The sequence below is a fragment of the Anabrus simplex genome, chromosome 6, assembly GCF_040414725.1.
Source record: "Anabrus simplex isolate iqAnaSimp1 chromosome 6, ASM4041472v1, whole genome shotgun sequence".
Taxonomy (NCBI): Eukaryota; Metazoa; Arthropoda; class Insecta; order Orthoptera; family Tettigoniidae; genus Anabrus; species Anabrus simplex.
Genome location: NC_090270.1, coordinates 2,817,629 through 2,961,807, shown reverse-complemented (window position 1 = coordinate 2,961,807; position 144,179 = coordinate 2,817,629). Strand labels below are relative to the sequence as shown.

The 144,179-nt window shown below is 40.1% G+C and overlaps 2 protein-coding genes across 3 annotated transcripts; both read left to right on the top strand.

The window, feature by feature from the left end:
- The first annotated feature begins 25,385 nt into the window (after positions 1–25,385).
- On the top strand, positions 25,386–92,226 carry LOC136875411 (MRG/MORF4L-binding protein). 2 transcript variants are annotated; one of them, XM_067148965.2, is made up of 3 exons: positions 25,386–25,480; positions 44,901–45,022; positions 91,216–92,226. In XM_067148965.2, the coding sequence occupies exons 2-3, from the start codon at positions 44,921–44,923 to the stop codon at positions 91,738–91,740; spliced, it is 627 nt and encodes a 208-aa protein (XP_067005066.1). In that variant the 5' UTR covers positions 25,386–25,480; positions 44,901–44,920; the 3' UTR covers positions 91,741–92,226. The 2 variants fall into 2 exon arrangements, with proteins under 2 accessions (XP_067005066.1, XP_067005065.1); XM_067148964.2 differs by lacking the exon at positions 25,386–25,480 and adding an exon at positions 29,344–29,485 and having other exon boundaries at positions 91,216–92,220.
- A 3,521-nt stretch (positions 92,227–95,747) lies between these two features.
- LOC136876052 (uncharacterized) lies at positions 95,748–104,595 on the top strand. Its single transcript, XM_067149677.2, has 4 exons — positions 95,748–101,402; positions 103,523–103,717; positions 103,819–103,907; positions 104,390–104,595. Exons 2-4 carry the CDS (start codon positions 103,544–103,546, stop codon positions 104,451–104,453), a joined length of 327 nt encoding a protein of 108 aa, XP_067005778.2. The 5' UTR covers positions 95,748–101,402; positions 103,523–103,543; the 3' UTR covers positions 104,454–104,595.
- Positions 104,596–144,179: the final 39,584 nt, after the last annotated feature.

The window sequence follows — 144,179 nt, the reverse complement described above, 5'->3', positions numbered from 1 at the left end:
CCATTTAAAAAGAAGTTAAAGAGATTACACGGTAATAGTTAACAGTCGTTGTATTGTTATTGATTACTGTCGCTCCTTATATTCAAATATTGCATTGTTGGCTACAGTCGTGAACAAAGGGTGTAGTGTAGTCAAGTAAATATAAATAAAAATCAGCTGACCTTGTATTCCATTCATTTGTACTTCTGAGTAGGTAGTTAAAGTATCCGTAATTTATATTTCGCTCCGTCGATCTTTCAGTATTTATGAGCGGTTAGCTAATAATAATAAAGTTCATATATCCCAGTAATTGCAGTTCAAGTCCCTGGAGTAGTAATAGTAGTTTTGATAGAAATATTTGAGAAATTACTGTAGACAACCTCGTATTTTTCAGTAGGCCTAATTAAGGACACTTTTATTCTCCGTCCCGTGGAGTAGGGAAAATAATAGTAATCCACCAGCTGTAATAATCACATAACCACATTTCAGTAGAATTGTAGTGAAGATAAGGTATAATATATTAGATAGTATCTTGCCAGTTATATTCGTGTTTTTCTTCGTGTACGGCAATCCTTTCGATACTTAAGCATTTAACCAAACGTAGTGTAGTGTAGATACATTGTAGTATAGATACAGTACATTTAGATAGTGCCGTATCTTGCCTGCTATATTGGTGTATTATTTTTCGTGTGTATCTATTAAACCGTAATACTAATAATAATTTGTCTAAGCATTTAGCATCGTTGGTAATCTTTGAGTACAGTAGTTCTTGCAAATTTCATTTCTGTTGTGTTTATTTTAGTGACATACGGTACGGTACCGGTATCGTAATTAGGATACGTCTGAAAGTAGTTTAAAATTACTGTAGTGTACTGTACAGTAGTATACGAGTAATATCCTATTAGAATTTCGTGTGATTATTTTATTATTGTAAAATATTTGTGTAGTACTGATGTAGTAGAGGTATCCGTAGAAACTCTTACTAAAATACTGTTGTTGTAATTAGAATAGGCTTAATTGCAGTTTAGAATTGTGTAGTTCTTGTGTAGGCTCTTACTTTCGATATTCAGTAATTAACAGCAGTTTTTATCCCGTCAGCGGTTGTAGGATAAAAAAAATAGAGCACGACTAAGTAGTATTGTAGTGTAGTCGTGTATTAATTACCTTATTGTTGTGTACTATCCCAGACAATATATCCCTCCATTCATTTATTTTTATTTTTAATTTCATTCCCCCCCCCGTAAAGAATGGCTAAGGAGCGCGAGTGTACTTACTGTGGGTGTGGCGAGGCATTGAGAGGTATGAGGGAGGAGTTGGAAAGTTTGAGGGAGATAATTAGGATTCTCACAGAAGACAGGAAGGAAGATAGGACTTCCTCAAACAATGTACAGGTTACAGTAGGTGTACAAGAGGGAGGGGAAGGAAAGGCAGGAGTTGTAGAAAACAGGTGGTCTAACGTTCTAAGGGGAAGAAGATTGCAGGCTAAGGGCTCTATTCAGGATCAGAATTCAGGACAGGTGTCTGTGCGAAATCGGTACGAGTCACTCCAGGTAGAACAACAGAGGGGAGATGAGGGACAGGGAACTGTTGCTGAAATGTGTGGAAGTAGGAGGAAGGGAAAAGGTAGGAAAGGAAAATGTAGAGTAGAGGATAGGAAAAGACAGGTGGAACAGGGTCATGGGAAGGAGAGAAGCGAGGAGGAAGTAGCTTCTGCAGCTATCAGGAAAGCTAGGGCTGACCAGGAGGGGAGGGGATCAAATGAGGTTTGTACGGTTGAGGCTCTGGTCATGGGGGATTCCATCGTTAGACACGTGGGGAAAGTGTGTCGAGGAAAGGGTACCAGGGTAGAGTGTTATCCAGGAATTAGGTTGAGGCAGATGTTGAGGAAAGTAGAAGAGAGGGAGGAGGGGAAGGAGAAGGTGGTAGTGTTTCACGTTGGTACCAACAACGTAAGGCAAGCTGATATAAGTACCAGCATAGTTGGAGATGTGTGGGATCTGGTAAATGCAGCACGGGTGAAATTTAAGAAAGCGGAAATTGTTATTAGTGGAATACTGTGTAGAAGGGATACTGACTGGAGGGTGATTGGAGATTTAAATGAGACTATGGAGTGGTTATGTGGGAAACTGGGAGTGAAATTTCTAGATCCTAATGGGTGGGTAGGAGATAGGGATCTGCACTCAGATGGCCTTCATTTAAACCGCAGTGGTACGTATAACTTAGGAAATTTGTTTGGAAGGGTAATAGGGAGTTACATTCAGGGAAACGGGATGGCCTAGGAAGCGGTGATAAGGGAACAGGGAACTGGAAATCAAGTAGGGATGACATAAAATTGTTAGTGTTGAACTGTAGAAGTATTGTAAGGAGAGGAATAGAATTAAGTAATTTAATAGATATATATTTACCAGATATTGTAATAGGAGTTGAATCATGGCTGAGAAATGATATAATGGATGCAGAAATTTTCTCACGGCACTGGAGTGTGTATCGTAGAGATAGGATAGGAAGGGTGGGAGGGGGAGTGTTAATTTTGGTGAAAGAAGAATTTGTAAGCTACGAAAAAGTTAAAAATGAGACACATGAAATTCTAGGTGTAAGGCTCATTTCTAAAGATAATAGGCAACTTGATATATTTGGAGTGTACAGATCGGGAAAGGGTAGCACTGACGCGGATTCGGAATTATTTGATAGGATAGTCAGCTATGTGGGAAACGACATGGAAAGAAATGTGATTGTTGCTGAACGCCATGTGTTTTCTTTCGTCAGAGGTCAGCACAATCAGACTGCTACAGCCCCAGTGGAAGGGGGACAGAGTCACGCGCCTCACCGGCGTCAGTGAGTTCCGAGACTGGGACGAGCGTGGGTAACAGTATTGTGTTTGTGCGCTACAACATGGACCACGGCGTCCTAATGTATATTTTGTACAGTGTAAATAGTTTTGTGAATAAATGAAGTATGTAATGTACATTATGTTGGCCTTCCCTTTGCACTTAATGAAGTACATTTCGTGGACTGTGGGAAGAGCTAGGCCTCGTTCAACACGAGTAAGCAACTCTAAAACGAGACCGAACATTTTGGTCCTCCAGTGCCCGATGTGATTCAGTGACGATATTACATCTCATAATCTGCGCATTTAGGCCTATTAGTGATAACAGTTTATTTACAGGTGTTTACATTTGCGAAGTACGAATGTGTTCGTTTTACCGCCAAACTTACAACCACCCACGTGCTAAGTACTGCGCAGTAAGGTACAAATGAGTGACTTCAACTAACGTGCCGTGTATGTGATTCACAACCATTTTCTACATGAAACACTGTGACTTGTGATGTGATTAACTGAGTTCTAATACAGTTCTCATTCATTTTAAACTTCGAGATGGAAGCGTGTGTTGTCGCCATCTTGCGCGGACGAATACAGTCTTGCCAACCCAATTCATGGAAATTCCAAGGAGTAGTAATCCAGATCCGTAGCAGTAGTTTCAGAAGTGACCACCAGAGTGCAGCCCAGCCGCGCAGTGCTCTTTGGTTTTCAGCCCTGCTGTGGAAGGATACATTCTCCTGATCTGTAAGTAATCTGGCATTCCCAGTCCTTTATAATATATCCATTATTTCTTGTTATCCTTCACCATGGATCCTGTCCAGAGAAAAGGTCTCATAAAAAAGAGAGCAGTTATTAAGTCTCGTATAAAGCGTATAGCTAGTTTTGTCAGTACATTTAATGAAGGCTCAAATCTGAATGATATTCGAGTTAGGCAAAGGCTGCTATGTTCAAGTAAGGAGGAATACAACGATATTCAAACCCAGTTAGAAATTAGCGATACCGAAGAAGTTCATGATGCAGATAGGGAATCCACTGAAGAACTTATCCTAGAAATAGAATCTAAGATGGAAACTCTGTTGAATGCAAATTCGAATGCAAATTCCCCCGCAACATCTAGTTCTTCAAATACCAGTAGCATACATGAAATAAGACTCCCTACAATTTCACTGCCACAATTTACAGGAATTATTTCTGAATTTATTCATTTTCGAGATACTTTCCAGAGCCTAGTAATTAATAATCATGCCTTCACAGACATACAGAGGTACTATTACCTACTATCATGCTTATCGGGAGAACCTCATAAATTAATTGAAAGCTTGCCTGTCACTAAAAGCAATTTCAAGGTAGCTGGGAATTAATCTTTCAGCGATATAATAACCCCAAATTGATTGTAGACCTACACGTTAAGCAACTGCTAGATCTTCCGTCAGTTAAAACAGAGTCAGCTAAGGACTTAAGAGTGTTGCTAAATCAACTGCTGAGCAACCTGAGCGCTATTGAAGTAATGGAAATAGATGTGCCTCTGCATGAAATTTTGTTATCTCGCTTAGTGCTAGATCGAATCAGCCTCGGTCTAAGAAAACAGTGGGAAGTTAAATCTTCAGATAAGAAGTTCCCTTGCTTGAAGGATTTAGTAGCTTTCTTGGAGAATAGTTGTCAAACACTGGAGCTAATCAACCCCGAAAAACACCAAAGCGACCAGCAACAGGTCGTATCCAAACATGGTGGTGATAAGAGCAGTAAGAAGTCCTTTGTCACAACAGCAACTCATTGTGAGTTTTGTAAGTCTTCTCACACCCTAACAAAATGCCCTAAGTTTCGTGAAGCCAGCGTTGGAAATAGAATACATTTCACCAAGAAGTGTAAACTTTGTTTTAACTGTCTGGGTGCTAATCATACTTTAAAGGAGTGTAGTTCAGGAAATTGTCGAATCTGCAATAATAGACATCATACTCTGTTGCACAAGGAGCAGAGTGCGTCCTACAATGCTTCTACTACATCAGAAACCAACCAGACTCAGCAGCAAACATACTGTGCTGTGAAGAGCAACTATACTCATGTAGAAGTTCTATTGTCAACAGCTCTCGTAGTGGTCACAGACAAACGTGGGAATGCACATCAGTGCCGAGCTCTACTTGATAGTGCGTCTCAAATGCATTTCATGTCCAGGCGTTTGGCAGATCGCTTAGGGATTGAATTGAGTCGGCACTCAATGCCTATAAGGGGAATTAGTGATACTAAGGCAACTGAATCATCACATATTTGTCAAATCCAAGTTACATCTAGGGTCACAGACTACACTACCCCTATTGTTTGTGCTGTACTTCCTCGCATAACTGGTCAGCTCCCTACAGTACAGCTTGACACGTCTGACTGGCAGCTACCACAGGACATTTCCTTGGCGGATCCTCAATTTAGTACACCAGGTGAAGTTGATTTACTACTGGGGGCTTCTGTGTTTTTTGACATACTGCGTCGTGGTCAACTCACGAGAGAAAATCATCCTGTACTACAGGACACTGAATTTGGTTGGATCTTATCAGGCAAGATACCACCACACTCTCTCAAGTCTACCAGCAAGAAAGTAATGTCTTGTCTTGTGCGCGGCAATGAACTGCACGCACAGGTCGAACGATTTTGGCAACAAGAGGAAGTAAAGATGTCTCCCCCGCGTTCTAAGGAAGAAAGTCAGTGCGAAGAACACTTTGTGAACAACACTACTAGGGACAGCACCGGAAGATATGTTGTAAGACTGCCTATTAAACCACACCATGAGGAACTTGGGGATTCATTTAAATACGCCACTCGTTGCCTCAGTCAAATTGAACAGCGGTTACATCGCCAACCAGACTTGAAGAAAGACTATGTTGAGTTCATGACAGAATATGCTGATCTTCATCACATGGAACTTGTGACAACGCAAACCAATAAGCCAACATATTACCTGCCGCATCATGCTGTAATTAAGCAGTCCAGCACTACCACTAAGGTCAGAGTTGTCTTCTACGCCTCTGCTAAAACTACTAGTAACTACTCACTGAACGATATCTTGATGGTTGGACCTACGGTGCAAGAAGACTTGTATTCTATCATCTTGAGATTTAGAACACATAAGTATGCTTTCACTGCAGATGTTACAAAAATGTACAGGCAAATTCTAGTTCATCCTGATGACCAAGATCTGCAACGCATTGTATGGCGTTCATCCCCGAATGAACCTATCCAGATTTATCGACTTTCCACTGTAACTTATGGTACCTCAGCAGCGCCTTTTTTAGCCACGAGATGCCTGGTACAACTTGCCAACGATGGTGCACTACAATACCCAAGAGCGTCGGAGACATTACAAAGAGACTTCTATGTTGATGATGTTCTGAGTGGAGCAGATACCATTGGAGATGCACTCAGTCTGCAACAAGAGCTGATCGAACTACTCAGTAGTGCAAGCTTTCCTCTTCGTAAATGGTGTGCTAACCATCCTACTCTTTTAGAGCACATACCTCTTGAGCACCAAGAATCACAATTGCCCTGGAGTCTGGATGACAAGGAAGAGGGTACCGTTAAGGCCTTGGGACTACTGTGGCATCCTATAAAGGACATCTTCCAGTTTGTAGCTACCAGTCATACCCAGAAGACCACAACCTGGACAAAACGTAGTGTGTTATCCTGCATTTCATCCATTTTTGATCCTTTGGGCCTCTTAGGTCCAGTAATAATAAAATGTAAAATGTTCTTGCAACATTTATGGCAGGCGAAAGTGGACTGGGATTAGAGTTTGCCTCCTGAGCTATTAACTACTTGGGAACAGTTACATGCATATTTGCCATCACTCAACGACATTCACATCCCTCGAAGAGTGACGGGAGACGGAGAGATTAAACAATATGAGTTACACGGATTCTCTGATGCTTCAGAAAGGCCCTTTGGAGCATCTGTTTACCTACGGAGTATAGATGTCAAGGATAATGTAACAGTAGTGCTGTTAAGCTCCAAATCCAGAGTAGCACCACTGAAACAGATTTCCCTCCCTAGACTTGAACTACCTGGTGCATTACTCCTTGTAAAATTAATGGATAAGGTTAAAACTGCCCTTAACCTCAAAATTGAACAAAACTACTATTGTACTGATTCTACCATAGTACTAGCTTGGCTTGCAGGAGAGCCCGCATCTTGGAAAACGTTTGTTGGTAACCGAGTGTCTGAGATACAACAACTTTCACCTGTAGAACAGTGGAACCATGTGACGTCACAGGACAATCCAGCTGACATCATTTCGAGAGGGATTGAACCACATCTTTTTCAAGACAATCTGTTATGGTGGGCGGGACCATCCTGGCTCTACCAGCCACCGTCAACCTGGCCTGTCAGCGACATGAAGAAAACTTCCAAACTCACTGATGTACCAGAGCAACGGAAACCAGCTGTTTGCTTACTTGTTGTCAGTCATTTCCTTGAAGACTTAGTCCAACGCTTTTCTTCTCTGTCACGGCTGGTGAGAGTCGTGGCCTTCATACTGAGATACATAAACAACCTCAGGCTTGCTGCTTCAAGGAGACAGGTGGGAAGTCTGACTGTAGTAGAACTTCAAGAGGCATCGCACAGGATCATTCGTACTGCCCAAGAACGAGAATATGGTAAGGAGCTTCAAGATCTGCGACTTGGCAGACCGATCGCAGAGGACAGCAAGTTGAAGTCTCTTCATCCCTTTGTAGGTGCAAACCAGATGCTTAGGGTGGGCGGCAGATTGGAACAATCGCAAGCTCCGTACAGCCAGAAACATCCCATCATCCTACCACCTAATCATCATGTGACCAGGTTGTTAGTAATGTGTGAGCACATGCGACTTCTGCATGCTGGACCCCAACTTTTGCTTGCAACCATTAGACAACGATATTGGATACCTAATGGTAAGTCTGTCATTAGGCACATAACACACAAGTGTCTCCCTTGCTACAAGTTGAAGGCAAGTACATCAACTCAACTCATGGGCCAGCTCCCACACCACAGGGTAGAACCCAACAGACCATTTTTGAACTGCGGAGTTGACTATGGGGGTCCACTTTACATTAAGCAAAGGACTCGTAAGAGCAAAACAAAGCTAAAATGTTATATTGCTGTATTCATCTGCATGGCTACCAAGGCGATCCATCTTGAACTTGTCTCTGACCTGTCTACTGATGCGTTCCTAGCTGCTCTGCGTAGATTTACATCGCGTCGGGGTATCTGCCAGAATATCTACAGCGACAATGGAAGTACCTTCGTGGGAGCAAGAAACGAGCTACGGGAGCTTCACACCCTTTTCAGATCTCAAGTACATCAGAGGAAGATGTATGACTTCGCATTTCAATGTGGAATCCAGTGGCATTTTATTCCACCGCATGCCCCTCATTTTGGTGGGCTGTGGGAGGCTGGCATAAAGTCTACTAAGTCCCATTTGAAGAAGGTTGCAGGAAATCTTGTACTGACTTTTGAAGAAATGTCCACGTTGTTAGTTCAGATTGAGGCATGCCTGAATTCGAGACCAATAACCAAATTGTCTGATAATCCTGATGACTATTCATTCCTGACTCCCGGTCACTTCCTGATTGGAGAACCTCTCACAACCATCCCAGAGCCAGATTTACTTACAGTTTCAGGTTCTCGTCTGTCCAGGTGGCAACTACTTCAGCGTTGCAGACAGTACTTCTGGAAGCGATGGTCAAGGGACTATCTATGTCAACTCCAGCAGCGGACTAAGTGGTCAGCAGGAAGGGTCAACCTTCAACCCGGAACTCTGGTTCTTCTCAAGGAAGACAACTTGCCACCTCTCGTGTGGAAGACAGGGATCGTGGTAGATACACACGCAGGTGCTGACGGCTTGGTGCGAGTTGCCACTATTCGCACGCCCAAGGGGACCTTCAAACGGCCAATTGCAAAACTTTGTGTCTTCCCAGAAGAGGTTGAAACTGTATATAGTAAAAAAGTGTAATTAGTGAAAAGGTGTAATCTTTTATGTGCTAAAACTTTGGTTTTTTCATTTGACTTTTTCAGTGTGAGTGCTAATTTTTATTGTTCTTAATAATATTTATGTTTGTAATTTATATATAAATTAGGTGGGCGGTATGTTGAACGCCATGTGTTTTCTTTCGTCAGAGGTCAGCACAATCAGACTGCTACAGCCCCAGTGGAAGGGGGACAGAGTCACGCGCCTCACCGGCGTCAGTGAGTTCCGAGACTGGGACGAGCGTGGGTAACAGTATTGTGTTTGTGCGCTACAACATGGACCACGGCGTCCTAATGTATATTTTGTACAGTGTAAATAGTTTTGTGAATAAATGAAGTATGTAATGTACATTATGTTGGCCTTCCCTTTGCACTTAATGAAGTACATTTCGTGGACTGTGGGAAGAGCTAGGCCTCGTTCAACACGAGTAAGCAACTCTAAAACGAGACCGAACAATTGTAGCGGGAGATCTGAATTTGCCAGATGTCAAGGAAGGAAATGCGAACGACAGGAAGCATGACCAACAAATGGCAAATTTAATATGGGAAGGACAGCTGATCCAGAAAGTGATGGAACCAACCAGAGGGAAAAATATCCTGGATGTTGTGCTGATAAAACCAGATGAGCTCTATAGGGAAACATAAGTAATAGATGGTATTAGTGATCATGAAACTGTTTTTGTGGTAGTTAAAAATAAATGTGATAGAAAGGATGGTCTTAAAAGTAGGACTGTTAGGCAGTACCATATGGCTGATAAAGCAAGCATGAGGCAGTTTCTAAAAAGTAACTATGATCGGTGGAAAACGGTAAATAAAAATGTAAACAGACTCTGGGATGGGTTTAAAGAAATCGTTGAGGAATGCGAAAACAGGTTTGTACCATTAAGGGTGGTAAGGAATGGTAAGGACCCACCTTATTATAATAGAGAAATAAAGAGACTAAGAAGGAGGTGCAGACTGGGAAGAAATAGAGTTAGAAATGGCTGTGGAAGTAAGGAGAAATTGAAGGAACTTACTAGAAAATTGAATCTAGCAAAGAAGGCAGCTAAGGATAACATGATGGCAAGCATAATTGGCAGTCATACGAATTTTAGTGAAAAATTGAAGGGTATGTATAGGTATTTTAAGGCAGAAACAGGTTCCAAGAAGGACATTCCAGGAATAATTAATGAACAAGGGGAGTGTGTATGTGAGGATCTACAAAAGGCAGAAGTATTCAGTCAGCAGTATGTAAAAATTGTTGGTTACAAGGATAATGTAGAGATAGAGCAGGAGACTAAGGCCACAGAAGTAATAAAATTTACATATGATAACAATGACATTTATAATAAGATACAAAAGTTGAAAACTAGAAAAGCGGCTGGAATTGATCAGATTTCTGGGGATATACTAAAAACAATGGGTTGGGATATAGTACCATATCTGAAGTACTTATTTGATTATTGTTTGGTCGGAGGAGCTATACCAGATGAATGGAGAGTTGCTATAGTAGCCCCTGTGTATAAAGGAAAGGGTGATAGACATAAAGCTGAAAATTACAGGCCAGTAAGTTTGACATGCATTGTATGTAAGCTTTGGGAAGGCATTCTTTCTGATTATATTAGACATGTTTGTGAAAATAATAACTGGTTCGATAGAAGGCAATTCGGTTTTAGGAAAGGTTATTGCACTGAATCTCAATTTGTAGGATTCCAGCAAGATATAGCAGATATTTTGGATTCTGGAGGTCAAATGGACTGTATCGCGATTGACCTGTCTAAAGCATTTGATAGGGTGGATCATGGGAGACTACTGGCAAAAATGAGTGCAATTGGACTAGACAAAAGAGTGGCTGAATGGGTTGCTATATTTCTAGAAAATAGATCTCAGAGAATTAGAGTAGGTGAAGCTTTATCTGATCCTGTAATAATTAAGAGGGGAATTCCTCAAGGCAGTATTATCGGACCTTTCTGTTTTCTTATATATATAAATGATATGAGTAAAGGAGTGGAATCGAAGGCAAGGCTTTTTGCGGATGATGTTATTCTCTATAGAGTGATAAATAAGTTACAATATTGTGAGCAACTGCAACGTGACCTCGAAAATGTTTGTGAGATGGACAGCAAGCAATGGTATGTTGATAAACAGGGTTAAAAGTCAGGTTGTGAGTTTCACAAATAGGAAAAGTCCTCTCAGTTTTAATTACTGCGTTGATGGGGTGAAAGTTCACTTTGGGGATCATTGTAAGTATCTAGGTGTTAATATAAGGAAAGATCTTCATCGGGGCAATCACATAAATGGGATTGTAAATAAAGGGTACAAATCTCTGCACATGGTTATGAGGGTGTTTAGGGGTTGTAGTAAGGATGTAAAGGAGAGTGCATATAAGTCTCTGGTAAGACCCCAATTAGAGTATGGTTCCAGTGTATGGGAACCTCACCAGGATTACCTGATTCAAGAACTGGAAAAAATTCAAAGAAAAGCAGCTCGATTTGTTCTGGGTGATTTCCGACAAAAGAGTAGCGTTACAAAAATGTTGCAATGTTTGGGTTGGGAAGAATTGAGAGAAAGAAGAAGAGCTGCTCGACTAAGTGGTATGTTCCGAGCTGTCAGCGGAGAGATGGCGTGGAATGACATTAGTAGACGAATAAGTTTGAATGGTGTTTATAAAAGTAGGAAAGATCACAATATGAAGATAAAGTTGGAATTCAAGAGGACAAACTGGGGCAAATATTCATTTATAGGAAGGGGAGTTAGGGTTTGGAATAACTTACCAAGGGAGATGTTCAATAAATTTCCAATTTCTTTGAAATTTAGGAAAAGGCTAGGAAAGCAACAGATAGGGAATCTGCCACCTGGGCGACTGCCCTAAATGCAGATCAGTATTGATTGATTGATTGATTGATTGATTGATTGATTGATTGAAAATCCAAAAAGAGCCCGAACCAAAATAACGAAATTTGAGGCAATTTTAAAGGACTATGAGGAATTTTTTGCTAATTGTAAAAAACAATGTTCACTAAAGGGAAAGTGCACAAACTGGTCACCCGAAGATGTAGCCAAAGCAGTTACAATTCGTTGTATCTCCAAGAAAGCTTTGTCATATGTCAGGGAAACTAAAATATCCGCTTCCTAGTGAAACAACAATAACACGGCGGTTGTCACAATTTTAAACTCCACCCGGGTTTTTGATATCAGTTTTAACCTACTAAAGAATCAAGCAAATATTATGAATGATAATTTTAAAAGAGATGTAGTGATGAGCTTGGACGAGATGAAAGTTAAATCTGATGTATGCTGCGATAGTGTCGAAGATGTATTTAGAGGGCCTCGTGTAAATGTGCAGATTATTATAATAAGAAGACTAACTGGTAAATGGAAACTGCCTGTTTACTGTCAGTTCGACCGGACCGTCACTACCGATTTATTCTTTGAAACGGTAAACCTTTTTGATGAAACGGGTTTTCGCCTAAGGGCTTTTGTGGGTGATATGGGTGGTTCCAACCGAAAGTCAAAAATCGACCTGGGAATAAGTCCAGAGAAGTCTACCATAAAATATCCATGAACTGATTGTCGTGTGTTTTTGGCGTTTTATGACGTTCCTCACATCCTTAAGTTAATAAGAAACCGTTTGTTAGACCAAGGATACAAGCTTGCATCTGGAAAAACGGTTACAAAATACATCTTTGTAGCCTTAGTAGAGAACTAGAAAATTGGGGATTTAAAATTCACTCACAAAATAACCGAACAACTTTTGCTAGTAACTGGTAGTGAACGACAAAACGTAAGAAAAGCTGCTGAACTTATCTCTGGCATTGTGGCTAAGGCTATATCGTATATTTTTCCTGGAAATTAACATGTAGCCTAGTACAGTTTGTTGAAACTGTTAATGATTTTATGTTCTTAATAACAGAATCCCTCATCATCCAACAAACAAGTTCAAAAGTTCTTACAGAACAAGTTTTGAGGAACAGAATGTTATCGTTTTCGACCTGTTTTCATCAGCAAGAGTTATTGGAGAAACTGACTTACTACCTTTTCAAATAGGGTGTATGGTTTCCATCCGTAGTTTGCAGGGATTGTTTCGAAACCTATAATCTGAAGGATATCAATATCTACTAGAATGGAAATGTAATCAAGATGTTTTAGAGTCATACTTGTGTATGATCAGGGGCTTAGGTCGGTTTTATGACTACCTCCTGCCCACAACAGTTACCCTATTACTGAGCAAAAGTGCATATATCATAAAACTGGAAACTGCAATATGGAAGAGTGTGAAACATTAACTGTAGATTCCTCGACTGAGCAGACTGTGCTGTTACTAATGACACCATAGAATCAGTCGAAACTAACTTGGAAACTTTTGATTCAGAGTATGAAAACTTTAATTAAATAGTTGACTCATTAATAGAGCAGCAGAATCTCGAAGATTGCTTACATAATGAAAATAAGGACTGACTGAAAATGTTGGCGGGGTATATTGCATACCGAGTTACAAAAAAAGGAATCACTAGCTTCATCTACGGAGGAAAAACTGGAAAATGCGTTAGTATTAGGAGCTCTGACTGTATCTCGGCTTTGTCTAGAGGAGACATACTGAATCCATCTCCCCAGTGGTTCGAAACTGTTTGCGAACTAGAAATAGATTTTCATATTTTCCATGAAAATGGTCTGAGGAAATGCCCAACAGTGATGAAGGAAATGATATCATCAGACCTAAGTATAGTGAAGTCGACGATTTCGCTGTTACGTGTTTTGTGAGAACTCGTACTGAGCGCTCAACAGATCAGTGATGAAAGCTGGGCTGACGCTGCACGGGAAAAGTCGAAGACGAACAAAATTAAGTCCTGAAAGGTAGGCCTAAATGAATAGTGATGTTATTTTTGTTACGTAGATGTATTTTTATTATTTTAACAAATTGAACTCTTAATCTTTTGTTCTGAAATATTTTGTGATTATAAACTACAGCCTTAATATACTATTGTGAAATAGGGATATTGTACTGGATATTCAATAATAATAATAATAATAATAATAATAATAATAATAATAATAATAATAATAATAATAATAATAATAATAAATTTATTCAATTAGTTTTTAAGTCCATGTTACATCCAATGATTCTACGCATTTGTATACACACTTCTTGCACACCATTTACGGTACCAGGACCGCCTCCATCTGGTCCATCATTGTTTGCAAGTCCTCCGTCCACAACTCGTTATCCAAGTTGCCTCGTCTGAAGTCGATTAGCACACTCTCACATATTCTTTTTAGTACAATGGTCTGTAGGTAGGCCTGGAGCTGTTTGCTCACTTCCAATTTGTCCATGTGCTTCTTGAACAAGTTGGTAACTAGCCCGTCCCACGTTATTACCACAGGGACCATCGTCACCTTGGCCCCATTGTACATAAGTGATAATAATAATAATAATAATAATAATAATAATAATAATAATAATAATAAAGTACTTCAAAAATAAAAAAAGCAATAATGTTAGTACAGTACTTGCTATTTTCAGAAAAAGTAACAACATGCAGTATTTATTCTTGTGTATTTTATTTAGATTTTTTCGGTTAATATAATTTCTTGATTGTTAAGCTTTGCTTTACGTGTATAGGGTACTTACTTTAAATTATTTCAAGTAATTGGGAACTGTAAATTTCTGGTGAATTGGAACATTTAAAAATGATTTTTAACCTATTCCGGCTTTTAAAGTAGGTCTGCAATATTTATGAAAGCACACAAACAAAATAATAAAAATAATAGTTTTATGTAATATTTTAGTGGTTTTCGTGTGATAATATTATAACGTATTTGTGAGAAGGAAGACGCTCGGGCCGGCTGCGCGTGACACCTACCGTCTCTCTTTAGCTACCGTGGTTCCAGCAAATTTCGTGGTAGAACCTGGAGTCAAATCCGGGCCACTGGGAATGGCAGCTAATCAAACTAACCATTACACCAAAGAGCCGGACAAGCTATTTTCTACACACTGAAAATTAAAATACCGCTACGTGTAAGATGTTACGATTGCATTAAAACGTTATTCAGTATCATAATTGGATGGATTTCCCTTTGAGTTACATTCCTGGATCATTGATAAACGAAATACCTACTTATCTGAAGTTAAATTTCTGAATCTTCACAATATTGTTCTATTATTCGAAAATGTAAACAGCAGTTCAAGCTTTTCTGTACAGTAGTTCAAGCTTTAGAAAACCTAGCTCTGGTGTCTTCTTGCAATTGAGTAGTTTATTGCGCTACACACACATCTGCTTTCGTAAATACCTTGTTAATTTAATAGAAAACCAATCATCTATAATGGAATCACCACACGCTTACCTCGCAAAACGTACAACTTAAACATCGCAATAGACCGGTAGCTTGCTGGCCACATGGAACGCTGCAGTCGCATGGATAAAAAAAAATGAGCCTAGCTTCGCGACTGTGTACATTAGACTGTGACTGTATTATAAAGCTCGGGTCTACAGAAACACGGCACTGTCAATTTGTTTCAACCAAATGTAAAAGTCATCCAGTACACGGACGATGTCTCGGTTACGCCACTGCTTCGATGATACAGCTCTGTCTCAACTGACATCGGAAAATAGTCTAAAACTCTCCGCAACCAAGCCGTCAGTGTTAAACAACAAACTCTTTTCCTCTCCAAACATCTGCTAAATTTCTTGGAATGTACCTGGGCAGCCGTCTTACTTGGAGCTGAAAAGTAAACCATATCTGGAACTTTTGGGAGCTGTTACTACGAACTGTACTAAGGAAATTCGACGTTCTACAGTATCGCGGCATACGAATCTGTCTACTCCAACTAATGTTCTACTATTTGAAGCGGTAGGAGTACGTCGACAGATGCAGTCTGGATAGACCGGACTCCTTTACTTGTGAAGAGTTACCCGCTCCCAGTTATTTGCGGACTTCGAGCTATCGACATTCAATACCTATACAGTTCTATGCTCTTCAACCAACGTTTAGATCATCTTGCAGTTTACTTGCATATTTACACAGATAACTCAAAGCTACAGATGGCGTATTACTGCCCAGTTACAAATGCAATCGAACAACGGCCTCTTCTTGAACCAATATCAATGCAATGCACGCAGCATTTCAGTATGGTATCACTCACCAGTTCAAAAACATTGTTATTATGACAGCTTGCCGTAGGGTACTACAGCGTCTACACCGCCCAGGATAGAATGATCGAACCCACCGTTCCATCAATGAAATACTGCAACACAACGAAAAGCGGCCATCGTACATCAAGTAGGGCTTCTTGCGTATCAACGCTATTCCACTTCCTTACACCGATTTTCTTCCTAGTATCCACCAGAAAACTTTACGATCGATGGTCAACAGAGTGGACGAACTAGGCCGCTCTGCAACCTGTGACAGCAAAGAAACTCTGGTTGACAGCCGACGGCATCTGACAACCAGTGTTCTATAAAGCACCCATCGGTGTTCAAACCACATCACTTTAGAATGTAGAAAATATGGTACAGCACGATTCATCAAGTTATGAACGCTATCATCAACAAGTTTGTTGCCGCTACTAACGCCTTTGAACTGCGGTCCTAATGTGTTCCAATACAAAACAAAGTGTGTGGCAGAGTGGTGTCTTCATATGCCATACATGACCTAAAGTCTAAAACTACATCGTCGTGCCTCCTGGCGAGTTGGCCGCGCAGCTGCGAGCTTGCATCCGAGAGATAGTGGGTCCGAACCCCACTGTCGGCAGCCCATTTCCACACCAGGCAAATTATGGGGCTGTACCTTCATTAAGGCCACGGCAGTGGCGAAGCGTGCTAGTATACACTGTTTGAAAATATAAAGAGAGAATATTCCTTAATATTAATATTTAATATTTTTGTTTCTTCGCCTGGACGTGTCGCGAGAACTCTATTGCAGTAGATCGTCACTGCCAAAGCTGAGCTTGAGGCTGTTACCAACTCCATGCTGTGGTTACGCTTTGAATCTCTTCTAACAGCTAGGCGAGTATTACTGCGCCTGCGCCAAGCAAGGCCCCTCTCCCTTCGACACAGAGATGTATCCTGCTACGTTCTCCGCTCGTGTTACCACAGTGGAAAGTGGAAACAAAGGCTTATAACGTCGGTGCTAGCTGCTCCGTTCGTTCGTTCGTTCCGCCGCGCTCAAGAGTGCATTGTTATATTATTGTGTTATTGTTTTCTAACATAATACGGTGTGACTCCTCTTGTTAATGTGTGAATTTAATTGATGTTAGGTAAGGATAGCCTATAGGACTGCACAACGTATTAAACATTAAAACGACTGCTCTCGCGTCTACCACGAAAAAAAGTGAGTTGGCGGGCCCAGAATGTTCATGTACAAGAGAAAGCTTAATGAACACGCCATTTGCGTTAAGAACTTTTGTAGAAAATAAAAACAATTGAAAAAGGAAGACCCACGCCCTCTCTTAAAAATGTATTCAAGGAATCGAAAAGAACAGTACGATATTTTCATTACTCGTGGTACATAATTCTGGACTGGTTATGTATGTGGTTGTGCAAAAATGAATAAACTGTACTGATGGCCATGTATTCTATTTTCCTCAGAAAATAATGCTTCGAATAAAGACAGTATGGTCAATTTAGATAGTTTCAGAGTTTTTTAAAGAAACGGCATGAGGTGTCTCAAGCACACATCAACGCTGTTGCCGATACGATTCAGTTCGGAAGGTCCAGAATAGAGTTCTGTTTGAGTACAGCTTACAGAAAGAAAACTGACTATCATAATAAACTAGTAAAAATAAGAGATATATTGTCAACACTTTAATAGATACTGTGTGTTTTCTATCAAAGCAAGGATTACCTTTCAGACGTCATAGTTGCTATAGTAGCCCCTGTGTACACTGACTTAGCAAATGTCATGGGATAGTCACCTAATAGCGTGTGGGGCCTCCTCTGGCCCTGCGAACTGCAGTGAGACGCCGTGGAAGTGAGTCGACAAGTCCCTGGTAGTCCTCTGGACGCAGCTGACACCAAATCGTTTGCAGAGGGGCCGCCACTGCTGGTCTGTTCGTGGGTGCAGGATCCATGGCACGGAGCCTGCGTTCCAGGACATCCCAGATATGCTCGATAGGGTTCATATCGGGGCTCCTGGGTGGTTATGCCAGTCGTTGGACCTCCGCTGCATGTTCCTGGAACCATTCCAGGGCGGCGTGGGAGCGATGTGGCGGCGCTTTATCATCTTGAAACACCGCAGAACTGTCTGGGCGCTGGAAGGCCAAAAATGGGTGGAGATGGTCTCCGAGCAGCTCAACATACCGCGAACCATTCAAAGTCTCTTCCAGAACAACTAGGGGTCCCATTCCATACCCGAAAAATGCACCCCAGACCATAACAGAAACACCAGCGCCCTGGACCACACCTTCGAGGCAGGCGGCATCCATCGCTTCATGTGGTCTGCGCCATACACGGTGCATCCCATCAACATGGTGCAGTTGAAATCGTGATTCGTCCGACCATATCACGTTACGAAATTGTTCCAGTGTCCATCCCTGGTGACTGGCGACAAATGCGCGTCGTTGTGCCCGATGACGTTGGGTTAACAGTGGCACCCGTGTGCGGCGCCGGCTCCCATACCTCATAGAACCCATGTTCCTACGGATTGTCCACTAGGAGACGTGTCTAGCATGCCCTGTGTTGAATTGAGCCGTGATTTGTTGCACGGTTGCCCGTCAGTCACTATTGACAATCTCAGATGTCGCCGGTCACGGTCATCGAGGGTGACCTGATGGCCAGTCGTTCGTCTGTTGTGGACGGTGACAACCATTCACGATGTACGCTGGACACGGCTGATCGTGTGAAGCCGAATTCCCGCACCACTTCCGAAATCGCACTTCCCATCCGTCGGGCACAGACCACCATACCCCGTTCGAACGGTGTCAGTTTACGACAACGTTCCATGTTACACCTGTTACATGCACAGCCACTGCTCACAAGGTCTCCTATACAACTGCCGCTGGCACAGGGGGCGTGTGGTGCGCTGACAACACACCTGCGCATCAGTGCTCCGCTATCCCATGACATTTGCTTAGTCAGTGCATAAAGGAAAGGGTGATAGACATAAAGCTGTAAATTACAGGCCAGTCAGTTTGACATGCATTGCATGTAAGCTTTGGGAAAGCATTCTTTCTGGTTATATAAGACATGTTTGCGAAATTAATAACTGCTTTGATAGAAGACAGTTTGAGTTTAGGAAAGGTTATTCCACTGAAGCTCAACTTCTAGGATTCCAGCAAGATATAGCAGATATCCTGGATTCAGGAGGTCAATTGGGTTGTATAGCGATTGACCTCTTAAAGGCATTTGATAGGGTAGATCATAGGAGACTACTGACAAAAATGAGCGCAATTGGACGTGACAAAAGAGTGACTGAATGGGTGGCTCTGCTTCTAGAAAATAGAACTCAGATAATTAGAGTAGGCGATTTATCTGTCCCTGTAATAATTAAGAGAGGGGAATAGGGAACATGCATGATCCGGGGTTCTAATTAAAAATATGCTAATCTGATTCAAAATTTCATGCAGAATTCAAAAATGTGATCAGAATGTACAAATAATAACTCTAAACATGATAAAAATCTAAATTAAAGTACGAAAATGTCACGTGACGCAAATATACGCGATCTCATTGGTCTGACGTCATCGTACAGGTTGACTGAATTAGCAGACGAAATAACACATAGTGTGCTGTGAGAAGCAGGATACACTTTGCGTATTTCTACTTTATGTTAGTATCTGGTATAGTTAAATTCGAGGTCTATACATTGGATAATAATCTGAGTGATATATTTTAGACTTAAAAGGAATCCTGCGCAGACAGTGAGGCAGAAAACTTATAAATGGTGTATAGTTCCGATGTACAATAGCACATCGCATTCCATCCCAAACAAATTGTTTATAAATGTTCCAAAGACGCTAAAACTAGGGAGAAATGGATTTTGCCGAGCCGGAGAAATGCTGGTGATATATCGGAAAAGTCTACAGTTTATTTTTTAGATCATTTTAACGGAAGTTGAATTTGTTTACATTTTTAATCACGTTTCCATGTCAGCTGTTCTAGTGGTAAAACTTTAAATTTTAATGTATGATGCTTTAAATGCTTCAATTACACATTGGAATATGAAAGTAATAAACAGACCATTCATTAATTCTGATTATTAAAATATTCTCCAAACCTAACCTATGTTTTGGGTGATCCATGTCAAGGTAATAAATCAAAGGGATTATAAACCATATTGACAGCTCTAATTATACCAGTTTATCTTGGCATGCGACAGTTATTTATGTCTTTATTGAAGAGCTTACATTTGTAAAGAAATTTAGGCTATAGCTAAATACTCTATAATATAACAAAAAATAGGCGTGTCCATCATGAAAGAAAACAACGTGAATTTAACAAATGTATATCTCTACACAAAACCAATGCTTGTCTGTTGGGGTCTTATAAGTTAACAATGCTCAATTATAATAATTATAAGATTAATGAAATAAATAATATAATTGCACACAGGTGAAAATAGGGATGTTGGTGTTTAAAATATTATCCAACTTAGCCTAAGTTTTAGGTTATACTAGCCAAGTCAATAAACCGAAGGGTAAAAATACCGGGCGAGTTGGCCGTGCGGTTAAGAGCGCGCAGCTGTGAGCTCGCAACCTTGAGATAGTGGGTTCGAACCCCACTGTCGGCAGCCCTGAAGATGGTTTTCCGTGGTTTCCCATTTTCACACCAGGCAGATGCTGGGGTTGTATCTTACTTAAGGCGACGGCCGCTTCCTTCCCATTCCTAGGCCTTTCCTGTTCCATCGTCGCCATAAAACATATCTGTGACGGTGCGACGTAAAGAAAAAAAGTAAAAAACACAGTACCCAAAGACATTCCTGTACTGAACGACTAAAATGTCACCAAGACACTTTTCTTGCGTGATATGCTCAGCTTGTTAAAAGCCAAATGTAATTAATGTTATTGGCTTTACGCCCCGCTAACTACTTCTACGGTTTTTGGAGACGCCGATGTGGAGGAATTTATTCCTGCAGGAGTTCTTTTACGTGCCAGTAAATCTACCGACACGAGGCTGACATATTTGAGCACCTTCAACTACCACCGGACTGAACCATGATCGAGCCTGCCAAGTTGGGGTCAGAAGGCCAGCACCTCAACCGTCTGAACCACTCAGCCCGACTTGTGAAAACTAGATGAAGTCATAATTATCATGTTTAACTTTTTCCCTCCACCAAGATATTTAATGCTTCTCTTTCATGGGCCCCGGAAGTGGGTAGGCCAGTTGCCCCAACCATAAATATATATTTTTTCGGAAATGATAGGTTTTAGACCTATAGTAACAGCTCTAATTATACCAATTTATCTTGGCATGCGACAGTTATTTATGTCTTTATTGAAGAGCTTACATTTGTAAAGAAATTTAGGCTATAGCTAAATACTTCTTTCCTTCTTTCTTCCTTTCTTAATCAGTTTTTCCTTCAGGTTTGGTTTTTCCCTCGGACTCAGTGAGGGATTTCACCTCTACCGCTTCAAGGGCAGTGTCCTGGAGCGTGAGACTTTGGGTATGATACAACCGGTGAGGAGGGCCATTATCTCGCCCAGGCGGTCTCACCTGCTATCCTCAACAGGGGCCTTGCTGGAGGATGGGAAGATCGGAAGGGATAGACAAGGAAGAGGGAAGGAAACGGCCGTGGCCTTAGGTGCCTCTAGTAGAAGTGGGGAAATACGAAAAACCACTTCGAGGATGGCTGAGGTGGGATTCGAAACCCCTCTACTCAGTTGACCTCCCGAGGCTGAGTAGACCCCGTTCCAGCCCTCGTACTATTTGTTTTCAACTTTCATGGCAGACCCGGGAATCGAAACCGGGCCTTTGGGATGGCAGCTAATCACATTAACCACTACACCACAGAGGCGGACTAGTACTATAATGCTACCTATAAGTTTATGTTAGTGCTGAAATCCGATTTCTTACTTTACTAATGCTGAAAGTCCCAAAATGTAATGTTATTCTTTAATATGAGAATCAGTCTAGAAGGAAATGTTGAAAGTGATGTGATTTCTATCCAGGTTCGTTGTTATCCTAATACTATAAGTTACAGTACATTGCACGTATATAAAAGATGCCACTTACAAACTTGCTTTTTATCCACGAATTTCTGCGGCCACAAAAGTCACTCTTTTTCAAGAATGATGACATCTACACATGGTAGATTGTCTGACTGCTGTTTTGAACCTTTCTTCTGTCATTTTGAAGTTATTCGCGATCACGAATAATAAACAATCGGCTTTTAGTAACGGCTGGTAGAGCTGCATGCGGTACTGGATCGTGACGTCACAGCGCGCCGTTTGCGTCAGAGGCCGTTTCACTCGCCTTGCGAAAAGGGACTTTTAAACATTTTTTACATGGTAGAAAACAAGGCAACTTACCACATTGTAATACGTTTACGTACTATTTCATTGGTGTACTTAAATTTATTTATTTTTTTGTTGAAAATTATGCATGTTCCCTATTCCTGAAGGCAGTATTATTGGACCTTTATGTTTTGTTATATATGTACCGGGCGGAACACCTCCACGCCGCTAATTCAAACCTTGCGCCAGTTGAAACTCCTCTACTGGAGGAAGCCTGAACTTTAACTACCATGTTAATTCTCTAGTTTCTCAGAAGATGTCCCTACTTGTAAATTTTGAAGTGTTCTGAACTATGTCAATTTCAATTCACTGTTGTTTTCTCTGTAGCAAGAAGTGTGAACATTCTCTTCTAGATGACACTACTTACGAACTACTATTGTGCACCCTAGTGCGAAGTGAGGGAACCCTTTTTTGAAGAAATTTAGTATTTATAAGTTTGTTCCTTATTAAATTTCTTTCAGCTTGTGTTTAAGTTGGCAACGTTAACCCTTTCTTTTTGCCAGTTTTGAAATTGGCCAATCATAAATTTCTGTAATTAATTTTCCACCAATCCTGGTTTTCTTCTTCAGTTCTGACATGTAATCTTTTGGTCGTCCAATAAAATGCTTGTGGGCGGGTGTTATCATTCATGAAAGTTCTCGAATGTTCCGCGAGGGTATATAAACTGCTGATTTTCGGGTCTCTGCGCCACTTCAGTAACACCTATCATTGCGTAAATTATGTAGCAGGGGGCGGGAAGCGCCTCTTTCTTCGGGCAGCAGTTCAACCACCAGGTAATGGCCGTTTTATAACTTATTTTCTTGCCAGCTCAGCAGTTTAACCCTCGGGGCGGGTTCGAAACCTTTTACCATGTAACTTTCCTCTAAAATGTAAAAGACTCTTGATTTAAATTCTGCCTCTGTAACTACATATGGGGATAGAGAGTGCTTAAACCTCTCGAGCTCCCACTCATATTGCTTTGAGGTGAACTTATTTTCACAACCGTTTCTTCCCTTCTAATGTAATGTAAATCGTTTTCTTATATAAGCCACCTCTTTAGTATGGGATTAGCCCTTGCATTAGCGGCCTAGTGCCAAGTAGGTTTTAATAAGGCATATTTGGAGTGCAGTTTCGCCTCCTCTCTGTGTGTATGTCCTTGGAGGACAGCTTGAATGTGGAGTTTGGTGTGGCCTTTGATAGGCTGGAACTTTGAGAGCGGGTTGCTCTTCCAAAAAAAAAAATTGTTTCTGTGTGCCTAGAGGAGGCTTTACTGTGTAATTGGGAGTAAGTGCTCCCGGGCATGATAAGGGTTTTCTCCCCCTTTTGTTGAATCTTGTATATTCGAGTAAAGTTGGGCTTATTGCTCAAGGATTGTAAGTCTGGGTCTCGACGCCCAAATCCTGTAACCTCGGTAATTGTACATTTTTCATTGGTTGCTATGCTGCTATGTACCTGTCATTCTTGTTATTTCTTGATCTTAAAAAGAAAATATAACCTTGTTAAATTTTATCTTAACTTTAATTTCGTAAGTTGAGACCTGTTCACCCCAGCACCTTCTTTCACCTCTAACTATCACGGAAAACTCCGTAACAATATATATCAATGATATGTGTAAAGAAGTGGAATATGAAATAAGGCTTTTGCAGATGATGTTATTCTGTACAAGAGTAATAAATAAGTTACAAGATTGTGAGCAAATGCAACATGACCTCGAAAATGTTCTGAGATGGACAGTAGGCAATGGTATAATAGAGTATGGTTCCCGTGTATGGGACCCTCACTAGGATTACTTGATTCAAGAAATGGAAAAAAAGCCAAAGAAAAGTAACTCGATTCGTTCTGGGCGATTTCCCACAAAAGAGTAGCGTTACAAAAATTTTGCAAAGTTTGGGCTGGGAAGACTTGGGAGAAAGGAGACGAGCTGTTCGACTACTGTCGAATTTTTTATTATGAACACTCGAGTTTAGGCTTTAATTACAAACGAACCAATAGGCCTATTGCAATGCGAGTTATACCAATATTTTCCTTGTTTAATTCTACGTTATCGTATGTAAGACACATTGTTTTCGACGTCCATTAAATATTTTTTATTTGTGGTTGTAATAAATACTGCCCGGGTTTTTTGGTTCTTCTCTACGAAGCGCCCTAAATGCAGATCAGTAGTGATTGATTGATCGAGAAACTGAAGAATCTGATAACAGGGAGTTACTAGCATTAATTTCTAAGAAAGATGACGTATTTCGGAACCACTTAGAAACATCTACAGTTTTCTCAGGACTTTCATCTGATATACAAAATGATATTATTGAAGCCACAGCTACTTTTAGCCGACCCTGTGGTGTAGGGGTAGCGTACCTGCCTTTCGCCCGCACGCCCCGGGTTCGATTCCCGGCCAGATCAGGGATTTTTCTCTCAATCCGAGGGCTGGTTCGAGGTCCACTCAGCCTACGTGATTAGAATTGAGGAGCTATCTGACGGTGAGATAGCGGCCCCAGTCTCGAAAGCCCAGAATACCGGCCGAGAGGATGCGTCGTGCTGACCACACGATCCCTCGTAATCTACAGGCCTTCGAGCTGAGTAGCGGTCGCTGGGCAGGCCAATGCCCTTTCAAGGGCGTTAAGTGTCGTGGGTTTGGTTTTGGTTTTTGGTTTGGCTTAGCTACTTTTATGACTAGCGAAATTAAAGACGAGGTTAAGAAAGCAAACTTTATTTCCGTTATTTTGAATGAAAGTACAGAGCACAACTCTCGACTGTATTTAGGTATGTTAGTCCCGAAGGCGAAATTCGAGAGATTTTTGAGATTCAGTGATGTAAGCGGTGATCGTTCTGCTGTTTCTCTCTCTAAACATCTCAGTGTGGTGAAAAGTTAGTAGCAGAAACATTTGATGGCGCAGCAGTGATGGCAGGACAGGACAGTGGGTTGCAGAAGTTAGTCGGGGATAAATATGACCAGACTATATTTGTTGAATGCTACGGTCATAGGCTCAACTTGGTATTACAGCAATCTGTTAACCACATCAAGGAATGCAAAGTATTTTTTCAGGCCTTGTTCGGGTTAGCAGGTTTTTCTTCATCTCCTAAAAGGGCCACTGCTTTTGACAAAGTAATACAGACACGATTACCAACAGTAGCGCCTACCCGATGAATATAATTATGCTGGTAGGCTCCTTGAAGTTGTGACCTCTCTCTATACAGATCTCCTTGAACTCTTCAGAGAAATGAAAGATAACGCAGACGAAGTGGATGGTGGAACGAGAATTCAAAAGCGCCAGAGAATTGATTTTATCGTAAGTAAGAAAACATCGTATCTCCGATTGTATTTGGAAACAACTGACATCATATCCGTGCAACTATCAGATAGATTTTCTGATATTAACAAGCTGCAGTTCCTTCAGTAAATTGATAAAATGAAATGGCGCATGACTTTTAGTGCTGGGAATGTCCAAGGGCAAGTTCGGCTCGCCAGATGCAAGTTTATTTATTTATTTATTTATTTATTTATTGGGTCTTTTGATTTGACTCCCCTAGGTGACTTGCGTGTCGTGATGAGAATATTGACCAGTTTAACAATTTCACGAACAATGCCTATCAGTCGTTAGTGAAGACCTATGACCTAATTTTGACTGCATGAAACTTAAAAGTGAACGATCTGTCCTCTACACGAAGCCGGACCCTGTGAAAAATAATGTATATGACCTCTACCAATATTTGCACATCAGTGGTCTTAAGAAACATATCCAGAAGCAACGAAATTGATTGACCTCATTCTGACCATCCCGGCAACTAGCGCTTCCGCTGAAAGAAGCTTCTCGGCCTTAAAAATGACACCCAACTTCGAAAAAATTCGAAAGTACAGGACAGGCTCTCTGTACTTTCACCCTCTGTGGGTGAGGGCGGTAGTATAACAGCCACGGTATCACCTGCCTATCGTAAGAGGCGACTAAACGGGGCCCCAGGGGCTCTGAACTTTGGAACATGGGTTGGCGATCACGGAGACCTTAGCTGAGTGCTGGCATTGCTTGCACCTATTTGTGCCAGGCTCCTCACTTTCATGTACCCTATCCGACCTCTCTTGGTCAACTCTTGTTCTTTTCCGACCCCGACGCTATTAGGTTTCACGCCCTTCGTGGCCCTTGTCTTCCTTTGGCCGATATCTTCATTTGTCGAAGTGTTGGATCCCTTCCATTTTTTCTCTCTGATTAGTGTTATATAGAGGATGGTTGCCCAGTTGTACTTCCTCTTAAGACAGTTATCATCACCGCTACCTCTCTGCACTTTCTTTGATTGCGATTGAGAAGAAATTTCTGAGTGACTTAATGAAGAGGCCTAATTTCTACGCCGCGGTGCCACAGCATGCCGTCGTATCGACCTGAAGTACAAACAGGAAATACTGAGGTAAGCCTTGAAGCTCCGTTAGAAATTAATTTTAAACTTTATGTTTATGAATGCATGAGTAGCCTGCCATACGTTTTTCATGATGTGATTGTCAATTAGTGCATGATCGAGACTGCTAGTTTCGATACCAGGCGAGTTGGACGTGTGGTTAGGGGCACGCGGCTGTGAGCTTAAATCCGGGAGATCGCGGGTTCGAGCCCCACTGTCGGCAGCCCTGAAGATGGTTTTCCGTGGTTTCTCATACCAGGCAAATGCTGCGGTTGTACCTTAATTAAGGCCACGGCAGCTTCCTTCCCATTCGTCGGCATAAGACCTATCTGTGTCGGTCCGACGTAAAACAAATTGTTGCTAGTTTCTATGATGTTGATGTTCACCTGTGTGCAATATATTATGTGCCATTTCATCATTTTCAAATGATGTTATCTTATCCAAAACTAATATCAATTATCAAGTCTTTCACTTTTATGAGAGAGCCTCCGTGGCTCAGACGGCAGCGCGTCGGCCTCTCACCGCTGGATACCGTGGTACAAATCCCGGTGACTCCATGTGAGATTTGTGCTGGACAAAGCGGAGGCGGGACAGGTTTTTCTCCGGGTACTCCGGTTTTCCCCGTCATCTTTCATTCCAGCAACACTCTCCATTATCATTTCATAGCATTTATCACTCATTAATATAAACCACGTTGAGAGTGGCGACCCCATTGTAATAACAGCCTATATATGTTTCATTCATTACATTACATCCCTAACCCGATCAATGACTGGAAAACAGGTTGTAGGTTTTCATTTTCATTTTTCACTTTTATGAAATGAGATCTGTACTGCTCATAAAAATGCTGCGGCGCGAGCGACAACATACTCTCAGGAGTGTGGTAAAACTTCAAAACGTCACGCGTCGCCACTGGGCCACGGCCGATTTCTTCCACTCCTAGCCCTTTCCTATAATATCGTCGCCATAAGACCTGTGTCGGTGCGACGTAAAACAAATTCTAAAAAAAATTAAATAAATAAATAAATAAATAAATAAATAAATAAATAAATAAATAAATAAATAAATAAATAAATTAATTACAATAACAGCACCTGGAACTTATCTTGGCAATGAAGAAGTAGCTAATGGGAATACTGCGCAATATAGCACATGCATACGACACACGGTACGAAGCAGAATTTCATCCTAGGAGCTGTCGGACTAAACCCTAAAGTCTTTGATTTGATTAACCAACAATTTTATTAAAAAGACAAACATTAGCATGATGTTATCAAACAAGTGTACATACGTTGTTTAACTAAATGTATTGAATTTATTGAATATTCAATATTAGGCCTGTTAAACAATATTATTAAATCTTAAAAAATATATGAACTTCAATAAACCAATTCATGCGTGGCGAAATCGTTGAAGATATCTTTCAATTGCCGTATATCTTTGCAAGCGTCGTAAAATCTGTGGAAGTCAGTTTAGTCGTTTTGGATTCGTTAAAGATGGATGCCAACTTTTGAACGTCAACTTCGAAAATGTTGGTGATCATGAGACCTACTGGGCGAGTTGGGCACGCAGTGTAAGCCTGCATTCGGGAAACCCACTGTCGGCAGCCCAGAAGCTCCATTTTAACACGAGGTCTCCCTGTCCTCCCCCAAGTGCGACGCACAACAAATTAACATTGGGAACTTTGATTGTACCAATTTTCATTTATTTTATTTACAAACTGACAGGAGATGAGCTTCTAAGAGATTGTCAATGTACTTTAAATGGCTCAAGTACCGGTACCTACACTGACACAGTAAATGTAAAGTTTTCGTTTTTCGAGTTGATTATTTTTCCTTATTTTTTGAAAGCAATTTAGAAAAGCGTGATTGTAATTTTCTTCCAGTACCAATTTAGTCTCATTTCATCGACGGCATTTCAACAGACCCCTGAATTTCAAAGAGAAGTAGAAGTGTTCGAATTTATGGCTGGTACCTCAGAACAGCCTGGGAGTCGAAGTGGTGGCCTGAGGCCAATGAAGTTACGAGAAGTTTTCGAACCAAGTAGTAACAAGATGCGCTAGTCGTTATGTTGCCATAAAAAAAAAAAAACACGAATAATTTTAATATAGGCCTCACTATGAGTAAATGGAACGAGGAACGATGAGACAGTTCAAATACAAATACGAAGTGTTAATAACCGGCCATTCCTTACTTAGAAGATCTAGAAACAGGTACACCAGTGCTAACATATGTAATCTGTCAGGAACGCCAGCTATAACCGCGTGCGGAGCCACTGACCTCATGCACGCCAAACATGTTTAATGTCTCTCGGTATAGATCAAGAACTTTGGCAACGCATGTTATTAATATCAGTTTCTAGGCATGCAAAAATGTTCTTGTAACTACAATTATCACTGTTTACTTCAATAATATTAGATAGTAAGGTTCATCCTAATTTGAGATGCATGCACTCTTTTGGGAACATCTTAGAACTACACAGATGGCGGTACATATCAAAGTAATAAAATATCGAGAACCACGTGAATTTTCGCGTGCAGAGTCGAAAGTGAAGCACCAGACAACCTCGCACGAATTTTACAATATTTGCATACAGTGTCAGAGGACTTCATTATAAACTTTCAGATATGAAACAAGAAAAAAACTTACTGTTCAGAAATAGCACAGGTAGACAGCACAAGGTAAACACTCACAAATCGACAAAAACAAATGATGCGCAAATAGTCGATTGTATACATTTTACCGATCGAGCAATCGATGGATTGTTTGCGAACACACTTTAAAATATGGCGGTGTCAGGAGAGGCTGAGATGGACGAAGTTGGGAGTGTTTCGGATGAAGTTGAAATTGACTGGACCCCCGAGAATGAAGTACATCTTTTCTATGCCTTGCGTGGACACAAGCCTGTTGGTAAGAATCGCTAAATGGCATAATGTTTTTGAATAAATATTACATCGAACATTTTTGTAAAAAAATTGGGTGTTACTGTATTAGGGTTGCTCGTGAAATAGCGGTATGCAAATTTATTAATAAGAGTAGTAATTGTAACAATTAGGTACATAGCTACATCATTATTTATTTTGTTATTTATTGATATATTTATCTGAAACTTACTCGGAGTAGCTTAATTTCAACAACAAATTCGCGTGATTGTTGAAGTTCACTTCACTAAAACAATGGAAGGAAGCAAAGTGTAGTATGCTTATTAGAAGTGCAACTTGAATGTATCGAAATATTTTCTATGGGGCACAATTGTGATCAGTATGGGTTATCACACATTTATTTATATCTTGCTCTACCCCTGCCGCGTTTAACGCCTATATACACTACCCTCAAAAAATAATCATAATGCCGTAAGATGCGGTCTGTCACATATACATTCCCCTCGTGGTAAAATTTTGCCAAATCCACATTTCAAAACCTATTCTCTTTCTTTCTGAGCAGACGAAACTCGTCAAAAATATTTTTCTAATTCCTGTATCAGTGTTCAGAGTAAACAAATTTCTTGGACTGCTCTGCAATTTGTCTTCCTTCCTTCTGCCAAGTAACAATATTAGTCTACTTTCTTTAAAACTTCATTGGCTAATCTTGTGCATCATCTTACCTTGCTCAAGAGCGCTCTATTACTTTTTACATTTTGTTCTTCTCCAAGACTGTCCATTCTCCAGATCTACTCTAGATGCAAGCAAATCTCAGTTTTAATTTCCTCTCCTTGGATTTTGATTTGTTTTCCAAATTCGTTATTCATTTCCTTTACTGCCTGTTCTATATAAACATTGAAAAGGAGAGGGGACAAACTGGTACCAAAATAAAATGTTTTAGCTTTAAATCCTTTTGATCTTCTCTTAAAGACACAAAAACACATGAAATTCCACCGATCATCTGGGTCTGCGTAAGTGCATTCATGCAGACATTCATGTTTTTGGTAGGGTTGACTAGACAGACTGTTTGCAGTAGGATTGTAAAAAAAAAAAAAAAAAAAAAAAAAAAAACACACTTGCACCGCACCACGGACCTATTCCGTTGTCGTGTTTGATCATATATTTACGTTTAAAACAATTTGACTGTTCATTTCAGTTAAATAATTTTGTTGTGAAAAATTGTCAATAAGAATGCTAAGCTTATTTGTAGAGTTCTACCAGGCTGATGTTACGAGTTCTTATCTGGTCGGCTGGATTCCTAGAAAAAGTCTTAAAGTGGCAGGTTTCTCAGAAAAAAACCACCAGATAACTGGGAGACCTCGAACTCCTTAACAGGTGGAGCATTTTTTTTTTTTTTTTTTTTTCAGTTCTCTGACCTAGAAATGTAGACATAGTGTGTGAAAATGTAAATTCCGGTAAAAATTGTCATCTTGTCACAAGATTTTTCTAACGTTATAAGTAATTGGAAATTAATTAAATCTTACTTGGAATGTGTCTCAGAGGAGAGATATGTTCATTGCGATGTTCAGGAACCCATCATCCTGCCCCCAGAAGTACATTTGTGGAGCAACCAATCAGAGCGTGTAATGTCTATTAATACAAATTTTTCAGGGGAAGCAAAAAACCGATAGCTCCTAAAGTATTCAACTAAACATAATGCAGTTTTCACAGTTTTGGTACTGAATGTGATGTCATGTTGCAAGAGATCAGTAATTTATGGAGCTGTTAGGAAGTAATTTACATTTTTGGACAAAATATGTTTTGATCTATTTTATCGGACATTACCATCTTTTGATGAGTTTCCTGTATTTTTAGAGCTGGAACTTGCACAATTAGACTTTCATCACTTCAAATTTACAGTACCTACCTAGAATGGTATCTATTCAAGAAAGACTAAAACTATTTTGAAATAACTGATTCAGTGCAATAATTTGTTATAGGCAGAATATTATTGTCTAGAAAAGGCTACATTTATTACATTTTATGCATTCCAGCGTTTTTATTTAAACAATCACATTCAGTATGTTCAGAGTGGTGATACTGCACGGAACCTCTAAAGCCTTGTGATACAATTCCTTTAGTTTTGCCAATTGCCACCTTTTCAATACAATAAAAATATATTACAAACTTACATATTTATTATGATAGTTACATGTTTCGCTCCTTTTCGTGAGCATCATCAGCCAAACTATCATTAATCTAAGATTTTGTAAGATCATAAAACAATTCTTTTGGTTCAAGATTACTCTTATAAAACTATAACATTTTAAAAGTCACACAACAATAAAATTATGTCTTAAGTTAACATTTTTTGTCTAAAATCTTCTTCAGTCCAAACATTTTATCGCCGAAACTCATCCGGTGAACATCTTTTAAAATTGTTTAAAAATAAGAATAAAATAAAAAACTTTGAAATCTGGCTAGTTGTGTTGATTCCCGTTGCTTAACTTGTATAATTGTCATTAAAACTTCATAACAGTATTGAATATTTTCTGCAATTGATAATTGTCATTATGGTCGATAGACTTGTTCTCGTTGCTGGAGTAACGTTTATAAAATGTATTGGTATAAATTTATATTGTCAATGGGGTAAAATTGTTCGTGAACAAACTTGTTGATAAAACACTTTTTGATGTGATATTGGATTTAAAATGTTCTCGAACGTTCCATAATGGCTCGTTGGTGTATCTGTAATGAAAGATAAAAATTGTGTGTTTATGGTTGTATAATTGTATTTCTGTATAACATCTTATTGGAAGACTTGTCACTTACTTTCCTTTCTGCTGCGTAATTGTTTGATGTTACTCCTAGCCTCTTGAGAACTATTTGTTATCCTGTTTGCATATAACCTGCAACCTCTAAAGCCCACGAAAAAAATTAAGTTCTTGTTCTTCTTTCCAATTTTCACCAAATCTTAACATGAGCAATTTCTTCACATCTTCCCTTTTCTCTTCCTTTAAATTGCTTGATAATGGCAGAACAAGTCTATCAGTTGCGGAGAGCATTTTACGTCTCCATTTTGCCAATGTTGTAAACGATTTAGAAGCGTCATCAAAGTAATAATGAATTTCTGTTTTAAATTTTACATCTTGATCACTGACTCCATTCAATCTTCATTTTTTTTTTAACATTCTTTTTAGAGGAAAGCAGCGGGAAACCACCTCACTCCTCATTTCCCTAGTATGCCTCTTCATTGACACCTAGGCTATCTATGACAGCTGTTAGTGGAGCTGTAGAGGATCAAACCAGCCTTCGGGCTGAATACCCAACATATACATTCTTTTTATTTCACTGATACCATGTAAAGTGAAAATATGTCATTGGTGGTCATGATAGGTTCTGATTCAGTCATCCACGTGGACAGTATACGATTTATTTTAACCGCTCACTATATTACTTCTATATTATACGGATAGGTAAAATCTGAATGTGGGAACATGTAGAGCATGAAAAATTCTCCATGTAACTGCATCAAACTCAATTTTGTCCAAAGGTGGACATTATACATTTTGATTGGTTGCTCCTCATTTACTTTTATAACCTAGTGAAGAGCATTACATGCCATTTTCATTGCTGAAGTAGCTGCTCACATTCCTATTGGCCAACATAAAGTGGCATGTGACTTCATTCCCGTCGGTTATGATAACGCAATTCCGTTACCAACCCCGGCAAATAAAAGCACAAGTAAACCTACTTTTTTGCTACTTGCTTTACGTCGCACCGACACAGATAGGTCTTATGGCGACGATGGGACAGGAAAGGGCTAGGAGTGGAAAGGAAGCGGCTGTGGCCTTAATTAAGGTACAGCCCCAGCATTTGCCTGGTGTGAAAATGGGAAACCACAGAAAACCATTTTCAGGGCTGCCGACAGTGGGGTTCGAACCTACTATCTCCCGAATACTGGATACTGCCCGCACTTAAGCGACTGCAGCTATCGAGCTCGGTCACAAGTAAACCTGTGGGCATAAGCTTGTCTTTGCTTGTCCCTCTATCGCTGGTCTTGTCCAGGTCCTATCCTAACTCTCCGCATGGCAAGAACCAGTCCAGAGTCCAGACCACTGGTGTTTCCACAGGAAACTGGAGGCCTAAGGCCACTTTGCGGCTCTAAGCTGGGGGCCCCCTTTGCTTGTCCCTATATCACTGGTCTTGTCCAGGCCCTATCCTAACCATCCACATGGCAGGAAACTTCTCCAGGCACTATCCTAACCGTCCACATGGCAAGTCTGTTTTTTTTTTTTTTTTTTCTAGTGGCTTTACGTTGTACCGACAAAGGTAGGTCTTATGGCGGCATTTGCCTGGTGTGAAAATGGGAAACCACGGAAAACCACCAAACCATCTTCAGGGCTGCCGACAGTGGGATTCGAACCCACTATCTCCCGGATGCAAGGTCACAGCCGCACGCCCTTAACCGCACGGCCAACTCGCCCGGTCTGAAAGTCTTGTCTCAAGGGAGCAAGTATTGATGGTTTCTCTGACTTCGATATGTAGACTTAGTCTGTGAACACATCAGTTCTGTGAACTTTACTGCATACCCCTTTAAAAAAAAAAACAAAAAAAACAAGAGAAGTGTTTGAATTGATATTGGCTGATTGTCTGTTGGTAACAGAAGGCCACACTGAGTGAGGTTTTAGGAGTGTTTAGAGGAAAGCGCTAACAATAAAACATGAAATTCATGTAAATTACTTTGAACATCTCTTTCTGTATTGAGCAAACCCATTCGTTGGTTGTAAGCTAAAGAAATAGCCAATAACGTTGTTTCCATGGAACAGGCTTTATTGCTTTTTATTCACGCTTCCTGTCGATACCAGGAGTAATTCAGCGTAGAAAATATTTCTTTAAGCAACGTCCTTTTGCCTGCCAACTATTTAAAAAATAGCAAACGGTTCGAATGTTACAAATTGTGTTGTAGCCTCTCTACTTTAAATTGTTTCTATTTTGTCTATTCAGTTTTTATTAAAGAAAGCAGTCTTTGAATATCTACAATGTCTATAACTGTGATTGAATGCACTTTGGATGGCGTGAGGTGACATCCCTGTTAAATTTTTAAAAGTTCACCCCAACATTTCTCTTGTTTTTGTCATTACGGAGGTAATCTCGGCTATTTGAGTTAAAATTTTTGGTGGACGGAACGAATCGAGGGATAGAGGAGTTTGGAGTGGTAACAGGACATAGAAAGGAAGCGGGAAGATAGAGGTACATGGAAAACCAATGAAACTTGTGAAAGGTTTCGAATCCATGGGAAGCGTAGTCACAGAAGATAACTGAGAAGAAGAGAGTACAAGCAAATGGGGGATAAACTACAGAACCAATAAGTTCCTTATGCACTGACATTAAGGAGCAGGTACGTGGACAAACAACAAAACAAGATTAAGAGATTAGAATGACGATTGGAGTTTGAAAACTGCTGGGCAGGATAGAAATAAGTAAACTGAAGTGATATGAACACATGCTCATGGGAGAAGAGAGAGTTCCAAAGAAAATATTTGCAGAGAAACCTATGCAAAAGAGACCACAAAGAAGGCCTCAAAAGAGGTGGATAGGCACAGTGGAAGAGAGGAGGGAAGATGGAAGAAGTATTATGAGCAGCAAAAGAGTGGTGCAGAGACGCACGATTGAGGCCCTGGAATCATTATCCAACCCAGAAGAGAAGTGAAGGAGGAGGCTATTTTAGCTAAATGCTCACCAAGTGTTCTGCTCATCCTATCCCTCTATTTGGATATGTGGGATTAATCAGTGAAAATTACTTCATAAGCCGAAAAGCATCAATTGTCTTATTTTGAAAGGTAGAACAGAAAAATCCTTCCATCACTTGTAGGAGAGTGATATGTTCATTATCCAATGCGTCTCGTAGGAACTGTCACAGAATTTTTCAATACTTTGTTCCAGAATGAACTAAGTGTGATACTGAGTTTGTTTCTTCCTAGATTTACCAAGTTTACATGTACTTAAAGATTAATAGTGGAATAAATTATAATACAACATACAATTCATAAGTGACACACACGGACTATATTACACTCCACTACAGTTAATATTTATAGTATTTACAGTCTTCAGTGTTACTACATCTTTTACAGATGTTCATTGTGATACATACGGAAGCAGATCATGTTACATACCCTGTCCTGGCTTAGCATAATTTGTATGATTCCACTCCAAAACGCAATTGCTTTCTTTCCACTGTAGCCACCTTCTCTATAACAAGAGGTTTTCATCAATTGACACTTTGCCATATAATCTTCCGAAACTTTTGCTACCAGGTGGTCAAATACTGGCTTTATCTTGTATATTTTGGGAGGAGTTTGTCCATTATATGCCTCATGGTCAGAGAAATATAAAAAGCTGTCGAGGAAAAGTCTAATAATAACAACAACAATAATAATAATAATAATAATAATAATAATGTTATTGGCTTTGTTGTTTTTGTTTGAGTCATCAGTCCATAGACTGGTTTGATGCAACTCTCCATAACACCTTAACCTGTGCCAACCTTTTCATTTCTACATAACTACCATGTCCACCATCATCTCTGATTTGCTTGTCATATTCTTACCTTGGTCTACCCCTACTGTTTTTACCACCTACACTTCCCTATAAAACCAGCTGTACAAGTCCTGGTTGTCTTAAGATGTGTCCTATCCGTTGCCTACGCTATAATACAAGGCCTTGAAATGCACTCATGGAAACGGGTGACATTACCGGGCAAGTTGGCCGTGCGCGTAGAGGCGCGCGGCTGTGAGCTTGCATCCGGGAGATAGGGGGTTCGAATCCCACTGTCGGCAGCCCTGAAGATGGTTTTCCGTGGTTTCCCATTTTCACACCAGGCAAATGCTGGGGCTGTACCTTAATTAAGGCCACGGCCGCTTCCTTCCAACTCCTAGGCCTATGCTATCCCATCGTCGCCATAAGACCTATCTGTGTCGGTGCGACGTAAAGCCCCTAGCAAAAAAACGGGTGACATCCTGGTTCACCATTCAGCCGCTAGGATCACGTTCTTCCCCCCTTGTATTCGAATGACCGTATATGTCAATAAGTAAATTATATCCTAAATAAAAAGAACTGGATGTTTTTGCGAGTATTGGCAGTACTTTATTTATAGAACGGTGCTGCATTGGCTTGGATATGTCATTGAAGTTTCAAAACTTTCCTTTTGAGGGGCTTCTTACCAAGTTTCAAAATTTTCTCTCTTTTACTTGAGTGGCTCGAAGCAGTGTTGCCTAAAAAAGGTCTCAGAAATGTTCATAGTAGAAAAAGAGGTGGTTTGTCGTCTTTACACTTTCTACACTTAATTTCACTGTTGGACATGTCTTTCGAAAAAAAAAAAGTACACCTTGTAGTAACTCTCTTCGGGGCAAGTACTGCGTAACGGAGGTGACAAATTCCGTCGTTCACTGCAGAAGTGCCACAGACGATGATTTTCGGTATTTGAGGGCTCCTCGATCTTGAAAACGAATAAGACACAATATCGGACTTTGAGTAGCTGGAGAAGGGATATGTTCTAAATAGCCTTTACAGTCTGTTTGTTCCTCTGCCACACGAACCATAATGTCATTTTATTCCGCTTGGCGTTTTAGGTAGCTGAAGAAGAGCTCTATGTCATTGCTTGTTAAGTTCCTCGTCAATGCATAATGCAAATGTATACTTAAGAAAAGATATTTTACGCAGGCCACAGTGGATTGGGTAGTCAAGATCTATGCCTAATACATTTCCCTCACAAATATTTTTTACTTTCTCTGAATGCATTTGAATTTTCTTAATATATTAATTAACCAATTGAGGCGTTCATCTTCAGTACTAAAAGATGCTCGTTTGTTCTCATTCCTGGAATATGTCCCATGTGAGGTGTTGCAGACGTCATGCGCATCGAACAATTTCATAAAATGCTCCATAAAACAAAAGGTTTATTCTAAATTGTATTTAATGCTCTTAGGTACAACCCACCTCCATACTTTTCAAACCAGACATTGTTTCAGGGGAAAATACAATATTTTTGGCTCTTGCTACATTCATTTTCTCCAAATTTGTTAGGCAAACTATTTTTCTGGTTGTTTCCTAATTTAAGATTTCTGAGTTTGAAGAGGCCTCTCAAATGATCGCCGGTCACGGTAGCATTGTTTAGTGAAAAATGTTGGGGTCACTCGATTCTTATGACGTAAATCGGATCAAAACTTGGGAACAGAGGCCTAATTTCATCAGCTTGAAGTCGTATCTCATGCGGAATACTTCCTCTGTATAATGTTTCGAACATTGAACACTCAATGGAAACTTGTGAAACGAAATTCTACTACCTTTAATTTCTCGTGAATAAACCATGACTGGAACTGCGAATGCTTAACATCAGGCGAATACATAATACATTCACAACCAACTCAGTTAATAAATACGTTTAAAGGCGCGAACCTGGTACGCAGGGGGCAAGAAAGCGATCCTAGCGGCCCGGCATTGAACTTCAGTGTGACCATTTCAATAGCGTTTTACGGGCTCTATTTCTAGGCCTTGTATTATAACGTAGGCAATGGTCCTATCATTCTCTCTCTTCTTTGTCAAACTACCGGGCACGCGGTTGACTTTGTCAACCAGTTATGTTTTCAGTTGTTTACAGGTGCATAAACATTTCATTTAATGATGTTTTATCTTTTGTTTCAATGTTATTCTCCAAATAAAATTAAAAACTTGTATTAGTGATTAATATGAATGTACTTAAAATAGATAATCATGAACATGTGAACTAATTCTGATAGGGACATGAATACTGCGCCTATTTAAAATGAGTTAAGCAGTAGATACATAATTAAATTAAAATAATGGTCATATTTTAATATTTGCACAATTATACAATGAAATGTGATCAGATATAATAGCAAAAGAATGACTGGATGAAAAATAAACTTTGTTGCCATGTCCAAGAAATCTTTCACACCTTATCCCCCGAGCAATGCCATAATTTCACTGCGGTTCGCAAATTTAGCATCGCGCTCATGGCTGTAATTCACTTCCTTCCGCTCCCTAGAAATGTACAAATTAGTCCAGTATAATAGTTCGACCATCTCAGCGTTTATCAACTACATGAAACAGTCAATTTCTGTTGATATCTTCCTCGCCTCTCCTTCCGGTCCTGGCAGTATTTTTACAATGTTCTTTGCTTTTACGCTTGAAGTAAGTTTTGAAAAGTCTGTCGTGGACCACATTGTTCTTCCATCTCTCCCGAAGATAAATTCTCTTTTGTTATCGTCTTCATAGACATAGATCTCGCTCTCCGAATCGGCCTCCTGCTCTGTATCACTGTTATGATCCTGATCCGATACGTTTATAATTTCCTCCTCCCCATCTGAAAAATTAGAGGCAGAGTCCTCTATGTCATCGGACAATTGGCTCAAAATGTCAGGTATGTCTTCATCATTGACAAAACGAGACCTAAAATAGAAATATAATACATGTAATTACGCCTGACTTTTGCCTAATTACCCGAAAAGTACAGAGGAGAGGAAAGAAAATTTTAAAGAAATAAATTTTACGTACATGACCAGGCACACGGTATTTTGTCGACCAGCTTCGGGTTCCAAGAGTTCACTCGAAATAATTACACACACATATCACTTCCATTGTTGTTGAAACTCGACTGAACTGAAGGGCAAGAGTTAGAGCAAAGGAAATTACTTGCGAGGTGGTGAAAGACTGACAATTCTAGGAATTACTGTGTAAAATGGCGCACTGGTTGACAAAAACATCCAGCGCACCTGATCTAGGATTAAGAAAGGCCTTCCTTGCTTGTGCTAGTCTGCATTTTACGTCCTCCTTACTTCTACCATCGTTAGTTATTTTACTACCCAAGTAACAATACTCATCTACTTTTTTTAAGACTTCATTTCTGAATCCAATATTTCCTGCATCACCTGACCTTGTTCAACCACACATTTCTTTTGTTTTGGACTTACTTGTTTTCATCTTGTGTTCCTTCCTCAAGATTCTGTCCATACCATTCAGCAATTTCTCCAGATCTTTTGTAGTCAGATATTGGCTTTAGGTCCCACTAACTACTTTTACGGTTTTCGGAGACGCTGAGGTGCTGGAATTTAGTCCTGCAGGAGTTCTTTTTCTTCGGATAAGAGACTGACGTATTTGAGCACCTTCAGATACCACTGGACTGCGCCGGAATCAAACCTGCCAAATTGGAGTCAGAAGGCCGGCCAGCACCTCAACCGACTGAGCCACTCATTCCGGCGAGGAAAAAGCTCTTCTGTGTCATCAGCTCATAGAAAATAGACGTAGTCAACAAGCGATTGTGAGAAATATGTCCTAATTTCGGTTTTTGTACAGTCCCCTGCGATGCCCATAAGAAGCTTCATTTTATGAATATTGAATTTTCACGACCGCATTGTAATCGAAACAGATTTTCAACGTATTAGGTAGTGTTACGTACATGTAGTACGTGTTGAAGAGATGTTAAGTACAGAACAAAAATGGCCAGCCGGACACCAGTGGGATCCGAACCCACAACCTCCCGATTTCGCGTCGGTTGCTCTACTACATGTATGTAACACGACGTAATACGTTGAAAGTCTGTTTCGATTACAATGCGGTCGTGAAAATTCAATATTCATTGACATGCCCCACAATGGGCGACTTAAACGCACTCTACAGTGTGCTAGCAGCAGTGCCAGACCTGTAGCTCAGATCCTTTCAAACAGAACAAAGATGGCCTTGGCCACCATAGCTCAATTGGTAGAGCAACAGACGCGAAATCGGGAGGTTGTGGGTTCGGATCCCACTGGTGTCCAGCTGGCCATTTTTGTTCTGTACTTAACATCTCTTCAACACGTACTACATGTACGTAACACGACCTAATACGTTGAAAGCTTCATTTTATCCTTATCTGTCTCGACTCCTTCATTTCATATTGCTAAACTGGATTTTCTGCTGGACATCTTTTGTCTGTTCAGCTATGTTCTGGCATATGTCGTTGTCAAAAAATAATTCCAATATTTCGCTCGCATTTGTTTTCTCTAAAAACTCTCCTTTACATCATGATGGAATTTTGGATCAAAGCATGAACTCCTTGGTCCATTTTTAGTCTAAATGTACTCGTCCACGTTGCAACAAAACTTGCACGACACTTCTGTGTTGCGCAAGAAAAATGGCACGCACTGTTTACTCACAGTACACAAGTTTGCCTCTTCTTGTTGTGCAACATGAAAACTTGCGCATCCAAAGAAATGTTGCACCGAGTGTTTACACCACGCTACTTAACTGGCACAAATTTTGTTGCATGCAACTTTCCCAGTCAGCTGTTCTAGCAGATGTGATTGTTGATAGTAGCAACTATGTCTTCCAGCGAGGTGTTATTGGCGGTTTGCTTAATCGCTGATTTTATTATGGCAACGAAGAGAAAGACGAGAAAGAGCAAAACGGAAATGTTGGGGGAGGGAATGGATTTTAGGTCGTGAACATTGTGGAGTTGTTAATAACTTGCTACAGGAATTGTACATGGAAGACCAAGTCTTCTGCAAGAATTTCCTGTGAATATCAGCGACTGATTTTGAATATCTTTTGAGAAGAGTAGCGCCGTTGATATGAAAGAAAGGCACGCTAATGAGAGAATCAGTATCACCAAAGGAACGCTTTGTATTTTTTTTAAAAATATGGATTTTATACAGTATACATAAGGAATCATTTCTTTTAGCTTATTGCAATTTCCTACATTTTGTTTTGTTACAGGTGACAGCTATCAATCATTGATATCGACATGTACTATTTCATGCATAATACCTGAAGTTTGTGATGCTATTTACAGCGTGATGAAAGCTCTCTGACGTTTTTATTTCTATAGTCCATTGCCTCAACCTTCCATAAACATTCTTGTGTATCAACTAAATATATCAGCTTTCTCGTCATTTCCCTTGTCCATTTCGTGTTCTGAGACATTGCAACCTGTAAATGAACTTACGTTAATTATGCAGTTATTACTAAGATGCGTATCTATTTTGAGGCATGTTATATTTCATTTACAATAAAGAATATACTGGTACGTACTTATGTTAATTTATTCCCGAGTGTGAACCTCTCAAACATTGGTATGTCACAGCAGACGACCACGTGAGAAAATTGCGCCACAAAAATTATCTAAACTTTTCACGCCACTTTCAGATGGCGCAACTTCCTCTCTTCCGCTGTGTACACGATGCCACTTTTGACATTGCACGCAACTTGGAAGTTGTGCAGAATTTGAGTGGCAATTCAACTTTTCGAATTGCATGACTGTTTACACAAAGCCACTCAATTTTTCATGCTCAAATCAAAGTTGCATGCCATTTTAGTTGCACTGGTTATAATATTATCAGTATTATAGTCACCACTGTCACTGTCATGATTGCTACTTGAACTGGAATCGAACACGTGTTGTCTCTTTCATGACTGCTGAACATTCTCATCAGCTGGGCCCAAACCCAGTACATTTGAGCCAGCAGTACTTGTTCCAGGTAAATTCCTGTCGCTTACGAATTCCCCTTTGGCAGAACTTACCGTCACTAAGATCACTATCCTTCCCACTAAACTCCAGCATTTCGTTTATCATGACCCATAAATTATCCTCCTCAAGCGGTAGGGGAAATTTGTAAGAAAACGAACCATACAGAACCCTGGTCTCTGCAGTTTGGAAGGAAATCATGAATTGTGCCTGTATTACGGAACACATACTGGCAATAATATAAACGTTGTGTAACTTGCCGCAAACACACTCCAGTCGTGAAGGAAAAACTCAAGACTGGGGATAATAAATCAGATCACAGTTCTAAGTTGTCATCAGAGAGGTCTGTTTAGTATCATAATCTCCAGAAATCCCACCTACAGCAATATTATTACATCTAAGGGCCGATTAGGCTTCAGCGCGAGGCTATTAGGTTGTTTTTGCCCGGATATAAGTTACGTTCTTTATGATGCAACTTGTGGACGACACATTGGTATTGGGAGAACATAGTTGAAACAATTCACATCAGAGGGCAGACTCATCCATGATACTCTGCTGAAAAAGAAATAAACCTCTTTAGGCAGGCAACTGAGAAAAAAATTAAAATCGGCAGATATATCCGCGTTCCCCGCCGAGCAAGCGAGGGTTACACTCACAATAGCTGCTTCCATCGCTGACTCACCGTAATCCTTAGTCCACAGAAGTACAGTCTCCTGTCCTGTACACCGTCTTGGAAGCAATAACCACCACAACTCCTTGTTCAGATCTCGGTGGGGCACTAGCCACAGCTCTCAGTCCAGCCACACTGACTCTACAATGGCAATGTGTACCAGAACATTAGAGGGGAACATCTCACAGGTAAACCAGCAATACTCAAAAAGGCTGGAGATACCTGGTCGTCTGACTCACGAGCCCCTTCCAAGAAGATAGGATTATATCATTGGAGCTTTGGACTTTTACAAATGATCACAAATATTTTGCTCTGCCGAGTGAAATATATACAGAAATAGAGACCTATTTGCTCACATTATACATTGAGGAGAATCAGATGAAAATGCTCCAAGATCAGAAGGAAGCATTTGACAAGATTACTAAAGAAGTATTTGATTCTTCTTAGATGGTACAGGTGGTACCGGGAAGGCTTGTGGCAAAAGTGTGACAGAGAAAATTGCTGCTGCTTTGTCCTACATTGCTGCAACGTACTTCGCATGAGGGAGGACAGCTCACTCAGTCTTCAAGTTATCCTTAAATCTGCCAAGTGCAAAGACTCACACATCCAACATTTCACGGAAGGTTCTACAGAATTGCACATTGATTGTCTGGGACAAGTGTACTATGCCCCATAAAGCTGCATTCGAGACACTGAATGTCATCTTGAAAGACCGCAGACGCGACACTGATAGAAAGGGAGGCGAGACTATGATTTTGGCAGGCATCTTTCGACAGACGCTTTCGGTTATTCCCCGCGGAGCTAGAGTAGATCAAATACAGGCGTGCATCAAATCTTCATACATTTGAAATTACATTGAAAGATTTGGACAGCTTCATGCATAGAGTTCATTCGTAACATAGCCTTTATTTCCTCATTCCAAGTACCCTTCTGCCAATGTTCCCAACTGTTTGTGCCAGCAGTAATTCTTGCTACTTTCATGTCTGATACTTCTAACTTATGAGTCCACTCAGCTTTCACTCCCATAAATCAAAGTTAGTCTGAAAACAGACCAAAGTAAAGATAGTTTAGTCAGGAAGCTGACTTTCTTCGTACAGAATACCGTTGATCGCAACTGCGAGCTCACTGCATTAGCTTTACTACACCTTGAATCAATCTCACTTGCTATACTACCATCGTGGGAGAACATACATTCTAAATACTTGAAATTATCTAACTGTTCCACCTTTGTATCACCAATCCGACATTCAGTTCCCTTGGATTTCTTACGTACTGACATCAGTTTAGTCTTAGGCTAATTTTCATACCATACTCGTATCTACTTTAAAGTTCAAAGATAGACTGCAGGCTGTCGGCACAATCTGCCATTAAGACCAGGCCACCGGCATAGGCCAGACTGCTGACTAAATTTTCACCTAACTGAATCCCTACCTGCCACTTAATACCTTTCAGCAGATGGATCCATGTAAACTATGAACAATAAAGGTGAAAGACTGCAGACAGCCTTATCTAAACTAAATACATTAAACGAAGAACTCATTCTGTTGTGAATTCTCACTGCAGCCCAATTGTCAACATAAATGCCTTTGATTGATTTTTAATTATCTACCTTTAATCCCATAGTCTCCCAGAATGGCGTATGTCTTTTCCCTTCGTATTGTACCATATGCGTTCTCTAGATCTACAAAACATAAACTGTCTGTTCTTCTCGTAGCATTTTTCTGTTACTTGCTGCATACTGAAATCTAAATCTGACAACCCTTCTGTGGTTTGAAACCACACTGGTTTTGGTCCAAATTTCTTTAAACCATGGATTGTACCCTTCCAAGATGCCAGTGAACACTTTGCCTGGTATACTGATTAATGAGATACCTCGATAGTTGTTAATAGGTAGAAAATTTTTGAAGTTCTAGCTGAAGCAATTCCTGAGAAGCTCACTAGTGCAGGAAAATGTTTTTCAGAAATTGCAGTCAAATTACTTCCCTGTTTTCTTCTTTGTGTTGTTACCAAACTGAATGCCAAACAGGAAATGATGTCCCATGCAATGAACGCTATGTCCACTAGAATTCAAGACACAGACCACAGACTGTTGGAGCAGAAACTTCCAGAGTTGCTGCATTTTAACTGAACTAGTGCTTGTGCAGTAACAAAACAGCCATATCTGCTCAGTTCTTTTCAGTGTTCACACATCTCCATGGAGCCTCAACGTGACATGTTTTTTATTGTTTTGCAGCAAATAAGAGTAATAGTCTTTTGTCACATTTGTTTTAGGTGTTGCAAAGTACTTTCAAATGGCTTGCATTGTGGAAAAGTTCCGGAATTTTGCCAACAAGGATGTTACCTCAAAACCTTTGTGGGAGCATTTGGAAACCATGTATGATATGCAGTCGCTGGTAAGTTCTTCCTGTCACTCTGGAATAAGTCTTGTGGTTGGGAACTGATTTCTTTCGAGGTAGAGTAGTGTTGATGTTACTGTATTTTCCCTTGTCATCATTCATCTGTTTCTGGAAAGCAAGTGATGTACATAAACACATCTTTTAATATCTTGGAGAGAGGATTAAAATGTTACATTTATTGTTACCCTGTAAAAGAATGTGTTAATAGCCAGGATTGTGAGGTGAATGACTTTGCAAGTGCGTAGTCAGCCGTAAAATGTTACATCACTTGCTGCACAATGTCTGGCAAGGCTGCAACGATGGCGTATGTTTCTTGAGATATTTAGAGGCGAGGAGTGGGCATGACTAACATGTGCTTGTGCTTATTGTCCAATATTTTTCATCTAAGTTTTCGTTATACAGCTGATTATGACCTTTAAGTGGTCGAAATATGTTCTGTCAGTGATAATGTATATTTAAATTTGCTCAACGCAAAAAATAAAGTATCGATTAGGTGGTTCTTTAATTATACTTGTTGATTAACATGGGTAGTGCGTGGCCGTGCTTTTTACCAGTACCTGCTTTTTGTAACCAGTATTTTACTAGCAGGTATTATGTATCCAGTTGCTAAATATCAGCAACTCATTAGTGCTTGTTTGTATTCGACTGACATGGTTAGTGTGTGGCCGTGCTTTTTACCAATGCCTGCTTTTTGTAACCAGTATTTTACTAACAGGTATTATCTATCCAGTTGCTAAATATCAGCAACTCAGTAGTGCTTGTTTGTATTCGACTGACATGGGTAGTGCGTGGCCGTGCTTTCTATTAGTACCTGCTTCTGATAACCACTATTGTATTAACAAATATTGTACCGGGCGAGTTGGCTGTGCGGTTAGGGGCGTGCAACTGTGAGCTTGTATCCAAGAGATAGTGGGTTCGAGCCCCACTGTCGGCAGCCCTGAATATGGTTTAACCATGATTTCGCTTTTCCTTAGTTGCGGCCATGGCCACTGCCTTCCCACTCCTACCCTTTTCCTATCCCATGGTCGCCATAAGACCTATCTGTTAAGGTTAATTTTCACTTTGTAAAGTAAAAACCGTCAATATGGAATTATTCTAATATCTTGTAATAGTTGTTTGTACTAGGCTGACGAGGGAAGTGCACGGCCGTACACGCTGCCACTAGCTGCTTCCAATAACCAGTTTTGAGTCATTAACATATATTTTTAGCATTATGAAGAGGGCAAAGTCAAGTTTATTTGTGGTTATGTTTTCACAAAATGCGATATGTTTGGAAGAAGTGCTTATACATGTTACTTTAAGCTAGCAGTTTACATTATTCTTTATTTATGTGCTGCATTTCTCATTATTGTTAAAAATTCATGTTTCTGTTAAGCAATTGCGGTGACATTTATGTATAGCTATTTAAGCATACATACATAGGCTAAATCATCTTGTAGACCGTTATGCCCTTCAGCGTTCAGCCTGCAAGCCTTTGTGAATTTACTGAATGTCGTCACAATCCTCTGTTTGCAACTAGTGCTGTGGCCTCATTTGGTTCTATACCTCTTATCTTCAAATCATTAGAAACTGAGTCTAACCATTGTCGTCTTGGTCTCCCTCTACTTCTCTTACGCTCTGTAACTGAGTCCATCACTCTCCTGGGTAATCTATCCTCCTCTATTTGCCTCACATGACCCCACCACTGAAGCCAGTTTATGCACACAGCTTCATCCATCAGGTTCATTCCTAACGTAGCCTTGATCTCCTAATTCTGAGTACCCTCTTGCCATTGTTCCCACCTGTTTGTACCAGCAATCATCCTCACTACTTTCATGTCTGTTACTTCTAGCTTATGAATAAGATATCCCGAGTCCATCCATCTTTCGCTCCCATAAAGCAAAGTTGGTCTGAAAACAGACCAATGTAAAGATAGTTTTGTCCGGGTGCTGACTTCCTTCTTACAGAATACTGTTGATCGCAGCTGCAAGCTCACTGCATTAGCTTTACTGCACCTTGATTCAATCTCACTATATTACCATTCTGGGAGAACACACATCCTAAATACTTGACATTATCGACCTGTTCTAGCTTTGTATCACCAATCTGGCATTCAATTCTGTTGAATATCTTACTTACTGACATCAATTTCGTCTTAGAAAGGCTAATTTTCATACCATACTCATTGCACCTGTTTTAAAGTTCATGAATTATTTTGGAAAAACTGAGTTTTTCGAACATATTTCCTCTGAATTACCTGTAAATATTAATGTGCATGATGATTTATTATTCTCTTGTTGTTAGTTTGTACAAAATGGGCCAACCTGTATATAGGACGAGAGGATAATACAGGTACAACTTGGTACTGAAAAGCGAAGGTGTATGGAAAGCATTTGAATTAACAAATTACAGTTATTCTTGAGTGAACAACATTATCACTTCTAATATTGAGCATTCACTCCTTAGTCCGGTAAACTACAAAACACTTTATGCGTAACCCGGCATCACATTTTCTGCAGCAAGTGGTTATCTTTTGGTGGCAATAACAGCATCTTGTTTGAACACCTTGTGGAATGACTACCGGTAGGTGATCTAGCCTGTCAAATCTTGAGTTAATGTGTTCAAACTTTGAGGGCCTTCTCTTTTTGGTTGTATGTTTGTTTCCAGGAGCGCCAAAGCTATTCGCCTCCTGAAAGCAAGATGATCCAGCTTATCCCGATTCCTCCTGTGAAGGAGCCAAGCAGTTTGTTCAGCCCTGTCAGTGCAGGATAGTACCATTTTTGACCTCTAATGGCTATTCGATATAGCGAGGTGTTCTGATCCGAGTGATTTAAACCACCCACATGTTTGCTGTAAGCTAAGATGAGTCGAAGATGCTTTACCTGAATTTTTGTTTTGTCTTGCCGGTAGAAGCTGGTGACACTTTGACATGAAAGAATAGGAACTGTATTTGAACAGCCAGACACGATGTTGTCATTCCATTTGTGCAACACAATCATTTCCTCTGCTGTTTTATAATTGAAAGATCCTCTCTTCACCTTCTTCATTGTAGAAGTCTGTACTAGGGGACATTTAAGAACCCTGTTGTCATGAACTGTACCAGTAGCCTTAAAATTCCCCTTTTTAGTTCAAGCAACAATGGTACACTGGTAAAAAAGTTATCAAAATACAAATGATATGGTTCATGGTGTGGGTTACTGTAGTCATGTCCTAGTTCGTGAACCATGTGGCCTAGTAAGTGGTCCTGAGAGTCGTTATACCAGTTGCTATGGAATGGGAGTGGGCATCTTGGACATATTCTGAGTCATGGCCCTCCTTGTGCTCAGGCGGCTAGGACTATACAATTCACCGGTGGTCCATAACCCGTTAGGAGAGATCCTCACTTGGACTATGTTCAAGTAGGGTAGCATCCTGCTTCATGAATTTACCAAGCTCAGAACACTTTAAGCAAGCCTCGGACCTATGGGAGTAACGGAGTCCCACTCCCATTTGACAGGCGAGGGACTCCTTGGAAACAACTTGGTGAACGAAATGGAATTCAATGGGGAGCTATCAGTATTAATGGGGCGTATGGAAGAAAGAAAGTAGAACTGGCTGAGTCAGCAAAGAGCATCTGGATGTGCTAGGAGTAAGTGATATTCGGGCAAGGGGAGATAACGAGGAAGAGATAGGAGATTATAAAGTGTACTTAACGGCTGTTAGAAAGGGAAGGGCAGAGTCTGGGGTAGGGCTCTTTATCAGGAATACCATTGCACGCAACATAGTTTCTGTTAGGCACGTAAATGAGCGAATGATGTGGGTAGATTTGTCAGTTGGAAGGATTAGGACAAGAATTGTGTCCGTGTATTCACCATGTGAGGGTGCAGATGATACGAAGTTGACAAGTTTTATGAAGCATCGAGTGACATCGTGGTCAGGGTCAACAGCAAGGATAGAATAGTGCTAATGGGCGATTTCAATGTGAGAGTTGGGAATAGAACTGAAGGGTACGAAAGGGGCCGGCCCCGTGGTGTAGGGGTAGCGTGCCTGCCTCTTACCCGGAGGCCCCGGGTTCGATTCCCGGCCAGGTCAGAGATTTTTACCTGGACCTGAGGGCTGGTTCGAGGTCCACTCAGCCTACGTGATTAGAATTGAGGAGCTATCTGACGGTGAGATAGCGGCCCCGGTCTAGAAAGCCTAGAATAACAGCCGAGAGGATTCGTCGTGCTGACCACACGACACCTCGTAATCTGCAGGCTTTAGGGCTGAGCAGCGGTCGCGTGGTAGGCCACGGCCCTTCAAGGGCTGTAGTGCCATGGGGGGGGGTACGAAAGGGTGATTGGTAAATGTGGGGAAGATATGGAAGCTAATGGGAATGGGAAGCGTTTGCTGGACTTCTGTGCTAGTATGGGTTTAGCAGTTACGAATACATTCTTCAAGCATAAGGCTATTCACTGCTACACATGGGAGGCTAGAGGTACCAGACCCATAACAGACTATATCTTAACCGACTTCGAATCAGGAAATCTGTTAGGAATATACGAGTTTTCCGGGGATTCTTCGATGATACAGACCACTATCTGATCTGTGGTGAACTAAGTATCTCTAGGTCTGGGGTAGAGAAAGTAAAATCTGTCTGCAAACGAATAAGGGTAGAAAATCTCCAGGATGAGGAAATTAGACAGAAGTACACGGATATGATTAGTGAGAAGTTTCGAACAGTGGACAGTAAGCAGGTTCAGGAAATACTGTGAATGGGTGGCATACAGGTATGCTGTAGTAGAAACAGCAAGGCAATGCCTAGGACCAACTGTGTGTAAAGATGGGAAAAGGTGAACATCTTGGTGGAATGATGAAGTGAGAGCAGGTTGTAAACTTAAAAAGAAGGCTTATCAGAAATGGCTCCAAAGAAGGGCCGAGGCAGACAGGGACGTAGATGAAAGAAAGAGAGCGAAACAAATAGTTGTTTAATCCAAAAAGAAGTCGTGGGAAGATTTTGGTAATAACCTGGAAAGGCTAGATCAAGCAGCAGGGGAAACCTTTCTGGACAGTAATAAAGAATCTTAGGAAGGGAGGGAAAAAGGAAATGAACAGTGTTTTGATTAATTCAGGTGAACTCATAGATCCCAGGGAATCACTGGAGAGGTGGAGGGAATATTTTGAACATCTTCTCAATGTAAAAGGAAATCATCCTGGTGGTGTTGCGAACAGCCAAGCTCATGGGGAGGAAGAAAATGATGTTGGTGAAATTATGCTTGAGGAAGTGGAAAGGGTGGTAAAAAACTCCATTGTCATAAGGCAGCAGGAACAGATGAAATTAGATCTGAAATGGTGAAGTATAGTAGGAAGGCAGGGATGAAATGGCTTCATAAAATTAGCGTGGAGTGTTGGTAAGGTACCTTCAGATTGGACAAAAGCAGTAATTGCACCTATCTATAAGCAAGGGAACCGGAAGGATTGCAACAACTATCAAGGTATCTCATTGATTAGTATACCAGGCAAAGTATTCACTGGCATCTTGGAAGGGAGGATGCGATCAGTGGTTGAGAGTAAGTTGGATGAAAACCAGTGTGATTTCAGACCACAGAGAGGCTGTCAGGATCAGATTTTCAGTATGCGCCAGGTAATTGAAAAATGCTACGAGAGGAATAGGCAGTTGTTTGTTTCGTAGATCTAGAGAAAGCATGTGACAGGGTACCGAGGGAAAAGATGTTCGCTATATTGGGGGACTATAGAATTAAAGGTAGATTATTAAAATCATTCAAAGGCATCTATGTTGACAATTGGGCTTCAGTGAGAATTGATGGTAGAATGAGTTCTTGGTTCAGGGTACTTACAGGGGTTAGGCAAGGTTGTAATATTTCACCTTTGCTGTTCGTAGTTTACATGGATCATCTGCTGAAAGATATAAATTGGCAGGGCGGGATTCAGTTAGGTGGAAATGTAGTAAGTAAATTGGCCTATGCTGACGACTTGGTCTTAATGGCAGATTGTGCCAAAAGCCTGCAGTCTAATATCTTGGAACTTGAAAATAGGTGCAATGAGTATGGTATGAAAATTAGCCTTTCGAAGACTAAATTGATGTCAGTAGGTAAGAAATTCAACAGAATTGAATGTCAGGTAGAACAGGTCGATAATGTCAAGTATTTAGGTTGTGTGTTCTCCCAGGATGGTAATATAGTAAGTGAGATTGAATCAAGTGTGCCCTACAGGGCCCTATGGTTCCGGCCAGGCGAATACCGGTCTCGAACCAAGAGCACAGTAGTGAAAAACTCCCACAATCGTGAGCTTGTGCACATAGTCGTACCTGAACACATATCCTCGCACAGCAACTCAGTCACGCACATCTCAGGGTACAAGGGGAAACAAAGGGCGAAATTACGATAAACAACAGGATATGTGACATATCAGGTAAGAATAATCTAAAATAAAAATGAAAAAAATACGAGAAACCAAGCTGCATTCATAAAATAACTTGATGAATTTATTACAAAAATTTAAATCCAAAATCATATATACAAAGAGTTTGAATATCTGATATATTCCAAAATGATATCGCCGAGGACCTCCACGTCACAAAACCATCGGTCTGCTGGGCTGGAACAAGGGTGGAACAACAGGATAAGTCGAAATAGGAAGATAAGAGAACTATCTGGGCACAAGGAAAAATCAAAAGGCAATCTCCCATGCGTAAAAATGTTGCGTCACATGACCTCGAACCCAAACTCTTCCGTAATCAAAGCTTTACAGTACAAGACCTGGACTGGATGAAAGCTCACAGTCCAACATAACTAAGGTACACACACTTATCAATAAACCCATAAATATCCCCGCTCCAACAATACGTGGCGAAATAAACATGTGGCGAGATTAAGTAGACAAGAAAATATAAACCAAACAAACGAACTGCGGTCCTACCAGGCAGCTATCGTCAAGGTCACAAGCCGAGGGCGACTCCCCGTAAGCACTTGAAAACAAAACAAACACGCAGACAGAGACAAAATCTTCCCGTCTATGACGTCGCACTCGACTGCCCTGCCTCCCACAAGTCACATGGCAGAGTGTTTTTCCCCGCCATCCTACACTACGCACAGCTGTTCTACTACAGGGACTTCTTACCCCCTTACATAAACACACATCCAACCTTTTAGTGCTGATATTATCTCATCATATCATATCTGCCTTCATAGGGCTTGGACATACATATTACTCTCACATACATTGCCTCCATAGGGCTTTTCATCAAGACACCTGGGTTCAGTTCCCTGGCACTACCAAAATTATTCATCATATCAACAGCACTCAGTCATATAACGTTCATGCGTGCGATTGGCTCTCTCTACCGTGCATATGAAGCACTAGCAGCATGTCTAACACCTCCAGCCATGCCAACCTGTGCAAGTCAAGGAATCTGTCTCCAGTATGAAAAAGTTACGTACAATAACCAATGAAATAAAAATCCTCTGCTTCGGAAATTCCCGTGTCTGGCTAAAAGACCTAGCTAACGTGACCAATGCATAAAAGATGCCACGAACAGAAACAAACGTAATACAAGGTGATAATATAAAACTATACAACCATATCTACCGTCCCGAGTTTGAGGTCTGTGCATACCTATCCTATACAAACCATTATTTACATAACTGTCGTGGCTAACGCCACCTTGAATTTTAATATTAATCTAGCCCATGCTAATAATTAATTGGATCTGTCTGACCTGGGAGTACTGATGACATTGTGAGGCGGCTCTCTATGGAACCCTGATGTTTAGCTCATGTTGACCGTTGACACTGCCAACTGCAAAGTTATGTAGATCACTGGGTTCATGCTGTCTGGGAATGATTCTTCGACCGCTTCTGTGAAGGTGGTCCAGTGTCTCTTCCGGTGTTGTGGTGAGCTTCGCCTTCCTGGAGTCCCTGCGTCGATGCTCGGTTGTCTCGACAGCTGCTCCGTTGCTACAGCTTGCTGTTCTTCTCTCTCGTTCTCTGCGACGTTTCTCACGTTGTATACGTGAAGGGAAACTGTAAAAGAGACGTAAGTTACCAAGAGTTCTGCTACACAGTCAGTCTCCACTCACGCCCCTTTCACACGTTTTAAAGCTCCTTTTAGAACGACGTCAAGTACACCCATCATACACATTTTCACATATTGTGCCTAGATTCAGTCTTTCTATCACAGCAAGGTTTTTCCAAACGGCCAGAAATCATCTGAGCTGTAATATTACGAACCTCATTTCTAATACTTGGCCCTTAAAGCTATTCGAATAACAAGCGAGATAGTGGAGTTATTGGCAGTACATTTCCATGACAGGCAGACAAACACATGTAGTCTGAAAGATTCAATTAGATTATGCAAATTATTTACTTCTATTCCCAAGTAGATTGTACTGGATGTTAACAGCTCGCCGCTTAGATCTGATTCACGATGTCCTCCTGGAGTAGTATCACACTGTTGCAGTCGCGGGACAGTCAAAGAGTGCGGTCTCGAGTGCTCTACCACTGCATATTTATAACACGTCTCGCGTGCCCAAGCTAAGGATTTCCCCGCGATATTCTCCCTCCGGCGGTCTCCTTGCAAGAAGTGCGCTAAGTATTGATCTCGCGTATTCACTTTTAGTTATGCCCATGTCGCATATTAAAATTTTGCTCAGTTTATGGAGGTTGCAATTTTCTTCTCAGATTAAATGCATTTCTTCTGTGCTTTAAGATATAAATTAATTTCCTTGTCGCTCCAAATCTTTGTTGACACGCCATCTTTTGTAAAGGGTTTAGTGTCCTGTGTCTAAATTAACGCGCTTGGCTTGGGGTCATAAATTTGTCATGAGATTCCAGAGATTTCCTAATTATTTAGCTGTTCCATTCCCACGAGCACTGCACCACTCAACTTCTCCCAGGCAATAAATTAAAATACAAGGATCTCTAAGTTTCTTCAGGGTGGTCTTGAATGTACGTTATACCATAGGCTAAAATCATGCCTCTATAACAATGACCGATAGGGTTCATTTGCCCTCCGTGACACCAAAATAAAATTATGTGAGGAATTTTATTTTCCTTATATGAGAGACCACCTGCTCGCTCCAGTCATCCAGACTGCAAGTTCTCTATGCATCCAATATTAAACTAAATTTTGTTAGTAGTCATTAAGGCATCCCTTTCTTTTCTGACTTGATAGTACACCTCTGGTAAAGCTAGAAATTTGCTCTGGTTGCTGCCACAGTCTGGGCAGTCTATATCTTCTCGCTGCGCAGATTGTCGTAGCTGGCTGTCTTCAGAGATAATTACATTCCTTCTTCTTCTTCTCCTCCTTCTTCAGGAACCTCGGGTTGTATACTGTCATCATTCTGGCCATCCTCTTCTGCGATGATAACTCCATCTCCAATCATTTCCTCGTCTTCTTCTTCTCCAAGTTCCTCTTCTTCTTCCTCATTCTCTACTTCTTCTCCATTATTTAACTGGTATTGGCCAGGGGTGACAAAGGGCTTCAGGTTAGCCGAATTAAAAACCTTCGTCACAGTCCCATCCAAGCTCGTTACTTTGTAAGAGTTATTCTCGTAGCTATGAATAACTCGATATGGTCCTGTGTATAATTCTGAAAATTTATGATAGTATCTCTCAGTAGGATTCGATACCGTCGGTGTCTTAATTAATACCAATTCACCCACCTGCAGCGGTCTGTGGAACCTCTTATGCCGGGTTCTACGCAGTCGTTTTTCAGCTTGTGTTTTCAAGTGGTTGACACGTTCCTAATGCAAATCTCCCTAGCCAGCTGAGGGTCTCTAGGGCAAGGAATTACATTCTCCCAAGGACGTTTGGGCAGCACAATGTTGTGAAGCCATGACGGAACCATTCCGGTTGACTCATGTCTGGTTGAATTTATGCATTCAGTAATTATGGGCACTACAGTGTTCCACTTATAATGCTCTCTCGGGCAGTATATCCTACAGTACTTGGATATTTCCCTCATGACACGTTCGCTCGGGTTAGCTTGAGGATGTTTGTTACTGGATAAGACATGCTTAATTCCTAGTCTGTCTAATTCACGCTTAAACCCTGCAGCAGTAAATTGGCTCCCATGGTCACTTACGATGCTCTCTGGCTTGCCCATAATGGGTATTATCTTCTTCTTGATCTGCGAGAGTGCCGAGCGAGTATTTGCCATCTGAATAGGGCATAACGTTACAAATTTACTAAACACGTCCATACAGACAAGGATGTACTTTAGGCCCCTAGTAGCAGAGGGCAAGGGACCGAAGAAGTTGATTGCATATAATTTACGTGGTTCCGTGGGTGTCAGTGGTCTAGGTGGTTGCTTCAGAAGGTAAGGATTTGGTTTTACCCTCTGACAGATGTCACAGGTACACAGTATTTTCTGTATCATTGTCCTCATTTTAGGCCAAACGAAAGTTTCCTGCAGTATTGCTACCACTTTATCAATACCCGAATGTCCTGTGGAGTGATGAACTACCCACACCAGGTCGATCTGTAATCGAGGAGGTACAACAATCCTAAATTTCGTGTGGTTCTCATCGACAAATTTATGTAAAATATTATTGAAGTAATGATAATTTGCCGCTTTGCGCTCTGCTTCAGCGTACTGTGGAGTCCCAGGTTGGAGTTCTTTCCGAAAGTACTGGATGAGCCGTCCGGTGTCTGGGTAATTTGCCTGTTCCTCATGAATGTTTCGAAGTCTATCCAGTATATTCTGATCCTCTTGGTTTAACATAGTTAAGTGTAGTGTGAGCTCCTCAGGGTTTATATTTCTGCTTAACGCGTCAGCGAGTACATTTAATTTCCCTGGGCAATGTTCCACCGTGAGGTCGAACTGCTGGACGTAAAGTGCCCATCTACTGACTCGTGCATTAGCCATGTCAGTCTTGAGAATAAAAGTGAGGGCTTTGTGATCTGTTCTAATCACTACTGGGAACCCGTACACATATTTTCTCCAGTGTGCCAAGGCAGTAACTATGGCAAACATTTCCAACTCGGTGGTAGTGTATTTCAACTCGTGTCCTCGTAACTTTCTACTCATGAAAGCCAAATAGGATATTTTGTGCTCCCTCTCGGGTGTCTCCTGGTAAAGCATCGCTCCGACTCCTACTGCAGAAGCATCAGTCTGTATTATGAATTTTCTATCGAAGCTAGGGTACCCCAATTTTACTGAATTCTCTAACAGTACTTTAGTGTTTACGAAAGCTTTTTCTTGTTCTCCCCATTTCCATCTGTTATTAGTCTTTAACATGTCTTGAAGTGGTGCCACGGTTTCCGTATAGCCTGGACAGTGATCAGAGAAAAAGTTTGTTAGGCCCAAGAACTGCCTAACGTGTTTAACCTTGACTGGTCTAGGAAAATTCTGTATTGCTGCAATTTTAGCTGGGTTAGGCCGAATACCCTGACCGTCAACAACATGTCCCAAGAACAGTACACTGCGCTGGCAGAAGTGCGATTTCTCAAAATTGACCTTGAAATTGCTTTGTTCGAGGTTCTGAAAGAGTAAATTCAATTTTTTCAGGTGTTCTTCTAGTGTTTTAGTGCAAATTAAGATATCATCAATGTACCTAATAGTAAACTCTTTTACCTCGGGACTGAGGTTCGATTCTAGTTCCCGTATCAGAGCAGCGCAACTTGACGCCAGGCCAAAGGGAAGGCGCAAGAAAATATACGTCTGATTATCAAAAAAGAATCCGGTTAGCATATTAGTGCTTGGATCCAAGACGATATGGTGAAAGCTTGAGGTCATGTCTACTGTGCTGACGAATTCCATACCCCTGAACTTCTTAAGAATGTCTTTCAGGTTTGGAGGTCTCTCATACTCGGGGACTAGGCATTGGTTTTAAGCACGTGCATCGAGGCACACGCGGACAGTCCCGTTTGTTTTGGGCACTGCACATAATGGGTTTAAAAACGGACTCGGGGACTTGGCCGTTATCCCGTTCCTCTCCATATCTTCGATGACCTCCCGGACCTGGGGTAGCATTTTCTCCGGAATAGGATAAGGTTTCTGTTTGAAAGGCTCCCAGTTATTCACACACAATTTGTACTGGTAATTCGGGATTTTTCTGGGTCTCGAACCAAAGACTGTCTCATGCCTCTTCAATAATTCCTGTAGCCGACCCTTGTCTTCCGGACCAATCTTCGCTTCTTCTATTTTACCAGGTAACAGACCTAAAAAATTTTCTTTCTCTCGATGCTCTTTCAATTCGGATAACATGATTTCAAACTCCGGTATTATTTCTTCATGACCCTGTAGCCACTCTTTTGAACTAAGGTCTTCCGTCTGCATGTCCACTGTCCAAATACGTTCACCAAGCTGGTAATCCTGGTTCTTATTTAACTCAACTCGTTCTTGGTTACCATTCAATTTTAACAGGATAGAGTTCGTACCCATGTCAGTAACAGCTCCGTATTCTCTCACGAAATCGGCCCCCAATATGAGGTTATATTCCATTCTAGGAAGCACAATACACGGATGGGACACCAGTAAGTCTCCAATTTGTATGTCCAGTAATACCTGCTCTTTTCAGGACGTTGCTTTGTCTGGTATAATACCTTTAATTTTGACTTTCGAAATTGGTATGGATGGGATACGAACTCGGCTTTGAATTTCGGATACTAAAGCTTGTGAAACCACACTGACCGTGGCTCCCGTATCAGTTAATGAGCACACGTTCAAACCGTGAACTCTAGTATAAATTACTGGTAATTCTTTAGGTCGGGGCAAGTTACTTTTAATAGGATCCTCTAGTAAATCATCTGGAGTGATAACCCAATTATGAATGGCCACTGTCACCCAACCAGCATCCTCGCGATATATTCTGTCTCCTTGAGTAAATTTCCTAGTTTTTTTTATCTTCCCTCTCGCTCTCAACAAAACTAGTTGCGTTCGAGTTTAAATTCTTCTGCCTGGCTCCGTTGTGGAATTCTTGATAAGCCAAGCTCGTGGCCCCCCGGAGAATTGGTGACACTGTGGGACCGTATTGCATCTCGCCATACATCTCGTGGTGATCCATCCCCTGCTCCTTTTTCTCTTGAGTGGAAGGAGCCCTCTTGTCTGTCAGCATCTCTCTGGCGCAATGAACTCTCACTAGGTCTGTTATACCTCACTCGGTTTTCATTCCACCCCTGGTTGTTATTTCTGGGGTTGTGACGATCTCCGTCTCGTCTCCAGTACGGCCGATCATTTCTTCGCTGCTCAAATGAGTTCCTTCTGCGGTCTTGTCCTCTCCATCTGTCCGGGTCGTCCCTCCATGTGTTCCACCTTCGAGGTCGCCAGTTCGTGCCTCCTCTGTGCTTAGGGTTTTCTTCTTCTCGTTCCCTCGGGGTTGGCGTTTGAGTGCCGGAATTTTGACACTCCTTGCAGCTTCCGTCTCCAATCTGCTCTTCCGCATGCACATCCACATGATGGACAGTTTCTATGGTCCGTATACATGGTTGATGCAGTGCAGATGTCTGGTCCTAAAGCCTAAGGATTTCCTCAGCGGCTACCGCTGTCGTGACATTCACAGCGATTAGAGCTCTTTGTACCTCTACAGGCAACTGTCTAATAATGGTCGTCATGATTTCCGTTTCTTCGGGCTGATGATCTAGTTCCTGTAAACGCAAGTACTGAGAAATAAAGAATTCGCTCAGTCTTGTAGGAGAGCTATTTGCATACTTGCGAGCATATAGCTCCATTCTAAGCGCCAGCTGATGGCCCTGATTCCAGAACTTATTCAGGAATGCGCGTTTGAACTCGTCATAGTTTTTAAATGCTTGCCCAAATGCCTTGAACCAGGCTCCGGCAATTCCTCCAAGATACCTTTCTGCCATGCGTAATCTGCGCCCTGGCGGCATCTGGCATTCATCCATGTATGTTTCTAAATCTTTAAGGAATGAGCGAGGCGTGATTTCCCCATTCCCCTCGAATATCTTAGGTTTCTCCTCTGGCACCCTAATCCAACTGTAACCCGTGAAAGCACTGTCCTGACTGAATAGGGTGGTATTTCCTATTCTTGGCTTAGACCTAAATGATTCTCCTAGCAGTCCATGTCCCTCATCCTGACTTTCATTCAGGCTGTCACCTTCATACTGGTGTTCTATCGGGCTGTGAGTCATATTCAGCTTCCGCTTCTTTACTCCGTTTTCCTCCTCGAGTTTCAATTGGTCCAACCTATCGCGCATATCCTCTATTTCATGCTCTAACCCCTGTATTCGCTTCTCAGTTGTCCTTTGTGCCTGCTCTCGGATATTCTTCAAACCCAGGATCTCAGCGCTGACTTCCTTCCTAGTCTGTTGTAAACTAAGTTCTAATCCAGCAAGTTTTGCCTTGTTCTTTTCGGTAGTCTTCTCACACCTGTCAACTACTTCCTGAGTCCTAGCCTCTAGTTTTTCTTCTACTTTCACTAGCTCTTCTTGGGTATGGTCCATACGGACTACTACTGCCACCAGGTTTTCTTTAAAGGTTCTTAGTTCCGTCTGTCTCTCCTTGTCTTTTTCTTCTATACGCTGTTCTATTCCCTCGAGGCGGCCGGTTATTTCGCGAAACTGCCTATCTCCTGATTGGTGCGACTCTTCAAATTGTTTACGTAACTCTTCGGTTGTGGTCACACAACAGAGACGCACGTTTTCTAATTTTGTATCCAACTCAGCTATAATTCCCTTAATAGTTTCGCTTTCGGAGGCCAAGCTATCGAAACGAAGGTTGGTACTTTCTCCTAGCTCAGTTATCTGGCTTCGTACTCGTTTTTCAGTGTCTACTAATTTTTCGGTCATGGCACTGGTCACCCTTTCCCTACATTCCTTGAATCTTTCGGTGAATTGTTCGTCCAAATGAGTTTTTAGTTTCTGTAACTGCTCCGCGTTCCTATCCGCTTGTTCCGTCAACCGTTCATTCATCTGCTCATTACTCTGGGTTAATCGTTCAGCCAGTCCTTCATTTAGTTGTTCCCTATTCTGAACTAACTGTTCACTGTTCTGAGCCACTATACGTTCCTCGCACTCTTTGAATTGACCTTTCATTACGTTCAACTCCTCTCTAAGTTCGCTTAGGTATCGCAGTACCTCCCCCATCTCCACTGACATCACACTCGCGATATATAAGTTCCGGCGAGAAACCACCTCACATGTCATCGGTATCCCTTTAATTTCAATACATTTCCTACCACTATCGTCCAAGAAAACGAAAAATAAATATACTCCTAACTGTTAAAATTTTTAAATCATCCAGAGCCTCTGTACGCTACATCAAAGCAACATAAACATACCAAAATTCAAGGTTACCGTCAGCACGACAGTATATCACAAAACAAATATCATAAGATGTCATAGAACATAGAAAACACACAACATGCACTAGCTACACTACGCTAATTAAAATATCGGTCAAACATAAGACCCTATAAGTCAAACAAATATCTGGAAAAATAAAATTTAAAAAATATATAACGACTCTCCAAAACAACCAGGTAGACAGCTCATCAGCCTAATACCAACCACTAGACCTAAAAACAAAAAATTCCTCAGCAATTCCTGTGCACTGGAAGTCATAAAACATCTCAACTCACAACAGGACATACCCAAAATGTCACGAAGCAAACCGTGCCGGCAGAAATCTATCTAGTTATACCACATAATACCAAAGTGAATATAGCTTATCCTAATTACGGTCACAAATGACATAACCAAACCATGGCAGTGTGATCCCTTTTTACAGACTTGTCAGGCCACACATGTCGGCGTTATCATACTATGGCGTTATGGGCCCCCTTTACAGAAATATCAGGCCAACATGTTGCTCAGTGCTATAAATTCTATGGCGTTATGGTTCCCCTTTATAGAAATATCGGGCCACCACGTTGCTCGGCGCCATTTTTCTATGTGCCCTACAGGGCCCTATGGTTCCGGCCAGGCGAATACCGGTCTCGAACCAAGAGCACAGTAGTGACAAAACTCCCACAATCTTGAGCTTGTGCACATAGTCTTACCTGAACACATATCCTCGCACAGCAACTCAGTCACGCACATCTCAGGGATACAAGGGAAAACAAAGGGCGAAATTACGATAAACAACAGGATATGTGACATATCAGGTAAGAATAATCTAAAATAAAAATGAAAAAAATACGAGAAACCAAGCTGCATTCATAAAATAACATGATGAATTTATTACAAAAATTTAAATCCAAAATCATATATACAAAGAGTTTGAATATCTGATATATTCCAATATGATATCGCCGAGGACCTCCATGTCACAAAACCATCGGTCTGCCGGGCTGGAACAAGGGTGGAACAACAGAATAAGTCGAAATAGGAAGATAAGAGAACTATCTGGGCACAAGGAAAAATCTAAAGGCAGTCTCCCGTGCGTAAAAATGTTGCGTCACATGACCTCGAACCCAAACTCTTCCGTAATCAAAGCTTTACAGTACAAGACCTGGACTGGATGAAAGCTCACAGTCCAACATAACTAAGGTACACACACTTATCAATAAACCCATAAATATCCCCGCTCCAACAATACGTGGCGAAATAAACATGTGGCGAGATTAAGTAGACAAGAAAATATAAACCAAACAAACGAACTGCGGTCCTACCAGGCAGCTATCGTCAAGGTCACAAGCCGAGGGCGACTCCCCCTAAGCACTTGAAAACAAAACAAACACGCAGACAGAGACAAAATCTTCCCGTCTATGACGTCGCACTCGACTGCCCTGCCTCCCACAAGTCACATGGCAGAGTGTTTTTCCCCGCCATCCTACACTACGCACAGCTGTTCTACTACAGGGACTTCTTACCCCCTTACATAAACACACATCTAACCTTTTAGTGCTGAAATTATCTCATCATATCTGCCTTCATAGGGCTTGAACATACATATTACTCTCACATACATTGCCTCCATAGGGCTTTTCATCATGACACCTGGGTTCAGTTCCCTGGCACTACCAAAATTATTCATCATATCAACAGCACTGTCATATAATGTTCATGCGTGCGATTGGCTCTCTCTACCGTGCATATGAAGCACTAGCAGCATGTCTAACACCTCCAGCCATGCCAACCTGTGCAAGTCAAGGAATCTGTCTGCAGTATGATAAGCTTATGTACAATAACCAATGAAATAAAAATCCTCTGTTTCGGAAATTCCCGTGTCTGGCTAAAAGACCTGGCTAACGTGACCAATGCATAAAAGATGCCGCGAACAGAAACAAACATAATACAAAGTGAAAATATAAAACTATACAACCATATCTACCGTCCCGAGTTTGAGGTCTGTGCATACCTATCCTATACAAACCATTATTTACATAACTGTCGTGGCTAACGCCACCTTGAATTTTAATATTAATCTAGCCTATGCTAATAATTAATTGGATCTGTCTGACCTGGGAGTACTGATGACATTGTGAGGCGGCTCTCTATGGAACCCTGATGTTTAGCTCATGTTGACCGATGACACTGCCAACTGCAAAGTTATGTAGATCACTGGGTTCATGCTGTCTGGTGAATGATTCTTCGACCGCTTCCGTGAAGGTGGTCCAGTGTCTCTTCCGGTATTGTGGTGAGCTTCGCCTTCCTGGAGTCCCCGCGTCGATGCTCGGTTGTCTCGACAGCTGCTCCGTTGCAACAGCTTGCTGTTCTTCTCTCTCGTTCTCTGCGACGTTTCTCACGTTGTATACGTGAAGGGAAACTGTAAAAGAGACATAAGTTACCAAGAGTTCTGCTACACAGTCAGTCTCCACTCACGCCCCTTTCACATGTTTTAAAGCTCCTTTTAGAACGACGTCAAGTACACCCATCATACACATTTTCACATATTGTGCCTAGATTCAGTCTTTCTATCAAGCAAGGTTTTTCCAAACGGCCAGAAATCATCTGAGCTATAATATTACGAACCTCGTTTCTAATACTTGGCCCTTAAAGCTATTCGAATAACAAGTGAGATAGTGGAGTTATTGGCAGTACATTTCCATGACAGGCAGACAAACACATGTAGTCTGAAAGATTCAATTAGATTATGCAAATTATTTACTTCTATTCCCAAGTAGATTGTACTGGATGTTAACAGCTCGCCACTTAGATCTGATTCACGATGTCCTCCTGGAGTAGTATCACACTGTCGCAGTCGCGGGACAGTCAAAGAGTGCGGTCTCGATTGCTCTTCCGCTGCGTATTTATAACACGTCTCGCGTGCCCAAGCTAAGGATTTCCCCGCGATATTCTCCCTCCGGCGGTCTCCTTGCAAGAAGCACGCTAAGTACTAATCTTGCATATGCACTTTTAGTTATGCCCATGTCGCATATCAAAATTTTGCTCAGTTTATGGAGGTTGCAATTTTCTTCTCAGATTAAATGCATTTCTTCTGTGCTTTAAGATATAAATTAATTTCCTTTTCGCTCCAAATCTTTGTTGACACGCCAGCTTTTGTATAGGGTTTAGCGTCCTGCGTCTAAATTAACGCGCTTGGCTTGGGGTCATAAATTTGTCATGAGATTCCAGAGATTTCCTAATTATTTAGCTGTTCCATTCCCACGAGCACTGCACCACTCAACTTCTCCCAGGCAATAAATTAAAATACAAGGATCTCTAAGGTTCTTCAGGGTGGTCTTGAATGTACGTGATACCATATGCTAAAATCATGCCTCTATAACAATGACCGATAGGGTTCACAAGGTGTCGTAAAGCTAATGCAGTGAGCTCGCAGTTGCAGTCAACAGTATTCTGTAAGAAGGAAGTCAGCTCCCAGGAGAAACTATCTTTACATCGGTCTGTTTTCAGACCAACTTTGCTTTACGGGAGTGAAAGCTGGGTGCAGTCAGGATATCTTATTCATAAGTTAGAAGTAACAGACATGGAAGTAGCAAGAATGATTGCTGGTACAACCTGGTGGGAACAATGGCGGGAGGGTACTCGGAATGAGGATATAAAGGCTAATTTAGGAATGAATTTGATGGATGAAGCTGTACGCATAAACCGGCTTCGGTGGTGGGGTCATGTGAGGCGAATGGAGGAGGATAGGTTACCTAGGAGAATAATGGACTCTGTTATGGAGGGTAAGAGAAGTAGAGGTAGACCAAGACGACGATGGTTAGACTCTGTTTCTAACGATTTAAAGATAAGAGGTATAGAACTAAATGGGGCCACAACACTAGTTGCAAATCGAGGATTGTGGCAACGTTTAGTAAATTCACAGAGGCTTGCAGACTGATCGCTGAAAGGCAGAACAGTCTATAATGACAATGTATGTATGTATGTATACAAATGCTACACAGCATCAGTATTTAGGGTTCGAAAAACATCAAAGTACTGAAGAATGACACTTCTTCAGAGTCCATATTCTCGATATCTGTCTTCTGTTGGTGTTGAAACACTTTGGTATGGTTCAGACCAGGTTATGTATCCATTGTCTCTGGTCCCTTTCTAAAACTTGTATCCAAACCGAATGGGTTTGTTTCTGATGAATTGTTTACAGCCATAATGACTATAGCTTCATCCACATTGTGGTTCTCTGAATGAGGAGCATATGATTGAAACTTTTCATTCAGCAGCATGAGCAGAGGTGTGACTTTAGTGTACTTGTCCTCATCATAATTTCCTAAGTCATTTAAATGCTGGGAAATTAAGTACTAACCAGTGCATTGTAGGTATCAGCTTAATTTTCCCAGTACATGCGGTGCTGGGCAGGATTCAAGTAACCACTGACACATTTGTTCATCCTCGCATCACCTAACATGTTTTTACGGGCAGTGTACTTATTTGTCTCAGAAGTGAATAAGGAAATTACCTCATTGGAAAAGAAAGACAGAAACCGCTCGACTTGGCTCTTTTCTTGACAAACTTCCTGTACAGGGACCCAGGCAGGGTCGACTGCCACTTCACTGTCTCTGCTCCTTACTGTGGAACTACTGCTTTTTCTCATTGAAGCCTTGGAATGTATAATACCTGATTACGATGACTGTAATGTTGCAGAATGTGGTGGTGGAGTCCTTGTAGATACTCGAATCATCACACGAAGTAACCCCACTAATAGAAGCAGTTGCTCGAATAATGCTGCCTCGAAGATTATTGATGTTCACTTGTCACTGTAGGCTGCAGTAGCATTGTCAGGAGGAGAAATGTAGACATCAGTGCCTTCATCCTCCAGAATAGTTACAATCTCGTTCAGAATTAGGGATTTTTCATGTTTCCAATAAGTTTTACTCTGTGAATAAATAAGATTTCTTTGATTATCCTATTGACCTACATATAGGACACAAATATTTGTGTTATTATAAGTCCAGAGAATAGGAGTATAGCATCTAATTGCAAATATAGTGTACGGAGTTCATCCCTTATGAATATGTTAATAATATAAATTAGTCAAAGTAAATAGAAACAGCAGTCTATTACTTACATGTTATGAGATACTGCCAGCTGTTACTGCTTCTGTCTGCCTTCCACCCTAACTCCAACAAAGAATGACTGTTGCAGATTTCAAGTGCATGTTCTTGAGAACCCATATCTACAACCTATGGAGCATTCAGATATACCATCCTACATATAGGATGATAGGATTATCAGGGTTAAGACCAAGTTGTCACCATAAGCCAGACTGCTTACTACATTGGCACCTACCTGAATCCCTCCCTGCCACTTATTACCTTTCAGCAGATGATCCATGTAAACTATGAAAAACAAGGATGAAAGACTAAAGCCTTGTCTAACCCCTGTAAGTACCTTGAACTAAGAACTAATTCTACTGTCAATTCTCACTGCAGCCCCATTATCAACATAAATGCCTTTTATTTTAATAATCCACCCTTAACCCCTTCAGTGGTGAGTTCTGGCAGACCTCCTGTGCCAGGAAGGTTAGGGTTTTTCAGAGGAAATTATTTACTTTCAGGAACCAAGGAATGAGTAACAATTATTAAGGGAACACATTCATATATTATTCAAGGTTAATAAAAACTTACTTTACACTCTATTTACATGTTTTTTTACAGTAGGCCTGTGATATGGTTTCATAAAATATTGGTGTTTTGAGAATACTATCCTGTGAGCAACACATTTTTATTTCAGGCTTTTGTATTATTCCCAACAACAACACTAACGCAATAAACTGCCAAATTTCATAAGAGTTTATTTTCCAAAACTGTGCCCTTGCATGCGGAGATTTATTTATTTACTTTTAGCATAGGGCCTAGAATTTTTTTCGGTCACTATCCTGGGGTAGGGCTCTTTATCAGGAATACCATTGCACGCAACATAGTTTCTGTTAGGCACGTAAATGAGTGAATGATGTGGGTAGATTTGTCAGTTGGAGGAATTAGGACAAGAATTGTGTCCGTGTATTCACCATGTGAGGGTGCAGATGAGTACGAAGTTGACAAGTTTTATGAAGCATTGAGTGACATCGTGGTCAGGGTCAAGAGCAAGGATAGAATAGTGCTAATGGGCGATTTCAATGGGAGAGTTGGGAATAGAACTGCAGGATACGAAAAGGTGATTGGTAAATGTGGGGAAGATATGGAAGCTAATGGGAATCGTTTGCTGGACTTCTCTGCTAGTATGGGTTTAGCTGTTAAGAATACATTGTTCAAGCATAAGGCTATTCACCGCTACACATGGGAGGCTAGGGGTAGCGGATCCATAATAAACTATATCTTATCCACTTGACGTACTTTGACGGATCTCTCGTCCTGGCTCTCAACTGCACTCTGGTACAAAGACGGATCTCTCCGTCCGCGCGTAGTGTTTATTTCCGGGCCCGCTCCAAGCCGGTTTCCTTTGTGAAAGGATTTGATATTTGTAAGGTAATCTCTTGACAGATGGAATCGCTGTTTAATTCCATTGATGTATTCGATAAACACGTCTGTGCAGTTATTTCGCGGAAAGAATAACCAGTATCTTAGCAACCTCATCGTAAGCGAAATCATGGTTGCCTCCATGTTGAGTGACGAAGCGATTATATGGGAATTTTTAGAAGAGAATGACATTGATATAGAAATAAGCGACGAATAATTTAGTGGATATGGAAAGTAGTGAAAGTAGTTCGTGTGATATAAACTTTAGCGCTGGTAGGAGTGAACAAAGTGCTGTTTTGCCGTCAAATATGTCACTGAATTTTAGGCCTACAACTGATGCCACACCAGCGGCTTCTAATTGTGTTTTACACGATAGGGAATGGAACTGGGAGCACGTAAGTAATACTCCAGAGTATCATTCATGCATCACAACTAGTGAAATAGTATTTTCCAAAGGCACCTAGGACAATGCCCAAACGAACTACAAGTTGTGAACAAATTTCTAACAGCAGACTTTTCGGGAACATCTAACCAATGAAATGCTTATGCAGGTAAATGTCTTGTATCGGCTGCCAGGGATATAAATAGGGTAATGTCATCTGGAAAGGAACACTGGTTTGCTGTATCTGTGGATGAAATGAAGGCCAGATTACCTTGAAGTGGTAATGTATGATGGAAAAAAAGACGTTCAGACCCAATCTTGTTGTTGACTACAACTGCGGAAAGGGTGGTGTTGATTCCCATGAGCAGGGACTCGCATCATTCCCCTTGATGAGGAAGTATGTAAAAGGATACAAAATATACTTCTACATGCTTGACATGACACTTCTGAATTCCAACATCGTTCATCCCCTCCTCAACCCTGAAAAGAATCAAGTAGGCTTTACCACCTTCCGGATCAATTTGGCCGAACAGCAGTTGGCAAGTGTGATCTTGCCTGGCTATCCAAAATAAGGCACCCAAGCTCTGGAGATACACCACTGAGACTTCAAGAGAGGCACTAGGGTCACTTTCCGACCAAAATACCCCCAACAACGAAGAAGGTTATCCCATCACGGAGATCCAAAGTCTGTGTGACAGGGGTCTGAGGAAGGAATCTTCATTTGAATGCCACCGGTGCAAGGTGACGATGCACGAATATGACTGTTTTATGACGTACCGTATTCATAAAGACTTCACAAAGTACATCTGACAGTAGTTTGGATATTTCCTCTCATTACGTTGCTGTAAAGCATACTTTTTCAGTGTCGGTGATAATATCATGCAAAGTAATGAAAATTAATGGTACACCAAGGCATAAATAAGTTCAGTTAAATGGTATGTGAATGGGTTAACCGACTTTGAATTCAGGAAATTTGTTAGGAATGTACAAGTTTTTTGCGGATTTTTCAATGATACAGACCCCCATCTGATCTGCAGTGAACTAAGTATATCTAGGCCTAGAGTAGAGAAAGTGAAATCTGTCTGCAAACGAATAAGGGTAGAAAATCTCCAGGACGAGGAAATTAGACAGAAGTACATGGATATGATTAGTGAGAAGTTTCGAACAGTAGACAGTAAGCAGGTTCAGGATATAGAGTGTGAATGGGTGGCATACAGGGATGCTGTAGTAGAAACAGCAAGGGAATGCCTAGGAACAACTGTGTGTAAAGATGGGAAAAGGCGAACATCTTGGTGGAATGATTAAGTGAGAGCAGCTTGTAAACGTAAAAAGAAGGCTTATCAGAAATGGCTCCAAACAAGGGCCGAGGCAGACAGGGATTTGTACGTAGATGAAAGAAACAGAGCGAAACAAATAGTTGTTGAATCCAAAAAGAAGTCATGGGAAGATTTTGGTAATAACCTGGAAAGGCTAGGTCAAGGAACAGGGAAATCTTTCTGGACAGTAATAAAGAATCTTAGGAAGGGAGGGAAAAAGGAAATGAACAGTGTTTTGAGTAATTCAGGTGAACTCGTAATAGATCCCAGGGAATCGCTGGAGAGGTGGAGGGAATATTTTGAACATCTTCTCAATCTAAAAGGAAATCATCCTGGTGGTGTTGTGAACAGCCAGGCTCATGGAGAGGAGGAAAATGATGTTGGTGAAATTACGCTTGAGGAAGTGGAAAGGATGGTAAAAAAAAAAGGATGAAATTAGACCTGAAATGGTGAAGTATAGTAGGAAGGTAGGGATGAAATGGCTTCATAAAATTAGCGTGGAGTGTTGGTAAGGTACCTTCAGATTGGACAAAAGCAGTAATTGCACCTATCTACAAGCAAGGGAACAGGAAGGATTGCAACAACTATTGAGGTATCTCATTGATTAGTATACCAGGCAGTGGCGGATCGTGCTGAATTGTGTTGGTGGTTCTGCACTATGAACGCCAGTCCTTTGCAGTAAGTGTAATAGTCAAATCTAAATTCGCACTGCACACGAGAAGTGTCAGCTTACCTCGTGTGCAATCTGTTCTCCAATCCCGCGAATGCGTCTAATGGGCCCCTCACTCTCCATGTCCTATCAGCTTTGAAGTTCCCGAAATTTTACAGAAAAAATGCAGGTAAACATACAGTACATCTCAATGTGTAAGACTCCCTGACTTCGAGTGGCTTCGATGGTATAAAGAACTGACTTGTACAAAAATTACAATGGTTAAAATATTACAAAAATAAAGCATTTCTTCCCCTTACTGTACCGAAAATAATTCTGATCTAGTATCAAACAAAAACAAACTAAACCTCATGACTAATTGGCCTTGGCCCGCCATGCGACCGCTGCTCAGCTCGAAGGCCTGCAGATTATGGTCAGGGCGACGAATCCTCCCGGCCGTTATTCTTGGCTTTCTAGACCGGAGTTGCAATCTCACCGTCAGATAGCTCCTCAGTTGTGCTGTAACCACATAGGTTGAGTGGACCTCGAACGAGCCCTCAGATCTAGGAGGTAAAAATCCGTCCTAGCCGGGAATCGAACCCGGGGCCTCCGTGTGAGAGGTAGTCACGCTACCAATTGACCGCAGGGCTGAAGTTCTGAGATCTGTATACAATGTTTGCAGCCAGCTTTCTTAATGGAGGGGGAAATCGTGTGATGATACTAACGTTCCTATTTTCATCTGTACCATTACGGAGAAAAATCTTCACGTTACTTGTAGAGTGATCATTCCGGTATTGATCTAATTACGTTTACGGCTTGTCTCATTTTGCCAGCAGTATTACGTTTGTCGAAAAGAGGACACTTTAAACCCTTGAAATAATTCTTTGCTACAGCGCGATCCAATAGCAAGAGGTAAACTCGGAGCAATGACATTTCAATACAAATCGTCAAGGCCTTCCTTTCCTTTCACATTCTGTAAGGCTAGGTCGTCCCAAAGAGGGTTGAGAGAGGAGAGAAGAGAGGGTGTCATTTACAGCCGTGCTCGGGGAGAAACTGTCAACAATTCCAAGTAGTGGCACTTCTCAGCTGCAGAGCTTCGAACAATATTATACCCTACACCAAGAAATGCAAGGCAAGTTTGTAGCTTTGCGAGTTGTTACGGATCCTTTTTTCACATGTGTAAATCGAACCACAGGGCATATTTTTAGTTTTGAATATACACATGCATTGGCCGGGTGTCGAGCTATGCCATCTTGGTTAGATATGGATAATTACACCACTATATTAGCATGCCTTCTACCAGCAACATACGTATAAATAACATTAATTTAATACTGAACCATGAAAACAATTATTTAAACTGTAAACTCACCCTATTTCTTGTAGATGAATTCCATGCGACGATCTTTCTGACGAACGAAGTGGTCTATGACTCGCTCATTAAAGCTGGGTGTACTGGCCACAAATTCCCGTTCAATAGACAGCATGGATAATGCATTCAGTCTTTCTTGGCAAATGGTTGACCGGAGAAAGGTTTTTACTCGTTTCAGAGTAGAAAAGCAACGTTCAGCTTCTGATGTAGTCATTGGAGTTGTGATGTGAATGTCCAGCAGTTTAACAGTTTCTTTGAAAGTGTCGCACAAATTATGCCTTAAAAAATAATTTAATAATGGTGTCAGACCTTGGATATGGCTGAAATCCTTTCTCATGTACATTATCGACAATTCTGTTTGTAAACGATCTTTATCGAGCATTGGGTAATTTTCAACGGTGGTATTCAGTTCCTCGGTTGGAAAGTTCAAGGTATACTGTAGGAAGTTACCTGATAAGAATAGTGCTGAAGCGATTAAATGGCCGTTGAATTCGAATCGGTGCTTCACATTTCTTGTGATTACGTCACAAACTTCCAAAGCTGCAACGCGATGATCACTTACAGAATCGTCTGGGCGCTTATGTTTCGGGTCTTGGGAAACTGATTTCTTTGAAAGAATGTCTGCTTGATTCATAATTCCATCCATGTTACTTCTTACAGACGATATACTTGTTTCAAAATATCTCGGCGCCCTTTCTATATCATTAAGGTCAGTTTTTACTTTCTGTAGTTGATTGAATAATATATCAACATGGGGCATAACATGATGAAAAAAATGTCAACCAAAAGATGAATTTGTCACTTTCTAAAATTCTTTCTATTGATGAAGCTTGATTAATGGGCGTCACACCAGGCAAATGCTGGGGCTGTAGCTTAATTAAGGCCACGGCCGCTTCCTTCCAACTCCTAGGCCTTTCCTATCCCATCGTCGCCATAAGACCTATCTGTGTCGGTGCGACGTAAAGCCCCTAGGAAAAAAAAAATAATGGTCGTCGTCTGTCGTGATTCTTCTTGTATTTCTTGCATACATTCAATAATATCACTTCGGTGTTCGTACACAATATTCACTGTGCGGCTTTTGAAATTCCATCGTGTAGGTGCAGAACGAGGTACCCTTCGCTGTACTATCTTATCCAGCACAGCAGTGCGTTGCGGAGAATTAGAAAAGAACGACGGTATTTCTTGTAAATTGGAAAAAAATAACCTGACTTGCTTGTTTTGTGACGATGCTTGGGCTATTATTAAATTCAGTTGGTGAGCATAACAATGCACAAAATGTGCTCTTGGATACTTCTCCTTGATTTTTGTTTGCACACCTCCATGCCTGCCACTCATGACATTTGCCCCATCATAACACTGAGCAATTAGTTTGTGTGAAGGAATGATCGGTAAAATTTCATTTAATATTGTTTGCGTGAGTGTTCCGGCATCAGAATCAGATGGTAAAAGAAATCCACCAAAACGCTCAACTGGACAACCATTTATGACGTACCGGTAAACTAAAACCATCTGACACTGTTGAGCGCAGTCACTAGTTTCATTGGCCATAATAGCAACAAAGGATGCCTGTCCCAATTCATGAGAAATTACATCACGACAAACTGCTAACATACTGTCCAATAATTCATTTTGGATGGTTTTAGACGTGCCTTTAAACTGCCTAGAACTTTCTAAACGTTCCCTTAACGTGCTATCCAAATCGGACATAAATCAATCAAGCCATGAAAAATACCCCGGTTTAGTGAATCTTCTTTTTCATTATGACCACGCAAGGCTGGTTCAAAAGATCCACAGAATTTTATACAATTAAGTATTTTGGATAGAACATACCTATTTTTTGTGACATTCTCATTATGCATTTGAATGTTAATCCAATACGCAGAATCGAGTTGCTGTTGAATGTTCACAGTTCCTAATAATGCAAGTCAGCCATTCCGGGTAAAGCGGGAATTCTACGGAAAAAATATTTGTTTATAAATATGTTCTATTTTTATGCAGTGAGTAGATACAACTTCTAATTTAAGCATTTTGCTTAGATATTTTGAAAAATAATATATTTGATATGTTTTATTGCTAACGGAAGTAGCTGGTTGTAGTTGGTAGTATATGGCCACTTTTATTCACTGAAGTTGGAAGAACTTACTTGCAGTTCAGTTTACTGCTGATTTTATGTTTTGAGACTCTACACACTGAATTTCGGAGACCAAGGTGAGCAAATTTATTAATTAAATGTAAACCAGTAGTCAGATGTACATGGTGTAACATCCGTGACAAAAAAGAAGAAACTTTTTAAAAATACATCATTGAACTAAATTCGTTTTTTTTTTTTTTTTTTTTTTTTTTTTAAACCTAAGAATTTCATTTTTTGTCCGTATTGAACTGAGAAGGATGATAGGAAAAACTTAAAACGGTCCACCTTTTCAATACAAAAAGTTATATTTTATTTATAATATGTATTTGTACTTGGAACTAGTTTCGACGCTGTGTTTGCGTCATCATCAGCCAAAATGGGAAACAGGCAAGCATGTAGGCATTTATGTTACACAAGGCGTTACATTAAACAATACACATCTTACAAGGAGATAAAAACAGGGACGAATATAGGAAACAAATGAATCGTTGAGAAAACAAAAGTTATACAAATTAAAAATAACCTTAACCACACATCTTGCAGTGCGAAAGTGTTCTTCTTGAATGATTCCTGAATGTAAAACACACACGCACACATTTCTGAGGAGCCAGCAGGCAGGACAAAGTAAAGTGAAACCTTAAGAGTTCTTCTGAGAAGAGTTCATCATTTTTCTATGTTCCGACTAACTAATGAAGTCTCCCTTGAGTTCCTGATAAGCATATACAACAGGAAATTCTCCTTCACTCTCCATGCCTGGAAGGCATCCTGGAAGGCCTTTTCCGGAATGTCTTTTAGAGCCGATGTAACATGCGCCTGGATTCTTTCAACGGTCCACCTTTTCAATACAAAACGCACGCGCACACACTTCTAAAGAGCCAGCAGGCAGGAAAAAGTAAGGTGAAACCTTGAGAGTTCTTCTGAGAAGAGTTCATCATTCTTTCTATGATCTGACTAACTAATGAAGTCTCCCTTGAGTTCCTGATAAACATACACAACAGGAAAATTAAACAATACACATCTTACAAGGAGATAAAAAACAGGGAAAGTTATACATATTAAAAATAGCCTTAACCACATATCTTGTAGTGCAAAAATATTCGTCTTGAATGATTCCTGAATACAAAACACACGCGCATACATTTCTGAAGAGCCAGGAGGCAGGAAAAAGTAAAGTGAAACCTTAAGAGTTCTTCTGAGAAGAGTTCATCATTTTTTTCTATGTTCCGACTAACTAATGAAGTCTCCCTTGAGTTCCTGATAAACATACACAACAGGAAATTCTTCTTCACACTCAACAATAGCTATAAAGATCAACGGTAAATTTCATTTTAAATATTGTGTAGAGACGTGAAAGCATGATCTTGAATATAATATAACTCCTTCATTTAACCCAATTTTTTACACAAGGTGTTATATTAAACAATCCACATCTTACGAGGAGATAAAAACAGGGACGAATGTAGAAACAAATGCATTGTTGGGAAAGCAAAAATTATACATATTAAAAATAAGCTTAACCACACAACTTGCAGTGCGAAAATATTTGCCTTGAATGAATCCTGAATACAAGATGCACGCACACACTTTCTAAAGAGCCAGCAGGCAGGAAAAGGTAAGGTGAAACCTTAAGAGTTCTTCTGAGAAGAGTTCATCATTCTTTCTATGTTCCAACTAACTAAAGAAGTCTCCCTTGAGTTCCTGATAAACATACACAACAGGAAATTCTCTTTAACTCTCAACAATAGCTATAAAAGAGCAACGGTAAATTGTATTTTAAATACTGTGCAGAGATGTGGAAGCATGATCTTGAACATGATATAACTTCTTCATTTAACCACCTTAGAAAGTTTCTCTCTATATTACATAGCTTCATTAACAACCATTCTGTAGCTGCACAAATTAATCTTGTAATCTTCATTCAGGAATCATTCAAGAAGAACACTTTCGCACTGCAAGATGTGTGGTTAAGGTTATTTTTAATTTGTATAACTTTTGTTTTCTCAACGATTCATTTGTTTCCTATATTCGTCCCTGTTTTTATCTCCTTGTAAGATGTGTATTGTTTAATGTAACGCCTTGTGTAACATAAATGCCTACATGCTTGCCTGTTTCCCATTTTGGCTGATGATGACGCAAACACAGCGTCGAAACTAGTTCCAAGTACAAATACATATTATAAATAAAATATAACTTTTTGTATTGAAAAGGTGGACCGTTTTAAGTTTTTCCTATCAAATTCGTTTTTGTCGAAGGTAGAAAATGTTGACATTCTATTAAAATACTTGCACCCTACCATCTTAAAGATAATAGCTGAGTTTAAATAAGAATATAATAGGCGTCACGGATGTTACAAGTCATGGATGTTACATTTCTATCACCACTGATACTTTAAGTTTAAAGCTGTCTTAACTTTATGAACAATAATCCATGTTACACAACATATAACCGTGAAAATTCAGACAGATTTACATTATATTGCTGATGTGTAGAATTTGATTTTATTAAGTCACAGAGTAAAATGAAATTAATTTTCTTTATTCCATCTATAATTTATTTTTTGTTATGATGAAATGTCCTTAAAATTAATGGTAGGTAAACAGAAACATAAAATAACCTATAATTTAGTCTAAACCCATGTATTTTCTTGTAGGTAATGCCACCTGCAAAGTCTGCTCCTAGAATGGCAAAAATGAGAGCTAAAATTAAATCTAAAAATCGATAGAGATGGGCTACATATTTGGAGAAGACTAGGGAAAGGAATAGGTTAAAAAGGCAACAAGGTAAAGACAAATGTGAAAAAGACAAAAACCTTTTGAATTTGAGGAGAGAAAAGACTAGACTGAAGGTGCAGGAGTGGAGGAGGGAAAACCCAGAAGCAATAAATATTCTTCAAAGAGCATACTTCGAAAAGTTGTCCACAACGCACGTAAGGCTTTGCCATTCAGCCCTTCAAAAAAACAGGCTGTTATCAGGTAACTTTTAAAAGAAGCTTTCCCGAAGTCCGACATCCACGTTACGAAAGTTACATTGTCTCACAGGGGACGATCATTCTAAAAAGAAGATTTGGAAACAGTGAAATCACTTTTTGAAAATGATATCAGCTGGCAAACAACTGGCAAAAGAGACTGCATTGCAGTAAAAGATAAATCACAGGGAAGAAGGAGAAAAGACAGAAACGCTACGTTGTAATGAATGATGCAGAAGCTTACCAACGATTCTTGGAGATACATCCTGAAGTAAGGATATCTCTTTAAAATTCTTTGGAACGCGTCCCAGACATGTGAGACCAGAAAGACACTCCTCACAATGCATATGTTTGTATTAAGCATGAAAATTTCAGATTTTTAGCTCATGCTATTTCTCGTTTCTGTCTTGATTATGAAGGAAATATTTTTACACCAAGGGCACTGCTACAGAAAATGTGCTGCAATATTTGTGAAGAGCGGGAGTGCCTGAAATTTTTATTTTGGAAGCAAAGTCTGCTTGTAGGAGTAGTATTTGTTAAGAAAAGTCTTTAAAGTCTTATTCATGTTATAATTATAAATTGGATAATGACCACACATTACCCTTTTCTTCAGTCCATGGTTTCTTCTATCCAATAAATAAAATAATTTGCTCTGATTTCTATTTAGAGGCCTAATATTTTATTACTGCATAACTGTGTTAATTATACAATGTAATCTTATTAATATATCATGTATCATGTCAGATGTAACACCCGTGACATGAATAAAGCAGTTTTAAAATCAATCCTTTTTCAATTTTTAAAATTAATATATCAGAATTAGGATCCTTAAAGCTTTCAGATCAACACAATGTGTGTAAAATGAATGCTGTCTAAGGCAGTAACCTGAATTTTTAATTTTAGTTCACTGCCTATAAGGTGAGTTCACAAATTCTGTAACATCCGTGACAGAACATTTTTTTCAGTTTCCGGAATAGTAATACATTTTACTCAACATAGTTTCTTCTGTAAGGAGTTCATGAGCATTTACCGTGTTTAATGTGTAAAAAATTCGCAAAATGCATTTACAGTTTAATGTTAAGGGCTTTGAATTAGTAAAAATGTAACATCCGTGACAACTGGAATGGCTGAAGTTCTGTCTGATTGTTCAAATGAGACTTCGAATTTTCGTGCTTCTTAATTTTTTGCTTAGATGTAAGAGATCTTTCACTCCAGTTTTTGACCATAAGGGCTCACCACTGAATAAAACGCATGGAAAGCAGAACAGAGCATTGGCATTGTTACAGCCACAAATCCATATATTTCTATTATATATATATTTATTAAAACGCCTTGTGTACGCTTTACCTCGACTGGAACCTGACACTTCTATTGTTAAATTCGGAAGGGGTCTCCCTTGTTCTTTAATTAGTAGTCTTTCCTCATAAGTTAATGCAGAAAATGGCTTCGACAACAAGTTCTTCACGACATCCATATTTAAACATAAGTAATAATTAAACTTCGCTTATTGGCCTGCTCTACCTGTGAATTTATGCTGAGCACTTGCATAAAACTGACATCCAAACAACAATTTCTTAAATATATTTCCACTCGCACGCTTTCTTATCAAAACCGCACTGGAAACTGGCGCGAGAAATCACAGCCTGGAACGTCTAATACACACGAATAAGCCACCTGAGCTGCAAGGCATGCAGTACAAATAGAACCTTATGTGCTTATGGGCGACTCCTAACTACCGCTTTCTCCGATAGGTGGCTAAAAGTGTGGCTTTCATGCTTTCTTCACAGAGCTGGTGATCACAGTCGCGAACGAGGTTGCCAGATCACTAGTAACCGAATGGCTGTCAGTCTTTGGCTCAATAACAACACAGCATGACAGATGGGATTGCTGATCGCTGTATATCATATCTTTCCACTCGGGTGGTTCTGCAGCTCTGCAGATCGTATTATGGAGCCGCACCTGATACCAGGCGAAGTATTCACTGGCATCTTGGAAAGGAGGGTGTGATCAGTCGTTGAGAGGAAGTTGGATGAAAACCAGTGTGGTTTCAGACCACAGAGAGGCTGTCAGGATCAGATTTTCAGTACGCGCCAGGTTATTGAAAAATGCTACGAGAGGAGAATAGGCAGTTGTGTTTATGTTTCGTAGATCTAGAGAAAGCATATGACAGGGTACTGAGGGAAAAGGTGTTCACAATACTGGGGGACTATGGAATTAAAGGTAGATTAGTAAAATCAATCAAAGGCATTTATGTTGACAATTGGGCTTCAGTGAGAATTGATGGTAGAACGAGTTCTTGGTTCAGGGTACTTACAGGGGTTAGACAAGGCTGTAATATTTCACCTTTGCTGTTCGTAGTTTACATGGATCATCTGCTGAAAGGTATAAAATGGCAAGGAGGGATTCAGTTAGGTGGAAATGTAGTAAGCAGTTTGGCCTATGCTGACGACTTGGTCTTACTGGCAGATTGTGCCGAAAGCCTGCAGTCTAATATCTTGCAACTTGAAAATAGGTGCAATGAGTATGGTATGAAAATTAGCCTCTCGAAGACTAAATTGATGTCAGTAGGTAAGAAATTCAACAGAATTGAATGTCAGGTTGGTGATACAAAGCTAGAACAGGTCGATAATGTCAAGTATTTAGGTTGTGTGTTCTCCCAGGATGGTAATATAGTAAGTGAGATTGAATCAGGGTGTCGTAAAGCTAATGCCGTGAGCTCGCAGATGCAATTAGCAGTATTCTGTAAGAAGGAAGTCAGCTCCCAGACGAAACTATCTTTACATCGGTCTGTTTTCAGACCAACTTTGTTTTACGGGAGGGAAAGCTGGGTGGACTCAGGATATCTTATTCATAAGTTAGAAGTAACAAACATGAAAGTAGCAAGAATGATTGCTGGTACAAACAGGTGGGAACAATGGCAGGAGGGTACTCGGAATGATAAGATAAAGGCTAATTTAGGAATGAACTTGATGTATGAAGCTGTATGCATGAACCGGCTTCGGTGGTGGGGTTTTGTGAGGCGGATGGAGGAGGATAAGTTACCTAGGAGAATAATGGACTCTGTTATGGAGGGTAAGAGAAGTAGAGGGAGACCAAGACGATGATGGTTAGACTCTGTTTCTAACGATTTAAAGATAAGAGGTACAGAACTAAATGAAGCCTCAACACTAGTTGCAAATCGAGGATTGTGGCAACGTTTAGTAATATACAATAATAAAGTTTTATTATGAATCCATAATGTATTGTGGATTCATAATAAAACTTTATTATTGTATGTCAACAGATTTCAATACGGATTAAAACATGAGATTAGTCACTTGCAATGAAATAGCCAACCAGGCTAATACAAACAAAAAGAATAGATATCTGAATCTCAAAATCAAAATCAGTAAGATATCCAAAGATATTTGGTTCTTGAAAGAATGTTTGAAATGTAAATTAGTACCTAGGTTTTTAAAATCTATACAAAGAAAAAACGTATCTAATTCAAAGATAGCAGATACTCAAAACAAAATAAATGAGATCTGGCTGAAAAGTGAAATTAAAGCTCTCTATAGGAAGAAATCATTTTTGAACTTGCAATTATATCGTACACACTTGGAAATTGCACAAGAATTATCTCCCTTAGAATGGAACTCTATCCAAAATCATACAACAGAGAAACTTGCAGACGTTTTAGACAAGAAACAAAAAACCCTAGATAACAAACTTTACACTCTTAAAAGAAAACAAACCAAATCATAACAAATCTAACAATAGAGCAAATAATCCTAATTCTATCCTTAAAAACATTCCAACCACTATCAATCTCTCAAACACAAACTTCACTGATAATGAAATGAACCTATTAGATAAAGGTTCAAAATTTAATTGGCCTACTCTCAAAAAGTAGAAGACTTAATCAATATAGTAGCAGAAGTTGAATCAAACTTGAATAAATTAACACCAGATATACAAAACTAAACAAAAATAATGTAGTTGTTACCAAAGCAGACAAAGGTGAAACCACAGTCCTCTAAAATAAAAATGACTATATTGATAAAACAGAAGAATTCTTTTCAGACAACGGAGTCTAAAAATTATCCTCAAGAATTCTACTTTTTTATTTAATGAACAAGAACACAAAAAAATAATAAATATGAATCCAAAATTACCAACAGCTAGGGCATTGCCCAAATTACATAAACCCAACGTACCCATACGTCCTATAATAAACAGTAGAAATAGTCCCACGTATGAAACATCCAAATTTATACACTATTTCCTCAAAAGACATTACAAATTTAATAACGAATCGACAATCAAAAATTAAATAGAATTTTGTAATAAACCAGGAAAATTCAATTTACAACCACAACATAAAATGGTTTCATTCGACGTAACCAACATGTATCCAAATATACCGGTTAAGGAAACCATCAATATCATCAAACACAATCACCTTACATACAGTAAAGTAGATGTGAAATAGATGAATTTGTAAACCTACTGAAATTTGTATTAAACAATAATTACTTCACATTTAATAAAAAGATTTACCATCAAACATGCCTAGCAATGGGAGACCCCACGTCGGGCATACTGGCAGACATATATATGGATCATTTGGAGCAAAACAAAATAAACACAAAAATAAATGGACTTTGCCTTTGGATCAGGTATGTAGACGACACCTTTGTCATAATAGATAGCCAAAAAAATGATAGTGAAAAAATCTTAAATTTCTTAAATAATATTGACCCAAATATAAAATTCACGAAAGAAGATGAAACTAACAACTCAATAAACTTCCTGGATATTAATGTAACAAGAATAAGAGATAGATTTGAATTTCAAATATTTAGAAAACCATCATACGCTCCTCTAACGATAAAAAATGATTCTCTTCTTCCAAAATCACATAAACAGGCGGCATTTTACAGTTTAGTTTATAGAGCTTTCAAAATCCCCCTTTCAGAGAGTAACTTAAAAAAAGGAACTCAATTTTATAAAAGATCTGGCCTCAATTAATGGATATAAGATAAATATAGTCAATCGGATCATCAATAAAGTAAAACAAAAGTAACTAATCTTACTCCCGAAAAAAATTAGGCAGTCCAAATTCGCAACATTTACATTCACCAATCCAGCCATTTTTCAAATAACTAATCCTATCAAAAAACGAGATGTGAATGTAGCATTCAAAACACAAAATACAAACAGAAACATTTTTTTCAACCACAATAGTATAAATTCTAACAATAACCCTTATCTAAGTTCTGGCATCTATAGATTAACATGTGTAACTTTCTCACAAGATACTTAGAACACGTTAATGCTACAAAGCACAACAAACATTCTGCGATGAGTGCTCACATGAGAGAGTCAGGCCACCAATTTACAACCATAGAGAAAGGCCTAAAAATTATAAAGAAGATAGAAAAAGGTTAACTAATGACAGAATTAGAAAATATTTATATCCACTTAGACCAGTATTTCAATAAAGAAAAAAAATTAAATGACGAAATTGAAATAAGAAATCCGTTACACGAACAATTACCGAAACTATTAAAGACGCTTAATCTAGAAAAAAGTAATTTTGCCAAAGTTTTCATTCTCAAAACAACTAATAATCATCCAACATTAAAGAACTCAACCCCTCCCTGCGCTGCTCCTAGACATTCCCCTTCCAATACCACACCCACAAACATTTCTCCTCCTACCCCTACTCCCTCCCCTCAACCCCCACCACCTCACTCTTACAACACAAGGAGTAGATACAGAACAGACAGTCACCACATAACCTCGGACAACACCAAACAGCAATTGGAGGGGTAAGTGAAGTTTCTAGAAGCACACTCTTAACTAGCAACACAAATTCCGATTACTTACAAGATTCCTTTTCTTGTTACAGACATTCAACAAGATAAACCAAGCAGCAGCTTTCAATACGAACGTTGTTTTACGTCCCTTTCAATCATCCTTATCAAATCCGTTCAACGAACGGTCATTGACATCTATGAACATATCTTTTCAACAGCATTCGCCGAGGTCATATGACAACAAGCATTTAAATTTCTTGAAGACCAACATATATCCTGTTACAAGTTCAATTATCAAATTGACGATAAATTTGAATCTTTATAGACTCTTATCCACAAGGGATAAATAACTTTTTTACCAGATCTCATTGCCAAGAAAATCCTCAAATTTAGCTCCTAAGATTGATTTTCATGTCTTTCTAAGATTTTGGACATGATATATATATTTTTATTTTATTTTATATTTTAGTACTCTTCCATAATTTTAATGTATCCTCCTATTAAGCACATGTAATTAAGCCATGTATACAAAGATTTTATATTTTATGATATTCCAATAGAGTAAGTTTTAAGTTAGTCAAAAATGTTCTAATAGTTCTTAAGTCATTATTTACGTAAACAACAATTATTCGAGATTCAGATTTGGCTGATGATGCTCTATAAGGGAGCGAAACATGTCAAATATAATGTATTGAACAGGTGGATTCATAATAAAACTTTATTATTGTATATCAACAGATTTCAATATGGATTAAAACATGAGATTAGTCACTTGCAACGTTTAGTAAATTCACAGAGGCTTGCAGACTGAACGCTGTAAGGCATAACAGTCTATAATGATTATGTATGTTTGTCAAATTTACAATTTTATCCGTTTAGAAACAGTTCAGAGTAGTCAATCGCAATCACCTCTGGTAATAATCCAACCCTCACACCAGGATTTCCCGTAAATGGAATTACATTAGATCACACATTATCCCCAGGCTTTATACTTTTTCCTCACGAATGTATATTGAACATCCTACCATCACCTTAGCTTCTGACGTAATATCTTCTTCACTTTCACCATAAATAATAAGAAGGTAATCATCCAAAGAATCATTATGACTACTATCAGAAATACTAATGTCACTTAGAGATTCATCTTTGATGCAATTCCTTATTTTGTCTTCAGACAAACGTCTTTTCCGTTTCGCGCTCGCCATTTCTGTTTACCTCGTCAGCTGGCCAGAGATTGTATATGTAAAGTAGAAAAGATGAGGCATATTTTAGGCCAGAGACATCATGAATACAGCTGGAAACACTCCCGCCATCTGTTGAGATTGCAGGAAACATTTTCCAAAGAGATTACAGTACCCGAGAAATTATTGGGCGATCGCGAATTGATCACTGCAGCTAAACGAGAATTTCTCGGGTGGTGACGTTATGAACACGCGTGTGCAACCCGAGAATTTCTCGTGCGTGCCACTGAAGAGGTTAATTCCATAATCCCCCAGTATGGTGAACTGGGTACCCTTTCATAGGCTTTCTCTAGATCTACGAAACATTAACATAACTGTCTGTTCCTCTCGTAGCATTTTTCAGTTACCTGGCGTATACTGAAAATCTGATCCTGACAGCTCCTCTGTGGTCTGAAACCACACTGGTTTTCGTCCAACTTCCAACCACTGATCGCACCCTCCCTTCCAAGAGGCCAGTGAATACTTTGCCTGGAATACCAATCGATGAGATACCTCAAGAGTTGTTGCAATCCCTCCTGTTCCCTTTCGTATGGATAGGTGCAGTTACTGCTTTTGTCCAATCTGAAGGAACCTTACCAACACTCCGTACTTATCTTACTACTCTATGAAGCAATTTCATCCCTGCCTTCCCACAATACTTCACCATATCACGTCTAATTTCGTCTGTTCCTGCTGCTTTATGACAATGGAGTTAATTTACCACCTTTTCAACTTTCTCAAGCATAATTTCACCATCATATTCCTCTCCCCCATGAGCTTGGTTGTTCACGACACCACTAGGAAGATTTTCTTTTACGTTTTACAAAATATTCCCTCCACATGTCCAGTGATTCCCTGGGATCTATTATGAGTTTACCTGAATTACCCAAAACACTGTTCATTTCCTTTTTTCCTCCCTTCCTAAGATTCTTTTTTTACTGTCCAGAAAGGTTTCCCTGCTGCTTGACCTAGCCTTTCCAGGTTATTACCAAAGTCTTCCCACGACTTCTTCTTGGATTCAACAACAACTATTTGTGTCACTCTGTTTCTTTCATCTACCTACAATTCCCTGTCTGCATCGGCCCTTGTTTGGAGCCATTTCTGATAAGTCTTCTTTTTACGTTTACAGGTTGCTCGCTTTTTTCCATCTTTACACACAGTTGTTCCTAGGCATTCCCTTGCTATTTCTACTACAGGATCCCTGTACGTCACCCATTCTCTTTCTATATCCTGAACCTGCTTACTGTCCACTGTTTGGAACTTCTCACTAATCATATCCATGTACTTCTAATTTCCTCATCCTGGAGATTTTCTACCCTTATTCTTTTGCAGACAGATTTCACTTTCTCTATCCTAGGCCTAGAGATACTTAGTTTATTACTGATGAGAGAGTGGTGTGTATCATCGTAAAATCCCCAGAAAACTCGTACATTCCTAACACACTTCTTGAATTCAGAGTCAGTTAAGATATAGTCTATTATGGATCTGGTACCCCTAGCCTCCCCCGTGTAGTGGTGAATAGCCTTATGATTGAAGAATGTGTTAGTAACTGCTGAACCCATACTAGCACAGACGTCCAGTAACCGCTTCCCAATCCTATTAGCTTCCCTATCTTCCCCATATTTATCAATCACCCTTTTGTATCCTTCAGTTCTATTGCCAACTCTTGCATTGAAATCGCCCATTAGCACTATCCTGTCCTTGCTGTTGACCCTGAATACGATATCGCTCAATGCTTCATAAAACTGTCAACTTTATCCTCATCTCCACCCTCCAACTGCCAAATCTACCCGCATAATTCGCTCATTTACGAGCCTAACTGTTTTGTGTGCTATTTAAGCATTTAGAGTAAATGTTTTGTTATAGTTTTTTTAATTTTTAAACTGATAGGCTTTAACTATTTTCCATGGGTGAGCTATCTGCCAGTAGAGTGTATTTTGCATGACAGGAAATTATGAAGCTAAATTTAGGCTATTTATGTCCACCTTAGAAATATTGCAGTTTACTATATTTCCCTAGTCCCCTTGCGTTATCAGTTGCGAAGGGCCTTTGGCGTACCAAGCTACCGTTACTCAGTCTGAAGGTGTCGCGTGGTCAGCGCGTCAGATTCCCTTGGCTGTTATCCTTGGATTTCTTGACCGAGACCATCATTTCACAGTCAGGTGGCTCCTTAAATGATATAACGTGGCCCGCGTTGTAGAGCTCAAATTGGCGAGTTCGATCCCGCCTCAGTGTTGTGGTATTTGAAGGTGCTCATGTCGGAAAAACTACTGGCTTAGTAAAGAACTCCTGCAGGAGAAAATTTCTGGCACATCGGTGTCTCTGAAAACCATAAAAGCAGTTAGTGGGAGGTAAAACCAGTAACATAATGCGGCTCTCAGATCCACTTGGCCCGGAATCAGACCTAGGGTCTCTGGTAAGAGGCAGACACGCAACTCCTACACCACTAGTTGGCGTCCATATTTCCGTAATATATCGAATAATAGTCGCCTTAAATAATGGACCCCTGTGTACTAGCATTTATTTTTAACCATTATCGTTATCCTTAACCAAAAAGAACTATTTAGCCATTCGTAACACCGAATAATTTCCACGAAGAAAGGATCTGTAGAGCCATACGTCTACAGCAGACATGAGGGATGTAATGCCCATTCGTGAACACAGTAGATCTGGAGTAACACACATTAGGATTTCTTTTGATGTATCTACTGTTTGGCAGTAGTGGATATCTGCAGTATATTGAGCCCCATGTTTGAGTCCTTTATCAGCCTGCAGACTTTTATGACTAACATGCATATGTGATTGCAGAAGAAAAGTGTGATGCCACAAACCCACAAAGGATAAGTTAACATACATGGAAGTAGTGGGATAACAAATTCATTGTTATGGCTCTGGTGGCTGTAAAGAGTTCTAGGTGCCATGTCGCTCTACTGAGCAACCTGTGTTGTATTCCATTCACCTTTTCGCACACTTTGCCTATGGTTCACCAACTCTGCTAATCAGTGCTGCTTGGATGAGCAGGCGGTAGCTCCACCACTGCTGCTGTTTCTCATTCAAGAGGTGAGAGTGGTGCTTCCTGCACATCCCGAAAGGTGGTCTGTAAATCAGACGTTGATTCAATGCAGAAAGGGGATTATCCTTTGTTAGAACAATAGTTAACTCAATTTTTGGCAGAATGTTGCGTGTGGCCTTTCTGCTGCATAACAGTGGTTAAGTTTCCATCCCCATTAAGGTTAACCATGACTGAAATTTCCAGTTAGAAACTGTTCATCTTATCACACTTCTTCTTCTTGAGGCACCTTCTCCTAGCGGAGGTTGGCGGTCCACATAGCCAGCTCTGGACGTGATGTTGCAGCATGGAAAGCATCTTCTGAAGTGCAGTTGTGCCATCTTCGGATGTCCTTCAGCCATGAATTCTTCCTCCTGCCAACAGACCTTTTCCCCTGTATTTTACCTTCAATGATGAGTTGTAATAGCTGGTACTTCTCGCCTCTCATAATGTGATCTAGATATTGGGTTTTTCTTTTTTTAACAGTAAGTAATAGTTCTTTTTGTTTCTTCATGCGATGAAGGACTTCGTCATTTGAAATTTTCAGCACCCACGGTATTCGGAGTAGGCGGCGATATAGATACATTTCAAAAGCATCAATTCTTTTTTCTAGATTTTGGTCAAGGGTCCAGCTTTCACATCCAAAGAGAAAAATGGAGAATACATAGCACCGAATCATTCGCATTCTTAATTGCACACTTAGGTCCGATTTTGTAAATAGCTGTTTCATGCTAAAAAATTGCCTTCTGGCCTGTTCTATTCTAGATTTTATCTCCCTCTTGGAATCACATTCCTCATCTAGCACAGTACCCAAGTATTTGAAGGAGGATACTTGTTCCACCTTACTGCCGTTTATTGACAGGGTTGCTGGAATTTTTCTTTTAGAGAAGACTACAACTTTGGTCTTGGAAGCGTTGACAAACAGGCCAAACTCTTCACTGCGCTGGACTAATTTGTCTATCATGCGTTGGAGCACAGGTAATTCATTTGCTATGACAACAGTATCATCTGCGTACCTGATATTGTTAATTGCCTGTCCATTTATAACTATCCCGCTGTTTTCCTCCAACAATACCTCCTTAAATATTGCCTCAGAATAAATGTTGAATAAGAGAGGTGACAGCACACAACCCTGACGAACACCTTTTCTGATTGTAGACGCTTCTGATGTTCTTTGGTCGATTTTGACATCTGCGGTTTGATTCCAGTACAGTGCGCTGATAATGCGTAAATCGCATTGGTCAATACCAGTCAATCTTAATATCTCTATCATCTTTTCGTGTTTCACAGAGTCGAAGGCTTTTTTGTAGTCAATAAAACAAGTATATACATATACATCGACATTCATGTCCTTGCACCTCTGTACTAGTACATTTACGGAGAAGAGTGCTTCACGTGTGCCTTATCACACTAATTCATATCAATTTTATAAGCAGGCCCTCAAAATTTGGGGCAAATTGTTGGTATATTATCAGAGTGTTTGAATATCTATGAAATTAATTGTTGCATTACTAAAACTACTCCAATTTTTATTACATTCCATTGGTTCAGTGTCCGTATCACTTTATAATTTACTAGCTGATATACCCGTGCTTCGCTACGGAATTCTACATCGTATACAGAATTCTAGGTGAGTTACTGTGCACGTGAGAAAGATTGTATTAAATTGCATAGCTCTTAAAGTTCCCGTAGAAATGTGACGGGGAAGTCACCAAAGTCTTTCCTTATATGAAGACTGGGTTAGGGATTTTTCATTGTAATGGTAGGCCCGCTTGCCGAACATCAGTCACAATCACACCTGCCTTTTTACATCCTCAGAAAGCCTGTCTTAGTGGTTTTCCCAACTGAAATGAACATACGTCGTTAAAATGACGTCAGTAGGAATGGCGTGAAATACTTAATCAAATGAAAAAACTACACATTTTCTCCCTTTTAATGAACAGCACTACGCTCTCGATCTAACAGTCCAAAATTCCAGAGCTGGAATGACCAAATCGCAGACAGCCGTGATTCATGAACACACTTCATCGCTTTTTTTTTTTTTCGGGGTAAGAAGAACTTAATGAATGAATGTTAGTGTAGAAGGTATTGTGACAATTGTTATTCCTTGTTGGCCCGTAAATGCTTTGCAGTTCTCTTGAATAGTGGAGAGTCCCAGTGCAAAAACTATGTCCTTTGTTTCCCAGGAGTACCCGATGAGTCAGGAAATCTTGGTCACTACACTGGTGGCGGAAAAATCTATCTGACTTGGAGGCAAATTTTTCCTCCAAGCCAGAGGAGAAACCCCCCTCTTCACTGCTAATTTGGAATAAAATGAATGTGGAATTTAAGAAAAGTAAAGAGGATCCTTTTTTTAAGAAACGGCTCATTTCAGGGTTGAATTTCGAGTTATTTAGTGACTTGTGGTGCTTTAATTTGGAATAGGCCAAAATTGTAATTCTAAACCATGTCATAAGTGAGCCTCTGCTATTATTTCGTTAGTTGTGCACACTGATCAATCCAATCAGCACGCCCGAGTAGGGATCGAATAGCTTTTTTGCTAGGGGCTTTACGTCGCACCAACACAGATTGGTCTTATGGCGACGATGGGATAGGAAAGGGCCAGGGGTTGGAAGGAAGCAGCCGTGGCCTTAATTAAGGTACAGCCCCAGCATTTGCCTGGTGTGAAAATGGGAACACTATGATCATGGGCGCCCATACCCGGGGGGCAAGGTGGGGATGCGGCCCCCCCTAGCTCTCAAGGAAAGAAAAAACTAATATAGTCAGGTGTTTTTCTTTCAGGAAAATGATTTAAAAATCGGTATTACGTAGAAGTGGTAGGTGATGGTATGTGTGTGGTATTCTACCGTGGAATACAAGTTGCCATTCATCTTCCAAAATATTTAAAAAATACGGTAGCACCCTACCCTAGGCACTTCAGTATATAACACACAACTACGCGAAGAAATATATATGAATTGTACCTTAAAATCCTTTTAGAAGGGAGATGTGTTCATTACCAATGCCGGGGACTCGCCAACCGACCCAAAAATGTATGTTTACTTTTATAACACAACAAAAGTTTTCACGCGCCATCGACCATTAGCCAGCCAGCTACAAGCACGGCCATTGGCCGACGTGACGTCATTCCCATAATTCGTAACTCGCTGGTTCCGCTACCAACCCGCGCAGAATAAAAACGAAGCGAGGAACGCCAAGAAAAATATGTAATTTAGTAGCTGTAACCAATCTTTCCAAATCCACAATCCCTGTGAGAGGCTCTTAACTGTCACCGCGGCGAATACTGCCCGCATGGCAAGAAAACGGTAATTTAGTGCTTGTAACCTAATAACAAATTTCGCAACAGTCCGCTGGACATTTCCTTAACAGTTGGCAACAGTTCGCAGATCACTGGCAGATCGTAAAGGACGCTCCTATCGGCAATCCCGTGAACTACGAATAAAATAACATAACCGGCCACCGAGCTTTCGTGTACAGCAAGCAGAGCCTACACTAGGGCTATGCCAACAATGCTACATACCCCCAAGTCTATCTCCCCCCTACAAACTATCCTATGGGCGCCCATGACTATGACGAACCAGTATGTTACGTACCAGCAGTATCAGAAAACTTATGAACCAGAGAAATGGCATGCTAAAGAAGAAAGTTTTCTAACTCCCCAGCTATTTCCCGCCAATATTCAGCCAGGTTGTTATACTCGGTACGCAACAGTATTCCCATCTATTGGAGTTGAACATCACAACAAACAATGTTCAATGTAATGTTATTGTTGATCAATGTAATGCGCTTTCGATATTGTAGGCCTTCGCATTTAGTTTTCTTCAGACTCTGAAATACCTCTCTTACTATAGTCAGCACGGTAAAACTGAATAAAACATAAATGATTGGAAATTGTATTCTCTATAACTTCTGCTATGTAGTACTTTTCGATAGGACCAGTGACGTAGGTATTTAAAAGTTAAATTTTATGCGCCTTCCCCTAAACTACAATTTCATCCAGGGTGAAAAAAATTGTTTATAGCTTAGACTGTAGTTTCTTATTCGCCGACTCTATATACCGATTTTCATTAAATTCTCTTAACCCATTTTCTCGTGGCTTGGCGTTGATGTGGACTTCGCTACAAAAGTACAAATCATGAATATCTGTGTTATCATAGCTGGTATGTTCAAATGAATAAGACATAAATTATCGGAAATTTAATTCTATATAACTTTAGTTATGTAATATTTATCGATAGGGAACACTGAGAACATAAATATTTGAGAATTAAATTTTAGGCCTTCCCCTAAACTACTATTTCATTACTCAGTGTGAATAAAATGATTTATAGCTCGGATTGTAGTGGATAATTTCCCGACTTTACATACCAATTTTCATTAAATTCTCCTCGGCCGTTTTCTTGTAATGCGTGTACAGACAGGCAGAAATTACGGAAAAGTAAAAAAAAAAAAAAGTACATTTCCTTGTTACTGTGGACATGACCGTTGCAGAAATACCATTCTTATCAAATTCTGGGCAATGTGCAGACAAAACTCTTATCTATGGTGTATATAAAATCATTTATTCATGCTTAGTGAAATGGTAGTTTAGGGGAAGGCCTAAAATTTAATTCTCAAATATTTATGTTGTTAGTGGTCCTATCGATAAATACTACATAACTAAAGTAGTGGTCCTATCGATAAATACTACATAACTAAAGTTATATGGAATTCAATTTCCGATCAGTTATGTCTTGTACATTTTTACCGTACTGGCTATGATAACAGATATTCATGAATTTGTAGTTTTGGTGCTAAGTATATATCAACGCCATGCGGCGAGAAAATGGGTAAACAGAACTTAAGGAAAATCAGTATATAGAGTTGGGGAATAAGAAACTACAGTCTAAGCTTTAAAGAATTATATTCACCCTGGATGAAATTGTAGTTTAGGGGAAGGCGCATAAAATTTAACTTTTAAATACCTATGTTACTGGTCCTATCGAGAAGTACTACATAGCAAAAGTTATAGAGAATACAATTTCCAGTCATTTGTTTTATTCAGTTTTACCGCACCGACTATGACAGAGTGGTACTTCAGAGTCGGAAGAAAACTAAATGTGAAGGCCTACAGTATTGGAAGCTCATAAAATTGATCAACAATAACATTACGTTGATCATTGTTTGTTGTGATATTTTTCTCTCTTATGCTGCCATTCATCTCTGATAAATGGAGTTACTGTTGCGTACTGAGTATAACAGTCTGCCTGAATATTGGTGGGGGTCTTACTCACAATGTGTACACCATATAACGTAGAATTCTGCATACAATGTAGAATTCCATAGCGAAGCACGGGTACATCAGCTAGTTAGATGTGGCTTGCAGATTATTTATTGCCATTTTAGCTTTAAAATGCATTAATGTTTTTTATTTCTAATTCAGAGCATATTCTGACATGTAACTGACAGCTAGATCCTTAACATCTTCGTTTAAAAAATATGTTCTAGAGCATGATGTAGGGAATCTTTCAAAGTTCAAAACTAAAACATGAATTGCAGTTGAATTTCACTCATGAGTATCCTCAGTTTATGTTTTGTTTGTTTAAAGGATGACATTGAAAACTTGCCATTTCCCAACGAAGAAAGGGACTTCTGTCTGCCCGAGGAGGAGTTTGGCAACCTGATCCAGGAGCGGACTAAAAGTGAGAAAAGACAAGTGGAGACCAGCGAGGAGGAACCTCCCTCGGTTAGCAATAAGCCCATCAAAGAGGTTAATGTCAAGATGTCGCCTGCAAAGAAGGAGGTGAATAAAGAGGCTAAGAAAAGTGGGAATAAAGAAAGTAAAGAAACTAAGAAGGATGTCAAGGGAAGGGATGTTCCTAAAGAGGGCAAAAAGGACTCTGTTGAGACTAAGGAGCCCAAGACTCCAAAACAACGCACTGGTGCCAAGGAGAAGGAGGAAGAGGCGGCAGCTGTGAGGAAGAAGGAGTCGGCCGATGCCAAGCGCGGAGCCAAGCGTGTTGCGAGAGGCGGCAACAAGTCGGATGATGCCAGTTCCAGCCAGTCCAGTAGTCCCGTGGCTACGCCCACCCCCCTGCCGCCTCTTCCTTCTCAGAAACGTCGTAGGGTGTGAGCTTGTGTGGGTGTGTGTGTCAGACTGCAATAAATTTTACTTGTTTATTTATTAACATTATGTATTTCTTTTGTAGGTTTGACCTTGTTCTTTGAGCCATAATCCGTTGTAGTGTTGTCCTACAGCCATCCCTCGCATTACAAAAATACAATAATGTAGCGTGACAACCGTGTGAAGTGAATTTACTACATCAGTGTAGTTCATGAAGTTCTTCTGTTGAGTGGGTCAGGAGACTCTACTTTACACTGTCAAATACCCGGTGAAATCACTCATTTATCATGAATATACAAAACTTGTCACAGATTATGAATGGGTGATATTGTGAACAAGTGTAAAAAGCCATTCAATTGTTCATCTCCTTTATCAATGTGAAATGGTTTTCTGAATTCGTGTTAGTGCAGCACGTTGCTATACGTCTGCTCTGCATGCAGTGACCCAGATCATTGGTCTTGCCACTACGTGGCCTACGGCTGACATAAACCAGTTTTTTTCCAATGGAATATGATTTCATTCTTTCTCTCTTTGTGTGAGGTTGAAAAGTTATGCAGCTGAAGAATTTTGGAATGTCTTTGTATGCAATAATGAGCGAATAGAGTACCGTATTTTCTCGCATATTTAACGCCCTTGCATGATGTACGCATACCAGTATTTTTGGGTCCAAAGTGGAGAAAAAGAAATGTTCACGTTGCACCCGTCATGCCGGGCTCAGCTCGGCCGGTGAGCGAGGATCTCCTGGGGTAGATCGTTCGCTTATCGGCTGTGCGGAAAATTTTAAGTGCAGGGATAGATGATGAACTAGTGGCAAATGAAAGAAAGCTAAATAGGTTTCACACATTTATTGCAACTACTGCTCTTCTCAAATTCTACAAATAATTTACAAAATCTAGGAACTTTTCGTACGATTCATCTTCTTTTATGTCGTTACTAACATGGACACTCCATCGATAAATGGAACAGCAAATGCCTGAATCTGTAAATATAATATTTAGATTTTAGTTAAAAATTAATTAAATGACTAATAATAATTAATTTGAGATTACCTCTTCCATTAATAATGAAATGATTTGAAAATAAAATTTCCTTCCTCAATGGACTTCATTTAAATCGAGTTTGAAAATGATCATTTTCACTCCTTTCAAAAAATTAAATAAAAAATTTTCTCCCATGAAATTATGGTTGAATCGTCTTCCTTAGCCTTTAAACTAGTTAATAAATCCCCTTTCATAATTATTCGGTAGTTGATCTTCACACAATAACTTGGAATTTGACATCATGTCAACCTACGTTTACTCATTGATTGATAAGAATTGGTTATGTCACGCTTACAAATTCTATTTTTGTGAATTCAATCCCCTGACATGGCCTATACTTATTTATATGTATTCGCTAGTTAAGACCCTATTCTTCCTTAAAAACGAATAAAATTCATTAAAGATTTATATTCTGTTAAATAGTGAACCACTGAAGTTGGCACAAAAATGGCCAAAAATCCACGAAAACAGCGAAGAGCATCGTCACAAATATGGACCGTAAAATTACAATGAGCAAAACATAGATAAATCACACACACTACATTCACACAAAGGTACACGGAAATATTATATACATATTTACACGAATGCTAGCCCTTGATTATTATTTTCATGTTTATTCAAAGTCAGGGAAAATATTCTCATGATGACAGTATCGTGGGAACTTCCTCTCATCAACTTGAAATGTGATAGAGCAATGATTATCACTTTATTGAAGAATTCAGTCATAGGACGATGTTCAGGGAAAATTTACGAGCAGAAATCATCCAAAAATTATTGACAAAATTGCCTAAACACAGGTCAGAATTTACATTACGTGCACGCGGTTCATGAGCTGCGATATTTATTTTTATCCTTCCACCATAATTGTGGCTCTCAATTAATCTGCGCTCACAACGAAGAAATTATGTCAGGTAACACATTTTCTTCTTAAATTGACTCAATAATGGATGCACAACTTATCCGCTAAATTCTATAATATCTATCTACCAGTCAAATAATTATAATAGCACAGCAAAAATATATAGATGTATCGGTCAGATACTGCCATTTTCCAGGCCTAAATTAATACAAAATGAGCACACATCAATCTTATTCAATAATTATTATTATGCTCATGACGTTAGGTGTTCCTTTACGCGATAATTAGGTTAATTTATTATTATTATTATTATTCCTGGCCGCGCAAGATCATACGTGCGGAAGCTACTGCACGACAACATCTCAGATGAATCTATCGCGCTCGAAATCCAACCATACGTCGTATAATCGAGGAATGAACTCTGATATAATGGAATTCACGAAATTACTGTCCCATCTGATCTCAATTCAAGTATCCCTTTCAGACCGAGTACGCACAATTGTGCGGGTTCGTATTTTAGTTATCCCTGACCGTATTTGATGTTTTTTCGGCGCTACACCGGACTGCAGTGATTGTGCAGGACACGTGGCGTGTATTTCAATTGATTTTAGTATGCGCTTGACTGCCAGGGCGAAGGAAGAAGAGTTTAAAAAGCACAGTTGATCGGCGAGATGGCAGGAAGCAGTAGTGCTGAAAGTAAGTATTTATTTACTGCGTTTATATTAATCTAGAAGCTTTACTGAATACCGGAATATATTCAATGAAGTGTGTACATTGGTTAGTGAACGTAAATTTTGAAGCTACACCATCGTACGTGATACGAGGTTTTGAATTTTGATACGCACAATTGTGTGGGTCCTGTTTTTCGCATGTTAGTTTTTATTTTGTAAAATAAACTATTAATATGTGTATTGAGGAGCATTTTAGTCAGTTCTTGACGTACAAACAAAAATTCACACCTCCAGTTTTCTTTCAGGTCTGAAAGGGGTATAAAAATTATTCAAATAATCCTAGTTTAACGTTGAGGTCGTATTACTTTTATTTCTCCTGCCACAATGAACTCGGGACAGTTGAAACATTTCTTGATGACATTCACTCAAAACAAGCTAATGGGTTCAAAATACACACACTCATTATCCCAAACTACCTTCACCAAGAAAGAAGAGACGGAAAAAAATTCTAACTAATAGAAATTCTTCTAAGCAAATAAGTAGAGGCTATATCATTACACTTTACATTTTACAAATAGAAAGAAAGAATAACAATATTTAAATATTACTTGGTGGTGACTGTCGATCATAGAACTCGGGCTGATGACCTAGTGCATTACCACATTACGCACCATCGATCCTGGTCTCGCCCGTCTGAGCTGCTTCACATTCTACTCGTTCATTGAGGACATGCTGGCACGCTGGAAACCACACCATTCATATTGTAGGAAGACAGGCATCTTGACTTGCACTCAAACCAATAATCTCCTCTGTAGAAGTTCTTGCAAAAGCTGAAACTGAAAATTAAGTCTGAGACAAGTCCAAAACACACACCGCTGTTTGACGAGATGGAAAGCAACTTATCTTTTGATACCTTCAGTTAATTGTAAATAGAATCTGTGAATGTCTGAACTGCTATCTGTAACATGTTGGAAGCTCGAAACAAGACGAAGTTCTCCAGTGAGCAAAGTGCGTCTTTTCACGTCTGTAGTTGAAGTCAGAATAAAACCCCACTCGTCGCGTTCAGAGGTAGAAATCCAGGGTAAAGTTTTCTTAGGAAAATCCATAATTCGCCGTCTTAAGACAGGGGTGCGTCTTCTCATTATACACGATTGGTCACTTCATTAACTTCACACGAAATTTATCACCTGATTGGCTGCCATAGTCAGACGTCATATAACTTTGCTAGTATTGATCGAGTGTTAGACACATATTTCGCCTGATCACGTGGTGTTCACGGATGATTTGAAGGTAGTCTGGCTAGCGGTATCTGCTTGTTTCCTCTCGCTCGCTCTGAGCTGGGATTTCCACGCACCTGGTAACTGGTTTTAGTCGACTCAACGTGCTAAAACTCCCTTCCTGGTTCACGAAATAATGTTCCAATTCACAGTAGAAATAAAATATTCTCTCTTAAGGCCCGGTTTCATCAACATGGGTTAAATATTCTCTAACCCTGGGTTTGTTAACTTAGGGTTAACATTTTAACTCATTCTTACAAGTCACGCGTTTCACCAAGCTATTTCGGTAGGGGGTTAACTAACACCGCGTTAACCCTCGCAGGAAACAGCTGTCCTAATAATCAAGGAGGCAGTGACTAAAAATGAGATATCATAAACACACTTCTTGCGTGGTTCTTTTGTTTATTTCTTGCGCTGTATTTCGTTATCTTCCTCAGGTCCATGGTAGATATTATTCTTTCGTGATCTTGAACGAAAAATGGAAGAAGTGCAGAAGAAAAATAGTGGCACGAATTTTTCTGCTTTAGAAAAATCATTACTTATTGAATTAGCCACCGAGTACCTAAGTATTATAGAATGCAAGAAGATTGACGGTATACAATTAAAAGAAAAGGAGGATACATGGAAAAGAATATCAGGGGAATTTAATAATATTGTCCACGTTACAGTGCGATCTACGAAACAACTAAAACAGTTCTATAAAAATTTTAGCTTCTCTGTGCCAAGAGTTGTTTTGAAAGTTGGCACACCTTCACAGCAATAATACACACGGAAGTAAATATACAGTTTAATTTCAAAGTGCATTTCTGTATAACCACTACGTAATACACAGTATAATGTTCATAAGTGTTGTACTATTGAAGTGGTGGTGTGCAGTTGCATTCCTATATGCCACTGCAGTGCTGTCGTTATCAATGTGAAGAATGATGTCATTCTCAATTCCAACATTCCTGTTCCTTCTCCTTCCTGTGAGATACTGACGCAGAGTCAAGTCCTGTGGGGGAAGTTAATCTCGGGTCTCTACAGCAATATTGTGTAATACCGCTGTTGCTACTATTACGGTCAATGTAGTTTCTTTTAGTTCGCAAGCCCAAGTTTGTTTCGATCAGCTGTGTATTCTAACCTCTCGCGAACTTCATCAACGAATTTTCTGACGACGGTTTTTGAAGTCTATCTCTTCAGAAATTATTCCTCAGATAGATTTTCAAAGTCTTTCCTTCTTATTATAGGCCTATTTCTGTTAGGAACACCGTATAACAAATCTAAATAAAGCAACTTTGCATCAAATGCATTATTTACTGTGGCCATATTGCTTTTAACCTCGAATAAACAGTTTAACCCAGCTGAAAGGAGGGGTTAACTTAACTCCGGTCTTAACCTAGAGTTAAAAATAACCCTCCTTGATGAAACGGAATGAACAGTCAAACCCCGAGTTAAAACTGTGTAACTCGGGGTTAAGGTTTAACCCACGTTGATGAAACCGGCTCTAAATGATTTTTACCACTTTTGAAGGGGACAACGTATTTGACGCACCCATATCTTCGAACATCCACCACGCAGCTCCGGATGCGTTTTGAAATAAAGATGTCAACTACTCAGGTAGCAACGTTCCTATTGCGAAACCGGGCATTTCAAATACTGGGCAACGTTCTGTTATCAGCCAGTAGGAAATACCACTGCACTAGTTCAGTGAGAGAATCGGCACATAAGTGACTAGTCACGCTCTATTCCAGTCTGGTACAAACGTATTTTACGAATGTTTTGGGTACGGGACATGCGTTTTCTGTGATCTCAGAATTGTTTGTTAGTCCACAATAAGCAAGAATTCGCGTAATACTTCATCATATAAATTTGCGGTGATTAGTTACGTCGAAGCATACGGCCGTAGGGCAGCGGGCCGCAAGTATCAGTGTCCGAATGCAACGCGCGCTACTGTGGTAACAGAGAAGTGCACTTCAAGCATCCAACAAGTCTATCAAAGCATTTCACGGACCAAAAAAGCAGGAAGTTTCCTAAAGTAGAGGAGGATCTGCGTAAATATATTATTTTGTTACGCAACGTTGGATATGCTGTTTCTCACGAAATGCTCTATTTTGAAGGACGATAAATAGCTGCTGCACATGGAATCAGTGTCTCAGATTTGAAAGTTAGCCAAGGCTGGATGATTCATTATGCTTCGACAAAAAACATTACGCCTATGCCAAAAAATGCTGAATGATTATAACCAAAAAGTAATTGATTTTCATCGCTTTGTCAGCAAGAAGCATTAAGTGAAGGAATATTTGCTCTCCCAAATAGGTATCACAGGTCAGATGCCACACACACCAATCAGTTTCCTTATGTCAGGAAGTCAAAGAATCGATAAAAAAGGGACGTCGACTGTTATCGTACGCACTACCGGAAGGGAAAAACAATGTACTGCAATGCTTGCTGTAACAGGTGATGGCAGAAAGCTTGCACCTTATGTTCTTCTGAAACTAAAAACAATGCCTAAGGTAAAATTTCTGCTAGGGATCCATGTTCGTATCCAAGTAAAAGGGTGGATGGACACGCCAGTTGTACAAGATTGGATACAAACAGTTGGGGAAATCTAGCAGGGTCTCTGTTTCTATGGCCGGTCCTTATCATGTTGGATAGTTTTCTTTTTTGCCTGTATGTCATTATCATGTACTAAGATAAATTGTACTTTTATTTGTTCATGTTTATTTCACTTAAGGTCGATTGCAAGCTCGTAACGGGAAGAATATTTTCCAGTGTCTGTACTTCAAACCTAAATGTCCGGTACCCTATTTGACTTTTCAGAAAAAATCTCACGCCGGAATGTTACGCCAAATGACGATAACTGAAAATGAGTTCAACCAATTGTATGTATATTATATATTATGTACCTTTTAAATGTAAATGAACTATAAATAATGTTTTAAATATCTGAATTCCTTGAATAATCCAAAATTTTTGCCTGTATTTTTCATCAAAGTGCATTAAATATGCGAGAAAATACTGTAATTTGTATAAGTAGAGAATTTGGTACTCGATAATTTTTTGCTATTTGCTTTACGTCGCACCGACACAGATAAGTCTTATGGTGATGATAGGAGAGGAAAGGCCTAGGAATTGGAAGGAAGCGGCCATGGCCTTAATTAAGGTATAGCCCCTGGTGTGAAAATGGGAAACCACGGAAAACCATCTTCAGGGCTGCTGACAGCTCGAACCCACTATCTCCCGATTACTGGATACCGGCCGCACTTAAATGACTGCCGCTATCGACCTCGGTGTACTCGATACCCACATTCTTGATGTACTTGTTGTCATAGTAACCTCCTGTGGTAAACTTTGAGAGTGCGAGACATTGTGTGTTGATGATATACTGAATTAATTTAGTAGAACGAAGATGGGTGCGACTGTGCAGGTTGTTTTTAGTGCATTTGTCGTCATTGAATGACATCCTGTGTTTAGCATTTGCACTACGAGTAGTTTATACTTACATTGTAACTTGGCATGTTTTTGAAACTCGCTGCTGGTCTCATGGGCAGGAAGCTTGGCATTTCAGATAAGTGAGAATATAGTCCTCGTATTGGTTGGATCACGCTGAGCTGAGCGGAGCGGATGTACCATAGTGGGCTCTACTAAAATAATTTCAAAACAATTTTGCATTTATAAAAGTGTTGAACAAATGGCTTTTCGCACTTGTTATAACAAGTGACGTTCACACAACGTAAACACTTTGCACTATATAAGTGTGATAAATAAGTGATTTCATAGAATCCGAGGGTGTTTTTGTAAAACGAAGCATGTAGTTTTATTATTAATAATGTGCCTTTTTTTTTTTTTTTTTTTTCCCAGGTATATTATAGTGTTTCTCAGATTTGTATTTGATATTCAAGAGACTGAAAAGCTTGTGTAAGCGAAGTTGACACTGAAAAGAATGGGTTCCTTCTTTAAAAAACCAAATAAACAGAACACATCTAGTCAGACTTGCAGACAGATATGGATTTTATGCTAATATTATGGTTAGGGGCAAATTTCTTGTGGAAAATTAGTGTCTTTTTAACTTAACAGATGAAGGAGGACAGAAAATGTTTAATTTTAAATGAAGCACCGGGTGATTTGTAACAACATCATGATGAAAAAAGAGCATATGCACATTTTTATGCATAGAATTCACCATAATGGTCAACTATCTTAGGCCCATATTGACTTAAAATTAATCATACATCTTGTCAGTACCATTAACAGTTAGTTGATTTTTAAAGCCGTACATGTTTCGAGAAACATACTCTTGGAATTTCTTAATTTAACATATTAAAATAATTTTATAATAACTCTTGACATGTTTTGGTTAAAAGATTTAAAAACATGAAATATATCATAATATAGCAATTGAGGCTTTTACGGCTGGCGTTACAAATCATGTCAGTGTTTTCCAGGCTTGTAGGCCACTCGCTACTGGACCATGGCCTGGAAAACGCTGACATGATTAAATATATATATATATATATATTGTCGTTAACAGTATAAAACATAATGAATAATTTTTGCTAAAAGAGTATAAAATTCTAGGTTGATGCATCGAAAAATGGTAATTATTAGCAGCTCTTACTGCCTTGAACAGTTTGTTTACTTCATGGTCCTTCTCGATCTTTTCTTTGGTTTGAAATAGCTGCTTGTAACAAGTCCAAGGGTGGATTTCTAAAACAAAGTTCAGGCCGTGGTTTCAAACCATGGCTTTTAAACCGCGGCCGTGGTCTAAGTCCCTGTCCGATTTCTAAAACGTAATGTGACCGTGGCCGAGGTTCTGAGCCGTGGTTTCAGGTATTACTGCCGGCAACACTGTAGCGGAATCTACTTTTTGTCTTCCAACAGGCCATGACTTTTCGTAGTGCAATATGCCAAGAAACAATCGAAGAGCGGATTCGCGAAGAGAAAATTGTGTTGCAGTCGTCCATCAGATAATCTTGTGAAAATAATTTGTGTACTAATTTATAGGAATTTGGTGCGAGTGTCGAAATTGTACAAGTCTTTATACGTATTGTATCTGGGTGACATACCAAGCCCATATCCATTTCAAGAAGAATTTTTGCACATAGAAGTTACCGTATCGTAAGTACATATTACAATTTTAATGATTTAATATAGTCTTCTGAAAGTCCTTTATGTAGATAACTTCTTCCCTTTGTAATATTTATTTCTTTTATTTTGCATTCAATATATATCAACAATAATATATTAAGCGATATTACGAAGTGAAAGGATGAGGTTACGAGTGGTGAGGTGAATTGTGTTTTACAGGTATTTTCATCATGGTTATCACCATGTACGACTCTGTTACTGCTTGTTAAAATATGTAGCTGTTTGGAAAAATGGCTGTATACTGCTTGATGCCTCACTGTAATAACATTCATATCTTTCTTCTGAATGTGGGAATCAGTATGCAGACAAGTATTTTTCTCTGGTAGCTGTAACACCTTATGCTGTTTTATTTTCAGTATTTTAGTTTTGTTACATTTTACTTTTTTATTCACCTGGAAGTTTTTTCTAAATGTTACACATTTTGTTTGACTGTTGGCCGGGATACTTATTCTGCACCTATCCCAGTTATTTTACAGAATATACATAACTGTTTTCATTTTCAGTAAGATGGCCATGTTCAACTGCCGAGAGAGAGAGTTCTTGGCAGAAATATGCAAGAATTATCCGATTCTAGTTTATATGAGTTACCACCTCAACACTGTAACCAAGAAGGAGGCTTGGGTGAAAATCCAAGCAGAATTCAATTCGATGAATGCAGGAAAGCCTCCAAAAGATGTGCCTCAGCTAAAAGGTTTGCCACATTTTAATCATGTGATATAGATGTTGATTTCCATAGGGAATTTATAATACCAATATAATGGTCTGTTATTGGACATTATAAATTTTCCAGCTAACTCATTCTTGGTTGCCTGCGTTTCGCCCTCGTGTGCTAAGTTGGGCTTGTCAGTTGAGACTTAGCATACCGTGGAGGCCACTGCATAGGCTATTTGAAGCCACCAGCAGTGCCAATGCAATATGAGAGCTATGTCTCATTTCCAAAAATTGATGCCTGCCTGGCCATCAGATGATGGTTCCCATAGGGAACTTAAAATATTTGTCCTGAATGAGTAAGTTTATAATACCAATATAATGGTCCGTTATTGGACATAATAAATTTTCCAGCTAACTCATTCTTGGTTGCCTGCGTTTCGTGGGCTTGTCAGTTGGGACTTAGCAGACCTCCCAAGACGCAAGCCTAGTGCATACTGTGGAGGCCACTGAATAGGCTACTTGAAGCCACCAGCAGTGCCAATGCACTATGAAAGCTATGTCTCATTTCCAAAAATTGATGCCTGCCTGGCCATCAGATGATATAGATGTTGATTCCCATAGGGAACTTAGCCTATGCAGTGGCCTCCACGGTATGCACTAGCCTTGCGTCTTGGGAGGTGTGCTAAGTCATTTTTCAGCATTTGTCTACTCTGGACCATTAAAGAGTTACTTTTCAGAGGCATGGCTAGTCAGAAAATCATTTGACTGGATACGTTAGGTTCGGCTAGTAACAGAACCATTGGTCTGGATACGTTAGGTCTGGCTAGTGACAAAGCAACTAATCTGGATAGGTTAGGTCCGGCTAGTGACAGAACCATTGGTCTGGATAGGTTAGGTCCGGCTAGTGACAGAACCATTGGTCTGGATAGGTTAGGTCCGGCTAGTGACAAAACCATTGGTCTGTGACCAAGCTAACGTTACAAGCCACAAAGCGGCTTTAGGCCCTCTATTTCTTATTTATATTAAATCAGAAGTGGTGCAATCTATGCTTTACAATGTTCAGATCCGTAATTACTACATGGCTACCTCTCAACTATTTAAACATGTTATTTGTCTTTGGTATTCATATTTAATCATGGCTGGCAGTGGCACGAATTGACTCTGCCATTGGCTGAAGATTTGTCCTATGAAACGCCACTCCCATAATGCAAGACAGCGAGATATTATTAATTTTATATCCCTATCCTTTCCATTCTTCCTCTGGAATACAATGATTATTTTGTCGGTAACATTGCCTCATCGTTCTAGGTTTTTTTTATACCGCCTAAGTTGGTCATAACTTCTCGCTGTCTTGAATTATGGAAGCAACGTTTAATTGGCATATTCTTCAACAAATGGCAGGGTCCATGTCAGCCATGATTATTATGTTACTTATCTAGCAGACAGAGGACATTTGAAATGATACTTCTGAATTGTAAAGTACTCTGTAGAAATATTTCAGGGCTGCCTATATAATAGTTGTAGTAATGACAAATTAAATTGCACGTATCTTCAAGACAATAAAATGGAGTAAATATATTATTAATTGGGCAGGTTCATGTGTGACAGACAACAAGTGGGACAGTAGCTTAAGCATTTATTTCCTCTTCAACAAAATATCAGTGGACAGGCATGTATTAGTCTGTTTTAGATTTGAGTAGGCCTATTAAATTTAGTGACTGACATGATGAAAAAAAAACCTCAAATTTATTGCAAGTTGAATCAACTGCAATCTTCCAGTGCAGGGAACTGAAATAATTTGTACTGTCACTGTAAGAATGCTTGCTTAATATGGACAAAGACATTGTTGAAATTAAAAACTTGTAGGAAGTTTTGTGTCTCACAAAACAGTATAAAAGTGTTACCCAAAGGTACTTCCATTTGTAAATTAAGCAACATTACTGGCAAAACAGGTATCTTGGAAGTACCATTTAAGTCTGTTATGAAATTCTAACTCTGATAGAATTATTAAAACCTGGTCTTTGTATCTATAACCTCATCATTAGGAAAGTTTTTTGTTTTTTTATTATTAGGACCACATTTGATGACATAATAATGAAATTACTAATTACCTTACTGAACAGTAAGTGAACATTTCAAATATTTGTAATTTTCATTTAGTGCACAGGTTTATGGAAAAGAATGAAAATAAAGGCAAAGGGTGACATCGACGCGCAGAGAAGGGATGCCAGACAAACTGGGGGAGGTCCACCGAAACCACCTCTGGGAAAACCTGAACAGATCCTCTCGGAGATGTTTGGTGGCCAGTTTGATCCTTTGCCTGACACCATAGATGACGATGCTGGTGCATTTCAGGTACCTACATGATCAGTAGACCCAGACAACTTCGCTTTGGCACAGCAACATTACAGTTGTGGATAATGTATTCTAATTTTCTTCTTTTCCTTTCATTTAAGGAAGGACCTGCAGAAGAAGAGAGTTTGGGGGCAGAAGAAAGGATGCTGCAGGAAACTCCATCCTGTGAAACCCCAAGCAGGTCATCAAAGTATGTAAATAAGTGTTAATTTCTATTTTAGAAATGACATTATTTTTAAGTTCTGTAGGGTATTGCCACTCACCCAGTCCCTAGCGTTGCGAGCTTGTCCCCTGCCAAGCACTTTGCCGTAATGTACTTCTCGGCACTACACAAGTTCCCCTTCTTTGCAGTCTGCTAAGAGCTTTTTTATCAGCGTAAGGGTCAGTTCGGTCAAGTGTTCATGTGTTTAGTGCTCAGTGTGGTGTTCCAATGTTATTTTCGTTATGGAAGTGTGCGTATATACATAATACCTTCATAAAGTGCAGGAAATCTTGTGAGAAAACACTGACTCAGTGCCGGGCGAGTGCCCGCATTGCGGCAAAGTGCTAGGCGGGAGACAGGCTCGCAGTACAGGCGACTGGGCAAGCCACAATCCCCCGCATGCTTAAAAGAATGTCCCTGTAGAATATGCACGGAATTTGATTAAAACTTCCAATGCTTCTCTTTTTTAGGAGAAAGTGTAATGACCAGATGCTCCAGGCAGAGCTCCTAGAGATGGCCAGACTGGAACATTAAAAAAAAAAAAAATTTGGAAATAAAACAAAAAAAATCAAGAAATAAAGCAAAGGACGCAGGAAATGAAGCAAAGGACCAGCAGTTAAAATATTTGTTATTGGAGCCTGAATGCAAAATAAAGAATATTTTACCATAGGTTCAATAGTGCCTTGTAGTCATGATGTAATTACAAGTGCCAGTACAGGACAGGCCCATGGCTAAGAGATGTCATGACTCACCTTGTCCCGAGATGTTCTGGACGATTTGTTCTCCCGAGCGGCTTGGAGAATCTGTGGGTTGGGTGCCCTGAACCATTAAATGAAATACTGAGTCCCAGTTAATATGATATATATTTGCCTTCAACTCTGACTTCCCAACTATCGTACATATTTACAGTGTCTATTTACCATACTTCAGTGATGTGCCTGTTCCAGAAGCTTTTAGAATACTGACTTCCAACCTGGGTTGAGTCTATGTTGAAAACCTGAGAGTTGCCCTCCAGCTTGTCTCTAAACCTAAGTCTGCATCTCCCACTGCTGTCTGGGAGACTAAGTCTTCCAATATCACTTCTAACGCGGCTATGTCCTACTCCTCTCTCATTTTGAATGTCTGCACCTCCAGTCTTATTACGGACTTCCTTGACCTACGTAGAGCGTTCTTCTCCCCAAGACGAATGATATCCCTTAAGCCTCTGAAGCTTGTATATATATCCTGGTCTGGCCCTTGCTAACTAGTGAGAGGGGGAACTCCCACCCTATTACTAGTCTACCCCCAACTGGGATCCCTCTCCAGTAGGTGGTGCTATAGTGGTGAGTCTCAGAACCACTTATTCTCTGTCTCACTCAGCCTAACTCGAATCTCTCACTGAGTGGAATGTTTTGCCATGAAGTGGAGATTTTCCGATGCTCCATCCTTCCATGAGTCATGTATTCTTTCCTTGTCTCTCCCAATGCTAATTATTCTGAATGCTGGATTTGTGCTTGTAGCTAGCCACTGTTCATTTACTCAACCCTTGGTCAGTTTACATAGATAAGATTACAACTCAATAACAAGTTACTCATGAGCCTTCCGTAGCAGGACTTGAAGAGCAAGTAATTTCACATAACCAATTCTAAATGTTTCAAATATAAAGTAGCACATTTTACACAATTACCATAATTCTTCTTGCAAGAAGACTCTTTATCCTTTCGTTTATACATTCCTAGTGGTCTCCTGTACTGGGGATCCACTAGTTCATTTCTAATCTCCTTAACTTAATATATGCTATGGGACTTAATATACCTTGGTTCGATTCCCGGCATCGGTGCCATCACGACACCTCCCCTACCCGGGAAGAAATGGGCGCAACACATTTGCGTCCATTTCGACTATGAGGAACTCACAGCCTCGCTTCTGATGACCTCAACGGTCTCCTGGCTACTGGTGGCGGCGTGCCTTGTTCTCTTATCTCGTGTGAACTTGCCTCTATAACTACTACTTCTCGGGATTCTGCCGGTGAACTGAGACATCTCTCAGTGAGCCTGGGACTTTCCAGTCTCAAAAGCCCCGCAGGTGAGTCAGGACGTCTCCCAACAAGCCTGGGGCGCTGAAATATCACATTAACATTCTCTTCCGAGGTTTTCGCCTTACCTTCCTTATTGATTACAGTTTGTTGATACAGATACTTGGACAATGCTCCTTCGCATCGTCCATACATTTACTGAAAGAGTATCCTACCACCTCTACAGGAATTACAACAATTACAACAATAACACCATATGAATAAACCCACTATACTCACCATGGTCCAGACTGTATCTATATATATTTACATGTTCATACATGGCTTTTTGCCTTATTTCTTCCTCTTTTTGTCTGACCATGTTTTCTACTTCCTCTGTTTTATGGGTAGCCCAACGTAAGTCATCGATGTGATTTAACAAGTTAGTTGTTGCTACTTAATTTAACTCAGGGACCTGATCTTACCTTAATTCACTGTCTATCTGCTCACAGCAATCATACTGTAGCACTATCATTGGCACTAAATCCTTGTCTTGCGTACTATTTATTTTCCCTACTCCCTGAATTTTACTATTTGGGCCATACAGCGTACACATAGGACTTATTTCTATCGTACCTGTACCCTTAAGCATGATATCACTAGTAGTATCTTTGTACATGCAAGTCACCTTTTTCTCTTCAGGGGACACATATATATATTTATTATTCTCTCTGAGAATCCAGATCAAGTCTCTAACGGGCAACACGCGTTTGGTACAATTTTCAGGCAATTGATTGACTCCACTAATTAATTTAACAACACAATTATTTTGCGTGTCCACCGTATTAATTGGAAACCTTACCTTGCATAATTTCCATATGAAGTTACCTGTTTGCATTCGTTTAATTGTTCTTCACTCAATTGCGTGAATGTCTGTTTTTCCTTATCCATGATTATATAATCCTTTTCCTCGTTCACATACACGTAATGATTAGGGTTATTTATCACTTGGGTAGGAAAAAGTATCACTTTATACAATAAATAGGTTGTCTTATCTGTTAAGGGTGTTTTCATTACATACACTAAGAAATTTTTACTTAACCCTTACCCCTCGAATTAAAGTTCTCTGTGTTGCCTCTACTACTCGTATTTTAAATGTACATTTTTATCTTATATGACCTGTATTAATCTTTCACGATTTGGGAGATAGCACTTGGTTTTAAATGATGTAGTTAGGCTATGCACGTTTACAGCAAGCTATACGGGAGCAAATAAAAGCAATATGTGGAATTTACGACGAATTATTTTGCATTTTTATTATTATTACCGTTATCGCATACCGATTGGTTTCTTTAATAATTTAGTGTACAAATTATCGCTAAAAAGCAATTGAAAAACTCTATTCAGTCTCTGTTTTCATACCTCGCGGTAGTATGTAGGCTGAAACCACTGTAAACGGCAATTTCTTGAAATCTGAATCTGTTGATTTATAATTGTGCCAGCCGTCAGCATCAGGTACATGTTGGGTTACGGTACACAAACCGACCATCGTCTGTTCACTTTTAGGCATCGTGTAATGCTATTAGATATATTCATTAGGAGCAGAGGTGCGAAAATGCTGAGGTTTTGTGTGTTGCCTGACATATACAACATATATATGACTAGAAGAGCACATGGCGGCCATGTTTGTTTACTATGTGCCTGATTTGACAGCTGACGGCTACACTGCCATCTAAATAATGGATTTTTGACTGATTGTCGAATAGTATCTGGATTCTACAAAGTTCCACGCGGAACCAAAGGATGGCAGTACAGTATAACATCGTGTATTTTGTCGGCTAAGAGACGGCAGACGAGCGGTGGGCGATAAAATGCCGTGTCGGGTCTCCCCCGACATGCGACCGGAACGGGAATATCGTAATGTCGGGCCTCACCCGACAGACGAGTGGTAAAGGTTAAAAATATTCTGCTGAAGCTACCCTGTATATAAGGTAGCCATAAGTCGACTTTAATTCAAATGGCAAGGAAATACCTCTTGGAAAATCTCCCTGCGCTTTTCTATAGGCCTTAATGATCTCATCTGGTGTAATTATCTGGGGATGTATTATCCCAGACTGAGCATTCATAATACCTTCCAATACTATACTATAATGATCATGCATCTGCATTAGAAGACCTTCAATTTCAGTTAAGTGTCTATTAATAGCTATCTCCAGTTCTGCTTGCCTAATTGCTCCGGCTACTTGGAGTGTTTAATTCTGTGAATACGATCTAATTTCATCTAAATTCCTACTGATTCTAAGTTCATTTGCATTTACCTCGTAGATGGTGCTGTTCATGGTTTGCAGGGTGGACTTAACAACAATCATCTGCTCTAGCAACTTTCATAATAGAGAGCTGCTCCTTCTCTAGCTCAGAAATCTTTCCCTCGTATCGTTCTGCATCGTCTGCGCTAAGTGTTCCAAATAACGTTTTCGCTATTGATCCCACGACATTAATTTATCCTCTCCTTCGTCTATTCCCTTCTTCCCTTGCCACGCCTTTTGTGATCCTATCAATAACATCTTTTGATCCCTTTATTCTTTCCAAATGTGTCTGCAGTATATTTACGTCCTGCTGGCAAGTAAAATTTGAAGTAACTTCTAATTGCAAACATAGCAACTTCGTTCGTCTCGCATATCTCTGTACTAGAGCAAATGTTTCTGTCAGCTGATTCAAATTTACATACGTTACTAGGGTCCATTCTGTAGTATATAACTGCACTTCGCCCTGGTCATCGAAATATACACCATGTGTATTCTCATATGGCGTCACTCTGACGTCTGTCACCTCTCCACCAGACTCGGGATGAGACGACATCATCATCAACAGGGTTACTACGATGTGGAACCAATTCGTTATCTCCGCCATCACCTTCTGTCAACTGTAAGGTACTACAGGAAATTTGTTACCTAACAATTATATTATTCCCAAAACTTAATTTCTATTACTTAACTGACTGTTTACATTCCCTCATTATTAACCTAGCTAATTTGTCTACCTCTTTTGCTATCTCACTTAACTCTCACAGGAACATCCTTAGTCTATTTTTGTGAACCTTTGTTCTCTTTCCCTCTTTGTTCATTTGTAAGGTGCAATTTACACCTGATACACCTACTATAATGTACGGACCTTCAAAAGATGGGCTCAATTTCCTGGATTTCCCTCGTCGCAGTGCGTCATTACGTAACAAAACTTTATCTCCTACTTGGAAGGTTACTTTGTTTTGCTTCTTGTCATGGTCCTGCTTCTCTCTTTCTTTTCTCTCTATTAAGGTTCGTCTTGCTGCCTCGTGGTTTCTCCTTAACTGCTGGGTTAGCTCCTTAACAACTGTCTGATACTCGTTATAACCTGACTCAGGTGGTTTTTGCAATACTCCTGGGATGTTCGCCTTCGTACCGAATATCAATTCGTAAGGCGTGAACCCCGTACTTGTGCTCTTGGTCGTGTTGTAGACAAAAGCTGCCATTGGGAGATACCGGTCCCAATCGTTCTATTCATTGGCACAAACATAGTGCCTAAGGTACTCCACTAACACTTTATGGGATCTTTCAATGCTCCCATTTGTCTGTGGCCTGAACGCTGCGGTGTGAGTTTTCTGTATCCTCAACACCTTACAGAGTGTTTTGAACACATCGCTCATAAAGTTACTGCCCTGATCAGTCAATATCTGTTTGGGTATCCCGTATATACTGATGACATTATTTATTAATGTACGTGTCACCGTATCCATTTCTTGATTTGGCATTGCACTTGCCACTAGATACTTGGACAGCTGGTCCTGGCAGGTGAGAATGTACCTGTTACCAGCTTCCGTCAAAGGCATAGGGCCTATTACATCAAGCGACATCTTCTCGAAGACTTTGCTTGGAGTATCTGTAATTACCATGGGGGCTCTGATGTCTGGCCGAGTCCCCTTATTTCGCTGACATGATGGACAAGAGCGAATGTACTTCTCTACATCCCTTTTCATACACTTCCATTGTATTCGCTCGCTCAGTCTTGCGAATGTCCTCGCAATCCCTTGATGGCCTCCTGTTAATGAGTTATGACACTCCTTCATTATGGCTAATTTCTCCTCCTCTCTTAGCCCTATTTCTCCTTCCGGTGGATTCCTCTGCCTTAGCATCCTCGGAGCCCTCGTCCGTGGTGTAGCAGACTTTGATTCCGTCTGCCTTGGCGTCCTCGGGTTTTGAACTCGTTACTCTAACCTTAACATCACCATGATACTGAGTGTCTCCTCTGACCTCCGTCTGGGGTCCTTCCGAGCTGAGCTGACCACTCCAGTTTGGCTCTTCTCTACAATGGGATTACGACTCAGGGCATCAGCGTTACAGTTCTGCTTACCCTGCTTGTATTCTATGACAAAATCGTACTCTGCCAGCTTTAACCTAAACTTCTGCAGGCGTGAAGACGGGTCCTGCACATTGAAAACCCACTTCAATGGCTTGTGGTCCGTCACTACAGTGAAATGCCGCCCAAATAAGTACGGCCTGAAATACTTCACTGCCCACACTATTGCCAATAATTCCTTTTCGGTTACACTGTAATTTACTTCTGCCTTGTTAAGCGTCCGGCTTGCATAGGCAACTGGAAGTTTCTTCCCAATGGGTCCTTGTGACAGTACTGCTCCAACCGCCTCATTGCTTGCATCAGTGGTAACAACGAAGGGTTTTTCAAAATCTGGATATTGCAGTACAGGCTCCTCTATTAGCCTTCGCCTCAGTGTTTCAAACGCTTGGTCTGTCTCACCACACAAAGGGGACGTTTTTCTTTACTAATTCATAAAGTGGCTTTGCAATTTTACTATAGTTAGGGATGAACTTCCTATAGTACCCACTCAGCCCGCAGAATTGCTTGCCGGCTAGTGGTTGGCCTGGGAAAATCCCTAACTGTCTGGACCTCTTTAGCATCTGGGTGGACTCCATCTTCCGTGATTACGTGCCCTAAAAATGCTACCTCGGCCCTTAAAAATTCGCACTTATCAGGCTGGAGTTTTAAATTATTCTCTCGCAGCCTCTGGAGTATTACTCGTAACTTGGCATTGTGCTCATCTACTGAGCTACCATACACAATTATGTCATTCAGATAACATAAACATTTAATGCCAGTTAACCCTGTTACCACAGTGTTCATCAGCCTTGTGAATGTGGCTGGGGCATCTCTGATACCCATCGGCATTCTCTTATATTCATACTTCTGCCCTAATGCTGAGAAGGCGGTCGTGGGCCTATCTTCAGGCTTCAGTAGCACTTGGTAGTACCCACTCGCTAAATCTAGAGTCGAAAAATATTTAGCCTTTCCAAGGGCATCTAATAATTCGGAAATTAATGGTAGTGGATAACTAACTCCTATTGTAACCTCATTTAATTTCCTATAGTCTATAACGACCCTCCATTTTTGTATGCCTGAGACATCTAGTTTCTTTGGGATTAGCAGTAACTGCGCATTCCAGGGTGACACACTGGGGCTGATTATGTCATCCTCCAACAGCTTATCTATTTTTTTTCTGTATCTCCCTTCTGTGCTTCTGGAAGCCTATAGGGCCATACGTTAATAGGAGGTTGTTCCCTAGGTATTGGAATCTCATGCTGTATCACCTTCGTATGGGACAAATTGTCCCCCTCTAAGTGAAATACATCATCATACTCTGTACAGATGGCCAGTATTTTTCTCTGCATCTACCATGTTCAAATGGTCTACCCGCAGCTGTTTGGTCACTCTCTGTGAGCGCAACTTTCCGAAACCTAAACCATTGTCTTTGGTCTCCTTGGTTAGCCTTACCCTTTTCCCTTGTGACAGGCGTGTGTAATCAACCTCATGAATGCATACCACAGGGCTCTGTATCTCTACTACTTTCTCGGTGGTATTAATAATGCTTACAATAGCCTCACTTCTCTGGGACCTAATTAAACATTCGGCTAAATACACCCCTGGTGCTACTTCTGCTCGCTCTATTACGCCAACAGGTAGATTCTTTTTTACCTCAATGGCCACTACGTTCTCGGTCCTAGGTTCGAGACGGATTAGCTTTGTCTCTCGAGCCCCCATTGAGTACCTGGTCCCTTTTATTATGACGTAGCCTTCCTTGTAATTTATTATGCCATCTGACAATAGGTCCTTCCCAATAATGCCATCTTGGGTCAAGTTAATGTCTTCACCCACTACATGAAAGGTGTGACTGGAACCACTTATCTCAAACCGTACCGTACCCTTGATATATAGCTTGCCTTCACTGACCCCGGTCAGTTCTATTACGTGTCCCCTCATGATTGCGCATACTTTCGGTACGCTTCCTTCTTTGACCAGGCTAATTTCTGACCCTGTGTCTAACGAGAATCGAAGCGGTTTCCCTCTCTGGACGATGCTAAGTAACATTGTGCCTTCGTCATCTGAACTTTCGAGACTTATCTTTCTACGGGATTCCGAGGTTGTCTCCGACCTTCGGTCCCTGCTTAGTTTGTTGCTAACCTGGTTTTCATAGCCTGTCCTTGGCTACTTACTGATCCAAACGGACCCTCCTTGGTTTGCTGCGACCCCCTGTCACTCTCGTCTCCCGACCTTCGGAAAACTTTCATGGCCGTTCTCCCTGTCTGCTGACCCATTGTTTTCATGCGACGGTACATCTCTCTTTATTTCGGCATGTTGTCTATTAACCGGTAGTCTGCAATTATCTTGCTCATGACCTTTCCTATGGCAATTGTAGCAAGTTCGTGTACCCCTGGTACTCTCCCTCCTGCCCACCTTGACTGTGCACACCGTTCGCGTTTCTACACCTACTTGGTCCCTTTGCTTCTTTCGGCAGTCTCTCTCTATGTGCCCTTGTTTCTTACAATACCGACACGTTAGCGTTGTCGGTGGTGTTTTCAATTCTGACTCTCCGATAGATTGACCCTGTGTTTCCTTTCTCGGACTTGTACATTGCCTAGCTACGTGGCCCTCTTTATTGCAATTGTAACAAATCACCCTAACCATTGCTGTTTTAGGCTTAGGATGCCACCTTCCTTCTGGTTTTTCTACATTAGGCTTGTTAGTTTCAATTCTCCGTGTGAACCCTAGTGTGTTCCGCCTACTTTGCAATCCTTCCTTAGCCTGTTTGGATATAATGACTGCTTAACTGGCTAGCTATTGCCACGGCTCTTTCAAATTTTAAAGGTTGCTGATCCTGCACTCTACATTGGATTCTTGGGTTGTTTAACCATTGTGTGAAACTAGCCACTCCTATCTTTCTCACGCATTTCAACTGTGCCTGCCTATCCTCTAGGCATTCGCCCTCCAATAAAGCATCCCTGAAAGCTGACGCCATCGTGTCTACGCGATGTGCCCAGGATGCTACACTCTCTCGCGGTTCCTGGCTGCTTTGGAACATTTGGCAGATATATAAATCTAACGTGCCCTGCCTACCATAATATTCATCTGTGGGTGGAAGAGCGTAGAAGAACTGACCACCCTGCCGCAAGTAAAGTCCTGCACAGGATGCCTGTTCTCTGCATGTCTCTTGTTCCGATTCCTGGCGCTCAGTATGAAGATACTTGCTGAGAAATTTCCAACGTCTCGCGAAGAGGTTATTTCTATTTCACAATTTCACAATAAAATCACGATACTTTTTCATAACATAATTAACGTGAACAGATGGTTTGATATTTAATTAAATTATTTACACAGACCTAATTCACTAACCCTAATTTCTATTGGCAAAATCCATTCGCCGCTCTTCCAATTTCACAAATTTGTCCAACACTTTCTTGTCAAAGTCTGGAGTTGATTGTATCATATCTTTGCTTATAGACATCATTGCCAAAGCGTTCAACCTCTCGTTTTTCATTGTGTTCCTAAGAAACTATTTTATGCGTTTCAAAGTGGAGAAACATCTTTCTGATTCAACCGTTGTCATGGGGCTGGTAATGATAACTTTGAGATGTTTATAAACTTCACTAAAAGCAATTGACAATCTATTTTCCCTCAGAAAATTAAATTAATTGCTCCTCTAATACTCCGGAAATCTTCTCTTCGGTACATAACTTGAAGTTCTGTTTTTGAGTTTTTCTCTTTCAAGCATGGGATAAAATGAACAGACACGGTTAAAAGATTCCTGTGGGAACTTGGTGGAATGCGCCTCAAAGTGAACATCATTCAATAAAACAGAAACTTCCAAATGGCCAGTATACGAAAACCTCTCTCTTACTTGCAGAGAAACCACGTCGCATATTTCCTTGGCTGACACTATTTGTCTACTATGTGGAGAAATATCATCCTTTTTCCTCTTTCGATCGGGTTCTGGAAAGTTTTTTTCAATTTCCTTGTGACTTATATCAACTTGTGCTCTTTCTCTCATTACGTGTTTTTCGAAAGATCAATGTAATTTCTTATTTGAACACTATCTTTGTTACGGGACTGAATTTGATTGTATAGAAGATCAACGTGAGGAAATAGACTATGGAACACATATAGCCAGAAAACAATTTCAGGATCATAAAGAATGCGTCTTAAACCACTTGCTTCATTTAATGTGATCTTGTTTGTACATTTCTCTTCAATTTCTTCAAGGCAATCTATTAGATTTTCTCTCTTTTTGTACATCGTGTTCACAGTTCTTATGTTATAATTCCAGCGCGTGGGTACAACTTTCGGCATTTTCTTCTTAACGATGTTTTCGAGGAAATCCGATCTCTGAGATGAATTCGAAAAGAATGCAGGTATCGCTGATAAATTTGAAAAGAAAATCCTCGCTTTACGAATATGATTTGTTGATTGTTCCATGATAAGATTAAGCTTATGGGCATAGCAGTGTACGTAATATGCGTACGGATAGTGCTCACGAACCTTTGCCTGAACTCCACCAAGAGAGCCACTAAAAACATGGGCTCCATCATAGCTCTGTGCAATCAACTTATCGCGAGAATGGCCTACTAGGGGATTAATCTGTTCCAGTAAGGTTTCTGTTATTCCACTCGCCGATTTGTCAAATGGATAAAAGAATCCCCATAATCTTTCATGTACTGAGCCGTCGTGAAAGTATCTTAAAACACTGACCAACTGACAATGGTTCGAGATGTCTGTTGTTTCATCACACTGTATACCAAGAAATTCAGCCTCTTTAATCTGTTGAGATATTTCCTCCCTACACACTGCCAGCATGCAACTTAAAATGTCATTTTGAATCATCTTTGACGTTCCTTTTAAATACACTAGCTGTTTCTAAGTGTTGCTTCATTACGCTATCCAGATCAGCCGTGAAGTTAACTAATTCCTTAAATACACCTGGATTTAAAGAATTATCTTCTTCATTGTGGCCTCGGAGCGGCAATTCAAATTCCGCACAAAAACATACGCAAGTGATGAGTCTCTTTAAAATTTGCCTGTTCTTGTAGACGATCGAATTATGTTTACGAATAGTTTCACTGTAGTGATCACTTAAACAAGACACGACATTGACTTTACCAAGCATTTCAAAGTCCATAGTACTAGTGATATGTTCTTGGGATCTTTCATGATTTTTAATTTTCTCATTAATATCCTTGATATCACTTACCCCTGTGGTGATCCATTTATCTCCTTTCCTAGAGCGGGAGAATAGCAGGCAAAGAAAGCAGTAAAAGGTTTCTGAGATATCACTTCCACATATCCACGGGTTCTTGTTATATACGTCAGGAGAATTAATTTGTCTTTGGAAAGTCCTATTTTCATTTTTCTTGGTCTCCGATTTTTTCAACGAGAAGTCTGCTGTCGGCCTGCCACACTCTCTCAGTTCGACCTTCTTTTCGTTAGAAAGAGAAGAAAACGTTAGTTCTTTAATATGTTCGACGGTAATCATACTGTACGAAGTGCAAACATAACACTACGCCTACATATAAATAACAACCTTTCTCCTAATTTCACCTTGTCACAGTCACCTCACGAGATCATTCATCAACACAAAGCTAAACATCGCGCTCTCCAGTGAGTATGGCCAACATGAGTCAAGTGCGAGGAGACAGTAGTTACAGTCGTTACTCGTTTCGTTAGTTAATAATCCTGAAAATTACAAGACTGTTTTAAATACATACCGGCACGTTTAACCCAGGTAAGTGCCTCGGTAAAATAGTTCCTAGTGTTAGGAGAGAAATGACACAAACTGACCCCTGTTAAATAGAAATCAAATCAGCGATGTTTCGGGTAGGTTGGCTGCAACGATGGGCCGCGGCAGAAACGCGCCGGAATCTCCGTTAGAACAGCACATCTCTACTGTGCCTCTGATTGGTTCCCTCAAGGCCAGTCAAGCGAGAATCGGGAGTGTTTGGTCCGCTATGAGAGAGCGCCCTCCTCAGGGCCAGCAGCGCATCGGCCCGCAGTACAGTACAACTCGCGCCCTTGATAGTAATCCTATAGTAAAATGTTTCCCTTGTTAACATTTAAGATTAAAATTCCCGAATTTAATGGAACCCCGTGGGGGGCGCGCGCCTTAGCGCCTCCCAAACGAGCCGCCACTGCAAAATAAACAAACTGGCAATAACAAAGTTAAAAGTTGACTTGATGAGTTGGCTTTTTTGAACTTTTGGAGGCATAATTGTAAAACTGACAGATTTCTTTAATCTATTTTCCAAGAGGCTTTGAAAGTTGGATTTTAGACTGTAATCTGAAGTTGTTCTGGATGTTAATGTAAGATTTTGTAGTGTACTGGTACTGCAATCTGAATATCAACATAATTCACTTGTATCAGTGTCCTTACAAAGACGCTTGTGCATACACGCACAAGAACCTTCATTATGTTATTTCATTTTGTAAGTACCCCCCTAAATCAGTAGATCCTTGCTATGCTACTAAGTGCATCCCATTCGCACCCAGGCATTCTTAATGAGGAGCTATTCCCATATCCTAACTTCAGTGATGACCTCTTAAATTTGTTTTTTTATACTAGATAAAATGAGTTGATTAATGCCCTGATCTTCCCAGCAAAAAGAAATATAATTTAGTCTCTGTACATAAACTAGGAGGCTTGTAAAAAAAAAAAAAAAGACCCACTCTCCAGCATTACATAGCAGAGTGCATTGAAAGTGACCTTGCTTCAACATGCTTCTTAATGTGCTTTCAACATGTGACCAGCGCATGAGCTTAGTTGATAAAGTGGTGTTAAACTGATGATACTCATTTCATGTAGAAACCCCTTAATAATGATAGGCATCTCCAAAAACAAAATAATTACTTAGCAGGACATAAAACCAATAACATTATTATTGAGAGGAAAGAATTCCCATTGCCTTGGAGACAACCATAGCCAGTATCCCTGTGTGGTTGCAGACATGTCTTGAGATTGTTGTTGCCTCAGTCTTGGAGGGTACTTTATTCATCAGTCCCATGCGTGAGACATGTCTTGAGTTGGAGCATGCGCTAGGATTAGTGCGGACATCAGAAGCAGTGTAATGGAATGCACAATTAAGGTCGATGTGGCAGACATAAATCAGTCTTGTAAGCATGTAAGATCACAGTGATCAAAACTGTGTATGCAATAACCTGTGTTTGTTGTAAGGAAGGGTGAGTTGGTGGCCCTGCAGTGTGCCTGGAGATTGGGGTAAGGATTTATACCAGACTACTTAACTAAAATACTGTATGGAAACTCATTATAGAAATGCCAGCAAGCCTGACTAACGAGCGTCTCACGAGATCTACTCTCCCTTCGTAAAGTTAATTTTAAAGCAGATAAGCGCAAGACACATAAAGGTTTGAACCCCCCAGTGGAAATTAAAAAAAAAAAAAAAAAAAAGGAAATAAACTGACGAACTTTCATTAACATAATTATTGAACCAATAGATCTGTTGAATCTATTTCTAAGAAGCTTTGAAAGTTGGATATTAGATTGTAAATTGAACGTAGGCTACCATATGCTGTAAAACTTTTGACCCTGATCATATTGTTCTTATTCTGTATTTTAACGTAAAAGTTTTTGTAGAGTACTGAAATCTGAATATGAACATAATTTACTTGTCATTGTCCTTATAATGACAAGCCATGCATGCACACACCACACGCACAAGCACCTTCATTTTGTTCCATCATCATTTTGTAACTATGACCCTCCCCCCGCTCCCCCATCGACAATCCTGGCTACGCTACTGGATGCACTTATGACAGAAAATCAGTCTGTTAAAACATACTACTTTTTAGGCATCTCTCCTCCTTTATCCGGGCTTGAGACCGGCACTAGGGCATTTCCTAGAGGGGGAGTTAACTCCCACAGTTGCCTATACCTTTAATAACTTAAGATGAATTCTAACAGCTAGGGCTAGAGGGAGGAACACAGCACGTGCCATTTCACAATGTTGCCACATTCCAGCATTCCTTTCTCTTACCCCTTGCTTCCAGCTCACTTGTTCTCTCATTCATTCGGACCACTGTTGTTGTAGGCTACCTGACCATAATGTGACTGACTTGGTCTCGTGTACCGTTATCTTTAACAGGGACCGGGCTGATAAGCTCAGACAGTAGAGCGCTGGCCTTCTGATCCCAACTTAGAAAGGTTCAATCCTGGCTCAGTCAGGTGGTACTTGAAAGTGCTACAGGACATAAAATCAATGACAAATCTTTCAACTTGCCCTTTGTCCTATTCTTTGTCTCTGTACACCTTATTGGCATAAATATAGGACATAAAACAAATTAAAAAAAGTGAGTTAAAGGGGAAAAGGATAAGCAGGGAGGACGGGGGGGTCATAAATCATGTGTACTCTTTTCCACACCACCCAGCGGTAGAGTACCTGGTGCATATTTTTTAATAGTGGTATCTCCAGTAGACCTAATCCACTGATGGTGTTCTTAATTATGCGCACAATATATTTATTGAAATACAAAGATTGCATGTATTTAGTATTTAAAATACAGTTAGATACTAATGGCCACAAAACAGAAATGGAATGCCACTCACACTGAACTACTTGCAACAAGATCCAACTCAGAAGTGAGAGGTTTGGCAACTAGAGGCAAGATGAGCTGGCCAGAATATTTATCTCCATGGCAACCGCATTCGCCCCACCCTCGTTTCCATGGCAACTTTACCCACCATTCCTTTTATCCAGCCCCGGCAGGGAGTAAACGGATCTCCCTCTAAGAACTGTCAGAGTTTAACTTTAGATATTAGAGGTATAGTTGTACTTCCTTTTAAAACAATAATCACTGCCAGTTCTGCTTTCTTATACTTCCTAATGGTAAAGATTCATTATTTCTCACAATTAAAGAGAAGTAAATAATAATACTGAAAACTGGATGTTGCTTTCTGCTTAAGCCATTGACTAAATTACTTCAATGCACTTTAAGGAAATCACGCGAAGTGCATGTTGATTATATGATTCCTCCAGTTCACTCTGGTCATGTTGTCTCTTTCATCTGGCAGGCCTACATGATTTTCGTTTTCATTAGGATTCTCTTCATATTCAAATTCAGATTCTCCCCTATGGATTGCATAGTTGTGTAGTATGCTTGTAGCAATGATGACCAATTTTGTTGTAGGGATTTTGGTCCTAAGGGTATACTGGAGAGAAGGAAATCATCTCTTACAGATACCAAACACCCTTTCTACTACATTCCTTGCTTGACGATGAGCAATGTTATACCACCTCTCAGCAGCATTTCTCTATTGGAGTACAGGGGTTAAAATATATTTTTTACAAGCATATCCACGATATGTCCATATCGGCATCACAGACAACCTGAAAAATCATTTGTCGAGTTATTACTACAAATATCTTACATGAAAAGCAATACAAAGTAATTTTTTTTTCAAATTCCATTTGAGTGGGAACCTTAGTGAGTTTTTTTTATTAAAATTCAAATACCATTGTGGTGGTTATTCTAAACATGCGTACAGATCTTGCTCCTTATCCGCTGTAACATTTCATAGCCTTCGATGAACAATCTAAAATGTAGCGAGTGTAACAGCAAGGGAGAGGAAGGAATTTTACAATAAACTCCTGTGTGGTTATGTACTTTCTTTGGTCTTCACAAGTCTCTGTATGAAGGGAAATAGAGATTAAAGGTCTCTTATCAGATATTACGAGGAGAAGAGTCGGTGCTGGTTAATATGTAGTTGTGGACTGAGGAGTATGGTGAAGTAATCGATACTGAGACTACTAGAAACTGAGTGAGAAAAGGAAAGAAAGGGGAAATATATGGTTCTTAGGAGTTGAGTGGCTTAAAAATTTAATATTTCATTATTTATTGTTCTAAAAACAGCTTTTTCTCCATAACAGTATCATTCCAAATGCTCCATGCACAAAAGTTGAAGCTGAATCTGCATAAAAATGTACATACAGTTTCTTCTTTATATCAGGCCTATACTAGTCTAAATTATTGCAGTTAAGTTACTGTGTAGAAAGTAATGACAAATTTGCAACAAACAAAAAAATACAAATTCCAGTTGACTAAAAACATCTATAATAAGATGATGCCCACTGAGTTTTTTTAGTCAAATTAAGACATTACAGACAGCACTGTTCTTAGACCAGAAGGCTTATATGCTTCGGAGACCCTGTGCATGAATCGAAAAGAATAGTCAATCTACTAACATACGTAAAAGAGAACACAGGCTACAACGGACGATCTTAGGCAACAGATGGGTTGACAGGCACGTTCGACTGAAATCCAATAAAGAAGCACGCCTATACAGTGAGATGGAACTGATAACAGCAGTTAGAAAGAGAAGATTGCTGTTTTATAGGCACATCTTCTGTATGAATATGACTGGCTGAGAAAGTAAGTCTGCAATTTTCTAAAACCAAAGGCATCTACGTTGAGACGGTTCCAAAAGTGTGAGAAAGATATGAGAGAGGTGGGCATTATGGAGGATGAAATCAATGACAGAGTTGGTTTCAGAAGGATGGTGAAAAGGTATCAGGGTTGTATGGTCGAGACAGAGCCCAGATGATCTCCCTTTACCAGAGGAGTGGAAAAAAGCGCTGATCGACGGGCTCAAGAAATACTAACAGAATGTCAAAGCCAGCACATGAACAAGACACGGACACTGAAAATGAGAGTGGTTGTTAACATGCAGTCCATAGAGGCTCAATTCGAAAGAAAAAGAAAAAATAATTATTTCAAATAAAGGCTCGTTCAACTTCATGAATTTATGTAAGTGTAACACAGAACGGTTAGTTGTGTTTGTAAAAAGAAAGTTTCAAAGAGATTACTGAAAAACAGACACCGCATAAGAGGTCACGCATTATTTAGGCCTACTTTAAAAAGAACCATTTATTTCTGGAACTGAGCCAAATTTAGTGGACTTTTTGCCTCTTAGTCAATACTAGCCTACTAAAATTAAAAAGAAATTCAGTGAATTATAATAAACAATTTGAACTTACTAAGATCCCCTCAACTTAGTTATCGATAAATCAAATTATATCCACCAACCTGGCAATTGACAGAATAAAAGTGCTTCCTGTTATAATATTGCTGAGCTTCTTGATGGCTTCGGGCCACTATTGGAATGTGGGTGCAATCTATAGCTCCTATAATTCCCAGGAAATTGCTCTTGTAAACAAGATTATAATATACAGTTTCCCTTTGATCAGTACTGTACCCACGAGTCGTAATGGATCAAAAATCTGTGTGATTTTGGAGGCGACTTTTGTATCTTGGCGACTGTTTTGCCAGCTCAACTCGAAGCAGAAGGCAATCTTGCGCTGAGTCCCAGAAGAGTCCAAGAGTCTTACTAGTTTTACTTTTGTCTAAAACCAGTAAAGTCCCTTCGTCGCTTTTGCTCTCCAAATCCTGCAAAGATCTCTGCTGTTGGACCACCATTTCCTCAAATGCATTCCACCATTCTTGAGAATATTTTGTACTTGCCGCCGTAGCCTGATCACGTCTTCTAGACTGTCTATCCCCTTAAGCAGTCAGCCATATAAAAATCATCGCGAATAGCCTTTGCTGCTGCTGGAAAATCATTTTCATGAAGAGTAGCAAATTCATTTAGGCATCTCATGGCATGGTAAGGTGCTGATTGATTTATTTATTTAATTATTTGACTTTTTGAAAGTACACAGGCAGTAAGCCCAATACAGTACCTTCTTAACACAACAGTCAACAGTACTTATAATGCATACATGTAAGTAAAGATAAATACACAATAATAATGCTGAAGATAATAAAAACAAGGAAGAAGAATGAATGGAAAACACATACACAGAGACAATGACAATCCAGAGTACAACAATGATTATTTCTACACTATAAAAATACAAGAATTGCAACAAAGATATAAATAAAGTAGTAAGTGACTATATTAATAAATAAGTTAAAGAGCACCTATTATATAGAAAAGGAGTCTGAATTTATAAATTAGAAACACAGGCCTTTAAATGTATATTAATGACAGTGTGTGATTCTGAAAATAAATCTATTCCTGCAGCAAATGTGTTATAAAATCGTAGCATTTTAATAAATGGCGAGTTCAAGTGATGAGATGTTCTAGATCTTGGAACTTGAAATACTGTGTTCATGCGAGCTCCAGCTCGTGGAACATGAAAGGAGATATAATTGAGCAGTCCTATGGAATTAAATTTATTTCTTACGATTTTGTTTAACGTTTTTAGAGAAATAATGATTCTTATGTTGCGCAACGACGTGAGGTTAAAGTTACTTCTTAAATACCGTGTTGATATAACAAAAGGGCAAAATGTCTTATTTGTTTTTATAATACAGATACCGCAAAAACTTGTTTTGAACAACTTCAATAGTATGTATTTGTTCGTTGGAACACGGGTCCCAAATTACAGATGCATATTCTAATTTACTCCTAACAAGGCTAGTCAATAACTGAATAACAATCGGTGATTGAGCAAATAATTTAGAACTCCTTATTATAAAACCGAGCATACGGTTAGCATCGTTCGTTATTTTTGTAATATGGGCTTTGAATGTTAATTTTTCATCAAATATTACTCCTAAGTCTCTTATTGCCGAAACTGTTTCTAGTTTGGTATCTTTTATATAGTACGACGCAATCGTACCTTTCTTTTTCCTGGTAAAAGTTACTGATTTACATTTCTTTACATTAAGAGACATATGATTCATATCGCACCATTCTACAACACATCCTCATCCTTCTTGTGATGTATGACTTTAAATAGTTTTACATCGTCAGCAAACAACTGGCATGACGAAGATTATTCGGCAAGTCGTTAATCAAAATTAAAAATAGAAGGGGACCAAAATTAGATCCTTGTGGAACACCGGAGTAGCTAATGAAGTTGTCTGAGATTTCGCCTTTAAAAGACACAAACTGACGTCTATCTTTCAGGTAAGTACAAAACATTCGTAGTAGTGGTTTCGAGAACCCAAACTGGTGCATTTTCTGGACAAGAATTTTATGAACTACCTTGTCGAATGCTTTTTCGAAGTCTGTATAGACAACATCCGTTCTTCCGTTGTTATCCAATACATATGTTCCATATGTTACTGTATTCAACTGATAAATCCTCACAGGGGCTGAAGATTCCTCTTTACACAATCTCTGCTGTAATGCTCGATCTTCAGGATGGATGAGGAGTTGGCGAAATATCTTTTCTACATCTGCCGCCATAACGTAGTTATGGCTGCGAAATCTAAGTACAATGTAACAAGGGCGCCCATGCCCGGGCGCAAGGGGGGCCGTGGCCCCTTACCTCTCAGGGAAAGGCAAATATCTAATGTAGTCAGGTGTTTTTCTTTCAAGAAAATTATTTAAAAGACGGTATTACGTAGAAGTGGTAGTACCGCCCCCCCCCCCCCCACCAACAGGCAGAGGATACCATGGGTGTTATTCTACCGCGGACTACACGTCGCCATTCATCTTTCAAAATATGAAAAATACTACATAACCCCAGGTCTAGGCCCCTCCTTACAAACTGTCATATGGGCGCTCACACAATGTGAAAAGATCTCGCTGTAAATTAGGTCCTGTCATGAGCTTGTCATCGAGTGATGTCCCGAGAGATGTTTTTGCCGAGGCACCAAATACCACTCTGACTATTGTGGTGTCACTATCTGGACGTACCACTGGTTGATGGGGTATGAAGTATGAATTTGGTACATCTTGATTGTAGTTTGTTTCAGTCAAGCACATATGCCCTAGATTTTCATATTCATCCATGAAATCTGCATAAGCAGTATTGAGTTCGGGGTGTCTGCTTAATCTCTTGACTAATGATTCTAGTCGTTTTAGTGCGTGTTTTCTTGATTCTCTGAGGATGACATCCGGCTTGATAGGGAGGCTTACGATGAATCTATCTGTTGTATCTCTCGAAACGGTGTCCGTGAACTGTCTTTCACACATTCTTTCTTCTGATGCTTAATGTTGAATCTCTGGAATTGTTTCTTGTTTCCAGAATTTTTCCATCTGATCTGATAATTGTTGATTGCTAATTTTTATGCATGTTGTTGTTGATCCTTGTTTGTTCTCAAAAACTTCACCGCCTATAATCCAGTCTAATCGGGCGTTTTGCAGAGCTGGTTGTCCTTCAGCTTCATTCTTGGGTGGACCTAGGTCTATTTTCCAATAAAGTCCTGCACCAGTCAATATGTCTGTCTACAGGCTTGTTGAATGTGAGGTCTGCCAAGCGAATGTCCTTTGGAATAATTATGTTGTCCTTCTTGATCTCCAACTGTGGCAATCGTCCTGTTATAGTTGGCAATACCAGAAATTCTGCTTCCACCTCAAATCCGTCATTCCTTGAAGAGAGGTGTACTCTCGTAATATTTTTTGTTTCCACTTTGGAATAATCTACTCCAATGATCTGTGTGTTTGTCTTGAGATTCGGTAAACCAAGCTTCTTATACAGACCTTCTTTTATTTGATTCGACAGAGATCCCGGATCCAATAAGGCTCGGCATGTCATTCTTCTTACGCGAGCATCTTTCACATCAATTAAAGATGTTGACAAAAGTATTTGCAATGTTATTCCTTTTGCCAAGCTCACATTGAGTGAAGCAGGTGAATATTCAGATTCGAACAGGTTTATGTGCACTTGGTTTTCTTTAACATTTTGTTTCTGTTTGTCATCTTCCTCAGCATGTAAAAATGTGTTATGTAGAAGTCCACATTTCTTGCATTTTGATCCTTTGTAATTTTTTGCAATATGTCCTGGTTTCAAACAGTTATGACGTTTTCTTCTGTCTGCAACTGATCGCTTAATTAATTCTTCACATGTAAAAATGGGGTTACTTCCACCACACAGATTACAGCTTGCCTGAGACGTCGTCATAACTTTCTTGCTAGGTTGTTTGTTCTTTGGATTTGCCTTCATGTTCAATGCCTTGGTTTTGTTTTGATTTAACAGCTTATATGATTGGGAACGTTCAGTTAAAAATTTCTTGAAATCATCCAACGTTGGCATCTTCTCTGGAGTGTTTTCTTTCACCCTTTCCTCCCAGTCTCTTTGCTCAATGAAATCCAGGTGTTTCTTTGCTAGACGAATAACCAATGTATCCCAATATTGTACCGGTTGCTTTATTGCTTTTAATGAAGCCATGTGAGTTTGTATATGAAATTGCCTGAGTGATTCAGATTTGTTCTCTTTAAAAACTGTAGGAAACTTGAAAAGTGTATCTAGATGTGTCTCGATTATCATCGTTTGATTATCATATGTATCTACAACCAAGTTCCAAGCACTTGTGTAGTTTTCTTCTGAAAGGGTAAAACCTTGAATGAATGAGGCCCGGTTGTATACGATTACATTTGAACTACACATGTGTAAACCGAGTTCAGTTTTATACAACGCGATGAAGTCGTAACCTCAGTTCATTTTCAGAACTAAGTTCTTAATTGATCTTCAGTCAGATGTCTGAGTGTCTCGCCCTGCAGAAGACCGATCAGATACTGATATTTTTGAATATTTGTTAGTTGAGTATCATTATGAATTGTTGACTCAAAACTATTTTTGAAAAGCAACCATTTTGTGAATTCGCTGTTGAATTCCGGTAATTTAATTTCTGTATTCTTCTGTTATGATTTTCTGGAACTTCCTGTTGATGAATGGCGTTGTTTACGGCCGTGTTCATTTGAGCTAGCAAATTATTTTGAACATCCTCTGCTTCATCTATTATCGTTTTGCAGTTGTGTAACTGCGCTGAAATAGATTAGGCCCGGTTGTATAAAGACATCTGAATGGAGATCAATTAAGAACTTAGTTCTGAAAATGAACTGAGATTACGACTTCATCGCGTTGTATAAAACTGAACTCGGTTTACACATGTGTAGTTCAAATGTAATCGGAGTTCAAAAAATTGGACGTGGCAACACCGCAAAACAAATGAAATACGAAATAGCTCGGCCCGTTGGATAATACTTAAATAGTGGGATTGACCTGGCCGTGACTGTCAACAAATGAAATACGAAATTGCCGTGACTGTCGAAGAAGGAGAAGAAGATAATATTGTAATCTCGCGAAATAAACATGGAAGGAACTTCACACAGAAAGAAAAGGGCGATCTGGTGGATATTGTACTATCAAGGTACAAACATATAATATAAAATAAAAGAACCTATATGGTGACATCAAAGTTGAAAGAGAAAGCCGTTGACTTGTCAATGTTAAAGAGCTCTCCAACAACCATTTGAAAACTTACTGTAGCATAAAACCTAAGAGTTGTTAGGAACATACACATGGGTGACATGGGATAATTTCTTTGACTACGTTTTTGTAGTGTGTCCCTTAACTTTAGTTCCAGTCGTTCCACAACATCTTTCGATAAACGAAATCTTATTTTGAACATTTCACACAATTCAATAATCGGATTCCGTCTGTGCCGAAAGACGCGAGGAGCTCGTTGTAAAATCAACTCTTCATCAGACGAAAAGTCGAAATAATCTGACATCCCTGCTAAAGAAAATATATATGCTTTGTTTTGTAAACTTGAAACATAATAGAAAACTAAGTAAGAACATGTTGGTATAGCAGTAGGCTGTTGTTTATATGATATTCACATAACCTCACTTCTGAAAAAATCGAGCGATCTTTAGCATTATTTAACTACTAGCATTCAATATATTTATAACGCACCTCGATATTATTAAGGTACGGTATTCTTACGCATATACGATACAAGGAAACACTTCTCAAGTCTTCAGGTCTAGTTCAATGTTTAATATGAATGATAATGATCTAAGTTCAAGGAGATTAACCGACGAATATTCGGCAGTCAAATCTGAACTTAGATCAAGACGAGATGATCTTAGGTTAGCGTTTATACAACGGAAAATCGAAGTTCGACTTGACTAGCAGCCATTTTTCCTCTTTAAACTCAGATCAGAAATTTTATACAACCGGGCCTAAAATAGCTCTCGCTCTTCCTCACATTCATCTTGAAACTGTAGTGCAGCTATTTCATAATTGATCTCTGTTTCCTCTATTTTAATTTGAACGTCTTCAAAAGAATTCCATAGCTCTCCACATATTTAAATTCTAACCTTCGCCTCTGATTTTGACGTCAGCTGTAATCGACTTCATTATTCTTGTTAACTTGCCTTTTACTCGACCATCCTATTGTTTCAATTTCGTTAGTTGCGACATATTGAAAGTTCGAAGGGATTCCGTGTCTTGGACTAACAAAATTATTACCTCGGCCTAATATTGGACAGAACTATGTCCTGGAGATTCAATATAGAACAGGCCCGTCAGCGTGCCACGGCACGGATGAAAGCTCTGAGACCCCTGCTAGGCAATAAGTATATCTCTACCACCACCAAGAGAAATATTTACCTAGCATGTATCAGGCCCATCCTGCTGGATGGCTGCGAGGCCTGGGGCTATATTGCTAAAACTCCTCTTTCCAAATTGCAAACATTTCAAAATAAGACACTACGAATAATGACAAGAGCACCTTATCTGAAATCTAACAGGAGGATACGAGCTGAACTCCGTATCCCCACCCTTAGATCTCAGATAAATAAAATAGTGAGGATGACCAGGGCTAGGATCCTCTCGAACCACTCAGAGCACCCCGGTATTTTACTATTAAAACGGATCATTAGGACCAAGAAGCCACGGAATCGCCTGAAGTACCGTGGCCCTTGGATCATTTATGATCTGTTTTAAATTCGAACCAGCCAACCCTTTCGGCCTTTTCCAAATTGACACCAATAATGCCACTAAATACCTCTAAATTCTTCCCCTGTTAGGGGCCGTTTGTTAAGAAGGGCATAAATTTACTTATACTGCTCCGACTCTTTCTCTATTGAGTACGTTATCAGTAGCGAAGAGGGGGTTTTCTCTTCTGACGGTAGGCCTTATAGCCTATCAGACAGATCGCTTTTCCTCCGCCAGTGCAGCGAGAACAGTGACTTCCGCCTTATCGGCAATTTCTTGGAATCAGATGAGTAGGGGGGCATATTTTCCTCCCCGGGGCTCCCATCCCCTGGCCAACAACAACAACAACAAATAGTACGTGATATACACAATTGATGCGCGGTTCCTGGCCCCCGTCTTAGTGATTGGTGCGAGTCTGCTGTAATTGTGGTTTTCTTTTACCTTAGTGCTGAACTGTCTGCTTCTGCGTACTTTCAGTACTACTGGGTAAGACAAAGGTAACAAGTGTGCTGTTAATTTGTGCTCTTGCCTTCTGGTTATTAATTCTTTTAGGGTGTAACAATCAGTTTGAGTGCATTGTAGATCGTAAAGATGGCTGGCAATTCTCCGCCGTGGGGCGGGGACCTTCCCTCATGCGCTTCAACCACCTCGTCTGAGGTATCTAGTGTAGGGAAATCTAGAATCAATCTACTTCCGGACTATAGCTCACCTGAATTTACTAGCGATATACTCGCAAGGCCAAGTTCCTGCTCAACTGGCGGCAAAGTATCCACCGTGGCACCCTATAAATAAAGGGAATAGGAGAGTGGTCTCAAAGATGATTTTGAAACAACGAGCGGAGAAATCTACGAAAACCACGCCCGTTACTACTCAGAACCAGTTTGAGGTGCTGTCCACTCTACCTACCAACGGGTCCACGGACCCTTCAGCTTACGTTCCGACCCGGTCGGAAGTCCGAAAAGAGACCGAGGTTCGGCCCTCCGGGAGCGCCACTCAGGCCGCGTGCACACCGAGCGCGCTTCGCACAGTGTGTCGCGTGTAGCGTGAAATGCTATGCATAGCGCAAGGCGTGCTTGCTGTTACACACCGAAAACTCTACGCCGTGCTCTCAGCTCAGTTTGGTGCGAGGCGTTTTAGGGTGCTCACAAACTAATGCCGTTATCCAAGTTCACTAGAAACAGTTTACTAATGGATAACAGTTACCTAAAGTTGAAAATTAGGAAAAAGAATCGAAGGTGGGTTCATGAATTTAATGAAGAACGAATTACTTTTAGAGAATTCCATCGTTTTCACAGAGATGCAAAGGAAACGTGTTGCTGAATTGAGGTTATATGACAAAGGAAATTGGATCTTTTATATTTATGACAACAGGAGGATCAATGGACTTCAATTATTATTTTCTTATTCATATGTTGATCAGTGATGTTTATGTTACGAAAACATTCTTTAAGGGAAGAGGCTAGCATATAAGAGTACGCATAACGAGGATGGTGTTGTCAAAGAGACTCACGGTCTCACGGAGATTCTTGCATTCAGCGGCGAGAAGTATGTAAATCTTAATTTGTCTTTACTTCTGTGTATGTACCATCAAATACAATAGAGACAATACGCGACACTTCTGGATTTAGCCTTGTTAAAATGGGAGACAAGTCGCAAGTGGCGCTCCTAGTGGCTTGACCTGAAAATCCGCGCTAAATTTAAATATGAATGGAAATGTAAGTACGGAAATGCATAAATAAATTACGTCTAGAAAGAAAGTGTTACTAAGATATTAACTTCAAAGTTGGTAAAGCAATTCTGGATAAATGAATGAAGAAATATTTAAAAGGTTATTATTTAATGCCTGAAATTAGGCATATAATCAAGATTGAAATGGACTGCTGTGAAAGGGCTTGATCTTTAATTTATGCATTACATTTTAACTTTAGCGTTCCTGCCTGAACTTTCGCGACTAGATTTGTCCTTTTTTTTCTCATTGAAAAAACATTGTATCATCACATTAAGACACTTGTCAATAAAAATATCGGCACATTCCTCACACACATCATTCAATGAATTTACATTTAAGAGCTGGACAATTTTCCTTTTAACTTGAAGCTTACTAACAGAAAGGAAATCTATAAATTTAGCCTCGAAAACATTCAAACTTTCCCTATAAGCAATACTTGCCATAATGCCATTACCCATTACATTAGGGTAAAAGCGAATTTGCATCATCATACTGTTTCAACAAAATATGTACATTTCTTAAATCACACATATTTTCTTCAGTGCTTGACAACGCATTACAGCATTCCAAATGGGGTAACTTGGAACACAACCAGCCACACACATATGCCATATGTATTTTCCTGAATTAAATCAAACCCACAAATCACACCTACAACAACACATCGGTATTGAAGGTTAACTGCTGCACTATACAATAAAATATGCGAATTATATTTTAAGCCTGTTAAAATATGGGTCGAGCAGGTCAGGAGATTATGAAGTATTATAAAAATCTTTTTGTCACTGGAAGAATATAAATGCAAACACAATATTACTTACATTTTCTTGTCACGAGGGGAACGGAGGAAAGACCGCGCATTCTTCTCTACATCATAGTTACTGCAGCCAAACACAGCACATACCTTTCCCCTCATGTTGAGAGGAGATAACAAGGAATGACACACGCTACTATTTAATTATGTCAACTCACTGAAAACGCATAAATAGCACAAAAAACTTCACACACAAATACACATGCTCTTATGACAGAATCAGTAGTTCTCAGGTCTACCCGCTAGAGAGAGCTCTAGTAGCTGTCCCTCGATATCTTGCTGAGTGTCACGTATTGTCTCTACTGTATTTGGTACTATGTACGTAACCTCGAATCGTACTTGTCTGATTACTGATTTATGCTGCACTCCGTTGAAGTTGTTGGCCTCAGCGGTCTGATTTTCGTTATGAACGAGAATGCAATATCCGTGAATGATTCCACGAATTTGAGACGTGTTGTATTTTTCTCCGGGATACACGGAAGATGCCTCCACGAAGATTGTAAAGACAATCGGGCGTACCCTGGACAACGTTGAGGAATCCTCAGCGGCTGATTCTTCCATCACCGAAACACTAACTTATTAGTTATTATGAACTACAAATGGCATTTTAATGCCAGCTTTAGTAACAATCTCAAATAATATAGAGGGAATTTCACCAGAGAAAGAAGCCTAATTATCTGACATTTGCACAAAACATAATTGTGATATCCTACTGATTCAGGAGACACATAGAGGGACAAATGATCGCCGACCAAAGGTGAACGGAATGAAACTTGTCCTGGAAAGACCTAATGAACAATATGGGAGTGCAGTTTTCATTAAACAGGGCATCAAAATTTTATTTGCAGACTTGACCTGTGTAGATGACATTGAAATCCTGACCATTGAAAATAAATCCTGCACTATCACATCTATCTATAAGCCACCAAATAAAGAATATAAATTTACAGAAACTTGCAATTTCCATTCTCAACCAACAAAGCTAGTCATCGGTGATTTCAATTGTCATAGTACATCTTGGGGATACAGAGAGACTGACACAAATGGCCAAAATTTAGAAGAATGGGCCGAATGCATGGGTCTTAAACTAATACATGACCCAAAGTTACCCCATTCCTTTAACAGTGGTCGATGGTGGCGAGGTTACAACCCAGACAACATTTTTGTCACAGAACACATTGCTCAATAAACCAAGAAACAAATTGCAGATCCATTTCCAAGAACACAGCATTGAGCTCTTATATACATACAGGCAGTTGTTAAACCAGAGAAAGTTATGTTTAAAAGAAGTTCAACTTCAATAAAGCTCAGTGGAATACTTTCTCTCAAAATCTGGATGATGAAGTAGCAAAAATCAAGCCTGATCCAGTAAATTACCTAGATTTTGTGGAATTAGTAAAAAGCTTCTCCCGTAAACACATCCCTAGGGGTTATAGAACAACGTACATACCTGGACTTGATAAGGACTCAAAATCCCTCCTTAATAAATATGAACAGCTATTTGAAATTGATCCCTTCGCAGAGGATACAATATAAACAGGAGAGCACCTCCTCGAAGCTATATCAACATCAAGAAACGAAAAATTGTGTAACCTTCTCGAAAGTTTGGATATGAAACGCTCAAGTCGACAAGCCTGGAAATTACTTAAAAATCTTAACGGTGATCCTACAGTCCCATCAACTATTGCTGAATGGAAAAACCACGAGAAGATCCAGAGAAATAAAAATCCAACGGTATGAAGAGGAGAATGATAACCTTGGCACACCATTCACGGAAGAAGAACTGAGAACTGCCATGAAATGTGTACCGGGTGGTACACCTCCACGCCGCTAATTTAAATGCGCGCCAGTTAAAACTCCTCTGCTGGAGGAAGTCTGAACTTTATTGACGTTATTAATTTTCTACCTTCTCAGAAGATGTCACTACCTGTAAATTTTGGAGTTTTAGAACTGTGTCACTTTTGATGTGTTTTTGTTTCGCTTGAAGTAAGAAGTGTGAACTTTCTCTTCTAGAGGACACTACTGAAGATCTACAATAGTGCAACCTAGTGCGGAGTCAAAGAACTATTTTTTTGGAGAAAATTTAATTTCAAGAGTTTGTTCTTTGTTAAATTTCTTTCTGTCATTGTTTAAGTTGGCAATATTTACCCCTTTCTTCCCCTTGTTATGAATGTATCCAATCCCGAATTTCTTCTATTAATTTCTGTCCAATCTGGTGTATCTTCCCCCAACTTGAATCTGTTGCGGGGTCCTACCCAATAAAGAGTTTGTGGGAGGGTGTTTTCTTTCCCCTAACGCCTAGAACCTTCCGCGAGAGGATATAAACTGCTGATTTTTGGGTCTCTCGGCCACTTGTGTTCCATCTTTCAGTGTGTTAAGTACATAGCAGGGGGCGGGAAGCGCCTCTTTCTTCGGCAGCGGTCAACAACAAGGTAATGGCCGATTAATAACTTCTTTCTTTGCTAGCTCAGCAGTTTAACTTTCGGGGCGGGTTCTAAGCGTTCAACCATGTAACCTTTTCCTAAAATGTAACTACTCTTTTCATATATTCTCTTTTAAAACGACATATCGGGATAGAGAGTGCTTAACCCTCTCGAGCTCCCACTCACATCGTCTTGAGGTGAACTTATTTTCTCAACCAATTCTTCCGTAATGTAATGTAAATTGTTATTTTCTTAAGTCACCTCTGTAGTATGGGATTAGCCCTTGCACTAACGGCCTAAGGCCAAGTAGGTCTTAAGCAAAGTGTATTAGGAGTGCAAGTTCGCCTCCTCTCAAATTATATTTTAGAGGTCATGTATTAATCTTCTTGTCATTTAACAGACCTCAGTAGGTTGGGTATTTTGCCCCTGTGTATATGTCCTTTGAGGACGGCTTAAAGGTGGAGTTCGGAGTGGCCTATGATAGGCTTGTATTTTAGGGGGAAGTTGCCCTTTTTGAAAATTGTGTTTCTGCCTCAAGGAGGCTTTTGGATGTAATTGGAAGCAGATGTTTCTGGCATGTTTGGGGGTTTTCGGCCCCTTTGTTGTATGGTGTTCATTGTAAGGTTGGGCTCATTGCTCAAGAATTATGTTTCTGACTTTTGAAGCCCCAAATGGGGTACCTATGTAAATGTATTTGTCAATCGTGTTTCGGCTACTAAGTACCTGTTCTATTTGTTGTTACCTAATTTTGAAAAGAAAATATAACCTTGTTAAATTTTAAAATTAATTTCACTTTAGTAGCTTGAGACCCATTCACCACCCAGCACCTTCTTTCATGCATAACTACCACCAAAACACGGTAACAAGTGGTAGCAGAGCGTGGTTGAATGGGTCTCAATTTAGCCCCTTTTGACGGCTAAATATTGTTTGTTCCGAACTCTAACCATTTTCTCAGTTGCTGGAATTTTTTGACCTTTTCAAAATTGGTCTGTCATCATGCCCGGCCCTCGCGATGTTCTCCTTCTTAACTATTTGCGCAAGGAGGAGTTGATCTATGAATTAACTATCAGAAATGTGCAATCTGGAGGCACGGTTGCAATAGACACTAACAAGCTTAGAGAGTCCCTGGATTTGCCCATTTCCATCCCCAATTTGGGAGAGAAAGAAATTGACGATTGTCTTTCCACGATCACGGAGAATGTTACTGGGCTAGCTTCTGTAGTTAGTTTTTTTGATGAAAATGATCCGTCTCCGAATCAAATTAAGCGTGTGCAAGGCAGGCTATATCATTTTTCGAATAGGGTTAACGATCTGTTGTCTCTAAAACTGAATGACGTTCAGAGGAAGGAAGCTAGTAAGCTCCTGGAAAATATTTCCGAATTATCTAGTAAGGTCACTCAATTGTTAACTGGGGAAGTTCCTCCCACTGATCAGCCCACCATAGTGAATGTAGGTAGCGAGGAAGAACCTGCTAAGGGAGAAGTAAATAGGAAAACCATCGCTGCTCAAACTATCTCTGCCCCATTGGACAACGAGTCTGAACGCCGTGCATCGCTGAGTAACATCCGTTCTGAATTAACTTCTTTGCCATTGAAACCTTTACCTACTATGTCACCCGGGTTTAGTAGCTTGCCTCATCCATTGGCAATGTTGCTCAGAGGTATTTCTAAGTTTTCCGTTAATACCACCAGTGACGTAATTTCATTTTTAAGATTTCTAGTGGAATTTCAGGATCATGCCCTTGTTTTTTCTCTTTCTCCATGTCAAATCTTGCAAATTATCTATCCGTATGCTATTGGTATTCTCTCTGACAAAATAGTTAGAGCCATTGCCGAGCAATCTTCTATTGAGGATTTCCATGCCCATTTGCTAGCTAACTTCATCCCGGCTAGGGCCAGGTCCTCCCTTATTCAGAAGTACTATTATCGTGTACAGCGCTTGGATGAAAACTTGGCTGATTTCATACAGGACATTAAGTTTTATACTAGGGTGTTTGCCCTTCATTTTCCTGAAGATCAGATTGTACAGGCTATTGTAGAGGGAATTTCACCCCCCTATAGGTCATATTTGTGTTTCGCGGCGTGCCCGCAAACCTTCTCTGAACTTGAAGCATTGGCCGTCTCAGCGGAAGGAGTTAGATACGCCGATTCTTTGCGTGTCGCGAAAGAACCCCCGCCTTCCTTTAGTAACACTCGGCCTCCACCTCGCCGACCAGTCAATCCCCGTAAATGTTATGCTTGCGGGTCGCCTGACCATCTGCGCAACAAGTGTCCGCTGATCAAGTCAAGTGGGACAAGGAATGGAGCCGGGTCATCACAAGGCTGTTTTAAATGTGGGGCTTTCTCACATATTGCCAAGAATTGTCCCAACTCAAATAGCACCCCCTCCTGCTCAACTTCTGGTGCAAATTCCACCTATGCCAATAATAAAAAGTGACTAGTGGCTCCGGCTGAGTCGACTAAGTCATCTTCCCGAGACTCAGCCCCTAGTAAACTGGTTGTAAGTGCAGAGAACGATCAGCCTTCAAATTCATCTTTTGAATGCCCTAAAGAATGTCTTAGGATTGCGGCGGATACCCCCGCACCTGTTCCTTTTCTTAAGATTGAGTTAAATAACGAGCCTATAACAGCTCTCTTAGATTCAGGAAGTGTTTGTTCGATTATTTCGGCTGAATGGTATTCTAAATTGAAATCGGTTTGTAAACTTCCTGACTATGTCTCTTCTCCTGTTCAATACGTTTCGGCTAATTCATCTCCATTAGAAATTCTAGGTTCCTTACTGGTCAAGATTCGTATTTTTAAGTTTACATGGAAAATTAAATTGTTTGTGGCCAAGCAATTGTCTTGCCCCATTATATTGGGAGCTGACTTAATTTCTCACACTGGTCTTGTGCTCGATCTCCAGTCTAGGTCGTGCACATTCAAATTTGCTTCTAGTTGTAAAATACCACTATTAAAGTGTAATTCTGTGTCATGTTCTTCTATTTCGCCTACCCAGGATGAGATGTTGTTAGACCTTAGACATCTACCTGAGGAGCAGGCTGATAGTATTCGCAAACTGTGTCAGTCGTTTCCCGAGGTGTTCTCTGATACTCTTGGTGTTACTGACCTTATTGAATACAAAATTGAGGTCACGGATCCGATTCCTGTTCGGTTTCCACCGTATAGGCTATCTCCACCTAAAATGAAGGCTCTGAAAGAAATTATCGATCAGATGTTGAAGGATGGTATTATTAGGCCCTCTAAGTCGGCGTATTCATCGCCTATTTTTCTAGTCCCGAAACCCCAAGGAGGCTTCAGGCCTGTCATTGATTACAGGGCTCTCAATCGGAAGGTGGTGTTGCAATCTGTGCCCCTTCCTGACCTTCATTCTTGTTTTTCATGGTTTCGTAAGGCCAAGTTCTTCACCATCTTGGACTTAAATCAGGCCTATAATCAAATTCCCCTTGCCGAAGAGTCTAAACACCTTACAGCGTTTGCCACGGACTGGAATTTATATGAATACAACCGCGTGCCTTTCGGGCTCCCTACGGGAGCAGCTGTGCTCACTAGGCTACTAGATAGGGTTTTCTCCGACATCAAATTCGAGTACTTATATCACTATTTAGATGATGTCGTCGTATTTTCAGAGACTTTTGAAGAACATCTAGATCATCTGCGAGAAGTTCTCGATCGCCTTCGTAAGGCTGGGTTAACCGTTAAGTTGTCCAAGGTCGCCTTTGCTAAGCCCTCTATGTCATTCCTAGGGCATATCGTGTCACCCGATGGTGTAGCAGTCGATCATTCTAGAACACAGGCCATCCGTGATTTTAAACCTCCCAAGGACATTAAAGGTATCGCCAGGTTCATTGGTATGGTGAATTTCTTCAGAAAGTTCATTCCTAACTTTGCTAATAGAGCGGCGCCCTTAAACCTTCTTCGTAGGAAAGGCATCAAATTCGAGTGGGGACCTTCTCAACAAGCCGCTTTTGAAGATCTGAAATTAGCTCTCTGTAATGCCCCTGTCCTTGCTATGCCTGATTTCTCAAAGAAATTCATCGTCCAAACGGACGCGTCATCGTCAGCTGTAGCTGCAGTCCTTCTTCAAGAGACTGAACTAGGGAGGCGACCCATCGCCTATGCATCTAGGACTCTATCGGCTCAAGAAGCCAAGTATTCCATCTATGAGCTCGAAGGGTTGGCAGTCTTATTTGCCTTAGAAAAGTTCCGTCTCTATCTGGAACATGTCAAATTCGACCTGGAAACAGATAATCAAGCCCTAAGCTGGGTCTTAGGTAGGCCGCGTCGTACTGGTCGTATAGCCCGCTGGGCTATTCGTATTTCCGCCTTCCAGTTTGATGTTAGACATATCAGAGGTACCGAAAATGTTGTTGCTGATGGACTCAGCCGTATGTTTCATAACGACGTCGAGACCCACGAACCGGTCGATAGTTCATCACCTTCCGAGTCCATACTATCTGGTGTTAATGCCATCTTAACAGATGCTCCCATGCTTTTTAGGGATATTGAGAAATACCAACGTGAAGATCCGACGCTGGCTCCGATAATGGAAACCCTTTCTTCTGGGGAACATGCTGCCCCTTATGTTCTGAGGAATGGTGTTCTATGTTGCCCTTCGAGGCATGATAAGTTGATGAAAGTTGTTGTTCCAGCGGTTCTTGTACCTATGATCTTCAAGTATTATCATGAGACCCCATTAGGAGGGCATCTTGGAATCTTTAAAACCCGTGAAAAGATTCGTGAAATGTTCATCTGGAAAGGTATGGACGGCGAAATTCGTGAACTTGTAAAAGCTTGTAAATCTTGTTTGCTCAGTAAACCAACCATGTCCACCAAGGTAGGCCTCTTGTCTTCGCATCAAGCATCGCGCCCCATGGAACGCCTGTATATTGATTATGTAGGACCCTTCCCCCAGTCGAAGGGAAATGCCAACAAATTCATCTTTGTATGTGTAGATGGTTTTACAAGATTTTCGTGGTTATTTCCGACTAAGCTGGCTACCGCTCAGTCTACAATTACTTGCTTAAATTCTATTTTTGCTTCTTTTGGTCCGTGCCAATATATTGTATCTGATAATGCTAAGGCTTTTACATCTAATCTTTTTCGTAAATTCTGTTTTGACTTGTCCATCTCTCATGTAACGACTTCTGCTTATTACCCTCAACCATCCCTGGCTGAACGGGTTAACCGTAATCTCAGGTCCGCACTTATTGTCTATCATCATGAAGATCATTCCAGGTGGGACACGTCCCTGCATTGGATAGCTTTTGCTTTGAATTCGGCGGTTCATGAATCTCACAAGTTTACTCCAGCTTCTTTGATGTTTAAGTTTGTTCCCAACACGCCGCTCTCTAACCTCTGGTCTCTGAGTGACATTTTGCCCGAGACAATAGATCCGGACAACATTAAAGATCTTTGGAAGAAGGCTAAAGCTAATCTTAAAGTATCTCATGAAAAGGTTAGGGAAAGGTATGATCGTGGACGGAGACCCACCCCTTTAAAGGTAGGTGACCAAGTAATGGTCAAAAATTTTGTTCCCGCGGGCAAGCTTGCCCCCAGATTTCATGGGCCTTGTATAATTCTCGATTTCCTCACCCCGGTTACGTTGATATTAAGCAATCCAGCCACCGAGAGGATATTTAGGGTTCACCTGTCACAGGTGAAACCAGTGTAAATTTTGTGTCAACTTGCTTCATATAATTTGAAAGGAATATGAAGGTTATATTTTTTTTCGAGTTCAACTTTTAAGGCTTTCTGCCCCTTCTATAATATTTTGTCTTATATGTAAGCCTCTTGTAAAACCTTCCCCGATCCGTTAAACTGCCATTCTGTCCTTGCCTCGGCCATTACCACGCTCCCGTCTCCTGCTCCACCTTACACAGTGGCTTAACTTATGCCATGGATATTTGCACGCCGCTGGCCCCTCAACCTCTCCGCAAGCCTGTACCCTCAAAGAAGATGATAGTCCAACACAATTCTGCCGCCAAGCTTTAATGTTTCAGTGCCCCCGCAGCCGCGCGACGCCGTGCAACTACTGGAGCAGAGGACGGGCCCCCTCGGCCCCAGCGAGGACGACGTGTGCACGGCGAGCCGGAGCTCTCCTCCCGGCCAAGGCTGATGTGCGGCGCACGACCTGCTACTTGCCCGCAGCCTGTATATGTTCACCGCGGGCGCGGCGTGCTTCAACACCTCTGCTCCCCTCATAGTGCGGGCGAGCGGTATCTCAGGGTACTTGAGGGGTCCGAGCGGCCTCCTTTGGACGCAAGCTGCAACGGCCGGTCTGGCCATCCAACTTAGCCTACATCAACTACATGGACAGTTACTATAAGTAATGACTACACTTGGGAAACCAACAAGCAATAGTTGGTGGACATTGCAAAATTCTTCATCACTTTTAAGTATTAAAAGATTATCTTCAGAAATTCGCCTTCTACAAACATAAATACCTTACGTTACCAATTACAACAAAAATTTTGGAACTGAATTAAGAAATTTCTCAAATACTTCTGCAATTTATTTTAATATCAACATCAAAACTTGGACCTTATTTTCAAACAAAAGTTTATGTTCTTCTGTGTTACCCCTTGGAGGAACTTTTGGGGGGGGGGGAGGTCTGTACCGGGTGGTACACCTCCACGCCGCTAATTTAAATGCGCGCCAGTTAAAACTCCTCTGCTGGAGGAAGTCTGAACTTTATTGACGTTATTAATTTTCTACCTTCTCAGAAGATGTCACTACCTGTAAATTTTGGAGTTTTAGAACTGTGTCACTTTTGATGTGTTTTTGTTTCGCTTGAAGTAAGAAGTGTGAACTTTCTCTTCTAGAGGACACTACTGAAGATCTACAATAGTGCAACCTAGTGCGGAGTCAAAGAACTATTTTTTTGGAGAAAATTTAATTTCAAGAGTTTGTTCTTTGTTAAATTTCTTTCTGTCATTGTTTAAGTTGGCAATATTTACCCCTTTCTTCCCCTTGTTATGAATGTATCCAATCCCGAATTTCTTCTATTAATTTCTGTCCAATCTGGTGTATCTTCCCCCAACTTGAATCTGTTGCGGGGTCCTACCCAATAAAGAGTTTGTGGGAGGGTGTTTTCTTTCCCCTAACGCCTAGAACCTTCCGCGAGAGGATATAAACTGCTGATTTTTGGGTCTCTCGGCCACTTGTGTTCCATCTTTCAGTGTGTTAAGTACATAGCAGGGGGCGGGAAGCGCCTCTTTCTTCGGCAGCGGTCAACAACAAGGTAATGGCCGATTAATAACTTCTTTCTTTGCTAGCTCAGCAGTTTAACTTTCGGGGCGGGTTCTAAGCGTTCAACCATGTAACCTTTTCCTAAAATGTAACTACTCTTTTCATATATTCTCTTTTAAAACGACATATCGGGATAGAGAGTGCTTAACCCTCTCGAGCTCCCACTCACATCGTCTTGAGGTGAACTTATTTTCTCAACCAATTCTTCCGTAATGTAATGTAAATTGTTATTTTCTTAAGTCACCTCTGTAGTATGGGATTAGCCCTTGCACTAACGGCCTAAGGCCAAGTAGGTCTTAAGCAAAGTGTATTAGGAGTGCAAGTTCGCCTCCTCTCAAATTATATTTTAGAGGTCATGTATTAATCTTCTTGTCATTTAACAGACCTCAGTAGGTTGGGTATTTTGCCCCTGTGTATATGTCCTTTGAGGACGGCTTAAAGGTGGAGTTCGGAGTGGCCTATGATAGGCTTGTATTTTAGGGGGAAGTTGCCCTTTTTGAAAATTGTGTTTCTGCCTCAAGGAGGCTTTTGGATGTAATTGGAAGCAGATGTTTCTGGCATGTTTGGGGGTTTTCGGCCCCTTTGTTGTATGGTGTTCATTGTAAGGTTGGGCTCATTGCTCAAGAATTATGTTTCTGACTTTTGAAGCCCCAAATGGGGTACCTATGTAAATGTATTTGTCAATCGTGTTTCGGCTACTAAGTACCTGTTCTATTTGTTGTTACCTAATTTTGAAAAGAAAATATAACCTTGTTAAATTTTAAAATTAATTTCACTTTAGTAGCTTGAGACCCATTCACCACCCAGCACCTTCTTTCATGCATAACTACCACCAAAACACGGTAACAAAATGTATGAAAAATAACAAAGCTATTGGCTTGGATGACATAAGATCAGAGCAAATAAAACATTTTTGGCCCCATAACTATCAACTGGGTTTTGAAACTGATGAACGCGTGTGTGACTAGAATGTTGATTCCAAAGATCTGGCGCAATGCAAAAGTTGTGGCCTTGCTTAAACAAGGAAAAGAACCAAATGACCCCAAAAACTTCAGACCCATATCTCTTCTCTGTCATCTTTTCAAAATTCTGGAGAGGATGATATTGAATCGTATTTCTGATTCTATTGACAGAAAGATTATAAAGGAACAATCAGGTTTCAGACCGGGGAAGTCATGTTCTGGTCAGATACTTAATCTAACCCAGCATATCGAGGAAGAAACAAATAACAGGAGTTGCTTTTATTGATCTCACGGCTGCTTATGATACAGTGAATCATAAGAGAATGACAAGGAAGCTGTATTCAACAACCAGAGACTATCGACTGACACAGTTCATTTAATGCCTGCTCCAGAACAAATGGTTTTTGTCACTCTGACGGACAAGAAAAGCCGATGGAGATGTCAAAAGAATGGCCTTCCCCAAGGAAGTGTGTTGGCTCCAATATTATATAACATCTATACCAACGATTAGCCACTTAACACCGGAACTAGGGCTTTCATCTATGCAGATGACACAGCTCTTGCTGCTCAAGGAGTGACATTTGAACAAGTAGAATTAAAACTGACATCTGCTCTTGAAGAACTAGCTGTCTACTATGATGAGAACCACCTGAAACCCAATCCGGAGAAAACTCAGGTATGTGCATTCCATCTGCGCAACAACGAAGCAAGAAAGGAGTTGAATGTAACCTGGAAAGGACACAAATTAAACCATTGTGATCAACCCAAATATCTCGGGGTAAAGTTGGACCGTGCCCTAACTACAAACAGCAATGTATAGATACCAAACAGAAGGTATGCAGCAGGAATAATCTCATTCGCAAACTCACACACACACAACATGAGGAGCACAGCCTAATGTCCTCCGTACATCTGCCCTTGCCCTGTGTTTCTCTGCTGCAGAGTATGCTGCTCCAGTCTGGAGGAATTCCGCTCATACAAATCAAGTGGATGTTGCCCTCCATGAGACAGGTCGCATTGTTACAGGCTGCTTACGACCAACTCCTGTTAATAAGATTTTTCCACTTATGGGAGTAGCACCTCCAGGTGTTAGGAGACAAGTTGCAGCAGAGATTGAGAAGAAGCAAGAAACAGATCCAAGACATCCAAAGTTTGGACTTCACGCCCACCCATCAAGATTGAAATCGAGGAAGAGCTTCCTACAAACTACAACGTCAATTCCATCATCAGCTGAATCTCGGCGAAAGGAACTCAGGAGAAGGAAGTCGCCTGTAGGATTATGGGACGTGAAAGAGAAGCCAGCTGCAGGACATCATCTTCAGTATGGACATTGGAAGACACTTAACAGATTAAGATCTGGAGTGACACTTTGTAAAACCAACCTGAAAAGGTGGGGATATGGTGATCAAGATTTGTGTAAGTGTGGTGGAAAGCAAGATCATGGACACCTCATCTGTAGAAATCTGAATAAACCATGTAGTATGAAGGATTTGGTGGAAGCCAATGAATGTGCCATCTCGACAGTTGAACACAGGAAAAACAAAGTGTAAATAGAGTAGTTGTAAATATATTGTAGTGATTTCGGACACGGATAAAAAATGTTTACTCCGCTGCTTAACCTCAATTGCGATGTATTATTTTCACTTCTGCATTTTACATTTCATGATCTTGCTTGTATTGAACATCTCAGGTTATTGAGAGCTGCGCTGTTGGGCGCCAATGTTTTTGATTGATTTTGAAGTAAAGAAATTTGGTGCCTTCAATACTTTATTGCATTTGATATATCTTCCTTATGCGATATTACAACTTGATAACGAACATGGCTGTTGCATGCGTAACAATTTTTAACAATACAAAATCATCCAACCAATCGGAAATAGGCTTGGAAAGTGCCAGCTTGAATTAATGAAATGCATTTATAAAAATAAAAAGTCTCTTCATAACAGCATTGTTCAAGATGTATTTATACTATGCCATTTTCTCATACCTTTTCAATTTAAACGACCAGAGTCAGCGCCTCCTAGAGAACAAGGTCTGGCAATACGATTCGTGACGTCACGCGACTGGGCTCGGCCGTGACCACCACAGCTCAGCGCGAGTGAATAGTAGATGAAGCTAATTCCTTACGAAAATTGAAAAATACGCTGGTTAAAGTGCATTCTACGAATATTCTTTCTCGTAGACGCGCATATCGGAAGCGAAATGATTAATATACCGTAATAATTAGAAAGAACAATTAAAAGTTCAAAGAAGAATATTTTAAGAGTCCTAATACTGAACAATTTTAATAATATGTCTATATGACACTTTCTTACGTATATTTAAGAGTCAAAAATGATCAGTTCCTTTTACAAAACTCGCTATAAGACCTCTCTGTGTCGGTGCGACGCAAAAAAAGAAAAAGCAACCTTTTACAAAACTGAACTTGCTGATGAAAGATAAAAGATAAAAAACAACATGTAAGTACAGAAAAACCTATCAAATAAAAATAATAACGTATTGCACCCATAAGCGAATGTGCGTACTTAATGCATATATTAAATGTTAAATTTTCGCATATGAGAATACAGCAGTAGGCTGGGAAAAGATTGCAGTCTAACAAAGCAACTGCTAGGCGCCGTTCAGACTGGAAAATAAATCCACAGAATACGTTTTAAAGCACGGACAGGATGTAGCTAGCCTGAGTGGTACGTCCAATTAGGTTTTATGATGCCGACGGGAAGTGAAAACTTTCTATCCAGTTCCCACGTGAATTCGCACGATTGGAATGCACTTGACCTAGAAGAGTGAGTGAGACACGAATAATACCCATCACCCCTTAGCGGAAAATGGAAGAACCCAAACTACCAAGAGCGCGAACGTCTCAGCCAATCACAAAATTGCAAATTTCAATGGCTTGTCATAGCGGGAATCTACAGCTAGTATTTTGCGATTTGGTAACCGAAGTAGCTGTAAAATATTGTGTCCTGACTTCCAAGTAATATTTAAGGATTTATCAGTGCAAGTGTGTGATTAATCAGTGGCT

What these genes read in the sequence shown, in the direction of transcription:
- LOC136875411 (XM_067148964.2), top strand. Translation starts at nt 29,362, where the DNA reads ATGGCGGTGTCAGGAGAGGCTGAGATGGACGAAGTTGGGAGTGTTTCG. An exon ending in GCGTGGACACAAGCCTGTTG is followed by an intron (nt 29,486 to 44,900) that starts GTAAGAATCGCT and finishes CATTTGTTTTAG; the next exon opens with GTGTTGCAAAGTACTTTCAA. An exon ending in TGTATGATATGCAGTCGCTG is followed by an intron (nt 45,023 to 91,215) that starts GTAAGTTCTTCC and finishes GTTTGTTTAAAG; the next exon opens with GATGACATTGAAAACTTGCC.
- LOC136876052 (XM_067149677.2), top strand. Translation starts at nt 103,544, where the DNA reads ATGAAAATAAAGGCAAAGGGTGACATCGACGCGCAGAGAAGGGATGCC. An exon ending in ACGATGCTGGTGCATTTCAG is followed by an intron (nt 103,718 to 103,818) that starts GTACCTACATGA and finishes CTTTCATTTAAG; the next exon opens with GAAGGACCTGCAGAAGAAGA. An exon ending in ACCCCAAGCAGGTCATCAAA is followed by an intron (nt 103,908 to 104,389) that starts GTATGTAAATAA and finishes TCTCTTTTTTAG; the next exon opens with GAGAAAGTGTAATGACCAGA.